The sequence below is a fragment of the Prionailurus bengalensis genome, chromosome C2 (assembly GCF_016509475.1).
Source record: "Prionailurus bengalensis isolate Pbe53 chromosome C2, Fcat_Pben_1.1_paternal_pri, whole genome shotgun sequence".
Lineage (NCBI taxonomy): Eukaryota > Metazoa > Chordata > Mammalia > Carnivora > Felidae > Prionailurus > Prionailurus bengalensis.
This window is the reverse complement of record NC_057350.1, coordinates 9061422-9183317: the sequence shown is the minus strand read 5'-3', so window position 1 is coordinate 9183317 and position 121896 is coordinate 9061422. Positions and strand designations below refer to the sequence as shown.

The 121896-nt window shown below is 43.0% G+C and overlaps 2 protein-coding genes across 3 annotated transcripts; both read left to right on the top strand.

The window, feature by feature from the left end:
- The first annotated feature begins 10745 nt into the window (after window positions 1-10745).
- On the top strand, window positions 10746-52628 carry MORC3 (MORC family CW-type zinc finger 3). Its single transcript, XM_043593633.1, has 17 exons — window positions 10746-10869; window positions 20895-20967; window positions 22374-22506; window positions 23645-23859; window positions 24438-24585; window positions 26102-26249; window positions 28329-28457; window positions 28661-28780; window positions 31395-31492; window positions 35906-36010; window positions 38253-38375; window positions 38482-38556; window positions 39572-39617; window positions 40582-40748; window positions 43748-44636; window positions 45850-46007; window positions 49365-52628. The coding sequence occupies exons 1-17, from the start codon at window positions 10831-10833 to the stop codon at window positions 49516-49518; spliced, it is 2820 nt and encodes a 939-aa protein (XP_043449568.1). The 5' UTR covers window positions 10746-10830; the 3' UTR covers window positions 49519-52628.
- Window positions 52629-62866: 10238 nt separating this feature from the next.
- On the top strand, window positions 62867-83387 carry CHAF1B (chromatin assembly factor 1 subunit B). 2 transcript variants are annotated; one of them, XM_043593631.1, is made up of 14 exons: window positions 62867-62986; window positions 63731-63924; window positions 64376-64508; window positions 66633-66750; window positions 67460-67563; window positions 70021-70117; window positions 71961-72045; window positions 73217-73310; window positions 76774-76843; window positions 76942-77033; window positions 78822-78984; window positions 80151-80513; window positions 81950-82044; window positions 82601-83387. In XM_043593631.1, exons 2-14 carry the CDS (start codon window positions 63799-63801, stop codon window positions 82690-82692), a joined length of 1632 nt encoding a protein of 543 aa, XP_043449566.1. In that variant the 5' UTR covers window positions 62867-62986; window positions 63731-63798; the 3' UTR covers window positions 82693-83387. The 2 variants fall into 2 exon arrangements, with proteins under 2 accessions (XP_043449566.1, XP_043449567.1); XM_043593632.1 differs by lacking the exon at window positions 80151-80513.
- The last annotated feature ends 38509 nt before the right edge of the window (window positions 83388-121896 follow it).

Here is a 121896-nt window from a genome sequence, read left to right as displayed (position 1 = left end):
ATTCAAGCTCACCACCAGAAATAGGGGTATTCATACAAATATGTGTTAAGAATTACATGAAAATGATGGGTTTGTGCGTGTAAGGGGTATCTCTAAGAACATTTGCAAGCTTGGTGACTAAAGCTTTAAATACCGAAGCGTAGAGCTATAATTTCTATGTAAGTTCTGTGAGTTTGCTGTAATTCAGACTGTGAGGCGATAACCGTATGCCGATCAATAGTTAACCTCAAGGGCATGCATATGTTCATACCTCAGAATTTACAAAACTAGTAACTTACATCATCGGGAGCTATTATGCCATCTGTGCTTAGATTTACAAATTTTGTTGATGGTTTTTCTCTCTAGTATCTAAAACAGCTTAATGGTCTCTGAACGTGTGTGTGTAAGTGAATCCTTATTTATTAAATGGAAATCTTAAAAGGAATTCCATAGTACATCATGGAACACTAAGGAAGTCTTATCAATGTGATGCACGTTTAAATCTTTAGTTCGTGAATACCGTAGTAGTTGGGGTTATAAGCTGTGAGGTCGGCTTGCCTGGGTGTGGTGTTCAGCTTCCCCACATACTAGCGTGAGCAAAACTTGTGCCTCGGTTTTCTCATCTATAAAATGGGACTATCGAATGCAACTGCATCTTAGGGTTCTAGCAACTAACCATTTCTGTGATCTGTGAACAGTTTTGCACCCCTCAGTGAAAAAGAAGCCTGTGCCCACCCCAATATCGGTAAGATGAGCAGAAGCAAGGTTAGCGGTTCCGTATTTTCTTCTTACTTTGGAACCGAGGCCCTTCACCACACTGTGGAGCCAACTGCTCTGCCTCCATTCCTCCCGGTGGAAATGCTCCGCGTCCAGCCCTCAGCCACTGCACTGAGGACAGGGAGTGTGCTGGGAGAGGTGGGACTTGCCAGGAGTGGCCGTAGCCAAGGAGAACAGGCTGGTGCTCTAACAGAGCGGGTTGGAACACACACAGCTGCGGGCAGTGTCGGTGGGAGGGTGGCCCATGCGTGCGGATGAAACGATCCCTGTAACTAGAGTGCTTTCCAGGGGCCGGGCACGGTGCCAGGCGTCTCCCGGGCATCACATTCTCTCTTCCCACCCCCTTGGGAAGTAGAGGCTTACCCCATTCTACAAGGCCAGCAGAGCTAGGAAACGGAACCTAGATCTGTCTCCCTCTTAGAGCCCTTTTCTCCACCCCAGTGCTGAGAAAATTAGACAGGAAATCCCCATGGTGGCTACTGCTGTTCCGTAATGTGTGGAAGACAAGTTTCTGAAACTACCCCGCCCATGTATGACTTCCTGCAAAACCAGCTCGTGCTAGGGCCACAGCACAGAGAAAGTAGCGCCTAGCTTTGAAAGTGTGGCGAGATCTGTTTTTAGAGGAGAACACGCCTTGTTTTCCAGTATTTGTACATTATGCGCGGTTAAATTAGGAGAAATGGCTAGGTTTGCCAAAGTAGTTAAGGAAGGTTGAACTTAAAAGTTTTGAACTACCCAGACAGGTTCTGTGTCATTGGAATAAAATGCTTTGGTGTTAAGACAATGCCTGCTAGCGGGTATCACTTGCAGTTCAGTGAGACACATAAACCAATGAACGTGCAAAGTCAACACCTTCAAAGAGAATGCGATTAGGAGCAGAATGCGGATGAGCCAAGGGGTCTGAGGAGTCTCCACCTTCTACCTGAAGGAGCAACTGGGCTCGTGAGGGTCAAGTTAGTACCCTGTGTGTGTGATCATGTGTATGTGTTTTGTTACGTCGTGCAGTAATCATTCCACACCATTGCATCCTCTCCGACCGGACTTGGTGCTGTCTCTGAAGTTCGGAGTGAAGAGGACCCCTGCAAGCATTTTTCAGGCTGGATAGGGGTATCCTGAGGTTAGAAATCTGTCAGTTACGGTTAGAATCCAGCAGAGGAACTATGCTTAGCAAGGGTCCTCCCACCTGCATGTGCACGAGGACCACCTGGAGAGCTTGCAAACTTGCAGGATGCCTAGCCTCCTCCCCAGAGAGTCTGAGTCAGTAGAAAGGGTGACATTCAGGAATCTGCATGTGTAACAAGTTATTTTTGTCACCGGTGCTTCCTGGATCATTCTTGGAGACACCCTAGTTTTCAGAGCAATTTATTCATAAGTATGACGTGGAAACCAGGAGGAAGCCAGCAAGGCTGAACTTATTTGGTTACTTCTCATCCTATATAGGTAGCTCCTTCCAAGCAGTTCTCCATCGAAATCAAGTAAGTCCACCTTTAAACCAATGGGAAAGGAAATACATTTTAAAATACTATGGGTCTAGGGGCGCCTGGGTGGCTCAGTCCGTTAAGCATCCGACTTCGGCTCAGGTCATGATCTCACGGTCTGTGAGTCCCAGCCCCACGTCGGGCTCTGTCCTGACAGCTCAGAGCCTGCTTCAGATTCTGTGTCTCCCTCTCCCTCTGCCCCTCCCCTGCTCATGCTCTGGTTCTCTCACTCTCAAAAATGAATAAATATTTAAAAAAATTTTTTAAAAAGAACTGAAAACAGGGTCTCAGATATTTCTTTTATTTATTTATTTTACTGTTTATTTTTGACAGAGAGAGCAAGCAAGCACGAGTGGTTCGTGTGTGAACCCATAAACCGTGAGTCATGACCCGAGCTGAAGTTGGACGCTCATCCGACTGAGCCGCCCAGGTGCCCCTTGGGTCTCGGATATTTGTACACCTACGTTTATGGCAGCATTATCCACAATAGCCAACAGGTGGAAATGACCCAGATGTCCATTGACAGATGAATGGCTAAACGAAATGTGGTCTATCCACACAACAGAATATTATTCAGTCTTAAAAAGGAAGGGAATTCTCACACATGCTACAGCATGGATGAACCTTGAGGACATTAGGGTACGTAAACCAGTCGCAGAAGGACAAATGGATAACTCCACTTGCATGAGGGACCTGAAGTAGCCAAATTCATAGACACAAAGTAGAAGGGTGGATACCGGGGGGCTGGGAGAGGGGGATGGGGAGTTCGTGTCTAATGGGTACAGTGTTTCAGTTTGGAAAGATGAGAAAGTTCTGGAGATGTGTGATGGTGATGGTGACACCACAATGTGTGCGTAATTAAGGTCACTGTATTGTACACTGAAAAAGGGTGAAAATGGCAAATTTCATGTTCTGTGTATGTTACCCCAATAAAAATTCTAACACAAAACCAAAATTACTGTGAGTTTAAAAGGAGGGCACGGAAGAGGGTCTAAGCCAGGGTTCCCCTTATGCGATGAACAGTGTCTGTCTCATCCTGGGTTTCCCCCACAAAGTCAACCAGAAGCAGAGGGGAGGTGGGAATTTAATCCTTGGGACCTGGAGGCCTCTCGTCTGTCTCTTCTGTCTCCCCTAACCACTCAGCATTTTAATCTCTTGCATATCTTTTCTATGTTGTTCCAGCTGCGTGATACTCTTTTCCTTCACCTGACACGTCCCACTCAAATTGTTTATGGAACAAACATATGGGAGCCAGTCTTTGAGATCCGAATTCCTCAGTCTTGCTTCTTTCTGCAGCTCCTCAGACACAGTGAGGCACTTTGTCACAGGACAGCCCTATTAGAGCACCTACTAATGTCATAGCCCATCGCTGGCTGCGAGGCAGGCGCCCTTTTGTGGAAGAGAGACCTTTTGTGGAAGAGACCCTGTATCTTCATCAGTTCCTTCGGGGTCTGGCATATGTAGGCTGTCCACAGTAACTAAATGAAGAACATAAAGGTTGATGTTTCTGATAAAGGTGGTGCTGGAGGAGGAAGAAAGAGTAGGAAACCCCAGTTTGAATAAAGTAATTTGTAGGACTAGACAGCGGGGGGCTCAGGGAACAGTGGGTTTTGGGCCCCAAACTTAGACCCTCTCTAGTAACCACTCCCCGGAGGCTCCTGCTGTCTCACTGAGCACCCAGTGTTGGCGCACGAGGGCACTCTTCTTGGCTTGCTGTCCCCACTCTTCCCTGCTGGTCCTTGAACTACCTGATTGCACAGTCAGCCCAACCCACCTGAAAAACATATGAAGACTGCCTTTTCTATCCTCCACGAGCGTGTCCTCAATTCTCATTGGACCCTTTGACAACAAAACACTGCTGTACTGTGTGGGGGGTGAACACTTGGCCCTGAGCACCACCGTGCTGGTTGGAGAGCTCTTTGTGTTATAGTAAAGCTACTATCTTAACTCATAAGCACTTGATTGTATATTCTTCCAGGTTTCCCTTGCAACTGTTTTCCGTTTGTTTCTGAATCTAAGCCAGGTTAAGCATCTAATTGTTAAGGAATCTAAATTTCTTCAGGAAACAGACGAGTTGTCTAATATGATTGAGAGAGGTGGAGCTTGTGGTTAATCAAAGAGCATGATTGGCCTAAAGGCAATCAGACTCAATAAAAAGTTAATACATATACATCAAGGGACGCCTTGCTAGCTCGATCAGTAGAGCATGTGACACTTGATCTTGGGGTTGTAGGTTCGAGCCCCACTTTGGGGGTAGGAATTACTTAATACAATCGTTAGGGGCACCTGGGTGGCTCGGTCAGTTAAGCGTCCAAGTCTTGGTTTCAACCGGGGCATGATCTCACAGTTTGTGAGTTCCAGCCCCACATTGGGCTCTGTGCTGATAGCACGAAGTTTGCTTGGGATTCTGTCTCTCCCTCTCTCTCTCCCTCCCCCACTCATGCTCATTCTCTTGCGCTTGCTGTTTCTCAAAATACATAAATAAACTTTAAAAAATGAAAATAAAATCTTTATACACACATATGCATATATATACATCAATACAGTTTTTTTGACATCAACGTCTCTAAATGGCTAGTTATGAGACAGATGAAATCCCACTTACAATAACAACAACAATAAAATATCCAGGAAAAAAAAAAAGCTTCATAAGAACTCCTTGAAGAAAATATTTCTGAAGGAGTAAAGGACACTTGGAGTGAAAGGAAAGGCTCACTAGGTCTTAAAGAGGAAGATTCAACATCATCAAGTTGTAAATTCTAAATTAATCTATGAATTTAAGGCAATCCCCCAGAAACAACACTTGGTTTTTGTTTTGTTTTGTTTTAACAAGATAAACTCATCCTAAATTTTATTTGGAAAAATAGGCAAAAGTAGCCAGAAATTTTCTGAAAACAAGGAGTAAAGAAGAGAACTACGCTGAGTAGGTCTTGAAACATATTTTAAAGCTAAAATAATTGGTACCAGTGCAGGAATGGACAGCAGATCAACAGAATAAAATAGAAAGTCCATCAATGGACACAAATGCATAGAAAAATGTCGTATTCGAACCAATAGGGGGAAAGACAGGTGGCTTATTTGATAAATGGTATTGGGATAGCTGGGTAGCCAACAGAAAAAAATAAGAAATTGGATTTATACCTCCCATCTTTCACCAAAATAAATTCCAAAGAGATCAAAGATTGAAACCATGAAGAAACCATAAAAATACTAGAAGAAATCAAGAGAAGGCATTTATATAAGCCAATAATGATCTTTTTTAGATGAATATAAATCCCAGAAGCCATAAGAGAAAGTTCAATAATTTTGGCTATATGAATTTTCTTTTAAAAATTCTGCATAACAAAAATCATAAGCAAAGTAAAAGACAAATGGCAAACTGAGAAACATATTTGAAAAGACTCCTTTTACAAAGGGCTAATTTTTCCAATACTCAAAGAACGCCTATTGAAAGATAAAGTATAGAAAGATGGGCAAAAGAAATGAATGGGGGGTTCTACACACACGAAAAAACAACCGGCTTTAACACATGTCAAATGATGGCCAAACTTACAATATAAGGAAAAACTTAAAATTGCTCTGAAATATTATTCACTGACCGTTTCAGCAGATATTAGTATTAGGGGAAAACAGGATCTCTCCTACAAATAAGGAATATAAATTAGCACAAGCTCTTTGGAGGAAATTTGTCAATTTCTATCAAAACTATGATTGGGTGTATCTTTTGACCCAACAATCCTACTTTTGGGAATTTTTCTGATATACATGTATAACTTACATAAAAATTATTCACCGTAGTCTTATTGATAATAACAAAACTTTGGAGACAACCTTTGCCCACCAGCACAAGGAAGGATTGGCTACAGAAATTACAATACATCAATAAAATGGAATGTTATTGAGGAATCCAGCTGGCTCAGTCAGTAGAACATGTAACTCTTGATCTTAGGGTCATGAGTTCGATCCCCATGTGGGGCATAGAGATTACTTAAAAAAAAAATGTTAGGAAGTTGCAAAATAACATGAGGAAGTTCTTTAGGCTGTTTTGGAAGGATCTACAAAATATACTGTTCAGTGTAAAAGTCAAGGTGCATACCTGTATAGGTTTGTGAAAGCAACCAGATTTCACATTGTATTTATTAAATCAGGGAGAGAATTTATTTGACAAATATTCTAACTCCTGTATGGACTCCTGTATGGACATTTCTCTTTCCTTGACCTAGTCCATTTTCCTTTGACTTAGTCCTACAAAAATACTGTAGGCTGGGTGGCTTAAACAACAAACATTCATTTCTCATGGTTCTGGAGGCTAAGAGTTCAAGGTCAAGGTACCTTCTTGGTTGTTCCTACCTTGTCTTCACATTGCACAAGAGTTGAGGGAGCTCTGGCGGGTCTATTTTATTATAAGGGCACTAATATTCATGAGGGCTCCACCTTTGTGACATAATCACCTCTCAAAGGCTCCACCAGGGGCCCCTGGGTGGCTCAGTCGGTTAAGCGGCGGACTTCGGCTCAGGTGACGATCTCACACTCCGTGAGTTCGAGCCCCGCGTCGGGCTCTGTGCTGACCGCTGAGAGCCTGGAGCCTGTTTCAGATTCTGTGTCTCCCTCTCTCTCTGACCCTCCCCCGTTCATGCTCTGTCTCTCTCTGTCTCAAAAATAAATAAACGTTAAAAAAAAAATTAAAAAAAAAAAAAGCCTCCACCAAATACATTCATTGAGGGTTCGGATTTCAATGTATGAATTTGGAGGGGAGACATTCAGTCTACAGCGCTCCCCAAATAAGATAGTTTTCTATCATTAAAAAAATCACATCAAACTCAGCTTTTTTTTTTTTAAATAAAGGTTTCCATGAAAGCTTGGGTTTGATACAAGTACCAGAGGGGTGTGGTGGGGCATTTATTTCCCTGTAAAATCCCCTTTTATACCAATGTAGTGTAAGTTCAGCCTGTACGTGTTTGTCTCACATTTTTTTCGATATGAGTAAGCCTTGAGGATATAGAATTCCACAGTGTGCTCAATTATGTTAAAAAAAAAAGGGGGTGGGGGGGACAAGAATCTGTATATATAGGTAAGTACTTGCTTGCACATGAATATATTGTCTACGCTTGTAGTTGTCCTAACAAATTACCACAAATTTAGTGGCTTAAAATTACAGAAATTTCTTCTCTTCCAGTTCTGAAGGCCAGATGTCTGAAATAAGTTTCACTGAGCTGAAACCAAGCTGTCTTCAGGGCTTCATTCCCTCCGCAAACTCTGGGGGCTCTAGAATGGAGTGGCCTCGCCTTTTCCAGCTTCTAGAGCTCATTCCTGGCATTCTTTGGCTCAAGACCCCTTCTTTTCAAAATCAGCAGTATAGCATCTTCAAGTGTCTCTCTGCTGCAGAGGCCAAATAACCTTCTGCGATCCCATCTCCCTCTGTCCCTGTCTTATATAACTTTTTCTTTTAAGTTTATTTATTTATTTTGAGAGAGAGAGAGAGAGTACGAGAGAGGTAGGAGCAGAGAGAGGGAAAGACCAGAATCTCAAGCAGGCTCCATCCTGCCAGCAGAGAGCCCGATGCAGGGCTCAAACTCAGGAATCCTGTGAGATCATGACCTGAGCTGAAGTCAAAAGTCTGACGCTTAACTGAGCCACCCAGGTTGCCCCTGTGTCTGTCTTACAAAGACCCTTGGGATTATATCTAGGGCCCAACCACATAATCCAGGCTAATCTCATCTCAAAATGTGCTGAACAGCATATGATCAATAAGGGAAGTTGGAATAATAATAATAGTAATAAGTGAAGAAGTTGTCAGCCCTAGACTGACACAGCACTATACTAGTAAATTAAAACTCTGTTCGGATTCCCACAAAACGATAGTTGAGACTCATCAAATTGATTTCACAAGTCACAAATGGGCCACGATTTATTTAACCAACACAGTCTTGAGCTCGTAAGTTCAAGAGAGGAAACCTTAGCTATTTTGTTCACCACGGCATCCTTAGAGCCCTGACATTGACAGATATGAAGAAGGCTCTCAATAAAGAGTTGATAAAAAAAAGCCTGTTACATAACAATCTTAAAGCTGGAGGGAACCGAGAAATTATCCAGTGCAGGGCATTACAAAGGGTAGTAACTAGCACCCTGATTTAGGCGATTCACATTATGTCATTTGCCCAATGAGTGAGTGGCAAGGGTGACAACAGAAGTTTTTTTTTTTTTAACATTTCCTCGTACATTCAGATCTTCCTCTACTTACGAAGGAGCTACCTCTCAATAAACCCATTGTAAGTTGAAAATATAGTAGGGTGGGGGCGCCTGGGTGGCTCAGTCGGTTAAGTGTCCGACTCTAGATTTCAGCGCAGGTTGTGATCTCGAGGTCATGAGATTGAGATGCTCACTGAGCCTGGAGCCTGCTTGGGGTTCTCTCCCTCCCTCTCTCTCTCTGCCCCTCCCCTGCTCGCACTCTCTCTCAAAATAAATAAACGTTAAAAAAAAAATCGTAGGTTGAAAATGCGTTTAATAAACCTAAACATATCGAACATCAGAGCTTAGCGTAGCTTCACCTTAAATGTGTTCAGAACACTTACGCTAGCCCACAGTTGGACAAAATCATCTAATACAGAGCCTATTTTATAAGGAAGTGTTGGATATCTCTTTGTTTAAATACTGTACTGAAAGTGAAAACCAGCCTGGTCCTATGGGTTGCAATTGTTGTTAAGTGTGTGGGTTGTTTATTCTGATAGCATGGCTGATTGGGAACTACAGCTTGCTGCTACCCAGCATCATGAGGGAAGGTCAAACCGGATATCGCTAGCTCGGTGTTGACCTTAAAAATAAAATAAAAACTGCCAGTTGTTTTACTGGCAAAATTGGGCTTATTTAAGAATAAAAGAGAACTGCAGTTGGGGACCAACAAGTTGCGGCAAAGCCATAGGTGATTCCAGAGAAGAAAGGAGAGGTACCCTTTCTGGAGGAGAAAATGGGTAGATTGGGAAGGCTGTTATAAACTAAAAAGTCCACTGGAGTAAATTGGGAATTCAAAGTATAGCGTCTTGGCTGAGCTGTTTCGGGGGTGTAGGAGATAAGGCAAGGCTTTATTCTTTTCCCCACTCTCCCCCCATCCCCCATAGTAAAGTAGTACCAAGCAGCAAGGTCAAGTCCGCGTAGTGTCAAGACAGTCTCTTCCTGTTGGGTCTGCACTTGACAAGGAGTGGTAGGTAGGGCGGGAGAGCGCCCTCTGTCAAACCCCCTACTCCACTTTACCCAGGTTTCTGGTTATTAATTGTCACATCAGCAAACGAGCAAAATTCGAAATTCCGAGTACAGTTTCTACTGAATGCGTATCATTTCCGCACCACGGTAAAGTCGTCAAATCCTAAGTAGAACTGGGGTCAGTGGGGGTGGGGGTGGGGTTACCATCTGTATTGGAATATTTAGTCTATAGTAAGCCTGGACTAATGTATACCAAATTGTTTATACGTTCTGGTGAAGAGATTGGGAGTAAATTTTGTGTCATATCTCCGTATGATTTGCATTTTTACAAAGGAAATGTATTACAGTTTAGAAACGCAATAGGTGGGAAGCGGGTGGGAGAAATGGGATAACTTTTTGTTTTTAGTTGAAAAAAAAAATTAGGGGCGCCTGGGTGGCTCAGTCGGTTGAGCATCAGACTTTGGCTGAGGTCAGGATCTCACAGCTTGTGAGCTTTGCCATCAGGCTCTGCGCTGACGGCTTGGAGCCTGGAGCCTGCTTCGTATTCTGTGTCTCCCTCTCTGTCCCTCCCCACTCAACGCTCTGTCTCTCCCTCAAATAAACATTAAACAATTTTTTTGAAAAAAATTTGAAAAAATTAAGCGAAACAAAAACAAGTGTTGGAGACCTGACAGGTGCTTAAACTTACCCCAAATCAGCATAAAGACATAAAAGGAAAAACAAAAAGCAAAAAACCTAAATGGATATTAAAAACAAAACAAACAAAACCGTTTCCATCCTCTCTTTACCTGCAATATGTAACAAACAACCCTATACTTCTTCATTTCTCTATCTTCCTCACTCAGCCCGGTGCCCGGCTCCAAGCCGACACCGAATAAATGTGCATGCGAGAAAGGACTCTTTTCATAAGGATGAAGGATGATAATTTCCAGGACAACTCCAGCATGCACAAAATCTACATTTCGTTAACAAGGTTTCAAATCACACGGACACAGGTGGGCATGGGATGGCTTTTTTGGCGCAATTCACTTCCAGCCAGGTCAGGCGCCTGGAGCGCACTTCTCCGGGCCCCGGCACACGTCGCTATAGGCTTCGAATTCCAGACCCTCAAGTCTCCAGGTCCGGTTAAGGCAGCGACCCGGTCGCGCCCGCCCGTCTCACGCATGCGCCCTACCCCTGCAGGGCCGGGCGCTGCGAGCCCAGTTCTTGGTTTAAACCAGCCTCAATTTACCTTCCTCACAGCTCTCCGTACCACAGCGCCCGAGGCGGAAGTGGGTGGGCGGGGCGGCCGAGCGCCCCGCCCCGGAAGTGGGTGGGCCCAGCAGGCCGTGCAGTCTTCCCGGCTGCCTCCCAGTCGGGTTGCGGCCGAGGCCGGTCCTGGCTTTGTAGCTCGCTCAAGATGGCGGCGCAGCCACCCAGCGGGATCCGCCTCAGCGCGGTGAGCAGCCGCGAGGGGTGGAGCGGGCCGTGTCCCAGGAGGGCGGGCAGGCGGGCAAGCGAGGGGGGGCAGGCAGTGGGCGGTGGCGACTTGTCGGCGCGGCGGTTGGGGCCGCGGCGGGGCCGGGGGAGGGGGCGGCCATCTCGCTCCCGTCGGCGGAGCCGCTCGGCGGCGGGCAGGGTCGGGCGGCGCGGGCCGGGCTGCGTTCCGTTTCCTCCGCGATAGGTTTCTGTTTTGCCTTCGCGGCTTCGGGGCGGGCCGGGGCCGCGGCCCCTCCTCCCGGCTCCCTCCTGGCTGCCTCGCAGCTGTCGTCCGAGGGCGAGGCCTCGGTGGTCGGGTCGCCCGCTCCTCGGACAGCGGGGCCCCTGACCCTTCCTGGCCTGCGGACCCGCGGGGCGCCCCGGAGCGGGGCGGGGGGAGCGGCAGCGGCAGATCGCGGCCCGAAATGCCAGGCGGCCTTGACCTCTAGGCAGTGGGATGGGGTGAAGCGAGCCGGAACGAGTCTTCTGATTCGTTCACATTCCTGCTTCTTCCCTCCAGTTAAGCCCTCGGGCCCAAATCCCCAGGTCACTGGGCTCTCCCGTTTCCTGTAGCCTCTCGGTCGTGTCTGTTTCGGGGCGTTCTTGGAAATCCTCCAGTATTTCTCGTATCTAGTAGTCCTAAGTCGTAGGGAGCGGTCGCACACTAGAATTAACATTTCACCTCCTAAAATGTGGGCGTGGCTTCTCTGCCTGATGATCCTTAAAAAGTTGGTGTTGATATGCGAAAGTGTACCTCCTCTTTTGAGGTTGGTGACTCTTGCCAGAGAATGTCTTAGTCTCGTTAAATTGAACAATCGGGTGGTAATACCATTGCTTTAAAAATGGTGCATTGCCCTGTGACTTTTTTAGATTTATCCAGATTCTTACCCACACCTGGTATTGTTGGACTTTAACAATTTTTCCTGTGTGACGAGTGTGAAATGTACGTGGGTTTACTTTACATTTCCTTGACTGTGAAGTTAAAAGTTATTAACATTTGACTCCTTAAAAAAAAAAAAAACCTATTTGTAGGACGCCTGTGGGGCTCAGTTGGTTAAGTGTCTGACTTCAGCTCAGGTCGATCTCCCGGTTTGTGAGTTACAGCCCCGCCTTGGGCTCTATGCTGACAGCTCAGAGCCTGGAGCCTGCTTCGGATTCTGGTCTCTCTCCGTCCCCCGCACTCAAGCGCGCTGGGGTGTCTCTCTCTCTCTCTCTCTCTCACTCAAAAATGAAGGAAACATTACAAAAAATAACCTATTCGTATCCTTTGTCCATTTTTCTGTTCTCTTTTAGAGAAATTTTTATTGATCTATAAGCATTCTTTACCCATACTGAATAAAGGTCCTTTGGTTACATAACTGGCTTATTGAATGAGTTAGTATTTAGTAGTTTGAATATGGAGAAAACTTTATTCTTCTTACGTCTGGCTTTAAATATTACTTGCTAATGGTTCTTTTCCATGCCCGAGTGGATCTGGGCAGATATAATAACACACTCCAATTAGCCTCAGGTATTGTAAAGTGTGACCTCATCTAATTTAAAATCTCTTATTCAGTTTAATGCCTGGCCCTTCCCCTTCCCAGATTGGGCCACATTCTGGACCAGAGTCGTGTAGAGGGGAAAGGGAGTGAACTGGTTGGGTCCTGTTTCTACACTTGGATTCTCTTTTCCTTCCCTGGCCCCTGCAATGTCTCAGGCTCTTCAAGATTGAGGTGATAAAGGGAGCAAAGACAAAGGTCAAAACAGGGTTAAGAGACCGGTAATGTTGTTAGTTGGCTGTCTGGGTGAAACAGCTGTCCCTGTGCTAAATCTTTCTTTTGTGGGTAATATGGGCTGTTTGGAACCCCCATTGACAGAAGTCCCCCATCTGCAGCTTCTGGACCGTATCTCCACCCATCTTCTTGCTTTAGGACAGGAATTGGCAAACTACAGCTCATGGGCCAAATCCAGCCTGCCACCTGTTTTTGTGTGACCCACAAGCTAAGAATGAACCTTAAACAGTTGGAAAAAAATCAAAGAATATTTTGTGACATAGAAAAATTATGTGACATAGACATTTCAGTTTCCATAAAGTTTCATTGGAATATAGTCCTGCTCATTGTTTGCATATAGCTCTCAAATGTTTTCATTAGGGGAGTCTCGGAATTAATGAGTTTATGCATTTGTCAAAATCGTAGAACCTAAGGCACAGAGGTGAACCATAATTATGCAATTTTTTAAAAAAAAATTTTTGGAGGGTGAGAGATCTTAGAATGGACTGCAGAGTGACAAAAACACTTAAATTGTTGCTTTTTGCTTCCATATTTCTAAGTAAAAATGCTGGTACCATTTTGTTATTTTCCAGTAGTCTGCTATGGAGTTAACTGACATGTGCACACTCTTCACCTCCTCCCATCCTTCCAATGCACGTATCTCTCTTTTTTGTTGAATTACTGTCTGATTTATCACTCTTACCACAATTCACAAGTGAGCCAAACAGAACTATGATTGCATTTCCTTTGCTGTACAGCTTTTTGTTTTTCTGAAGTTAATAATTGTATTTTGTTTGCTTAGATTTGGTCTGTACTGATCACTCTTTCATCCAAACTTTCACAGACCTAGAAAATCTTTTCCAGATGTATTCAAGCACACCCAATATTTTGTCAGTTTTGTTGGCTCACTTGTGTTTTGGGGACTTCCCTTTATCATTTTTCTGGAAATTTCCTTCCCCTTTTTGTTGGGTCCCCATTCCACATATTCCTCTTTCAGGGTTTACTCCCTTGGCAGGGACAACAGGTCAGTGACTGAGAGCATGGGCCCTGGAGCCCACTTGCCTGGGTTCAAATCCTGACACCTGGATGTGTAACCTTGGCAAGTTACTTGCTCTCTACGCCTGAGTTTCCAGTCTGAAGGATGGGCATAATTTATCCACTTCAAAGGGTGGTTTTAAACAGTAAAGGAGTAAATACATATAAAAGGCCTGTGCATATAGTAAGCACTCCGTAAATACTTGCTATTTTTGTTCCTGGTAGTGGCGGAGCCCATCCATCCTTCCAAAAACAGGTATACCTTCTTGAAAGCAGAGAACACGAGAAGAAATTTTATGTCATTTCTTGGAAATACATTGCTTTCTCTTTACATATCATTTAGCTGGGTTTGTAATTCTAAGTTACAAATGATTCTCTTAGAATTTTAAAGGCATGCTTTATTGTGATAGAGTTCTGTGCATTGTATTGAGCACTCAGGCTAGAAACTCAAGTCCTTCATAATCAGGAAAGTGTTCTCATTTATTTGACAAATTTCATCCCTCTGGTTTTCTGTTCTCTGTTGTCTCTTGTTTTCCTTCTCACTGTTTTTTCTTTCTTTTCTGTGAGATTTTCTCCATTTGTTCTTTTACCTTTCTCTTACCATGTGTTTAATTATTATAAACACTATCTTACTCTCTGAATGTCTTTTTAAAGTCTCCCTGGACAAAGTATTTGCTGTTGCTGGGCATATTGATCATAGTATTTTTGTGAAGTTTTTGTTTTGTTTTGCTCACTGCGTTGCCGCTACTTTGTTCCTTTTTCTGCGTGTTTTTGATTTCTAATTTTACACATTCTCAAATGTCCGGAGGTGGTTAACCTGCTTACATTTCCAAGTGAGACACTAAAAGCTGACTGGAAGATGTTCGTACATGAGTAGAGCCCCTTTGGTGGGCTTCAGTGTTGGGTGATCAGGCAGGAAGGAATCGGTTATATTTTGTTGGGGGCACCCTATGTCAGTATTTGTAAGACCGTAGAGAGTGGAAGTGTTAGAAAGTACGTTTGTTAAAAATAACTTAAACATTTGTGATGAGCACTAGGCGTTCTATGGAAGTGTTGAATCAACTATGTTGCGCATCTGAAACTTATATTAACGCTGTACGTTAACTGGAATTTAAATAAAAACTTAACAAAATATAAAATAAACATTATTAAAAGTTTTTAAAAAGTGGGAACAACAAAAATAAGATGCTATCCAGAAGGGCTTGGCACAACTTGTGAAAGAACCAAATGGAGCTTTTAGACATTATTCTGTTTTCTAGAGAGGAATTTTGCATCTAGTCTCTTGCCATGGCATATATAATTGTGGTTGGTAGCACATCTGAAAGCTCAGCTAGGGAAAGGAGGCGTGTCACATTGTTCAGTGTGCTGACTTGGTATTTATCTCTTTGTTTATTATTGTGGCAAAATACACTTCACATAAAATTTGCCATCCTAATCATTTTTAAGTGTACAAGTTAGTAGTGTTACATATATTCACATGGTGGGGCACCTGGGTGGCTCAGTCGGTTCAGCGTCCGACTTCGGCTCAGATCATGATCTCAGGGCTCGTCAGTTCCAGCCCCGCATCGGGCTTTCTGCTGTCAGAGCAGAGCCCGCTTTGGATCCTCAGTCTCCCTTTCTCTCTGCCCCTCCCCACCACATGCATGTGCAGGTGCGTATGCGCTCGCTCGCGCTCTCTCTCTCTCTCTCTGTCTCTCAAAAATAAACATTTAAAAAAAAATCTTCAGATACATTCACTTTGTTGTACAGTCTCCAGAACTCTTTTTATCTTGCAAAACTTAAACTCTGTACCCATTAAAAAATAATTCTCCATTTCCCTTCCCATAGCCCCTAGCAACCACCATTCTACTATCTGTGAATTTGACTCCTGTAGGTATCTCATATAAGTATAGTCATGAATTATTTGCCTTTTTGTGACTGGTTTATTTCACTTAGCATAATGTCCTCAAGGTGGTTAGCTGTAGCATGTGTCAAGGTATCTTTTTGAGGCTGAAAAATATTCCCTTGTATGAATATATCACATTTTGTTTATCCATTCGTTGATGGATATTTATGTTGCTTCCACCTTTTGGCTGTTGTGAATAATGCTGCTATAAACACGGGTGTACAAATAATCTCTTCAAGATCCTGCTTTCATTTATTTTCAGTATATACCCAGCGGTGGAATTGCTGGATCATGACAATTCTATGTTTACTTTTATAATACCATCCTGGGGCACCTGGGTGGCTCAGTCAGTTGAGTGTCCAACTTCGGCTCAGGTCATGATCTCACAGTGCATGAGGTCGAGCCCCATGCACAACTTATAAAAGAACCAAATGGAGCTTTTAGAAATTATTCTATTTTCTAGAGAGGAATTTTGCATCTAGTGCATCTGTGCTGACCGCTCAGAGCCTGGAGCTTGCTTCGCATTCTCTCTCTGTCTCCCTCTCTCTCTGTCCTTTCCCTGCTCATGCTCTGTCTGTCTCTCTCTCTCTCTCTCTCTCTCTCTCTCTGTCTCTCTGTCTCTCTCAAAAATAAACAAACATTAAAAAAATTTTTTTATAATACCGTCCTAATGAGTGTGAGGTGGTATCTCATGGTGCTTTTGATTTGTATTTCCCTAATGATTAGTGATGTTGAGCATCTTTTCTTGTATTTAGTGGCCATTTGTGTACCATCCATGGAGAAATATCCAGGTCCTTTGTCAACTATTTAGGATTTTAGTCCTTTTGGTGTTGATTTGTGTAGGAGTTCTTTATGTGTTCTGGATGTTAACCTTGTACCACATACTTGCAGATTTTTTCCCATTCCATAGATTTTTCATTTTGTTGGTTGTATCCTTTAATGTGCAGAAGTTTTAAATTCTGATACAGCACAATTGATTTTTTTGTTTCCTGTGCTTTTGGTGTCCTGTCCAAGATCCAAATCCAGTGTCCTGAAACTCTTCCCCTGTGCTTTCTTCTAAGAATTTTATAGTTTTAACTCTTTATGTTAGATCTTTGATCCATTTTAATCCCCCCCCCCCCCATGATGTGAGGTAACGTGCAACTTGATTCTTTTGTGTGTAGATACCTAGCTTTCCCAGCACTGTTTATTGAAAAGACTGTCCCTTCCCCATTGAGTGGTCTTTACACGCTTGTGGAAGACCATTTGGCCATATATGTGAGGGGTTTTTTTCTGGGCTGTCTGCTGACTTCCCTTTAACCCACCTATGTTCGTTGTCTCTGAGCTGCCATCATCACTTGCTCCAGAAAACAGACTGCCCGCTTTCTGCTGGGTTGCTTAGAGTAGTTGCAGGATGAAAGAAGGAATGGGGGTGGGGAGTGGGGGGAGTCTTTACTGTTTCTTATTCTCCATCTCTTTCTTTTTCTTCTATGTTTGTTTATTTTGAGAGAGAGAGAGAGAGGCCGTGCACAAGCGGGGAGGGGGGGGGGGCAGAGAGAGAGAATCCCAAGCAGGCTCCGCACTGTCAGCGCAGAGCCAGCCCACAATTGGGCTCCAACCCACGAACCGTGAGATCATGACTTGAGCCAAAGTCAGACGGTTAACTGACTGAGCCACCCAGGCGCCCCAAACCTGTCTTGTTTTCATACAGCCTCTGGTACCTTTGACTTCAGAGCCACAAAAGTCTAATTCCTGAGGCTTTCTGGAGTTCTGCCAAGGTTCCTTCCTGGTCTGCTTCTTGTTTTGTTTCCCCTCTCCTATAGGTTTCAGACTTCGCTCTTTACAGGCTATTAAATCAGTTGTCATTATCCAAACCACGGACTATTCTATGTACTATTATCCATCATTTCTCTGATTGTTTTTGTTCTTCTGGGTTTATTCCCTTTTTTCCTCCCTTCATTACAGAGCAATTTCAGTTGGGAGCCTAAGTGAACACTCTATGTGTTCAGGCTTCCAAAAAGTTTTATATATTTAACTGATTTTTTAAATTTGTGACTATTTGTTGATGCTAATTTTTTTTAACGTTTATTTATTTTTGAGAGAGAGAGAGAGAGACAGAGTGCGAGTGGGGGGAGGGCAGAGAGACAGGGACAGGGAGACAGAATCCGAAGCAGGCTCTAGGCTCCCAGCTGTCAGCACAGAGCCCGACGAGGGGCTTGAACTCCCAAAACGCGAGATTATGACTTGTGCCAAAGACTGACACTTAAGGACTGAGCCACCCAGGTGCCCTGATTCTAAAAGTTATATTGATTCTTTAAAAAATCTGTGTGGTCTTCAGAGCATCTTGGTTTTTTGTGCGTGTTTCCTACTGTTTGGGGGTGGGGGTGATGTCTAGTACTAGCATATCTTGCCTGCTAACATTTTCTCCTGGTGGATTGTTCCCTTAAATGTTATTTTAGATTGTGTACTCAAAATATTCCCCTAAATAATGACGTAGGGAATCGTGTGCTGTCAGATTGAGGCTGTGTCTCCATAGTGGTTCTGCAGGTTATATAAATTGAAACACTTAACCCAAGCGAAGGCATGCCTCTTTTTACAGAACTTCGTGTTACACTTTTTTTTAAAGCATCCAGATCCAAACAGACAAGCTTCCCATTAAGCAGATTCCCACCCCTCCTCTGCTAATGGAGGGGAAGAGGAGTGGGGAGAGGGGCATTTACTTCCAAATCTATCTCTGAATCACAATTAAAACCAAAACCTTTGTATTCCAGTCACTCATTGCATCCTCATTATCAAATCTTATTTTTAATTCCTTCCTTACTTGAGGCCATTAAGGATTTTCCTCATTTTTATTTTTATATGAGCTCAGTTGTGTCGTTAAGGAACACTTAACTTTTTTTTAAAGAACTCACACAGTGCTTACTATGTTTCTGTTGGTCTCCTGAGCGTTTTACAAATATTAAGTTACTTAATATTCTTAACAGCCTGGTAAGCTGATATGATTGTCATCCTCATTATTATAGATGACAGAACTTGAGGCACAGAGGTTAAGCTTCTTGCCCAAGATCGCACGCCTAGTTAAGCATACTCTGTTCTACGTGTCAGCGCGCGTGTGCGTGTGTGCGTGTGCGTGTGCGTGTGCGTGTGTGTGTGTGTGTGTGCGTGCGTCTATCTATTACTGCTTTGGCTGCCCCAGGGTGTTTTTCCCCCCCTCCTAGCTAATGACATGTTCTCAACATAGAGTTGAGAATTAAGAATAGGTGAGGGGCGCCTGGCTGGCTCAGTTGGTTACGCATCTGACTCTTCATTTCGGCTCAGGTCACCGTCTCATAGTTTGAGCTTCGCGTTGGGCTGTGTGCTGACAGTGCAGAGCCTGCTTGGAATTCTCTCTCTCCCTATCTCTCCTTCCCTTCCCCCACCTGCATATTTGCTGTCTCTCTCCCTCTCTCTCAAAATAAATAAACATTAAAAAATTTTTTTAAAGAATAGCTGAAAATAATTGCTTATGTTTAGAGATCCAGAAAGCCACTGTTTGCTATTCATTATTTCTTACTGATGCCGCCTTTGCTTTGCTCTCCTGGGATTCTTGCTCAAGAACGATGTGTGCTGTGTCAGTTTGGAACTGATGTGTAGGCTGAAGACATTACATGAAAATTGACATTACCACTATCACATTCTGTTCATACATCTAAAATTCAAAATGTACCATTTCTAACTCCAGACTTCACGTCTAACAGAATGTATAAAATAGAGCAAAGATAAATGCTCTAAGGGATTTTGGTGGTTAATTAATCCTCTCCTTTGGTAGTGGTTTCACACTCCAAAGCCCTGCCCCTTTATAAAATTAGAACAGGTGAGGACTGTACCATTCTTCTGTAACTGGTAGCCTGGTAATTGCTCAGGGGGAGGGGCTGGGATGTGAAGAGCCTCCTGATGGCTGGTCCTGGCACGGTCCTCAGGTAGATTAATTTGAGAAAAGGTCTCTTGTGCAGGGTGAAGATCTGGAAATTGATTTTTATTAAAAACTCGTTGTAATGTATGCTGTAGAAAGTCTGAGTTACTTGCATTCCACATTACATGAATGTGTGCCCTGCTCCCGTCTGAAGACTGCTCTTCTACAGAATTTCATTTCTCACATGTGTACTTCAGGCTGATGGTGAATGAATGCTTGGGGATTGTTTAAAGTCTAGTGCAGATAGAGGAAAAGTCGACCTCTTTCTGACACCTTGTGGCAGCAGCTGAACACTGCAGACACAGCTGGTTTGATGTATAATCTCATCCCATTTCCAGAGCTCTTCATCTTAAATAAAGTGTCCACTCTCTTTTTTTCCTTTAAATGTGAGCTGATCTGTTTAAAAGGAACATAAAATACCCATTGCGTGGAAATTCTCTGCATATTGAAATTTTCCAGCCTCGGCCTTTCAAAGCCGCTTGTACATTTTTATACATTTGATATCTGTATTTCTAAGGAATTTTGGAGAATCCTCTGTAGCATGAGGTTGATTGGTGTAGTCTTCTATACTGTATTACTGTGAATAAAATCAGACCTAAAATCCTTGGAAATCAGTAACGTTTGTTTCACTTGAACTTCTTTTGACATTCTGTAAAAATGGTTGATAAATGTATATTACTCCACTCCTGCAGTTTTAACTGTAATGAACTTGGAGTAAATAATAAGGTATCAAATACTGATTTTCCAAAAGACCACTAGAAAAGCCTGTTGATTAATATGTGAAGTTTATTTTAAAACATTTTTTTATTACATTTATTTATTTTTGAGAGACAGAGTGAGACAGAGCACAAGTGAGGTAGGGGCAGAGAGAGAAGGAAACACAGAATCCAAAGCAGGCTCCAGGCTCTGAGCAAGCGTTCAGCACAGAGCTGGACGCAGGGCTCGAACCCACGAACCGTGGGATCATGCCCTGAGCCGAAGTCAGACACTTAACCGACTGAGCCACCCAGGTGCCCCTGTGAAGTTAAGTTTATTAAGCCTAACGCACTCAGGAGAAAACACCCCATTGGCAAGATCTTAGTTGTGTTTTCACAGTAATTTTGAGGTAAGTCTTGTAAGGGGGGTAACTTTCTGATTGGGCAGTTTATGATATAGCTTTGGAATGGTGGACCCGAGGAGGCAAGAGTTTTGAGGCGAGTCTTGATGAGTGAACTATTTAGTAGTTTCACACAGCCTTCCAAGAATCTTATTTCTCGGTTACATCTTCCACGTATATCCTGAAGCAAGCAGCTATAAGTTTTACTTGGTCCTAGAATTGTTTAATACAGGGACAGAAAATGTATTGGTTTCTGTCTCAAAAGTAAGACTTGAATTAATTTACATGAATCATTGGTTTGTTTCAGCTTTGCCCGAAGTTTTTACATACAAATTCTACTAGTCACACTTGGCCATTCAGTGCAGTTGCTGAATTAATAGGTATGTAAAATTGACATTTCATGTATAATCTGTTGCTTGTAAGTGAAGTTTTAAAAAAACTTTTCATTGCAAAATAATATGCAAATGTGCTGTTTAATAAAACAGATGGATCTTGAATGATGACCATTGGTAAAGGTTATCTAGTATAACAGCTATTCAGATCAATGTCAAATTAATTGTTCCTCAACTTTCCCTGTATTAGTATTAAAATATTTTGCCAAATTCATAAAACATGTTGAAAGTAGTATAATTATGATTATAAAAGAAATTGATCTATTGCAAAAATGGGAATTGTGGTTTTTAATCGTTGGAAATATGTGTAACAATGGATTTTTCTGATGTTAGCAAGTAGGGGGATTAATGTTACGTTTGATTTGTGATCATAAGTTATTGTTTCCTCCAATAGAATGATTGGGTATAGAATTGTATTTTAATAGTGTTTTAATGAGCAGGAGAAAAGAGGCACGACTGGGATCACATTTGCATGATGGGTCATGATTTTTTCCTCTGGAAGATTCATGCAGGAGAGTGTTTTTCCTGAAGTGGCTGATTAAAAAGATTATTTTATTTTAATTGTAGGCTCCCTTATGGAAGGATAGTTTGAGAACCATTATTTTTGTTTAGTCCTAAAGATTTCAAAATATACCTCAGAAAGTAATTTTAGTCAGGGATATTCCGGTGGAACTCAGTTTGAAAGCTGATGTTATTACTGCTTCTGTTGACATTTTTTTCACCTTTCTTTCTTCTTTCTTCTTTCTTTCTTTCTTTCTTTCTTTCTTTCTTTCTTTCTTTCTTTCTTTCATGTTCCTTCCTCCTTCCCTATTCTGAGACAAACAAGAGTGTTTGCTAAACAAGAGTGTTAAGTGAGGATCTGTACAGAGATCATAGAAATATAAAAGCCACCAGAAACTTTGGTTAGATTGAGAGGGCCACAATTTGAACAACGGTGTAGAAGGTAAACCTTCATCTATGTGTCCAGTGTAGCAGAAAACATCACTGCTTTCTAATTTATTCAGTAACTCGTGGCATTCCCTCCGCCTCAACGTGTAGTGCTACTCAGCTCTCAGTTTCTCACTCGATAGCCGGGCTGGTTCTTCGGACAGAAGAAGACCTCCCTGTCTCGATCATCGATTTGGCGCGGTGATTCTTCTCGTTTGTACTTTTTCAGTACAGTCCTCTGTGTAACAAATGGAGGGCTTTGGAGAGAGTTAACTCTGTATTGATCGGTGAATGAATCACGTACAGCAAAGGTACGGTTTAGGGTTGTGTTTTCAAGTCTTAGGAGTTCCCTAAGCATTGTGGTTTTTAAAAATTTTGAAAAATAGATTGCCTGTTAAAGGCTTTTACTGAACTGATTGTTCTTTCAAAATGCAAAGTTAGAGTTTCTCAAAACTTTTGTTTCTCAGACAATGCTTACGATCCCGATGTGAACGCTAAACAGATATGGATTGACAAAACGGTGATAAATGACCATATATGCTTGACATTCACTGATAATGGGAATGGTATGACTTCAGATAAATTACACAAAATGCTAAGGTATGTCAGAGTGTCACATTTCTTGAAAACCTTGCTTTTACCCAGGGGTTTCTGGTGTCATACTTAATCGCCTGTAGTTTTTGTTTTTTAAATTTTAAAAAAAAAAAATTTTTTTTTTCAACGTTTATTTATTTTTGGGACAGAGAGAGACAGAGCATGAATGGGGGAGGGGCAGAGAGAGAGGGAGACACAGAATCGGAAACAGGCTCCAGGCTCCGAGCCATCAGCCCAGAGCCCGACGCAGGGCTCGAACTCACGGACCGTGAGATCGTGACCTGGCTGAAGTCGGAGGCTTAACCGACTGTGCCACCCAGGCACCCCAGTTTTTGTTTTTTAAACACATGTGGTACCCACAGTGCCCTGTGTGCTCTCAAGTCTTCCCATCATCTTCTGCTGATTATTAGACAAGCCCTACCATCCTCCCCCTCCCCCACCACGTCTGACTTACCTAAAATTCCACCATTCCTTTAGAGTGGTAACACTGATGGCAGTTATTTACAGTCTAGCGTTAATTAGTTTTAGCCAGTATTGCCAGTAAAATGCCACTTTTGGTGGGGAGTAATTTTAAAGGGATTCAGAGTGTAAGGAAGCAAGATAAAATAGTCACAAAGCCTTGGGCTCTAGGGTCGTAGAATAGGATGTCAGTATGCAGCCATATGTGCCTGAAAGGGAAACTGAGGTACGTAGTCCAGGTATACAGAGTAGAGAAATGTGGCAGCCAAGCCCTTTCCGCTGTCTCTCAAATACATGTTGCGTTGCCAGAAACTCCACTTGGCGCCGTTAGTAATCTTACCGCAGTGGGCTTGCTCAGATTCAGAAAATCATTCACATTTAGACATATCTAAAATACCGTGGGGTGAAATCTCAAGGGTCCCAGGAGCCCACCTGAGAACTCAGCCGTTGGGGCAGGGTGTGCCAGGCAAGGAGCTCCTCCTGGCTCAGCATGTGTCACCCTTATGCCCTGCAGCGTGGGTTTAGTTTTCTTCTTTTCAAAGATGGGGAAACACCTCAAAATGCAACTAGAAAGGCTGAGTCTAACATTTACACCCAGGTTTTTTACTTGATGTTACAGGTTTTGAATTAAGAAAATGAAGATTATATGTACTTATTTTAAAAATCCTTTTTGTTTTCTTTTTAGCTTTGGCTTCAGTGACAAAGTCACCATGAATGGTCACGTCCCAGTTGGCTTGTATGGGAATGGCTTCAAGTCAGGTTCTATGCGTTTGGGTAAAGATGCAATTGTATTTACCAAAAACGGAGAAAGCATGAGTGTGGGCTTCTTGTCTCAGACCTACTTGGAAGTCATAAAAGCAGAACATGTTGTTGTCCCAATTGTGGCATTCAACAAACACCATATCCTTTTGATTTTGAAATAGAAACTGTGGAGAAACTCTGAAGAAATATTGTGAACCATTCCCTCCGTTTGCCCTCCTCTCAATTCTCATTTTTCAATCACAGTGTGCATTGTAGCTCTTGTTCCAGTCCATTGCCTCTTAACATCTGAGGCAGCCCTTTGTCCCTTTCTCTCTTCCGTTGGAATTGTGCCTTAGAAACCCCTAACGCAAAGTGGCTGTGTTCTGCGTGCAGCTTCCTGTAGCTCTCCTCTGTATTTCAGTTGTATCATGTCTAAGAAGATGTGTGGTCTGCCTTGGAATTTCCCCTAATGACCGTGAGAAGCAAGATATCTTTAGGAAAATGTCCTCTGTGTCTTTATAAAACACATTCATATATTAGGAACTATGAAATTAGGAATCATAATAAACTTGCTTCTACTTCATCTTTCTTGGTGTTCATCTGAAATCAAACTGTAGTTTCAAAACTTAGATATTAATTTAGGAAATAGTTTTTTGTTGTTGTTACCGAAATTTGAGTTCGCATACTTCAATTGTGAAAAATATGTTGTTGTTCTAAGTCTTTAACTTAGGATATACGACAGATGATAAATTTAGCAGAATCCAAAGCAAGCCTTGCAGCAATTCTGGAACATTCTCTGTTTTCTACGGAACAGAAATTACTGGCAGAACTTGATGCTATTATGGGTAAGAAGGGGACAAGGATCATCATTTGGAACCTTAGAAGGTAAATATCGACCTGAACCAGTGATTACGTGTGTGGGAGGTGAACTGTTTGTGCAAAAATAGTTGTGTTCTATTGATCTGTGGTCGTACAGAATAGAAATACTTGGGAAGGTACTCATTTTTTGGCATAGGTCATGATTTGTCTTTTCCATGGGTGTTTTATTGAGGCCACTTTGGCTTCAACTCGAGGTAATTTCATATTATTAAAACTAAATTTCCTAGCCCTGCATATTCAGTATCCAGAGAGGCCAATTCTCACTTTCTGTTATTCTGTCCCTCTTCTCAAAAAGAAACAAACAAAAGAAATGGGAAGATAATATCTCACCTGACGAGCCCCGACCTACGTTAAGTTAGGTAGAGAAGTCTTTGTCCGTGACTTAAAGCTAAGCATGACTTAACATCTGGTGACAAAAGTAACGTGGATGAGGCCTCTGGATTGTTAAGGTTTTGTATCCTTGTGAGGATAAAATCATTTGCAAATAAGATTTTTTTAAAACTTTGGATGAATGTGTTAATGTTGATACCCAGACACATAGAATGATATGAATAAAGCACAAATTGAGTGGTAAGCCTAAAATACTTTCACTTTAAATCTTTTCTGATCTCCCGTATTCCCCTTTTTCTTGCTTTTTCTTTCATGCCCCTCCCATCCTCACTCCCCTCTTTTTTTTTTACACTTTTTATTTTGAGATACTTGTACATTCCTGTGCATAAATAATGGACCTCGTGTACCCTTCATCCAGTTTCCCCCAGTGGCAGCATCTTGCAAAACTGTAGTGCAGTAGTGTTGATGATGACATTGGTAGAGTCAAGATACGGGACATTTTCATCACCACAGTGATCTCTCATGTTGGCCTTTTCTATCCACACCCACTCCCTCCTTCATCCCTGACAACCTCTAACACGTCTTCCATTTCTGTAACTTTGTCATTTTGAGAATGTCATATGAATAGAATCCTACAGTGTGAAACCTTTTGGGATTGGCTTTTTTCACTCATCATATTTCTCTGGAGATGCATCTGGGTTCTTGTGTGTGTCAGTAATTTGCTCCCTTTTCCTTGCTGAGTAGTGTTGTACTGTATGCGTGGGGCACTGTGTTTAACCATTCACTAGTTAGAGCACATCTGGATTTTTACCATTTTGGGTTATTACAAATACAGCTGTAAACATTTATGCACAGGTTTTCATGGAATGTAATCTTCCTTTTTCCAAGGTAAATGCTCAGGAGTGTAATTGCTGGCTCATATGGTAGTTGCCTGTTTAGTTTTTTAAGAAACTGCCAGAATGTTTTTGGAGTGGCTCTACCATTTGACATTCCCACCAGCAGTGTGAGGGTGAATACAGTTTTTCTGCCTCTTTCTAGATTCCTGTTCTTTCATTTTTCCCTTGCTTTTGTCTCCCCCCCCCCCCCCAACCAGGACATCTACCGTGGGTAGGTGTTTTGTTTTGTTAGCAGTGTATTTGCTTATCTTGCCGTGAAAGTAAAATTTACCTCCTTCAAAAAATTGTTTTTATAGCTACAAAAGCGCAACAGAGTTTGATTTTGATAAGGATAAATATGACATCAGAATTCCTGAAGATTTGGATGAGACAACAGGGAAGAAGGGGTACAAGAAACAAGAAAGGATGGACCAAATTGCCCCTGAGAGTGACTATTCCCTGAGGGTATGTATTCAACTCTTTCTGGATGTGGGAAAATCAGCAAATGATGGAAATTACATTTTCTGCTTATGTTATAAATGCTGTCAGTGAAAGTATCTCAGAACCAATTTATTTAACTTTTCATGAGCGCATTGGTGGTTGTATTTGGCTCAGAAAATGGTTTTTTAATTGCAAAGTCATCAGGTCTAATAGCACTTGTAGTTCTTTCACTGTGTGGTTACATTATTTGAATTAGGAATCCTAGAATCAGTATGTCCTATGATAGCCATAGTGATAGATTCAATCAAAAATACCAATTGTTTTTTAATATATATATATATATATATATATAATACATATATATATAATGTATCCTGTATTTATAGACTACAGATCCTATGTATTAATACAGTTTTGTGATAAATACCTTTGACATTAGACCTAGAAATGAATATGTTTTTAAGATTGAAGAAATAATCAAATAACAGTAGGATATAAAAAGAATTTTTTTTTTTTATTCACTGTGATAAGACATATAATACTGACTTTTCCCTTTACCTTTTGTGCTGAGATTATTCCATAACCCCAAGCTGAGGATACATTTGACATTTACAGGTTTACCATGTAACTTTTGGAGATCTTAACAGTTACAATGAAAGATATTTAAGTATTCCTTGATATACCCCAAAACATTATTGAAGTATGAAAATCTTGCTCACTTATGAAACAGGTCCAGAGGCAGTCAGAGTAGATGGTGTGGCTCAGGTCATGATCTCAAGGTCATGGGATCTAAGCCCTGTGTTGGCACAGAGCCTGCTTGGGATTCTCTTTCTTCCTCTCCCTCTCCCTTTCCTTCTCCCTCTCCCTTTCTTTCCTCTCCCACTTGCGAGTTCTCTCTCTCTTAAAAAAAAAAAAAGAATTGAAAATGGGTGCCTGGCTGGTTCAGTTGGAAGAGCATGCAACTCTTGATCTCAAGGGTCGTGAGTTCAAGCCCCACATTGGGTATAGAGATTAAATAGACAAACTAACTTAAAAAAAAAAATTGAAAACACATTTAGATTCCTGCTGATTGTTACAACTCAATTTTGAAAAAAATTGAAAAAAACTAAGCTTATTTACTCAGCATAAGTGTTGGTATATTATTTATGATATTTTCCTTTTGAAGTATATAATAGACCCTTTTGTCTGTATTAGATTTTTTGTCATTTTTGCCTAAATAAAATTTATTGCTACTTTTAAAATATAATAGCAATCAGGGCACCTGGGTGTCTCAGTTGGTTGAGTGTCCGACTTCCACTCAGGTCATGATCTCACACTTCGTGGGTTTGAGCCCTGTGTCGGGCTCTGTGCTGACACCTCAGAGCCTGGAGCCTGCTTAGGGTTCTGTGTCTCCCTTTCTCTGCCTCTCTCTTGCTTGTGCACTCACTCGCTCTCTGTCTCTCTCTCAAAAATAAATAAACATTAAGAAAGAAAATTTAAAAAATAGTAAATAAAATATAATAGCAATAGGGGTGCCTTGGTAGCTCAGTCAGTTAAGCAACTGACTTTGGCTCAGGTCATGGTCTCACGGTTGGTGGGTTTGAGTCCCATGTCGGGCTCGGTGCTGACAGCTCAGCCTACTTTGGATTCTGTGTCTCCCTTTCTCTGCCCCGTGCTTGTTCGCTTTCTTTCTTTCTCAAAAATAAACATTAACAAAAATTAAAATGTATAGCAATATATATATTTGACAGAAGAGTCAGAAAATATAGTCCCTTTTTTTGTACATTTGTGCATTAAAAAAAAAATTAAAATGAGATCATACCACATGCGCCGTTTTGTAACTTTTTGAAAAGTTTATTTGCAATTTAATATGGCATTTGTATAGGTCAGTAGATTGTTTTCTGCAAACCATTTCTCTGGCTTTAGTGTATTGAGTTTCATTTTTAAAGAAGAGCAATCAAATGTTAACCAATAACAGTTTTATAGTCTGTATTGTTGAAGAGTTCATGGGTCCTTTATCAAAGCAAGGTCATAGTTTTCTTCCTAAATACATATATCAGTAAAGTTGAACACATTTGTGGGTAATTATTTGGAAAAGACAGATATTATTGTGTGTCTTTTCAGGCTTACTGCAGTATATTGTATCTAAAGCCAAGAATGCAGATAATATTACGTGGACAGAAGGTGAAGACACAGCTGGTTTCAAAGAGTCTTGCCTACATTGAACGTGATGTTTATCGACCCAAGTTTTTAGTATCCTTTATCTTCCTTTTTATGACGCCATATAAAGACACATTAATAAAGTGTATTCCTCTTCCCCCTTTCTCCTTTTATTCTGGTATGGAGTCCTCTCCAACTTTGCCCTTTTTTATGCACTTTGGGATTCATTAAAAAATGACTTAGGATGATTTGAAGGAAGTGAGGTGGCATGTTCAGAATTTTCCTTAACATTTAAGACTAAAACAGTGAGAATTACATTTGGATTCAACTGCAGAAATAAAGACCATTATGGGATAATGATGTATCACAGAAATAGACTCATCAAAGCTTATGAAAAAGTTGGATGTCAGTTAAGGGTAAGCTGTAGATCTGAAAATATCTTTTATAAAGTTAAAATACCATGTTACTGGGTCAAATGTGAAATAACATGCTTTGTGTAATAACTTTTAAGTGTCAATGTGTTTAATGATGTTGGTATGGCACTTGAACTTAAAATACTTTTGTATTTCCCATTTGGTCCAAATAATCTTACGAGGGGGACAGAATATTTTATCTCTGTTTTACAGTTGAGGAAATTGGGGCCAATAAGTTAGGTAACTTGCCCAGACCTAAAATGAGTATGGATCTTAGGCCCGGATGCAGATCTTTTGACTGCCTCTGGATATGGATCCGTGATTATTTCTGGGATGAAATTGGTTTTATTTAGTCCTGACTCAATAGCCAGAAAAACAGGATCATATAGGTGAGTACTTCTCTGGAGTTAATTCCTAAATATATTAGGCCTTCCTCCTAAACCACTTCCGTTGTTGTAGAATTCAATTTAGGTTGATGAACATTACCCACACTATGCTTGTTTGTTCATCCTTAAACATGTTTTCACAGAAAGGTTTTTTGGGGGTGTATGTGTTAAGAATTGAGTGATAAGTTCTGAAAATCAAGTTTGTTAAAGGTTTTATGTCTAGGCATATTTTGTTTTCCAGTTCTATGGTTTTCATTTTCTGTTCATCTTATTTCATTCTAAATTCTTTGTAGAATGATGTGAGCTCTACACAGTATAATAGTGTGGGTTTATCTTCAGTATTATGTAGTAAGGGTTGTAACTGTGTTACATGTTTTACATCGACACAAGTCCCGAATATAGCATTTTTGCAAAAGTAAATAAACTTTGTTGGGCTCTTCTTGGTAACCGCTAATTTCATCAAAAAATAAATGTAGAGGGGCACCTGGGAGGCTCAGTCAGTTAAGCATCCAACTCTTGGTTTTGGTTCAGGTCATGATCTCATGGTTCATGGGATTGAGCCCCTTGTTGGGCTCTGTGTTGGAGCCTGCTTGGAATTCTCTCTCTCTCTCTCTCTCTCTCTCTCTCTCTCTCCCCCCCCCCCGCCCCTCCCGCAGCTCATGCTGTCTCATTCTCAAAGAAATAAAACATTTAAAAATAAATAAATACAGAAATATGGGAACCATGATATGCAGTATCAATCACATTTAAAAAACTAATTTTCATTTATAATCCAACTAGTAATTTTCAACAGAAGTATTCTATAATTAAAGTCACTAAATTTCACTGGTAATTGGAAATTCATTTTTGGTAATAAGCCTTATTTCTCAGGTGCTTTGGTTTTCAAAAGAAACCGTGTATCTGTGACAGAATGTTAATTATTTTTTTCTTTTATCATTGATGAAATGACCAAAGTAAGGTACACAGCCCATTTTTCCAACCCAATTATGTTTGCATTGTGTATGATTTCTGGTTAAGCTTGACCTGGTAAAAAATAGGCTTTTACAGCCAACTTTTATTTTTCTCTACCAGGTGATGGATTTGCCTTATAGTATTTGCATTCTTTGAACTCAATAAACAGTTTTTAAATAGATGTCAGATATTTGGTAGGATTTGCCATGCTAGATGATCAGAATAAAAAGATGATAAGGTACAGAGCATGCTCTCAGAGCTCTTTCTGGTGAGGGGACTGTAGTACAAGTCGGAAGCATCAGAAGAAGCTTTTTGGAGAGCATGGTGATGGAGTCTTAGTTGATGTTATTGTGTTGAAAGTCTGGCAAGGGTTTCCCAGGCAGAGAAAAATATCTGCCCAGGAAGGGAAAGAGGCTTCTGAGAACGTGACCTCATTAAGGGAGTAGTTTGCTCTGCCTGGGGGCAGATGTTAAGTCGGAGAGTAATGGGAGAGAGGCAAGAAGATGAGGCTCGAAAGGAGGCAAACAGGACCCACACATTGAAGGCTATTGTGGTTTACTGATCGAATGAGACAAACCACTAATGGTTTTGGTAGAGTGGGATTATGGTTAGTTTTGCATGGTTTCTTCTATAGTTGCTCTGTTTATGAACATTTTCGCTACGTAAGTTATATATTCTTCCACTTTTTCCTTTTGTAGACTCTGCTACAATTGTGAGTAAAATACACTTGCTGATCACACATAGGTAATCAGAATATGTGACTCATATACTTTGAGTTCAATATTTTAGCTAGTAGCATTTTTAAAATAACCTGACTCCAACTGACCTAGGTTTTTATTCCATCACCATTAACAACTAGATGTGTAACTTTGGATAAATGATTTTAATTTTTATCTCGTAAACTTTTGGCATATTATTGCTAGAGTCTTTGCTAGTCTTTGTGGATATAGAAAGGAGTTAGTTGTGGTTTCTGCTATGTAAGAAATACATCCCAGTAGAGGTGGTCTGTTTCTCTTGGATAAAATTGGGGGTAATACTTGTCTAAATGGATATTTGACAACAGTGAAAGTGTTTTGGAGGAAGGCTCTAATATATTTGGGAATTAACTTCTAGAAAAGTAAAATTATCTAGGAGACACTACTTTTCAATTGAAATTTTCCAAGAATCATGACATAAAATGTAGAAAAATGTTTCGTACAAATTGTAAATCCTTGTGGAAGGGTAATCATGTTGAGTATCATGTCTTAAGCTTAAAACACTGATTTTATTTTCTTTTTCAGGCAAACAACATGGGTGTTGGAGTGGTGGGAATTATAGAGTGTAATTTCCTAAAGCCAACTCATAATAAACAAGATTTTGACTATACTAATGAGTACAGGTATGTTACCTATTTAAGTTACTGTTTTTTTACAGTTTTAGAAATACTGTCATAACTTTTCCTTAGCTGAAAATTTTTTTTTCTGTCTTGTGGATGTTTTTATAGCATAGAACTTTAAGGAAATTGGTAGGTGAGAGGCATGGATAGAACACACATTTAACCATCTTCTCCCATCCTAGGAATTGTATTGTACTCCATCACAAGTAGGAATACATTCTCTCCTATCTTTATTGATGAAGTATTTCTGAGCTTTGTGGAAAATATAGAGGGTGTGCTTGCTTTCTTGGTGTCAGCATTTATTATGTAATGTCCTGACACTTTGTGCTTATTAGTTGGGAACTGTAAGGTAATTTTGTCCTATGAGCCTTAGACAGAAATACTCTTATCTTTTAAGAGTGGTTAGAAGCCATAGGATGAATATGACCATCAATGTGACTTATAACTTTAGGAAGCACAGTTTTCCTATTGAGCATATATAACGAAATAGAATGTAAACATAGGAACATTTGTGATAAAGATAATGCAACAGGCCCTTTATTCAAATAAATACAACAGAAATAAAACAAAACAAAGTGGAAGGAAGAAAATAATAAAGGTGAGAGCAAAATCAGTGAATTAGGAAACACACATATAGAAAATCAATACACATTCAGAATTCACTCCTGAGGCAGATCCTACTCCTGTTTTTTTAATGAGGATAATTTAATCTAAGGATTATTAACTAAGATAGTAGAGGGTGATTACCAGAAGGGGTAAAAGAGGACAACAGGTATCCAGAACTAGCAGATATGAAAGACGATTACCTCGTGGTTAGAAAAGAATAGACACGGGGCGCCTGGGTGGCTCAGTTGGTTAAGCGTCCGACTTCAGCTCAGGTCACGATCTTACAGTCTGTGAGTTCGAGCCCTGCATCGGGCTCTGTGCTGACAGCTCAGAGCCTGGAGCCTGCTTCAGATTCTGTGTCTCCCTTTCTCTCTGCCCCTTCCCCACTCATGCTCTGTCTCTCTGTCTCAAAAATAAATAAAAACATTAAAAAAAATTTTTTTTAAAAAGAAAAGAATAGACAATAAAGGAACTAGGACGGGACCCCCCCCCCCCCCAGCAGAGATTCAGACAAACACAGGAACAAGCTACCTGCCATGGTAAGAAACTTGATAGAAGGCCTGGCCAGCGCTGGTCTGTAGATGTGGTCCACTGTTGCCAGAGGGTGTGGGTGTGCTGGAGCTGTTCTGTAGAGGAGACCTGTCTTTGCCCAAGGATGTGGGCACACTGGAACTGGTCTTTGTTGCTGGAGGTCGTGGGCTGCTGGGGGCAGAGCATAGCTAGAGAACACAGCTTAGAGCCCCTCTGGGGGGCCACTGGACTCTAGTCAAACAATAACACCGCATACCAGAACATGAAGGACATGTGTCCTGCTATCATCATCTAGCAAGTTCATTGCCCTGTTAATCCAGTTTAACATTTTTCAGGCTGCCGAAGGATAAATATTTACACCATCAAGTTTTAGAATCAGAAATCTGAGCAAAGAAGACTGGATCTGAAGCTGAGAGACAAGTTCATAACAGAAAAAATAAAAAAGCTCAAAGTTTGTTCGTTGATAAGAGTAGTAAAATCTATAAGCATCTGGCAATAAAAGGGAAAAAAAGAGAAAATAGCAATCATCACTATCAGAAATGAAAAGGAGGACATGACTACAGATCTATGGACACAAAAACATCAGAAGAATAATATGAACAATTACTCGCCATCTTAGATGAATCGGGTACATTCCTTTGAAATTGAGTCGATTTTTAGAAAACTTACAACATACTATGAGGGCACATAACTTTGTTAGTCAACTCATGAATATATTACAAGAAGGGAAATTTATGTTGATTCCTCTCATTATCAAGATATAAAAATCTTAATTAAAATAATAGCAAATACCATCCAGTGATATATATAAAAAGAAAAATTAATACATTAAAACCAGTTGGAGTATATTCCAAGATGACATGGGTAGTTTTAATATTCCAAAATCAATGCAGTTCACATTGATGTGAGAAAAGAAAACTCTCAGAGGTTATTTTCATAGCTAAGAAAAAGTACTTGATAAATCACAACACAAATTTGTAATTTATAAAAAAAAAGGGACACTTACAAAACGATTAATGGAAGGGCATAGTAGCAATTAGGAGCATGTACACAGAACACCAAGCATCATTCCTACTGGTGAATTATTGATAGCTTTACCCTTAAGGGTGAAGATGAGACAAGGATATCTGCTATCCACCATTCTTGAATAATAAGGGAAGAAAAAGAAGTGAAAGTTACAAGGGTTGGAAAGGAAGAAATAAAACTTTCCTGTACAAGACAGTATTAAGTATATAGAAAGTCCAAAATAATCCACAAATTTAGAATTAATAAAGTAACAAGTTAAGTACTATGTAGTCTAGGGTTGCTGGATAAGAAGTATTCAGAAATGAGGGTATTTGTTTACCAATGACTAAAAACCAGAACATGAAATTTTTAAGAAGTCCTACTAAGTATCAAAAAAATCAAGTACTTGATTTTGGGATAAATAAAATATGCAATATACACATTGAAAACTATGAAATATTGTGGAGTAAAATTAAAGCCCTCAATGAGTAGATATACCAAGTTTAAGAGTTGGAAGGCTGAATATTATAAAATGTCAGTTTTTCTCCAAAATAATTAAATATAATTCCAGTTTTTAAAAAAAATCCCTGCCAGTATGTGTTGCTGTTGATATTAATAGGCTTATTCTAAACTTTATGCGGAAAGTCAGAAGAGTCAAGATACTTAAAGACAATCATTAAAGAATGACAAAGCAAGAAAACTTAATACTATTAAATACCAACACTTACAAAGCTGCCATTCACCAAGTGTGGTATTAATGAAAGGATGAACAGTCTAGTGAAATGGAGAAGCCCAAAATAACCCCCCACTTTTTATACATTCGATGACCTGATTTATGACAAAGATTACATCATAGTGTAGTGGGAAAATGATCATCTTTCCAAAAATGCTGGGTCAGTTGGCAGTTTCTATGGATAATATAGCTCCTGCCTCAGATGTAGCAATAAATTGATACCAGATGGACTTTAGACCTAAATGAGAAAGACAAAAACAGAAAATGGAAACAAGAAAATTTTCAGAACCAGTAGTAAGCGGGTTTTTAAAATAAGATGCAAAAAGTATTGATCATAATGGGCAGAAATGGAAAAGTTATTTAAAATGAGTAAGAGCATGTAGGGCAGTTGGCACTCTCATCATTGCTAGTGGGTATGAGAATTGATCAGTTTTGAAAACTGTTAGATTATCAAGTAGAGCCAAACATCAATGCACACCCCTGTGACCCCGCAGCTCCACTCCTCGGTGTATTCTCAGCAGAAATGGGTGCAGTCTTCTGGACTAAGGAATAGAGGTGATGAGAAAAAGGGACGAAGAGGGATTGAGAACATGAGATGTAGGGAGGGGATATATCTGGGAGAGAAGATTCATTTTCATTTGAATGCTTATGTGTTATGTGATCATGGAGGAAAATTTAGTGAGAGATAATGGTTGGGTATAGAAATATCTGATTCAGCCTGCCAGTGTAGAATATGAAATTTCAAATATCAAGTTTGAAAGCTTTATTTTAAATTTAGAATGTTACACTGACTGTACCTTGTGAGTGAGTAGGTGCTGAACTCAGGTGATTGCTTAAGGATGGCCTTAGCGTTCTTTATCTCAGTAGATCCCATTGATTTGCTTTTTATTAACATCTTACTGGGGAAGAACGGACAGTCTTAATTGTGGGACAGAAGCTATTTTGAAGTATACTTGCTGGTAACGATTGCCTACAGTTATTCTGACTTGAAGCTTGTATTGGTTGGGGTTGGAATTCAGAGGCTGTGATTCTCCCACTAAGTGGTCTGCAGCAGATTTTCCCAACAGAGGACACAAATGTTACTATTTGTGTCTTCAAAGATGGCTCTGTCTCTGCTCTAGGAACTTTTTTTTTTTTTTTTAATGTTTGTTTATTTTTGAGAGGGAGAGAGTGTGAGCGGGAGAGGGGCCGAGAGAGGGAGACACAGAATTTAAAGCAGGCTCCGGGCTCTGAGCTGTCCGCACAGAGCCGGATGTGGGGCTCAAAATCACGAACCGCGGGATCATGACCTGAGCCGAAGTCGGACGCTTAACCGACTGAGCCACCCAGGCGCCCCTCTAGGAACTTCTTAATGTCCTTAAAGAAAATTGCCACAAGAGCCTTCTTTATTCACTGTACCTTTGGGAGTCATCATCCCTTCTCCCCCATAATGTCCACACAATCATTACTAGGTTGTTTGTGCTTTCTCTGTATTTGACATAAATGTAATCTTTATCTTTTTTTTGTTTTCTTAATTTGATTTTATGATTTTCTTTCTTAAGGCTGACAATAGCAGCACTAGGAGAAAAGCTGAATGATTACTGGAATGAAATGAAAGTCAAGAAAAATTCAGAATATCCTCTAAATTTGCCAGTTGAAGATATTCAGTACGTACATGAAAAAATGTCAACCATTCTAAAATTTTTTTTTTTTTTCAACGTTTATTTATTTTTGGGACAGAGAGAGACAGAGCATGAACGGGGGAGGGGCAGAGAGAGAGGGAGACTCAGAATCGGAAACAGGCTCCAGGCTCTGAGCCATCAGCCCAGAGCCTGACGCGGGGCTTGAACTCACAGACCGTGAGATCGTGACCTGGCTGAAGTCGGACGCTTAACCGACTGTGCCACCCAGGCGCCCCGAAAAAATGTCAACCATTCTAATATCAAGATGTGATATGGGGAGGGTATAGTGATTGTACAGTGTTCACAAACTTTTGACTAACCCATAGTCAGATGTAAGTTCTACAGCTCCAGTCAGCACACCATGAAATGAACCAATGAATATATACATTTATACATCATGCACGCAAAAGATGCATGAAATAGTGTTTACCCAAATGTTACATGCTGATACTTATTTTTAAAATGCAAGTCTTGCCCCATTATATTGATTTCATGATCCACTAATGGGTTGTACTCATTGTTTGAAAAACCTTCATCTTGTGTAATAGGATCATGAGTCTAAAGCAGACCTGAATTTCGATTGTAATTCTGCTTAAATAATGATGCAACATTGAACATATTACTTGGCCTCTTACAAGTTTACTTTTTCACTTGTAAAATGGGAACATTTTAGTAACACTCACCTCCTAGAGTTATAAGACTTAAAAATAGGCCAGACAAGCTGGTAGCACACAGTACCAGCTTTATTTATGACTAATAGCTGTGTACTGACGGGAAGATGACCAAGATGTGTAATGAAGAACAAAAAGATGCAATTCAGTGTATTAATTTCCCGTTTTATTTTTTTTAGTTTTTTAAGCGTAGAAAATTCTGCCAGGGTTTAAAAAAACGAACAATGGTAGGTTCCTAAATTAAGAGACTTGTATTTACTTTATAAACTTCTAGATTATTTGAAGTTTATCTAACTATAAATGCATTTTTAAAAAACTAGATTTAAAAAGTGTTGGTAGAGGGGTACCTGGCTGACTCAGTCAGAAGGGTATGCAACTCTTGGTCTCGGGGTTGTGAGTTCAAGCCCCACGTGGGGTATAGAGATTACTTAAGTAAAGAATACTTAAAATAAAAATAAAAAGTTATTGGCATTAAGGTGAAGTCTTCATTTTTTTTTTTTATTTAAAAAATACTATTTTTTAGATGTTTATTTATTTGAGAGAGAGTACAAGTAGGAGAGGAGCAGAGGAGACAGAGGATCCCAAGCAGGCTCCCTGCTGATAGCACAGAGTCTGAGTTGGGGCTTGAACCCATAAATCATGAGATCACGACCCGAGCCAAAATCAAGAGTCAGATGTTTAACCAGACTGAGCCACCCAGGTGCCCCAGTCTTCATAGATTAAATGAATTGTTAATAAATAATTGTTAAATGTTAAATGAATACCTACATTATTCATAGGATCATTGTAATTTTCAAATGATGAAACTATGAAGCACTTTATAAAGTAAAAGAATATGCACGTAGATATTCAGAGATATGCTATAGTAGAGGCTAAAAATGTAATACAGTTATTAAAAATTGCTTAAGTTACAGTAATAGCTTGTCTGTTTTCTGTACTTGAGTGTTTTGTTGTGCTAATTAATATACTAGATTGGACATTGCAATTGCTAACTTAATATAAATTTCAAAACAAGGTGTTTGCAATATTTTGAGTTATTATCAGAGAACAAATTGAATAGTATGCTCTTAAGTAGGACAGTTAAGTCTCTCTTTTTTTTTAATGTTCGTTTATTTTTAAGAGAGAGAGAGAGCATATATGTATGTGTGTGCGTGTGCACCTTGTGTGCTGGCTAGCGGAGGAGGGGCAAAGAGAGAGGGGGAGACAAAGGATCCAAAGCGATCCAAATCAGGCTGTATGCTGACAGCAGAGACCCTGGTGCAGGGCTCAAACTCACGAGCCATGAAGTCATGACCTGCGCCAAAGTTGAGCGCTCAACTGACTGAGCCATGCAGGTGCCCCAGTCTGTTGAAATTGACCTGTTAGCTTTAATCTTTTGAAGGTAACAAAAATTGTTGGCTTAAAAATTTTAATTTGCTGTATGACAATAATTATGTCATGGACATTTCAGGGACAAATTAAATAATCAAGGCATTTTGCTGTGGAAATGATGAAGAAGACCTAATGAAGTATACTTAGCATCCATATTTTCATGCTAATATTATGTTTTGTTACAGGAAACGTCCTGATCAGACATGGGTTCAATGTGATTCCTGTCTAAAGTGGCGAAAATTACCAGATGGAATAGATCAACTTCCAGAAAAATGGTATTGCTCCAATAACCCTGACCCACAGTTCAGGTACCATATAGTTGGTAGTACCCTTTTTGGAAAGGCAGAAAGTACTGTTCAAGATGTATGAATAGGCGCTGGTGACGTGTTATTCCCATGTGATTTTTCTGACTAGAAATTGTGATGTTCCAGAAGAACCCGAAGATGAAGATGTGGTGCATCCTACTTATGAAAAAACCTACAAAAAGAAGTGAGTGTTGAGCTAACGTACGGTAGGGAAATAATGCGCAGGTTAGCACCAGCGATGGGTCTGCAGCATTAGTTGATGTTTCTCCAAGATCATGCTCGTACAACCCGAAGAAGACTATGACCCCCAAAAAGACTTTGTTGTGGATGCATGATATCAGGTGCTTTTTTGGTTTGTTTTTTTAACAGTATAGTGTGGATATCCACTTTTTTACCTGCTGTTTATTGCTGTCCTGTCTACAAGATAGTTTGCATACAGAATAGTTTGTCTTTTGGGGGCCACACACAGATGAATCATAGAGTACTGCCCATGAGTTTAAGCCTTAATAGGGAAGGTGAGGCATGTACGTATTACTGACGAGAAGTTGACAAGTATCATAAAAGGCATGATCCAGTCCTGTTGGGAAGCCCATAAGGAGAGACGACCTCGCTGGGGATGGGAAGGGAAACCCAGATGAGGAAAATTCAAGGAGGACATCTGTATAATATGCCTTGAAGGACGGGTAGGATGAGAATGTATAGGAAACAGTGATTCGTTTGGCTTTAACTAGAGTAAATAGGTGAATGGACACGATGGAAAATAGAGGTGGGAGGGAGAAGCTGGGTAATGTACGATAGCCCTGGTGAACTTCCGGCTAGTGTACCACATGCAGGGGCTGAGTTCATGCAGAACTTCCAGGTTTTGATATAGAGTGCACTGTTTTTGAGGGTAAATCCAGCAGCAGAATTGGGAGTAAAGAAACCAGTTAGAAGCCAGTTGTGGTGGTCCCACTCAGAGGTCAGAATAATGCTGGTCAGGATGGAGAACTTGAGGCAGACATCAGGGCCTTACTGAGATAAGAGGTGGAAAGTATTTCCTGCCTAAGGCTTACCACTGATGATAATGAAATTGAAGCAAAGTTCAGTGTACCTATTTGAGTGACTCAGTGAAATGGCAAGTATGTCAATGAGAAGCAATTGAAAAATAATAAATAAATTTACGTACATTTTCATCTTTTTTTTTTTTTTCCTTTTTTAAGAGACAAGGACAAATTCCGGATCCGACAACCAGAAATGATCCCTCGGGTAATGAATTAAGCCTTCCATTTTATAGCTGTGTCTTATGTTGGGTAGTGGTTAGTTTAGCAAACATTGAGTTTGAAAGCTTGCTATTAAAGCTGTTACACAACAAATTGAAGTGGTTGTGTTCATTCATTCATTTCACATAACTCCTTTTATTACACCCCTCCTTCCTAACCCAACAACTTGATTCAAACTGTTCAGTTTTGTTATTTCGTGGGGCATCTTCTGAGGAAAGGCAAATGGTTAAGAATCTTACTGTTCCATAGGCAGTCAGGGAAACTTCCCAGGAAGCCCTGGGGAGCCATGTTCTAATACCAACCTGGAGCGCTACAGTGTTTCTTTCTCTTTGTTCACCACTCTTCCTGGCCCTTCCATCTCTTTCTCCGTGCTTGATGGTGGTTAAGGAGCGTTTTCTGAGTGTGTGGGTAGGGCGCTGTGCTTCTTGTGTAAGAGGCTTTGGTCTGCTGCAGAATTGTATGTTTGCTTTTGATTGCATTGAAATATTTTCTTAAGGAAAGGATGAGGGTTTGGAGGTGACAACAGAACTGGGTGAAAAGAATAGTGGGCTTACTTATTCTAAAGGCAGTATCTTTGACTTTATCTTCAGTTTATTTCTCTTAGAAAACTTAATTTCTACTTGTGTCTTGACAAGTCCTATATTCGTACAAGGTCAGCAAATCTTGCTGTAAAAGACCAGATAGTAAGTATTTTAGGCTTTGTAGGCCACATACAGTCTCTGTTACGTATTCTTCGTTTTGTTCACACCTTTAAAAATGCAAAACCATTCTTTGGCTGGATTTGGCTTATTGGCCTGTTTGTTGTTCCCTGGTGTGGCATAAAGAATTTACATGGTTAGGATGGTTCTTAGTGTTTCCTGGGTAAGGGGAGAAGGGAAAATAATATCTCATGTTTTGGGCTTGGCATGTTAAAAAAGCCCTTTTAAGATCACATTTTTTCCTTCCAACAGATTAATGCTGAACTCTTGTTTCGGACACCCACCGTGTCAAGTCAGAGCTTTTCTCCCGTGAAGGAAAGTGTTCCAAGAGGACATCTTTCAGAAGTGGCAAATACATATACAACAAGACTTCTAAACAACCATCGAGGTTCCCCCCAGTCGGAACCCGAGAGCAACAAGTCAGTGGCTAAAATGCGCTTTTCCATTTGGGGAATGAATACTAAACAGAGCCTCCACTTGACGTTGTGTGGCAATAATGCCCTTCTGAGAAGCTGTAGTTCCGTGCATGTAAGAAGTCTTAGGGATAAGTTAATTTGCTTTTTTGTCTAAACAAAACCCCCACCCCACTTAGGCCACCTATTTAAAATAATTTTTAAAATATCAGTTGTATTCGTTGTGGATTTGATTGAATTTTCACCTCTTTCAAATTCTATATAGTATGAAAGTTCCTGCTTTTAGAATTACCAGTATTTAAGAAAAACATGAAGTAGTTAATAGTATATGACACTATAATGTCAGGTGTGACCTGTAAGTTCTTAGCTCGTGGCAAGCTGTGTATGTTGGATGAGTGGATGGAGAGGGAGGGAGAAAGAAATGTATGAGTGATATGTAAATTGAACAGTTAGGTCTCTTGACTGGTCAGGAAAGGCTTTGTAATGAGATACAGTACTTGGTTCCTGAAATTCTAAAAGCAGTTCTCTGTGCAGGTGGCCCATTCAGAGGGAATAGAATGAACACAGGTGAAGAAGAAAACAGGATACCAACAAACTAGGGCATCAGACTGACTGTATTATACTTGGTCTTTTGTTGGAAAACCAACATTGAAAGGAGGTTCTCTGAGATAGCGGGATGGGATTTTCTGAGAGGTTTTATTGCCTTCATTAAATCCTCAGGGATTTTTGACCTCCAAAAAGATTAGAAAGTATTGCTTTTATGCGTATATACATCAGGAGGGCATGTTCTAAAATAGTTTGCTGTTTGTAGCCTACATTTTAGAGGCGTATTTGGGGGCTGGGTTGCTACTTAACTAAGAACTTGTGTGAATTTTTTTTGTAACTAGTCTCCTTAATATTTTTGGCTTTCTTCTTAAAGATGGTTCCAAACAAAGTAAGAAAAAACAAAATCCGTAAAGCTTACAGACAAAAGATAATGGAAGTTATTCTTTAAAGTGATTTATTCCATCCAAGTAGAAGAAGAGAATAGAAATTTTTCATTAATTTTTAAAGCCTGAAGAATTTGCAATTTGAGTTTGAGAAAAACAGAAGCTTTAAGAATAAAGCCAAAGACTGTGGAAAGGTGGTACCGAAACTGAATCTTAAGAAAGATAAATAGCAATTAGCCTGGTAAGAAAAATAGGGCAGCTCCCAGTTAAATGATTAACTCCATGGAAGCCCAGGCATGCTCTAAACTCGGAAGCATCGAGTACTTGTTAGGTAGAAAATGGGTGAGTACAGGAGGCTTATTTGAGAGTTTAAGGAAGAGTCGTTCTCTAGACCTCTTCACAACCTGCCGAGTCTGTTGACGTGACTTCTCTGTCAGAAGGCAAGACATTTCCTTTTTGGGCCAGTTTCACTGCTGACAGTGTGGGGGAACCACTCTTCTGAAACAGGAGGGGTAAGGGAACATTTGAATACTAAATGGTAAGAAATCCCCCTTCCTTCTTCCCCTCTTCAGGCTCCCAAGAGAAAAGCCCCAGACGGTGCTGAGAGTTGGAGCATGCTTGGAATCACAGGGCCAGCCCTCACTGCTTCCATTCAGCCTCACTCTGAAACATAGAGATAGGCAGGGATCACCACATGTACCAACTGAAACAAAGGGAGTAGCAGAAACCTTTGGAATTTACTGGGAGGTGGGTAGGTGTTGAACAGACACATACTTAGAAAAGATAAGCAGGTAGAGGGTAGAAAAAGGAAAAGACAAGATACAGGAGGGCCAATGTCTCAATAAAGGAATTTCAGATTGGGAAATCAGAGAAAACAAAGGGGAGGAAGTAGCATGAGACTTAACTTCCACCAAATACTCAGCAAAAATGTCTGGGGAAAGATCCATCCTGGGGCATCTGAGTGGTTCTGTCGGTTAAGCGTCCGACTTTGGCTCAGGTCATGATCTCACAATTGGTGAGTTCGAGCCCCACGTTGGGCTCTGTCCTGACAGTGTGGCGCCTAGAGCTTGCTTCGAGTTGTGTCTCCCTCTCTCTCTACCTCTCTCCTGCTCATACTGTCTCTCTCTCTCTCTTTCAAAAATGAATAAACGTAAAAGAAAAAAAAAAAGAAAAAGATCTATTCTAAGAAACATCATGAAATTTTAGAACACAAGGGAAAATAATTTTTTTCGGGAGGGGAAAACACACAAGTTACCTGCTAAAAGATCAGGAATTAGAATGGCAGGAACACTGAATGGTACATGATCCTGGAATGATGCTTTATAAAAACCAAGCAGGCCATAAAATTGAGAAGTGAATAAAGATACTTTTCAGGATATAAAGTTTTATATTTTTTATGTCCTGTGTACCCTGTCTCAAGATTTTATTGGAGATTGTGCCCCCTTGCCATGAGAGAGTAAAGCCAAGCAGAAGAAGAACCTTTCTTGAGATGGAGAAATATGAGGGCTGACACATAAGACCCAAACAGCAAACCAGGACAGATATCACTCTAAGGGGGGAAAAAGACAATCAGTTGGAGGTAAATTCAAAGAAAGCCAAGCTGATGAGCAAAATGAGGTGATTTTTACTGCAGGGGAAGTGGAAGGATAGGGTATGCTGGTTTAGTTGGTGTGGCTCCCCTCTGATCACTGAACACTGGTAAAAGTTACAGTGAGCGAACGGGAATGGTGCAGAGCCGAGAGCTCGCTCGGATACAAAGAATAGACCTGGCTGGGTTGCGGAGCTCCGTTTTGGGCTGGATACGTTGAAATGCCCAGAGACATCAAATGAAGGGATGTTTGGCAGTATGTAGAGCTGGTACTTGAAAGCAGCCTCAGTAGTCTTAATTGTTTCCTCCACTGTGTAAGGAGAAAATCCTCTTTACTTCATCAAATCATCGAGGAGTACTGTGTCATTTTTTTAAACGAGCACGGACATTTCTTAGAATTTTAAGATCGTTAGATTGCTTCAAGGTCATCTGTTTTGTTCATTTCTATATTGTATAGTCTTATATTTTCTATATAAAATGTTTTCCAGCCTGAAACGGAGACTTTCTACTCGTTCGTCAATTCTGAACTCCAAGACTCGGAGATTGAGTAATCAAGCATTTGAAAATTCAGCTTATAAAGATGATGACGATGAAGATGTCATCATCTTGGAAGAAAACAGTACTCCCAAACCTGCAGTAGATCATGATATTGAAGTGAAATCAGAACAGAGTCACATGGAGCACAGTGGCCTGCAGGTGGAGCCTGTGGCCGAGAAGGAGCCTTGTGGCCAGACTAGCTCATCGGGCGCCTCGTCATCCCGGTGTGATCAGGGAACTACTGCGGCCACCCAGACTGAAGTCCCGGGTGTAGTTGTTAAAAAGGAGGAAACCCTTGAAGATGACATAGATGCCAGAAATGACACGGCTGCGCTGCCCTCCTGTGTGGAAGCTGAAGGCAAAACGCAGGACACCCAGGAAGCCTTTGATAAATCTGCCGCTGATGCTGGTTGCCAGTTAAATGAACTGAGAAATGAGCTGCTTCTAGTGACCCAAGAAAAAGAAAATTATAAGAGACAGTGTAATGCGTTCACTGACCAAATCAAAGGGTTACAACAGAGGATACTGGAACTGAACGACAAATACGTGAAGAAGGAGACGTGCCATCAGTCTACCGAAACTGATGCTGTGTTTTTACTTGAAAGTATTAATGGCAAATCTGAAAGTCCGGACCACGTGGTGTCTCAGTATCGGCAAGCTTTGGAAGAAATAGAAAGGCTGAAGAAACAGTGTAGTGCTCTGCAACACGTAAAGGCCGAGTGCAGTCAGTGTTCCAACAGTGAGAGCAAAAGCGAAGTGGACGAAATGGTTGTGCAGCTGGATGACGTGTTTAGACAGCTGGACAAGTGCACTGCGGAGAGGGACCAGTATAAAAGTGAGGTGAGTGTGTCAGCCAGCGTGGTAAGAGTCATGGGAGTCCCCGGGCATCTAAAGCATAAAGAGCTGCCAGTGGCTAGATTAGAAGAGGTTACGTAACAACCTGTTTATTGACTCTGCTACCCCACTGCTTCTCAGCTGGGGAGGCGGTCCTGGAGGGCATATGGACACGTGTGTTGAGGAGATGGGCATTACGGGAATTTTAACGTAGTGACAGTATGGTAAATTTACTATAGGGTACTGGAAATTTCTAGATAATGAAGGATTGTCCTGCTCAGAATACCGTTCTCCTTCCCATTGAGGCACTCAGTTACTAAATATAGGGAACTTCACATCCATTATTAACAGGCCTTGCAAAAACCACACAAGGTGGATGATGTCCTCATTTTATAGAGACAGCCTGTATTAGTTACGATCGGGTCTGCCGGCAGGAGACGGAGACGAACATCCAGCTGGCGGTTCCGCAGGCCTCAGAGACAGCAGGCTCCTACGTTGTTGCTTCGCTTCTCCGCATGCAGTTATGGTCGGAGGTGGCCCTCCGGGTCCAGTCCTCGTATATCTACATTCCCAGCAGCAGGACAGAGGAGGGGTGTGGTCCCTGAAAGTCGCTTACGTGCCACCTGTCAGAACTTAGCCACCTGGCTAATGGGCGCCTTGGAACTGTAGTCTTTATTCAGGGGTTCCTTTACTGAAGGAGAAGGAGAAAAATGGTAGGTGTCAGGCGTCAAGTAGTAGCCTCTGTGTGTACTCTCCATTCAAATTTGGATCGCTTCTTCCAAAAACAAGTATTTTACGTATCCTGTTAATGTGGCGTTTGAAAGAAGGGTTTTTCTGCGAAGATTTCGGAAACAGCAGTGTGCTGCTCTCCTGCCCCCTCTTCCTGGAAATAATGCGGACGTAACAGCTCATCTGAACATTCATCTTGATGTATTGGCTTGGAGCCAGATGACAAAATATATAAAAATCAATATAAGCTTTCTGTTGTAGCTTCCAGCTGGTGAGTGTGTGCGAGAAATGAGAGCCACTTTGGTATTGTTTCCAGTGTGACGAAATGTCGAGGTGACACCAAACAGAGGAAGCTTTTTTTTTTCCTGTGGGGTTTTTGCCCTTTTTTGATGGTAATGTTCATCACTCAGGTTTTCTACATGTCTTAGCTTAAATTTGCACTTTGGCATTAGTTCTAAATTTTACACTCAATAAATTTTTTTTTTGTCAGGTTGAATTATTGGAAATGGAAAAATCACAAATGCGTTCACAATGTGAAGAACTGAAAACTGAAATTGAACAATTAAAATCCACAAATCACCAGTTAGGAGCAGATGTTTCAACTTCAAGTAACATTGAGGAGTCTGTAAATTATACTGACGGGGAAAGGTAATAGTACACCAGGCATTCCTCTGGGGCGGCCGGCGTGGTTAGCGTGATATTTATTTGCAAGCACACATCAGACAAATACTGTTCAATCAAAAGAAGTACACATCCTCATCCTTCCCTTCTAGGAAAGAACAGTGGAAGTTCAGCTTAAGAGACACAGGAATTTGGGAGGAATAAATAAAGCGCGGGTGGTTGGTTAGAGTGGTTTGGAATGCTGTTTGGGGAAAAGTGGAAATTGAGTTAGCTATCACGGAAGAGGGTGGATTTGGCCGTGACTAAAAGACAAGGGACTATTTCGTGAAACTTACTTTTTCACCTGGATTTCTTTTACTTTTGTTCTTGGCCCCATTTCTTTATGGTTTGCTGTCCTCATTTTTACTCTGTGACCTCCCAATCTTAACTTTTAGGTAATCACAAAGTTACTAAAAATTGCCATAGTTCAGGTGGTTAGTAGGAAGAAGTCTTCTGTGGAAATAAGAAAATAGTAAATGAACGGTTACCCTATGGGCTTGGGGTTTTGTTTCAGTGTTGAGAGTAGGGGAGGCAGACGTTCAGGTGGGCGAGGGTGATGGTGCTGCTGTTGTGTTGCTGTCTTACCATCTGAAAGTAGCCGTTAAGGGCCCAAACTGGGCAACTCTTCCTGCTAATACAGGATGACTGCAGACTGAAAAGGCACTGTTGAGAAATGATCTCCCGCCATCGTCTCTTGACATCAGTTATATTATTACCTTGTTTTTTAACTTAAGTTTTTGAAGGATTTCAGTAAACCTGTTCATACACATGGAGCAGAGCAGTACAGAAAAGCCTGGAGGGCTAAGGCTCAGAAGCGATGTTTCTGGGAACCCCAGGCATCTGTGGTGCTTGTAGAAATGCAGATCCTTGGACTGCAGTGTACTTTATTTAATTGGAAACTTTTTTTCTTAATGTTTATTTATTTTCCAGAGAGAGAGAGAGAGAGAGAATCCCAATTAGGCTTCGTGCTGTTAGCACAGAGCCTGATGCGGGACTTGAACTCATGAACCATACGATCATGACCTGAACCGAAATCAAAGAGTCGGACGCTTACTGAGCCATCCAGGCGCCCCTAAACTTTTGGAAACTTTTTTAGAAATTTGTAAGCAATCTCTAAGATGGTTCTCTTGCACACTGATCTTTGAGTAACTGATCATCTTTGATCTTTTATTTTGTATTTACTTTTTTTTTTAACTGATCTTTTAAACCTGTGCTTTCCAAAATAGTATAGGTATATACTACTTGAAATTTAGCTAGTCTGAATTGAGATGTGCTTTAAGTATAGAATAAAAAAATTTTGGGGTGCCTGGGTGGCTCAGTCGGTTGAGCGACCGACTTCGGCTCGGGTCATGATCTCACGGTTTGTGAGTTCGAGCTCCGTGTCGGACTCTGTGCTGACAGCTCAGAGTCTGGAGCCTGCTTCTGATTCTGTGTCTCCCTCTCTCTCTGCCCCTCCCCTACTCATGCTCTGTCTCTCTCTGTCTCAGAAATAAATAAACATAAATAAATAAAATTTTGAAGCTTTAGTATGAAAAAGGAAAAGGATGTAAAATACCTCATTAATAACATATTTTGAGGGGTGCCTGGGCGGCTCAGTTGGTTGTGTGTCCAACTTCAGCTCAGGGTGTGATCTCACAGTTCATGAGTTCGAGCCCCATGTTGGGCTTGCTGCTGTCATTGTGGAGCCTGCTTCAGATCTTCTGTCCCTCCTCTCTATCTGCCCCACTCCCCCACCCCCTGCTCACGCTCACTGTCCCCAAAATAAAATAAACATAAAAAAAAATGATGTACTTTGATTATGTGATGAAATAATATTTTAGTTACATTGGGTTACATGTATAACTACAGTTAAGTTTACAGTCGCATTTTACTTTTTACTTTGGCTATTTGAACATTTTAAATTGCGTATGGAGTTCAGAATCTTTCTCTTGGACAGTGCTGTTCTGTACACTAAAAATAAGAATCTGTGGCATGTCCGGTGGACAGGAGGAATCAGCCAGGGACGATCAAAAGACTTAAAGAAAAGGACATGTAAGAGGTCACTGGGTCCTACTAGTCTTTTGCCAACTTTTCATGTAGATAAAAAGTTGTGGTTATGATAAAGAGGATATTCTTGGTAAGGATATAGAATGGTTAATAACTTCTGAAAAGCAAAGCAGAAACGCGTTTGAACCATGGGCCTCCGATCGAAGATGAGTGGGGAAGCTTGGACAAAAAATGGCTGGCGTGGGAATGATGTAAAATTTTGTCTAAGGACCAACAGAACCTTACCCTGTAAGCTCACAAAACATGCTTAAAATCACATTTCTGTGCATTGTCAACCCAAGGATGAGTATCTTGACTCTTCAGAGATTTCCACCTTAGGTCAGTATCTTAAGTAAATGTGGGCTGCCTTCATTTGGGAGGGGGAGGGGGACAGAATAAGAGCAACTGTAACATTCAGGCCCTTGGTTTCACTCAGTCTTTTGAAGCAAAGGCTGCTGAATAATTGTAGGTATTTAAAGTCTAGGATGTTGATATTCAGATATGTGTATTTCATTTGGAAGGAATGATAATGATCATCTAATCCAGAGATTCCCAGTATTTTTAGCAAAACACCATTCCCTATAAATGCATAGTAAAATGGGCAGCCTGTGAACTTTAGCGTATGAAAGGTCCGGGGAGGTCCTGCATCTAAAAAAACTTGTTTAACATTATTTAGCCCAAAGTTTTGTGAGCTTATGACCCCTTGAACCATTTCCTTTTCCTCTTACACAAGGAAGGTATCTCATAGAAATGTTTTAGAGAACAAATCCGTTTTTATTTTCCTCACAAGCTGAAATTCAGAGATGCATTCTTTTTTTTTTAAGTTTATTTATTTATTTTTGAGAGCGAGAGAGAGAGGGCACGAGCTGGGGAAGGGCAGGGAGAATCCCAAGCAGAGAGACCCTTGACGAGGGGCTGGATCTCACCAGCCCTGAGATCATGACCTGAACTGAAATCAAGAGTCAGTTGCTTAACTGACTGAGCCACCCAGGTGCTCCCAAAGAGATGCATTCTTATTCTTAGACCAGCGTTCTCACTAGTATACCCCTACTGTTTTCCAGGTGATAATATTTTATAAGTAACATCTTGCAATTAAATGTATTTCACCAGTCCATGTTTTCTTCAGTTGCAAATTAAAATCGTATTAGTTGGAACCAGAGCCACTAGTTTTATGAAACACTCTACTTACCAAGAGATGAGTACTTACGTATTAAATTATTAAGTTAAGCGACTTCATGTATCACTTAAATTTTAGGCTCTATGTGAATATTAAACTGTGGTAGGACGTTCATCTAATAGATGTAATATTTCTATTTGCAGCCTCAAACTTCGATCTCTTCGAGTTAACGTAGGACAGCTGTTGGCCATGATTGTACCTGATCTCGATCTTCAGCAAGTGAATTATGATGTTGATGTGGTTGATGAAATTTTAGGGCAAGTTGTCGAACAAATGAGTGAAATCAGTAGTACTTAAGGTATATTTTATGTGAGATAATAAAAATATTTGCTTAATCTTTTTGGTTGTACAGCTTCCAAAATGTAAACAATTTTGTTTTATAGATATGATAGGCAACAGACTGAAGAACCATAATCTTTACTGTATTCTATGCATTCAAGTGTGGTCACAAATACTGTGGACACATTATCACACCTTTTGAAATGCCTGTGAATCATTGGTACTGAGCAGCTGAATAGCTAACTCAAGATTCGGTTTTGAAATGTAAATATTTGTAATTAAGTCTGCACATATTTTTTTATTCCCCTAGAGGACTTCAGTGTTTTTCGCCAAGAGCTCTTCAGGTTGCCCCTAGCCTTTGTGCAATCTTTTCTGGTTCCCAAAGTATTTTTCTCTGAAGCGAGGGCTGTGCCATACTACAGATGGAAATGTTACCTTTGGTTTTCTTACAGAGAAGTTTAAACAGGATTTTTTAAAAATGGAATTATACTCCTGATAAGAGAAGTTGTAAGTGAATTGACCTGTAATGTTTCTTTTCTATAAATTCTTATCTCCTGAAATATTTTATTCATGGAAATAAGGTAAGCAGAAACTCTCCATCCATTTTGCCAGGATTTTCCTTGTGTCAGGACTGCCAATCATGGTTAAATGCAGTGTTTTTATAGAACAAAGAAATGATCTTTAGTATAAAAAAGTATCAAAAATATTAAATGTCCCACCACATTTACTTTGAAGCCCATTTTTGGCTGCCTAGTCAGCATGGAGTGGGCACAATAATTGTTGAATATTTCTTTTTGTGAAATTTCCTGTACAGCCTTATGTAGGATTACTACAGGTTAATGAGAGTTGAGGAAGACAATCTTTCTCAAACAGAACAGCATACCTTTCATTATATTACAGACCTAGGTGTTTTGTATGTCTTGGAGGTAAGCAGAAAACTGCCCTAGGATTATAGTATTACATGCCATAAAAATTAATGCTTTATTGGTCCCATGTTTGTGCAATTTTAAAGAGATGGCTTTCTATTAAGTATAACTATGTATATATTAATTAAGAATCGTATTTTCCACAACGGAAATGTGCATTATTTTTTTTCAAAGTTTTATCATTGCTATTTATTTTTACTTTTGTTTCTGAACATTCAATACATGTTTCTTTTGTATGTATGCTTAATTACATGTCTTTCATATACAATATTAAATTTTTACTGTACATTAACTTCTAAAAAAAAGCAAATAAATGAAAGTTGTTTTTATTTGCTTGATAAAGTAACTGAAAGTGTATTTTTGGTATGAAGCTGGTTTTCTGTCCTAATTGTATCTGCCCAAATTTTAAAATATCTTGTAATAAAGTAAATATATATATATATATATATATATATATATATATATATATGATAGCTAACTCTTCAGATACTACTTTCAAAGAATTCTATATTCAAATTATATTTTGGAAACTAAAACTCATTGAAGACCCTCAAGTTGAGCTCATTTTACTATATTAATTACAAGTTCTGTTTAGGAGACTAAGACTGTTTCCATTAAGACTCTAAAGACTGAGCTCATCTTGAGAGAATGCGTGAGTGCGTGCGTGTGTATGTGTATTTTACACTCGAGAAGAGACTTTTTCCTCTGTAAATCATTTAGGCTAAAGAAATCTTGCTTAAGTGATAGCAATGTAGAGCATGTCTAAGTTTGTGAATATTTATGTAGCAATTCTTTCTGGAATTTGCTATTTTCCCCTTCTTTGGGTCAGCTATATTCTTGCAAAAATACATATTTTATATGGCTGTTATCTTGCTTAATGGGAAAGTTAGGCATAGGATTAGTAAATTTGCTTGCTAAATTGGTTCTTTGGAAGTACTTACATATATTTCACCTTTTAAGCAAATATTGCCAGGATGCAATTCTTTGAAAATGTAGCTAACAAAATTTAACAAAACAACCACATGGGTTTTCATGTATATATCATATTTAGGTAGAGGTATCTGTCTTCTGTTGTTAAGTTAAATTTGTAAAAGGCTAATGTGGGAGGACGGTGGTGTTTAAACTAGTTACTACTGTAAAACAAAAACAGTATGAGGAAGTAAACCAGCACAGTCCACAATCCCTATAAACAGGACCCGCTTTAATTAGCTAAGTGTTCACACAGCAGGACTGGTGTGTGGCATATCAATGTGTTTTTATTTGGGCCTCAAATTCCTAATGTGGGCCGTACTGCTGGTGACTCTGCCCATGGTCTCAAGACACTTAATTCTTGTAATCAGCAGCTTGTTAGGTCATTATTTGTCATTGAAGAATAATTAAATACATCTGGTGGTTCTCACCCCTTCCCCCCCCCCCCCCCCCCCCCCCCGTGCATATTAGAATCACCTGGGGAGTTTTTAGAAATCCCAATGCAAGGATGCACCCCATACTAATTCAGAGTCTGGGTTTGGGCCCAGATATCAGGTTTGTTTTTTGTGTTTTTTGTTTTTTTAAGGCCTCTCTGTGTGCCGTCAGAACTGAGAACCATTGATCTATACCTTCCTGTAGTGAGTGTTTACAGGTGTTGAACTCAGTTCGTTCCTGAAACAAACTCAGGATTGGCAGGGCTACCTTCTCACTGGGGCGAGCCAGGAGGGAGAAAAAGAAGCAGAGATGGCGCCCAAGCTAGAAATGTAAATGGAACAGAATGGGATCAAGCGGAAAGGCTTTTACCCACTGCTTCCCCAAAGTCAACCACGGTTGCTTCTTGTAGGTCCTTCCAGAAAATATTAGCTGCATACATATACACATCATATATATGCATTCAGTTTATATTAAATTTTTATATCTTTATATTTGATTATATATTTGTATCTCAAGTTTACACAAAGATGGGACACCAGATAATTGGTATCTTAACATTTCCATGTTACTTTTTTGAACAGGTTTGGTAACATTCTGTGATCTGCATATGCTCCTAATGCTCACTTATTTCTCATGTTTTGACATGACAGAATATACTGTGGAAGTTAATACACACCACACACACTTTTAGAAATATACCCAGAGTGTAAATTCTTCGCAGTGAATATTGGTAGGTCAAAGAGTGTATGCTATGTAACTTTTAATAAATGTTACCATCCAAAAAGGAATTTAAACTCCTATGAAAAATAAATGTATAAGTGTGTTTTTTTCCCCCTCTTTCCTCATCAAACTTAAATCTGGTCTGTGAAAAAATGACAGCTTGCATTGTCTCAGGTTGAACATGCTCTCGTATGTTTTATTGACCATTGTAATTTCTTTTCCTGTGTACTACGGCATATTGTTTGACCATTCTTTTCTGTTGGGCTCTTTGTTTTACTGCTTTTAAAACTTTTTTTTTTCAGTGTGTGTTTATTTTTGAGAGAGAGACCGCACACATGCATGGAGGTGGGGGGCAGAGAGAGAGGGTTAAAGAAGTGGTTTTTACAAAAGCTAAAAGCCTGGTTAATGTGGCCACAGACACCACCCAGACAGCTAGCTTTTGGAAAATCCACAGTAGGCTAAATCTTATTTTGTACAGGGTCTCCTAAACCCTCACTGGGGGGAGTGACAGACACACTGGATGGCCACAGCTCAAAAAAGAGTGCCATTAATACCCACTTGGTGTAAAGAAAGACATCTATATGTATGATGTTTAGAATTAAATTTCGTGATCACCAAGTTAATTTCCATATTCTGGCCTGTAGGGAGAAAGTCAAGACCAAAGGAGACAGAGTATCGGTAAATCAAGCCATTCAGTTAAGGTGAAGATATTAAATGAGCCCAGTCACAGAGGATGAATGAGCGGTTCTGAAACTGGAATGTGGATCAAAAATACTAACTCGTTAAGGTTTTTTTGTTTTTTTGGTTTTTTTCTGCAGAAAAATACACATAAAATTTGTCATTTAACGATTTGTTAAATGTATGAGTTGCATTAAGTACATTCACTGTACTCCCACCCCCGGTAACACCTATTTTCTACCTCTGAATTTGCTTATTCTAGGTATCTCATATCAGTGGAATCAAAAATTTGTCTTTTTGTGTCTGGCTTATTTCACTTTGCATAACCTTTTAAAGGTTCGTCCTTGTTGTTGCATATATCAATTTCATTCCTATTTATGGCTGAATAGTCCATTGTATGTGCATACCACATTTTGATACCCATTTATCTGTCTATGGACACTTGTGGAGGTTTCTTTCACCTTTTTACTATGAAGAATAATGCTGCTCTGGACATTGTTTCCTAAGTATCTACTTGAGTCCTTGCTTTCAGTTCTTTGGGATAACATACCTAAGAGTGGAATTGACGAATTATGTGGTAATTATGCAGGTGTTTGAGGAATTGCCAAACTATTTTCACAAAGACACACCGTTTCACATAATAGCCAGCAGTGCAGAAGTGTTCCAATTTTTTCACATCCTCTACAACACTGTAGTTTTCTGAGTTTTTTGTTTTTTTAATTAGCCATCTAATGAGGGTGAGGGGTTATTGTGGTTTTGATTTGCATTTCTCTAATGGCTAGTGATATTAAGCTTCTTTTCGTGTGTTTACTGGCCAATTTGTATATTTTTGGAGAAATACCTGTTCACGTCTTTTGCCCATTTTTACTTTGGGTTGTTTATATTTTGATATTGATTTGCAGGATATGATTTTTTAAAAAATTCTGGATATTACTCCTTATCAGATATATGATTTGCCAGTATTTTCTCCCATTCTATGTGTTGTCTTTCCACTCTTGAGTTTTTAATTTTGGTGAAGTTGAATTTATTTTCTTGCCTGTGCTTTTGGCATCATACCCAAGAAACCCTTGACTAATCCAATGTCATGAAGATTTTCTTCTGAGAGTTTTATAGTTTTAGTTCTTACATTGACGTCTCTAATCCATTTTGAATTAGTTTTTGCATATGGTGTAAGATTCCAACTTCATTCTTGTGCATGTGGGCATCCAGTTTTTCCAGTAACATTTTTTGAAGAAGACTATCTTTTCCCCATTGAATAGTCTTCTCATCTTTGTCAAAAATCGATTGACCACATAAGTGAGGGTTTATTTCTGGGCTCTGTATTCCATTGGTTTGTATGTCCTTATGCCAGAACCACAGTATTTTAATTACTGTAACTTTCCAGTAAGGTCTGAAGTCAGGAGGTGTGAGTTCTCCAACTTTGTCCTTACTCAAGTTTGTTTTAGCAATTCAGGGTCTCTTGAGATACCACATGAATTTTAGGACAGAGTTTTCTATTTCTGCAAAAAATGCCATTGGAATTCTGATAGGAATTGCATTAAATCTGTGGGTTATTTGGGGTGGCATTGACATCTTAACAATATCAAATCTTCCAATCCATGAACATGGGATGTCTTGCCATTTATTTGTCTTCTTTAATTTCAGCAGTATATTTTTTTTGTACAAGTCTTTCATTTCCTTAAGTTTATTGCTAAGCATTTTTTTTCTTTCTGACGCTATTATAAATGGAATTGTTTTCTCAGTTTCCTCTCCAAAAGTTCATTGTTAGCGTTTAGAAATGCAACTGATTTTTATGTGTTTTTTTTGTAACCTGCAACTTTGCTGAATTCATTTGTTAGCCTGAACAGGTTTGGGGGACAGGGGAACTCTTTAGGATATTCTACATATAAAATCATGTCATCTGCACAAAGATAACTTGATTTCTTTCTAATTTAGATGTCTTTTATTTCTTCTTCTTGCTCAATTGATCTGGCTGGAACTGCCAATACTGTGTTGAACAGAAGTGGTAAAATTAGACATCCTTGTCTTATTCCTGACCTTTGGGGGAAAGCTTTCACCACTAAGAATGGCATTCTTTAGCTATGGCTTTTCATATATTATGGCTATCATTGAGAAAGTTTTCTTCTATTCCTAGCTTATTGTTGTTTTTTATTTTTAATCATGAAAGTGTGTTGAGTTTTGTCAAATGCTTTTTCTGCAGCAACCGAGATGATCGTGTGATTTTGTCCCCTTTCATCCTATTAATGTGGATTAAGTTGATTTTTGCACGTTGACCCATTCTAGCATTCCAGGAATACCGTTTGTTCATGGTGTATAATCCTTTCAGTATGTTGCTGAATTAGTTGTTGGTAGTATTTTGTTGAGGTGTTCTTGTTTTTGCATCAAAATTCATCTTGGCCTGTATTTTTCTTGTACGGTTTGTCTGGCTTTGGTATCAGGGTAATGAATGAGTTAGGAAGTGTTTCCTCCTCTTTACTTTTTTGGAAGAGTTTGAGAAGGATTGGTGTTAATTTTTCAGTAAATCTTCGGTAGAATTCATTAGTGAATCTATCTATCCAGGGCTTTTCTTTGTTGGGAGGTTTTTGATTATTGAGTCAATTTTCTTAGTAGTTTTAAGTATTCATGTTTTCTATTTCTTCATGATTAAATTTTAATACGTTGTATGTTTCTAGGAATTTGACCATTAATACAGGTTATCTATCCAGTTTGCTGGCATGCAGTTGTCCATCGTATTCTCTTTTTATTCCATAAAATAATCCTTTTTATTTTCAGTAGTAATGCCCCTTTCTTTTCTGAGTTTAGTAATTTCAGTATTCTTTATTTTCTTGGTCAGTCTAGCTAAAAGTTTGTCAGTTTTGTTGATCTTTTTAAAGGACCAACTTTTGGTTTTTACTTTCTCTTTATTGTTTTCCTGTTTTTTTATTGTCCTTCCCAAAGTTTTTTTTTTTTTTTTAATGTTGATTTATTTTTGAGAGAAAGAGCGCGAGTTGGGGAGGAGCGGAGAGAGAGGGAGACACAGAAACCGAAGCAGGCTCTAGGCTCTGGGCTGTCAGCACAGAGCCTGACGCAGGGCTCAAACTCACGAACTGTGAGATCATGACCTGTGCCGAAGTCAGACACTTAACCCACTGAGCTACCTAAGTGCCCCACCCCTCCCAAATTTAAAGCAAATTCTAAACATATAATATCATCTGTAAATAATTTAGTATTATCTCTAATTTTATCTCTATCTCTAATTTTATCTCTAATCATCTCTAAAATTATCTCATTTTAATGAAAATGTTTCATTTAGATCTTATTATTTTTGTAAAGAATATTCTAATTTCTTTAATGTTTACTTTTGAGAGAGAAAGACAGTGTGAGCAGGGGAGGAGCAGAGAGAGAGGGAGGCACAGAATCTGAAGCAGGCTCCAGGCTCTGAGCTGTCAGCACAGAGCCAGCTGTATGCAAGGCTTGAACCCATTAACGGTGAGATCATGACCTGAGCCGAAGTTGGATGCTTAACCGACAGAGTCACCCCGGCACCCCTCATTTTAGATTAAAAATTTTTTTTTTATTTTTTAAAATATTTATTTAAAAATAATTTTTTTTTTAGAAGTTTTTTGAGAGGCGAGCAGGAGAAGGGCAGAGAGAGAGGGAGTCACAGAATCCCAAGCAGGCCCCAGGCTCTGAGCTGTCAGCACAGATCCCAACCTGGGGCTCGAACTTAGGAACTGCAAGATCATGACCTGAGCTTAAGTCGGACACTTAACCAACTGAACCCAGGTGCCCCTCATTTTAGATTTTAAATATGAGGATTTTAAACCACAAAGTATTGTTACACCTTAAAATTTAAAAATTCTTTAATATCAAATCTAGTCCAGTGTTCAAATGTCTTTAATCGTTTTCTAATTACTTTTCCAGGTGGTTGTTCAAATTGGAATCTGAACAAAATCTACAAGTTGCATTTGGTTCAAATGTCTCTGAGGTTTCTTTAAATCCGCAGGTTCTTCCTCTGTTTTCTTACTTTTTAGTTGTTGAAAAAAAACAGAACAGTTTTCTTTGAGAATTTCCCTCATTTTTGGTATCATTTAATTCTTAGAAAAATCTTTCTCTTGTATTCCTATAAGCTGGTAGTTAGATCTGTAAAGTTAATTAGATTCAAGTTCTTTGGTTTTGTTTCGCTTTGTTTGGAAGAATCCTTAGGTGGTACTACTTTCTTTGTGCTGCATCACATCAGGAGGTACATTCTTCTGTCCGTCCCTTTTTAATATATTAAGGTTAATTAGTTGAGTTTAGGTGTTGTCCTCTTAAACCATCCTTTATAAAGTTTCCTATCAATCTTCACCTAATAATTTTACCATTCTGTAATAATCACACCTAGATCCATTATTTTATTAGGAGTTGTGAAAAGGTGATACTCAGAATTTATCATTACTTCTGAATTGTGGGACATCTAAAAAGAAACCCACTTAGTTCATCCTGAGGCATATAGCTCATATAGAACAGGCAGGATAGATGTTTGGCTTATGCCTTGTTTCCCAAAGGTAACCAATGAGGCTTTTTGTTGTTGTTGATATTATAAGCTTGTAAACTTTAGCGTTCAATGTGTTTCTATCCACTGTGACAGTTTTCCAATGTTAAATTGTCTGACTTCGGCTAGAGGTCTTCATATTGGCCCCCGTATCCTTATTACACAATCCTAGGTGTGTTTGATGATTTTCTTGTTTTCTGGTATAATAAAGTATTTCAGGCTCATCCAATACATTTTCTGTTCTAGACCTGGAAACAGCCATTCCTTCAGGGAACTGTGGTTCTTTTCATAGGGAATGCTATTTAGAGACCATAATCGAGGCACAGACCTACTCATTGCTTCTTGTTTGGATATTTCTTCTAGGTCTTTTTAGTGGACTGAGCTAGGAAATCCTTTCTCTTTCTTTCTTCTTTTTTTTTAAAGACAAAATATATATTGAATATATACCAATACTGCCAATTTAAAGAATCTGTCTTCTTAGATTTTATATATCTAGATTTCTAGTCTTTTCTCTCTTGCTGGAAATCTCAGTTCCTAACCACATAACATAATTAAGTTTAGGCTTTCTTTGGGATAGTATCACATTTCTGTGTTTGCCAATCAGTTGAAGTAATTCCTTCTTGTGCTTATCATAATGCTTCTTCATCCATGATGCTGCAGTATTTCCTTTTGGTCTCTGAATAGAATTCTATTGTGTGAATATCACACACTTTGTTTACCTTTTTTTTCAATGGATGGATATTTGGTATCTTTCCAGTTTGGGCCATTATGAACAAAGCTGCTATAAACATTCTCCTGCAAGTCTGCTTTCATTTTTTCTTACATATACACCAAGAGTGGAATTGCTGGGCCACAGGGTAGACCTGTCTTTGACTTTTTTTTTAATTAATTACTTTTTTAAAATATTTATTTTTGAGAGACAGAGCGCTAGTAGGAGAGAGAGAGAGAGAGAGAGAGAGAGAGAGAGAGAATGAGAATCTGAAGCAGGCTCCAGGCTGAGCTGTCAACACAGAGCCCGACACAGGGCACAAATCCATGAACTGTGAGATCACGACCTGAGCCAAAGTTGGCCGCTTAACTAACTGAGTCCCCCAGTCACCCCTTTATTTTTTTTAACATTTATTCATTTTTGAGAGACAGAGCATGAGTGGGGGAAGGGCAGAGAGAGAGAGAGAGGGCAGAGAGAATCTGAAGCAGGCTCCAGGCTCTGAGCTGTCAGCACAGAGCCGGACGTGGGGCTCTAACCCACTAGTGGTGAGATCATGACCTGAGCCAAAGTTGGACACTTAACCAGCTGAGCCACCCAGGCACCCAAGACATATCTTTGAGTTAAATTACTGCACAGTGTCCTAAAGTATTTGTATCTTGGTTCAGGCTAATATAACAAAGATACCATGGACTGGGTGGCTTAAATAACAGACATTTATTTCTCACAGTTCTGGAGGTGAGGAATTCTAAAATCAAGGCACCAGCAGATCTGGTGTATTGTGAGGGCACTCTTCCCAGTCTGCAGATGGCTGTGTCCTCTGTGATGGAGACCTGGGATAGGGTGGGGGTGGGGAGGGGAGAGAGTAGGAGTGGGCATGCCTGAGCTCTCACCAATCCCATGATGGGGGCTCCACCCCCATGACCTCATCTAAACCTTCTTACCTCCTTAAACCCCCAAATGTAGACACCACATTGGGGATTAAGGCTGCAACATACGAATTTTGGCAGGGGGTGGGGGTACACATTCATTCTACAGCCCTTTGTATCATTTTACACTTCCACTAGCAGTGTGCTAGAGGTTCTGTGCATTCAATTTCTCTCCCCTTTTCTAGTTTTCCTCTTTTTATTCTGATAAAATATACTTAATATCTTTTCCTAACCCTGCATTGAACTTCCAATTTCTGATGTTACATTTTAGTGCACTTCTATTTCTTTTTTTTTTTTTTTCAACGTTTATTTATTTTTGGGACAGAGAGAGACAGAGCATGAACGGGGGAGGGGCAGAGAGAGAGGGAGACACAGAATCAGAAACAGGCTCCAGGCTCTGAGCCATCAGCCCAGAGCCTGACGCGGGGCTCGAACTCCCGGACCGCGAGATCGTGACCCGGCTGAAGTCGGACGCTTAACCGACTGCGCCACCCAGGCGCCCCATAGTGCACTTCTATTTCCTATCATTTAATAATGTTTTATTAGAACATCCTCTGACTTTAGATTTTTATTCCAGAGTATTCGTATTTAGAAAAGGGAATGATAGTAAAGTACATTCAGAGAAGTCTTTGTTTGTTTTTGTTTTTTAATTTTTTTTTTTTAACGTTTATTTATTTTTGGGACAGAGAGAGACAGAGCATGAACGGGGGAGGGGCAGAGAGAGAGGGAGACACAGAATCGGAAACAGGCTCCAGGCTCTGAGCCATCAGCCCAGAGCCCGACGCGGGGCTCGAACTCACGGACCGCAAGATCGTGACCTGGCTGAAGTCGGACGCTTAACTGACTGTGCCACCCAGGCGCCCCGAGAAGTCTTTGTTTTTGAGGGCAGATTAAGATTTACTCCCTTTAGGGTTGCCTGGGTGGCTCCGTCAGTTAGGCGTTTGACTCTTGATTTTGGCTCAGAGCATGATCTAACAGTTTTTGGGATCGAGCCCTGAGTCTGGCTGTGCACCGACAGTGTGGAGCCTGCTTGGGATTCTCTCTCCGCCCCCTTCCTCCCCCTCCTGCTCTTGCAAAATAAATAAGCAAACTTAAAAAAAAAAAGATTTACTCCCTTTATATAAATTTTCGCTATATAAAGTTCTTGGGAGACCAAATAACTGTGGTCCCCTTCCTTTAAGAGTGATGCAGTGTGCTAAAATCAACGCTTAGGGCCCAAAGTGAAGTTCAGTAGTTGTTGAAGCATCTAGTTGGAATCACCTGCAGTCCAACTTGGTACAAAACACTGAGGCCTCCATCAAACACTTTCCTTGCTTCCTCCCTCCCTCCCTCTCTCCTTTCTCCCCTCCTTCTTTCCTTTCTTTTTTGAAAACATTTGACACATCTCAGATCCCCACTCTGGCAGGCAACAATGTCAAGCCCCAAAAATTTCCACCAAGAAAACCAACTCTTTGATGTATATTTAGTACCTAAACCTCTGTGTGTGTGTGTGTGTGTGTGTGTGTGTACACACTCTGTAGTCTAGAAGCCTGGCATGTTAGGAGATAATCGGGATTCCTTTGTGAATCAAAAACATTTGTCAGAAATGTGAAGAAACCTGATGGTTATGAGAGACACTGAACCACTGATGTCCAAACCAGACTGATTACCAGACTCACCTGGGATCTTGAGAAAATGCAGCACCCCCAACTCCCCAGGGTGCCCCTCTGCTGGATACTCTGAATCAGTGGGCTTAGGTAGGGCCAGGAATCTGTACTTTTAAAACAGCCAGAAAAGCTAAAGTACATATTAGCCATTCCCAGTCCAAGTTCTCTGAATCCCAGCAATGATTTAGGAGATAGGATCTAAAACTACATATCTGGGTTACATTATCCTAGCTTCTCGTAGAAGTCAGGCTTAAGGAGCCTCCAGTCATTCCTGTCAACATGAGACATCGTGACAATTTCTATACCTTTCATAAAATTGGCTAAAAGCATCAACCAGCATTTATATAAGAATCCACATTATTCTTTTTCCTGAAAACAGAAGAGTTGGCTCCTCAGATGAACCTGTGTGTTCCTTTTATCAAGTAAGAGCTATGCATCCCAAGGTATTTGTTTCCTGGCCTTCTCAGAAACTCACAGATAAATTGTCCCATTTGGAAAATCATCCCATTTCAAAAGGCCTGCTGCATCTATTTCTGCCTTCTGATTTACAACCTTATTTGAAAATGTTAAATTATGTTTTTAACAAGTGTTTATAACCACATCTGCTTATTGCAGTGTAATGTAAGCAATCCAGGCAGGCATGGGACGATCCGATAGCTTTGAATTCTCCAAAACGTTCTAAAAGCCAACATATATGAAAAACAAAATTCTCAATTTTTGTTTGCTAAAGGAATTAGAAACCTGTTTAAGTTTAGTGCACTGATATCCAGGGAGGGGGTGAAGGGAGAGGGAGAGATGAAGATGGGAAGGGTGGGGAATGGGAGAGTCACCTGGGGGAGGCTGGCAGCCTTGTCTTCTGCAAGGTTGCACAGGGCAGCACTCGTTTTGGAAAGTCCTTTGGTCTTGAAGACTCAGAAACCTGCTGTTAGCATGAGAGTGTCCATCTGTCATCTCGTCCCAACCAAGCTCCCAGACAAATATACACAGAATTCCAGTTAATTTGTAATGAGAAAATTGCCTTTGAGACACATGAGCCCACATGACCTGCTCATTCATGTCTAAATGCTTCCGGGTCTTTGCTCCATCCATGCTTTCCCATCGCGGATCCCACTGCTCCCCCTTTATGCCTCTGTTGTCAACTGTGAGTTTCTTTAACTTGAATTCCCATTTCCCAGAGCTGCTCATCCAAAACTATTACCTGAAGCCCATTTAAAATGCCCTCTTCAAATTTCCTTTGAGCCCTTAAATCCGAAATAACCGCGTCCTGAGAACTGTAAGAGCACATTGTTCCTTATACACCACTTTTCACTTTATCTTTTTAAAATAATTATTTGTGTACAGGAGACCAGAAGACCGTCAGCTTGAAACTCCAGAGATGGAGACAGGGCCTGATGCAGGTTACAGCTCTCAAATATTCGCTGTGAAAGAATACCAGTGACAGACGGGGTTGGTCTTGGGCGGGTCTCAGAGTTGTAGCCCGCCCACCAGTCGTACAGGGCCGTTCTTTTCCTTTAACCCGACTGTAAACTCCCTGAGAGTAAGTCTGAGTCAGTTTCGCTCTCCACTGCTTATTCAGCTCCGGCACAGGGTGCAGAGTCTAGCAGATGCTCAGTAAATGTTAAAAGAGTTAATCAAAAAGGGAAGAAATGATTGAATGAATGAGTCGATAACTCACCTATTCTTCCACCGATGCGTCGGTCGGACAGGTAATTAACTGAATTAGCAGCGGCCCAACGGGACTCCGAGGACTCCGCAGCTCTGGACCACCCTCTGCAGCCCGAGCAAGGGCGGGGCGCCACGTAATCCCGCCCATGCGAAGGCGGGGCTCCCCGAGAATCCCGCCTACAAAGAGGCGGGTCGTACCTGGAATCCCGCCCCCCCTGAGGCGGGGCCTGTGGCGCGCGGGAAGAAGCGTAAGCGGCGGCGGGAGCTGGCTGTGCAGCCGACTGACCGCGTCCCTGCAGGTATTGCTTCCCTGGCGCCGGCTCCGGCGTCCCCACGGTCTCCCCGCGGGGCCGAGCGAGAGCGAGAGGGTCTCGCTGAGGGCGGGCCGCGGGGTCCCGGCACAGCTCCGGACGGCGTGCGTTTGCGCGCTCTGCGGCTCCCCGCCCCGGCTCCGTGCGGCCTCCTCCCCAACAGGCCCGCTTTCGGCTTTCCGGCCGAGCGCTTGGTCCCGTGCGGCCTGGGAACGGGGCGGGGGGTGGGGGGATGTCCCCTCTGGTTCCCTCGCCTCGGTTTTCTACCCTGGGCGACCCTCTCCTCCTGGCGGCCCCAGCCGCCTGGGAAGTGGGTGTCTCTCGAAGCCCCCTGACCCCCCAAGCTGTCCACTTGCCCTGGCAGCTTCTCCCGGGAGGCCGCTAGCCCTGGGCAGCCCCTTCCGCCGCGCGACCCGGCCCCTGACTCTCCCCGAACGCCCTCCAACCCCCACTAAGCGGGGGCGGTCGCGCCGTAGGGTCGGCCCCTCGATTTCCTCTGCCTGGGTGTTCCATTTTGCTCTTTCCGGACCTAGCAGTAGAATAAACTTCCAACAGCCGCGGCTCAGCGAAGCATTTTAGGTGAACCTGCAAGGTGTTACATTAGAGGTCAACACTAACATCCTTTCCCACTACAGCGTGCAGTTTTAATGGTTAGCAGGGCTCCTGGCTCATAGTAAGTGTTCAGTACACCTTTCCTGCTGTAATATTCAGTTCATTATCGACGATTTTCAGCTTTCCTCTGTCTTTGGGTAAAGAACGGTGCCCGACGGATTTGTGTTGCTCCATCAAGACTCGGGAGGATGAAAGTCATTACCTGCGAAATAGCCTGGCACAACAAGGAGCCGGTGTACAGCCTGGACTTCCAGCATGGCACCGCCGGGAGGATCCACAGACTGGCGTCGGCCGGTGTAGACACGGCGGTTAGGGTAAGTGGGGCGGAGAGAGAAAGGCCCTGAGAAGCACTACTGAGGGTGCATGTGCATTCTCCATTCTTTTCTTTGAAACAAAAGTCTACAAACTCAAACCAATCCGTCATCTGGCCCAGAGGGATGAATTCTCCGGGCCTTGAGTGAACCATGAAAGCAAAAGAAAGCTTTGTTCCTTGAGTAATGTTTCCCAGATTGGTAAACGGGAGGCTCATTATTTTTAAGAATCCTGAGCCAGTTCCTGTTGGGGAACGGTTTGCAGGAGAAAGAGGAAGGAGGGAGGGCAGCAAGCCATGGGGTTGCTGGTTTATGTTTCAGAGCAAAGTTCCACTTTACGTTTCAAAAGAAAAACTATTTTCTTACTGAAACTAAGCACAGTGTTGTTTTAGTAAGCACAGATTGGCAAGTGCTCACTGTATGTTTCCCTGAATGAATGTTTTGGTATCAACAGATCTGGAAGGTGGAAAAAGGACCCGATGGAAAGGCCATTGTTGAATTTTTGTCCAATCTTGCCCGCCATACCAAAGCTGTCAATGTCGTGCGTTTTTCTCCGAATGGGGAAATTTTAGCATCAGGAGGAGATGGTGAGTACTAGTATTATCCTTCAAAATTCCTTAGAAACCAGATACCTGTGTGTCTCACGTTAAATAGCGAGATTTGAGCTAGGTGTGATTAAAGAAAAATTTTTCTTTTAATGTTGATTTATTTTTGAAAGAGAGTGCGAGCGGAGGAGGGCCAGAGAGAGAGGGAGACACAGGATCTGAAGTGGGCTCCAGGCTCTGAGCTGTCAGCATAGAGCCCGACCCGACGCATGGCTCAAACTCACAAACGGTGAGGTCATGACCTGAGCCAAAGTTGGACGCTTAACCTCCTGAGCCACACAGGTGCTCCTGTACCACTTTTTCATTTTAGGGGTCATTTGACCTCAGTGTGTCATTTAGATAGCTCAGTAAAATAGCGTTCTGGGGAAGCACGAGGGGATGGAAGACAGTAAGTTTAACCGGAAAAGACCTGTTTGACAATGGCCCCTCCCCAACTTTCGCCAGGATCCGCTGCCCGGTGGAGACGAGTAGGAAGGTGCCCACCATTTTGTCAGAGTCCCAACACACCTGTCCTGGCTTTGATTGCTAGTTTAGTATCTAAGTGATCACAGCCTTTCCCACATCTCTTTGTAATTAATTGATTCGCTGGGGGAGTATTGTCTGAATGATCCTCTAAATCATGTTTGTTTCCTGGGAATATATTGACTCCTATTTTCTGCTTGTGTTTACGTGGCATAAAGATTGCCTTGAATTTGTAGATTTATTTGGGATACGTTGCCATCTTCACAATATTAAATGTTAAACCCATAAAACTGGGACTTTTTCCTAAGCAGTTTACTAACTCGTTCTTCCTTTTTCCTTATGGTTTTACTAAAAAGTAAATCGTTTTCCCACGCTTTGACACCAGAACAGTCTACAGGTTAGTACAAAATAAAACAGAAATCACAGACTTTGCAGGAGGAGGAAAGACACCTGGTTAAGTTCAGTGCCACGGTGTCCAGGGTGTTTGTGCACAGAGGGAAAGGCGGGAAGTGGGGACTGTCCCTGGGGGAGGCTGACAGGCTGTCTTCTGAGAGGGTGTACAGGGCAGCACTTGTCGGGCAAAGCCCTTTGGCTTTGGGGGCCCAGAAACCTGTTAACGGTGGAGAGTGTCCACTTGTCAGTGTCAAGGCTGATCTCCTTTCCACCAAGCTCCTGGGATTCCGGTGCACTTGGAGTGAGAACACGTGTGCCCACACAGCTGGTGTGCTCATTGTCCTACTGGCATTCAGAGGGAGGCCAAGAGGTGCTCAGGCTTAGGTGGTGAGTTTGGGGTCAGAGCACAAGGGCTAATAGCACTCAGACAATTGATGACGTCAGGCCAAGATACCTGCTGCATCCGTGTGTGTAGCTAATGTGTCCGTGGCTTACTTTGTGCAAGGCATTGTGTTATAAGTGCTTTATGCATATTCACTCATTTAATCCTTGAGACAGCCCTATGAGATAGGTATGCGGTTACCCCCATTTTACAGGTCAAGTGACTGAGGAGTCGAGATGCTAAGTCCTGCTGAAGGTTACACAGGAACCATTTGCCAGGCCTTGCGGGTGGCTCTTTGTGGCTCTTTGTTTTTTCCTATTCAGCCATTCATAGGTTATGCCTTAGGATTTGTGAAGGTAGTCAGCCACTTTGCAGTGGTGTTTTGCTGGCCTGGGGACCCTTCTGTTTAATTTGACCTTGTATAACACTTAATCTGGTGTGAGTTTGATTTTAGAGGTTGGTTGTTTTTTTTTGTTGTTGTTTTTTTTTTAGGTTTATCTTATTTGAGAGAGAGGGACAGTGTGCACGAGCAGGGAAGGGGCAGAGAGTAAGGGAGAGAGAGAATCCCAAGCTGGCTGTGCACTGTCAGTGCAGAGCCTGATGAGGGGCTCCAACTCATGAACCGTGAGATCACGACCTGAGCTGAAACCAAGAATCGGACACTTAACCCACTGAGCCACCCAGGCGCCCCAGATTCTGGAGTTTTAGATCAGAAGGCAAACCTGTTTTTCCTGTCGAAATTCTTAGAAGTCCGTCATTGTGACCATACTGTCTGTTGAACAACATAAATAGGACTTCAAGCCCTAAAAGCCCAGAAATGAAGGAGCATGCAAAAAGCGTGGCTTATCTTTCACTGAATCACTCCACAGATGCCGTCATCCTGTTGTGGAAGGTGAATGATAATAAGGAGCCAGAACAGATTGCTTTTCAGGATGATGATGAGGCCCAGCTGAACAAGGAGAATTGGACTGTCGTAAAAACCCTGAGGTAACTTGGACAGGGACCATGGGAGTGCCTTATCTAACTGCTCTGAGAGCATTAAACTCACGTGCATTTTTTTATTAAAAAAAAAAAAAATGTTCTTTTGAGTAAGCTCTATGCCCAACATGGGGCTTGAACTCACAGCCCTGAGATCAGGAGTCCTATGCTTTACTGACTGAGCCAATCCAGGCGCCCTGCATTTTGACTTATATCGTACTTAAACCTTTTACTTACACAAGGCAGAGATAAGAGAATCATTTTAAAAGCTAGAAACATGATTAAAATGGATTTTATTTCTGCTGTAAAATTTTCTTTAGTCAGATTGAATCAATTACAAAGATACAAGTACCTCTGAAGGTGGTAGATTATAGCTGCAGCTAATAGAGTTCCAGTGGAAGTTTCTAAAATCCTATTTTTAAAAATTTTTTTTTTAAACTTTGAGAGACAGAGTACGAGCAGGGGAGGGGCAGAGAGAGAGAGAGAGAGAGAGAGAGAGAGAGAGAGAGAGAGAGAATCCCAAGGAGGCTCCACGCTGCCAGCGCAGAGCCCAACATGGGGCTCAAACCCACGAAACCATGAGACCATGACCTGAGCTGAAACCAAGAGTCAGTTGAGCCACCCAGGAGCCCCCCTCTAAAATCCTATTCTCGTGTATGGTCTCTGAGTTTGCTTACAAGTTTCTGATGTTTTTTTCTTTTTCTTCTTTGGATTGTAGAGGCCACTTGGAAGATGTGTACGATATTTGCTGGGCAACTGACGGGAATCTAATGGCTTCTGCCTCTGTGGATAACACGGCCATCATATGGGATGTCAGTAAAGGTAGCCAATACGTTTCTGTTCTTGTCAGGGGGAAGGACTTTCTAAGGGTCTAAAAAGCTAACCTACTTGACCTTTCATGGCATAAGAGTTTCTTTAGTGAACTAAAATAGCTATTTGGCTCAGTAGGGTAGGGATTAGCCTCCTGTATCATGGATCCAACTCAGAGTGGTCACGTGTATGAGGGTTTCTGAGTTACTGGTGCCAAAGCAAGGTGCATCCCACATGCTTGGGGGGTGTAGACATGTTGGGGGCAGGGCTAATGCCTGCCTTTGCAGAACTTAGGATCTCAGGAAGGTTAGCACGTCGTCATGATGGGGCATTGAATGGTCAGTGTTGGGAGAGGTAGGAGCTGGCATCCGTTTGAGGAGACAGAGGACAGCCGAGGACACCTCACTGCTTTTACAGGACCTGTTTTCTGTTTGGGGAGACAGGAGACACGAGACACATGAGAAGTTATAAAAATTGCCGTGAAATGCTTTGCCTGCCCTTTTTGCAGGCTGTGGATTCTCCCCCGGCCCGAGGGCCCTGGCGGGGGGAGTCAGGGCAGAGCGGGCATCCCACCACGCTGCCTGCACATCCGGTTTATCCACTCAGTGACAGTCTCTGTCCGCCTTAGGTCCCTGCCACCTGCCATCCAATCAGACTCCCTCTGTCTCACCTCACCTCTGTCATGTTCTACCCAGTCCCTGACTTGGGCAGAATGGAGGGCCGGTGTCCCTGTCTTCTCTTCCCCACATCTGGCCATTGCCCTGGATAATTTCACCGTGTGTGTGGACAGTCCACCCAGCAGCCCCCTGAAGCCAGTTGTAATGACCTTGAACGTTGCCAGGTCTTGATATCCTACATGATCGTGGCTGCCATCTAACGGGGTGTTAGTAGTGATGGCGCTGGGAAGGGGCCGCAGAGTGAAAGGCTGATCGGAGAAGGTTGCTCCAAGACTTGAATGCGGGAGGGAAGAGGCTCCAGCCTGTGGAAGCAGCCAGTGCAGAGGCCCTGCGGGGAGCTGCTTGTGAGGCAGGACAGGTCCCGCAGAAAGTCCCTCTTCAGAAAACCCTACTCACACACTGACCTAATGATAGCAGTTGTGGGTTAAAAAGCCTCTTGTGGGGCACTTGGGTGGCTCAGTCGGTTAAGTGTCCCCAACTCTTGATCAGCTCAGGTCATGATCTCATGGTTCATGAGATCGAGTCCCGTGTCGGGCTCTGCATTCACAGGGCAGAGCCTGCTTGGGACTTTCTCCCTCTCTCGCTGCTCCTCCCCTGCTCATGCTCTCTCTCCCTCAAAATAAATAAACTTTAAAAAGAGGGGCCCCTGGGTGGCTCAGTCAGTTGGGCCTCTGACTTCGGCTCGGGTCATGATCTTGCACTCTGTGAGTTTGAGCCCCACTTCGGGCTCTGTGCTGACAGCTCAGAGCTTGGAGCCTGCTTCGGATTCTGTGTCTCTTTCTCTCTCTGCCTCTCTGCCTCTCATGCTCTCTGTCGCTCACTCTCTCAAAAATAAACATTAAAAAAATTAAAAAAAAAAAAAGCCTCTGTTGTAAAACTCAGGGTCATTTGAGAAGATGCTGTCACCCGGCTGCAGGCCACCTTACTCTCACAGACCCCCAAAAACACTGGCAAGAAGGCGAGGGGGAAGGAAAGTTAGCCTGAAGCACCCTCGCTGCATTTCACATGGAGGGCGGGTCCCAGGGTCACAGGAGTGTAGACCCCTCTGCAGAGAAGAGCCATTTGAGTTGTTTTTGTTTGTCTGTTTTTTAAGAATGGCCAGGGTTCCATAACTGTCTCTGCTTTTTATCTGGGTAATCTTTGTGTGCTGCTGGTTTTCTCTCTTTCCACAGAGTCCCTTTTCCATCACTATTGGCTTTGCCCGGCCCTTGCCTCCCGCCTGGCCTGATGTCCCCTCCTAACTAGTGGTACTTCCTGTGTCCTCTGTGACCCTCCGTCTTGTCTTCACGATGCAGGTCACTTCCCAGCCGAGTGTTCCTCTCGGCCACACCTCGAATTCCCAGAACCTTTTCCTGATACACGAGGGTCGCTGTCACATACCTCCTGTCCTCATCTTGCCGTTTTGGCATTGGACCTCACCCTGTAGACTTCTCAGTGACCCATTGTTCCGTGTGCTGAGGATCGGCTTACAAAACCTCCTTCATAGCCCCCCTCACCCTGCCCTGTAGGGAGAGCTGACCTCAGCTCGTGCCTTGCCGACCCTCACCGTGGCCTCTTAGCTCCCCCGTCTATACCATGCTCAGCTGGCTTGCCTTTTGATGGTGTGTCCCTCCCCCAAAGCAGCAGGCTCCTGGGGAGTGCGGGCCGTGTAAAGTCCCCTTTGTCCCCCAGGAGCCTGACACGGCGCCTGCTAAATGACAGGAGGGTATGAAGGGCGCAGTACTTAAACTGTACTTTTTTCTGCTTGTGCTCGAGTAGGCTTTAGTAAAGCTGTCATGTGCTTTATTCGCAGGACAGAAGATCTCTATCTTTAATGAACATAAAAGTTACGTCCAAGGAGTAACCTGGGACCCCTTGGGTCAGTATGTTGCCACCCTGAGCTGTGACAGGTACGTCAGGATTTGGCAAGTTGTCTTCTCTGCTGGCTTGAGATTTCCTGCAGAGGGATTTTCATCACCATTTACCAATCTGAAGCCCGGTCTAGCTTTGCTTCTTGTTCTTGGTTTCATGTCAAGCATTTGGTTTTACTGTTACTCTCCCACCGTAACGTGAAAGTGGAAACTAATTAGGGCAAGTGCCTTATATGTAGTACTTAGCAAATCTTTATTGAATGGGTGAATGAATGTAGAGGGAGTTTTGAATTGCATTTGAATTTCACGGACAGCATTTGTTTATTGTTTTTCTTTTTTTTTTTTTTTTTTTTTTTTGAGACAGAGGGCATAAGTGAGCAAGAGGCAAGGAAAGAGGGAGAGAGAGAATCTTGTGAGGGGCAGAGAGAGAGAGAATCTTGTGAGAGGCAGAGAAGAGAGAGAAGCGGGGCTCGTTCATAGGCAACGTTTAAAAAAAGTCTTTTATAAATACGACTTCTGTAAGAAGGGGTTGCTAGTGGTTGGGTTGGAATTTTCCCTTCCCCTTCCCTTCCCTTCCCTCCTCCTTTCTTTAAAAAAGAAAAAAATTTAACATTTATTTTTGAGAGGCAGAGCATGAGCCGGAGAGGGTCAGAGAGCGAGAGAAACACAGAATCTGAAACAGGCTTCAGGCTCTGAGCTGTCAGCACAGAGCCTGACACGGGGCTGAAACCCATGAACTGCGACATTGTGACCTGAGCCAAAGTTGGACGCGTAACCGACTGAGCCACCCAGGCGCCCCTGTTTATTTATTTTTTTAAGTTTGTTTATTTTGAGAGAGAAAGAGAGGGGGAATCTCAAGCAGGTTCTGTGCTAATGTGAGGCTCAAACTCACAACCATGAGATCATGACCTGAGCCGAAATCGAGAGTGGGACGCTTAACTGACTGAGCCATCCAGGTGTCCCTGGGTGTTTCGTGTTTTTTTGTTTTTTTTTTTTTAAGATTTTATTTATAAGTAATCTCTACACCCACCGCAGGGCTTGAACTCACAACCCTGAGATCAAGAGTCTCCTGCCCCACCAACTGAGCCAGCCAGGCATCTTTCTTTCATTTTTTGATTATAGTTTACTACTGCAGTCATTTCAATGACTCCATTTAAGTTAATGTAAACATAGAATATTTCGTCTTTCCCGAAAGAAGGTTTGTTGTGGTGTTTACTGGCATCATTCATTTAATCGTATTCTTGGAACAAAGAACTAAGAATCAGAGGTGGTGGGTGTACTACTCATCAGTCAAGGTCATCCTTTTGAGTATTTTTCCAACTTCTTTTAATCATAACATGTTTGATTTCAGACGGCCCAGCAGTGTGGATGAGTTAGTGTTTTTGAATCGAAGCATCTCCTGTTACGTTCCACGTACATTTATTTTCTGATCTGTATGTTTTATTCGGGCAGTTGGGAGTGAAATGACCTGATTAGCTAGTGGGAATAATACGAATTAGCAAGAAGCAAATTTATCTGTTGGTGTTTTCCTGACTTGCAAATCCCTGAGGGTGAGACCGTTCGATACAAGAGAAATGTCACTGCAGTCCTACAAACTGCCCCTGGGCCAAGTGTCAAGGCCTGAAAAGGCGAGGCCTGACGAGCATCTTACTTGACAAGTTGAAACACTCGATAAAAAGTGAAGTTCTGGCCCGTTTCCTCACTTCATTAGTGACCTCCTTTGGGTGGTTTGCTTCTGTCATAATGAGTTAAGTGGGACAGTCATAAATGGTTTTGGAGGCTGACCTGGTCTAATCGGCCTGCAGTTTTGATGCTAGATTATTTCTGTGTGGAACACTTCGTTCACTAGAAGAGATCAGTCAGAATGTTTTTCTTTCTTTAGGATCCTCAGGGTGTACAGCACCCAGAAGAAACGTGTGGCTTTTAATGTCTCAAAGATGCTGTCTGGAATAGGGGCCGAAGGAGAGGTATGAAGTGTTGACTTTCTGTGTTAGCAGTGCTTCAGGAAGTCACCAGCTCCTCCGTGTCCTACAGCTAAGTCCCTGGTCTCAGGCACCTGACACTTGAACTACTGTGCGCTTCCTCAGGTCCAGCCAAGGCTCAGTTAGTGTGTTGGGCTGGTCTGCATGGAAATGGGGACATCCGGGGGCCAGGGGAGAGCTGCCGATGGTGGGTAGAGGTGTCCAACCCCAGCTCACTGTGGAGTCGCCTGGAAGCATTAAGAGACATGTGTGCCTGCCCCCCACCCCCCAGGCGTGTGTGATTCGCTTGACTTGAGGTAGGCAGGGCCTCTGGGATTCTGAGGTGTAGGGAGAGTCGCGAGCGTCTGACCGAGGGGGACCCGGCCCTATGCCGCAGGAAGGTGGCAGCGGGCAGTAGGCCGTCTTGGCAGGTTTAGAGCGAATGCTGCCTGCAGGACCGTGGGGACCCAGCCAGCGGTCCTAGAGGAATCAAGACCGTGGAGGCAGGCACTTAGACAAAAGGGAGCAGGTTGGTCACTGGAACCAAAAAGGGATGTGGTGCAAACCTGGGCCTCAAGCAGCTGGCGGGGCCAAGCGGGCCACGAGCTGACAAAATGGGGAGCTCATGTACAGTAAGGAGGGTAATGCCGGGTCTTTGGGTCCTTGAGACTTAAATGCTTCATGTTTATCCAGTGGCAGTGAGTGGGAGCAAAAACCGTTCCACGCAGGTGTTCAAGAAAGGTTTGAAAAGATGGGATTACCAGTTTAAGAGCGGACTAGTTTATAAGAGGTTCGTTAAGTTGGAAATTCTAAGTGGACGCACACATCATCCTGCTTTTCTCCCCGGTCTCATTGTCCAGACACACCGCTCTTGACAGTGCATGGTGTTCTCACGGAGGCTTTTTAAAAAGATAACTGTAGAACCACAAACACGCACGTAGACCTGTATGCACATACGACTTTCTGTAACGCAGGTGGGCAGTTAATCTTTGTGAGCAATCACTCTTGCGGTCTGGAGTGATTTGATTTGTAATATATTTCCCCTGTTACGTGAGTGTAATAAATGACACTATATAAAGACAGAAAAAAAAAGTGGTAAACCGTTATTGTGAATGTAAAGATTTGGATTAAAAAAAAAAAAAAGATTTGGATTAATGTTTAAACTTGTGTGCCACAGGTCCGAAGTTACCGGATGTTTCACGACGACAGCATGAAGTCATTCTTCCGTAGACTCAGTTTTACCCCTGATGGATCTTTGCTCCTCACACCAGGTGGGTTTGACAAGCTTCCGATTTGAGGCGTGATGGCAGCAGTGGGTGATTCCAGTTGCCGCTTGTCAGCTCAGTGAATCCTGATTAAAATAGCGACCCCCCAGCTTGTTCAGACATTGAAACCTCCAGGGGAGCTTCAGGAAGCACTGGTCCCCGGGTTCCACCCCCAGAGACGGTCTGATCGGTCCAGGGTGTGTGTGTTCTAGATTTTGGAATTTAAAAAATTTCCAAGTAGTTCTGATGTGCAGAGAAGTTGGGGAGCCGCTAGGCTAGTGTGACAGACATTTTTCTCTTAGATTTAACTTAAAATGTTAATGTCTTTTCACTAGGCATGTATGTAGAGGTCATAGTGCTAAAGCTAAAAGAGGTTTATTGTTTCTGTTCTCAATGAAGCAGTCTATTGTGGCAGGGACAAGTTTGGTTGGAATAACTTGAGTATGACGAAACCGCAGAATCAGCAAGGACAAGACAGGTTCATTGTCTACAGGAAGGCATGATGTTAAGCCCAGCAGCGTCAGCCGGGGCACTGATTGCCAGGGTGTTCTTAGAAGAATGTCTCCTCTCCGTGGCTTGGGTCCCATCTTTTTTATGAAGGCGATCACCTAACCCAGGGCTGGGCCAAACAGGAGGGCACAGGTCAGGTTGGCCACTAAGTATTCCAGCCCAGTTGGGCAGAGGAGGCCTGAGAGGGTGTGAATTGTACATGCGTACTTGTGATGCCTTAGGACATCGGGGATCATGTGGGAGTGACATTGGCCTGGGGAGGGGGTGTCTCAGGATCAGCAACAGGGGGTTGCTAAGTATATTAAAAGTTGCTTACTAAACTCAGTGAAAAATCTTTACTAAATGACCACTCTAAAAATATTGTTAGAATCAGGTATCAGATGGATGTCTGCTTTTGCCATTATTATTCTTTGTGGTGTTAATACATGCAGGAAGAGGAGAGAATGAAATTACAAAGATTGGAAAGAAGAAACCTTGGTGGTAGGATTATGTTTCTAGAAGATCCAAGAGATTTAAAAATATCGAATAAAAAAATCTGATAAGGTGGCTGGATACTATCTATGAAATACTTAAAAATCTTCTATACTTCTATGTACTTAGAAATATAAAAAGGAAAATTATTCCATTCATAATGCAAACCCCACAAAACATGGGGAAAAAATTTAATAAAGGCACAAAGCCTTTATCAAGACTAGAAGATCTTATTGAAGATTGTAAAACAAATTCTGAACGAAGAGATCTCAAGTTCTAAAAATTAACATACGCATTGATTTCCAATTAGGATCCTATTAGAGGCTTTTGGTTTACTTTTAGTTGGACAGCCTGCCAGCTCTGTTAGGAGAATAAATGCTGAAGAATAGATTTAATTTTTTTTAAGTTTATTATTTTTGAGAGAGAGAGAGAGCATGAGCAGGGGAGGCGCAGAGAGAGAGGGAGAGAGAGAGTCCCCAGGTGACGCCACACAGTCAGCATGGAGCCTGATGAGGGGCTTGAACTTAGAAACTGAGAGATTGTGAACTGAGCCAAAACTGAGAGACGCTTAATCAACTGAACCGCCCAGGCGCCCCAAGAATAGATTTAAAAGTATGAAAAATAGGAATAATACTTGAGCAGGCACTTTCCTAAATGTCAGCAGATACTATGGTGCCACTGTTATCAAATCAATATGGTTATTGGTAAAGGAATAAACAGATTAGTGAACCAGAGCAGAAAATCCAGAAATAGATCCCGAGATAAGGAAATCTGATATAGTGGGAAGAATGAATTATTGAGTGAATGGTGCTAGAGTGTCCAGCTGTCTGGAAGAAAATTCTATTGGACTCTTAACTTACATATGAAAATAAATTCCGGGTGAAGTCAATACTTAAATCTAAAAGGTGAAAACGTAGGACATCCTAGGGCCAGGGAAGACAGACGGAGACAGGAATCCTGGAAGCTCTGGAACTATGGGCCTGTTTGCGTTTGACGGTGAACTTTTGTACGGTGGAGGCCCAGCAAGCGAAATCAGTCGACAAGTGATGGAACTGGAAAACACCGTTTACGAGACAGGAAAGAGAGAGCTTACGTGTGTCACGTTCAGTGGCTCTTCCAAATCGATGAGAGAAAAAAAAAAACCAGAAGAAAAAGATGAGTGAAAGAAACAAGAAGGCAGTTTGTAGAGGAGCAAATTCACGTGTTCAGCACCCACAGGGAAAGGTTTGGACCCTCAGTGATAGAGAAATACAAAATAAAGTGACCTACGATTAGGGATTTCTTTATTCTCTTCAGACTAGACAAAAGTGCAAATCTCCCTGGCTGATGGGCATGCAGAATGTGGGTATTGCTGCAGGAACGTGAATTGTTACAGCCAGTTTAGAAAACAGTCTGGAAACCGTTAAATGCATGTACCTTTCAGCCCATCTGTCCCCACCCCCCACTGTCTTCAACTCTGTCTTTAAGAAATGAAAACCTAGTACATAAAGGTATATCTTCCATGATATTTATTGCAAGTATGGCTTCTAGTCGTGAAGAATAATACCGATGAACAAGACGGGTGGATGAATTACGGCATTTTCATACCAGTGAACATGGGGCAGCTAGTGAAGATACATCATCCAAGTTAGCTTTCGCGGGTGGTTGACCGAACAGAGCAACAGAAGCGAAGGTATAAAGGAGATCCTGTTTTTGTGAACTAGGCTAAAAGCCCCACCCTCTGAATATATACGCGATGGAGTTGTAACTGGGTGTTGGTTGTGCGAGCAAAGAGGAAAGAGGACACAGTGGTTTGTTCGGATGGTGGCTGTGGGGCTGGAAGGGTGGGCTGAGTCGAAGAGACTACTTGACGGAGTCTCTGTCCACCCTTCCCCACCCCCCAGCGGAGACGAAACGGTCACATGTGAAATGACGTGTGTGTGTGTGTATCAGGAAAGATACTGCTGTCTGGTGGACAGTCATTCTGTGGCCGGGTCTGGCCTGGTTGTAAGGTCATCCCAGGGTGAGTGTGTGGAAGAGCTCAAACATGGGCTCCCCCCAGAGCAAGGTCAGCTGCTTCATGGGTTGGGGGTGCAGTGGAGGCCTGGGTCTCCTGGCCGCACCAGGAAGGTGGGAAAGGCTAGTGGCAGGCTCTGGCTGGCAGCCAAGCTCAAATCCAGCGGACACAGTGGGGTGATACAGTGAGAGCGCTTCTCCAGCAGGAAGTGACTGGCCTCCCAGACGGAGGCCTGCCCGGTTCCTCCTGCCCAGGCCTGAAGCCCCCCCCGAGCAGGTGGGCCGCTCAGGGGGAGGTGACAGGTCAGTAGAGCTGGAGTAAGAGCTGAGCCCAGCCTGGGACCGTGTGTATTTGTTCTCAGTCACAAAAACACTGTCCAGGGCACATGGCTATGGGGAGAAATGTTTTACAGGCCGGGGTTGGATGCTCTTGAGTGTGTCTTCTTTCATCTAATAAAACCTCACCTCTCTCTCTCTCTTCCTGCTTCCCCAGCTGGATGTGTGGAGTCTGGAGAAAATGTAACAAATACCACCTATGTTTTCTCCAGGAAGAATCTTAAAAGGTATGCGGTGGAAGAAATCGTTGAAATGTTTACCCTTTCTTTTTGGTTTTGGTGAGTAATGGTGCCCTTTTCTAAGAAGGTCATGACCGATCTTTTAGGCCCATCGCTCACCTTCCCTGTCCTGGCAAAGCGACGCTCGCAGTTCGCTGCTGTCCCGTCTACTTTGAGTTGAGGCCGGTGGTGGAAACAGGTACGTTAGAGCCACCGTGGTTGTATTGGGTCTTGGCCGAGGCAGGTCACCAGGCTGCGGGGGTTGTGATGTGGGCTTTCTCCCGTGGGGGGCACCGCTCTGTGGGTTTGGTGCGGTTGAGTTACCGTGAAGAGCAGGAGCAAAGCCCGAGGTTATCAAAATTGTCCAGTGTTCATCTTGTCTAGAAGATGCTGACTTCGCTTCACTTTTAAAGGAATGAAAGTAATTTTTTTTAATCCAGAGCAGATTGAATGTCGTTCAGTATTCGTTTCCTGTGCAGTAAAATGATGGTTTTTTTAGTTTTTTTTTCCCCTCAAGGTTTTTCTCATTATCAGGGGCTTTAGTCGGATTCCGAGGGGCCTTGGTGTAATTTTCTCAGGTTTCTTGTGCTTGGGGTTCATTGAGCTCTTAGATCTATGGGTTTATAGTTTTCATCACCTTTGGGGAATTTCAGCCGTTACAGTGTCAAATGTCTTTTCTGTCATCCCCCTTCCTGCCCACAAGGGGCTCCGCTTACATGTGCATTAGGCCATTTGAGGTTGGTCCCGAGTTCACTGACGATCTGCTTGCTTTTTTCCTTCTCAGTACTTCCGTTTTCTGTACTCTGTGTCCCATGTCTCTACTTAACACACTCCATCCTTCCTCCTCTTGAACATGTAGGATAGTTTTTGTAATAACTTTTAATGACTTTGTGTACAAAGGATTCGTTTTGATTTTTTTTTTTTTCCTTCATTGTGGGTCATATTTTCTTTGCGTGTCTAGTAATTTTTCATTAGATGCCGGACATTGTGAATTTTACCTCCGTGGATGCTGGGTATATTTTCATAAATATTCTTGAGCTTTGTTCTGGGAGGCAGTGAAGTTACTCGGAGACACCGTGCCGCTTATCCTCGTTCGGTGGGACCACGGCAGCATGTGGTCCAGAGCTAATTTCCCCACTGCAGAAGCAGAGCCGCCTGAGTAATCGGTGCCCCGTGAAATAGGTTTCCCACTCTGGGTGGAGGAACACACTCTGTCCGGCCTTGCGTGAGCTTCGGGAATGACTCTCTCTTTCCAGTAGTTCTTGCTCTGGCCTCGGGTGGTTTCCTCACTTGCAAGTGCTGATCAGGGCTCAGCTGGAGACCTGAGAGGGCCTGTAGGTCTGTGCCTGTGAACTCCGGCTGCCCGGGCCTCCCTGCTTCATCCTCTACCTCTCCCTCTCCCGGGCCTGGCAGCTCCAGGCAGCAAGCTGGATGTAGGATTTCCTCCTTGACTTCCCGTCCCCCAGAGATCACTGTCCTCAGTGCCTGATGGTCAGAAGTCTTGGAAAACATTATTTTGTAGATTTTGCCTGGTATTTCAGTTGCTTCAGGTGGGAGGGTAAGTCAGGTCCCTCTTCCTCCAACGCTGGAAGCAGCTGTTTTAAGCTTTTTAATCCTTTCATGTGAATGAATGTAATTACCTGGAAGCTTGAAATCACCTTAATAAAATGTTTCTAGGTTACCCTTATTTTTCGTATCAGAAAGGACTTGTTCTATTCACGGGTTTTTTTGTTTTGTACCCCCACCTTTTTGGACCTTGGGTGCCCCTGAGTCTTGGATCAGGACACGGTGTCCTCATCAGGTCACGTGTGGTTGTCCTTTATTCCCATATAAATTAAAGGACTGATTTTTTTTTTTTTTGTAAAGCACATAGCAAACTAGCCTTCAGTAAAATGATGTCATTTCCGTCTCCTGAGAGAGGGCTTTTGGGAATTTGTTTCCTCTGGCTTCTGTTTTCTGCCCTTTGTCCCTGTTTTCACCCGAGCAGACGGAGCGTCACAGGAGCCGGGCACGGAGCTGGTGCACCTGCCCTACCGCCTGGTGTTTGCTGTGGCTTCTGAAGACTCTGTGCTCTTGTATGACACCCAGCAACCGTTCCCTTTTGGCTACGTGTCTAACATACATTACCACACCCTGAGTGATGTCTCCTGGTGAGTGGCCGGTGGTGAGGGAGGGTGGGCCTGGAGTAGAGCCTTGGGGCAGGGAGCATTCCAGGCTACAGGTGGCTTTTTTGGCCGGTGTTTACCAATTCTTTTTCTTTTTTTTTAATTATTTTTTTAACTTTTTTTTTTAAGTTTATTTAAAACTATTTTTTTTCTGGGGTGCCTGGGTGGCTCAGTTAGTTAAGAATCTGACTTTGGCTCAGGTCATGATCTTGTGGTCCATGAGTTCGAGCCCCACATCGGGCTCTGTGCTGACGGCTCAGAGCCTGGAGCCTGCTTCAGATTCTGTGTCTCCCTCTCTCTGCACGCTCCCCTGCTGGCTCTCAGTCTTTCTCAAAAATAAACACTAAAAAAAGTGGTTTTTTTTAACTTTTTTTCTAAGTTTATTTGAGAGAGGGAGAGCAAGCACGCATGCATGCCCATGCAAATGGGGGCGGGAGACAGAGAATCCCAAGCAGGCTGCAGCGGAGCCCTGATGTGAGCGGGGCTCAAACTCATGAACCTCAAGATCGTGACCTGGGCTGAAGTCAGATGCTTGACAGACTGAGCCACCCCGGCACCTCTTACCAATTCTTTTTAAAGGAAAGCAATAATACCGCTTCCTATTGTAACAGAAACATCTGAATGATGCCATTCAGTTGCTCCAGGGGTTCCTCTGATTCTCAGACTGAGGGAGGGGGTACCCTTTGGGCTCCCTGCTTGTTGGGGGCTTGCCAGGCCCTCTGGGCTTGCAGGAAGCCCGCACCCATGAGCTCCTGGCACCCAGAGCTGCACCCAGGGAGTCACCTTGCGCTCCGCCTCCTGCCAGTGGGGTCCTCCAAGCCCCTGGGTTCCTGATTTGTGCCCAGCTCTGCCTGGGCCTGCTCCCCCACCATCTCTTCCTTGCTCTTTACAGCCTTTTTTCTCCTTTTCGTTTTATCTTGGGGGGAGAAAAACCAAAAAAAGGAAAGGTTCTCACACTTTCATCCAGGTGAATTCGATGACAGTCCTGAGATACTGCGGTGCCCGAGAAACGCAATGGGGTTGGGAAACCAACCACCCAAAGCCTATGATTTTGCTCGAACTCCCATGGTGTCACTAGTCATGAGAGCCTGACGAGGGGCCCATAGACTTGGGTTCGGTTTCTAACCTTTTGTCCTGTTTGGGGAACAAAGGTCCAGCGATGGGGCCTTCCTGGCCATTTCTTCCACGGATGGCTACTGTTCGTTTGTGACATTCGAGAAGGATGAACTTGGAACACCTTTGAAAGAGAAGCCGGTCTTAAGCGTGGGAACTCCCGATACAGCAAAGAAAACGAAGAGTCAGCCACACCAGGGGTCTTCGCCAGGCCCCAGGCTAGTAGAGGGGACCCCCAGCAGCCCCTGCACACCCCCGCCTCAGGCAAGACCATCTCCAGCCCCAGCAGCGCCTTCCGAGGAGAAGAAGGCCCTGCAGCCCAGCACGCAGAATCCCAAAGCACCCCCATCCCGGAGGGTCACTCTGAACACGCTGCAGGCCTGGAGCAAGACAACACCCCGGTAAGAACCTCTGATGGAAGAAGAAATCGTCCCTGCGGCTTGCCAACAGGAAGCCACCAACCTTTCATGGGGGAAATGCCATAAGTACTTCACACTGCTGCCGGAGACCTCGCTAACCGTGACCTCCGCTGCGTCCCCACTTCTGCCTCTCAGGCCGGCTCCAGACCCCTGTGCACGGCCTATAGACAGTTGGCCACAGCCTGCCCTCTGGGGCCGTTCCCACTGGCCCTGCCTCACCCTTTGTCCCGTAATCTCTAGTTTGCCCCTGGAGGCCAGGGCCCTGAGCACACTCTGCCCTAGGGGCCTCTCTGCCCTTACCTTCCTCTGGGAGCCCCAGCCATCTGCGTCCCTGGTGACACTGGAGTCTCCCTGGATGTCCCTGCAGCCCTTCCTCTGTCATAACATATCACATTCAGTAGCAGGAGTTTGGTTAGGCTTCTGTTTTCCCTGTTAGGTTATCAGCCCCTTAAGGCAGGAAGCGGTTCCCCAGTCATCACCTGTTTTCTCCTGCCCAGAACAGTCATGGGCACTGAGCAGCAGGCGGGAAAATGAAAGGAACATCTTTAGGCAGTTTTTACTGCATCTGTGGACTGGCTCATGGTAAGCAGTGTCTGGTCTGATCGTGTCCCCGGGTGATGCTGCAGGTGTCTCTGTCCTTCTTCACATCACTCTGACTCCTGAGCCCGCCCGAGTTCCCCGCCCGTGCTGCAGACAGAGCCCTTCTGTTGTGCACGGCAGCTGGGGTCCAGGGGTCTTCCTAGGACTGGAAGTCCCCCGTCTGATCCTGTGGGAGTCCTGGGGAGGGAGCAGATGACGAGCACCACGTGTCTCGCTTCCTCTGCCCTGCCCGGGACTTCACTCGCCAGTCTGTAATCTGGATTACATGTAGCGTTCGGCTCTTCTCAGGTGTCTGAGTTCTGCAGACTAGCAACGTTTTTTTGTTTTTCTGTGTTTTTTGGTGGAGGAAGGGAGTGGGAAGGTGTTCTTTCAAATACTCTTATGAAACCTTTCCCCTCTTAATTTCTTGGAGTCGTCTTCTGTTGTAACTTAAAAAAAAATAGTTGTTGAAAAATAAGATTGGATTTTAAACAAGAACTGTGTTTCAGAGCTTTCCGTAGTAGAAACCATTGTCGGCTAGCCTTATATATGCGGTGTCCAGTGATGTGTTCAGCATACCACTGCAGATCAACAAAACACGGGTTTTGAAACTTTTAGGTGACTAGCGATTGACTATCATAAGCCTAATGATTGAACTTAGTACATGAACATAGTCCTTAGTTTCTAAGTGGGCACATCGACATTTAATGTCTACATGGTATGATTAGCTGAAAATTTTTAATGTTTCTTTTGGGTAGTTTTGAAATTTGGCATCATCATAAATGATTCTTAGGATACTAATGAACCATGTACCTCTTTCCTACTTTTTTTTAATTAAGGAGGATAAATTTACTACCCTTAAAGACAGAGACTCCACCAAATTCTGTACCAATTAGTATAATCTCCACCCCTTCCACAGAAGAAACTGAACCAGGTAAGTGATACTGTTATTTTAATAGAATTCAAGATATTCTTTCTCTTTTGTTCTTTTGGAAATTAACCACCTAATTTTAAGTCAGTTCTGAGAAAGCAGGGATGTATCTTATAAGACCGTCATTCAGATTCACTGGCTGCCTGTTTATTCTCGGCAGGGAGAGTACCTTTCCACGCAGGCATTCAGGGAGCTGAGTAGGTGGCAGGTTCCGGAGGGACCCCGGAGGGTCAGGGTTCTCCACCTGGGCACTTTTGACAATCTGGGTCAGATAATTCTGTGTGTGGGGGCTGTCCTGCAAGTGTGGGGTGCTTAGCACCTCTGAATGCCGATACCCATTTCTCCCCCCACCCCCGCCCCAACTTGTGACATTCTCCAGTGTCCCCACACATTGCCCAGGTGAGATCGCCCCCAGTTGAAAACCACCGGATCCTTTCCCTTATGTTCAGATAGGACCCTTGGTATCTTGTCTGGGCGCAACATTTATTTTGTGAATATCAGCTCTTAATTTTAAGCAAATGTTCACTTACTTGCCAACCTGCGCTTGTTAATGTTCTAGGGACGCCCGGGGACCCTCAGGACAGTCCTCCGGAGCCCAAGCGGCCTCGGCTTGGTGAACACAAAGGAAGTTCCCAAGGTCTGGAGCCTTGAGGAGATCTGTCTGCTGCTCGAAGGCTGCCAGGTCTGGGGACCCCCGTGCACAGAGAGGGGGGGCTAGGCCGGGGACACCGGAGACCAGTGGCAATAGGCGGAGCCTGATGGATACTCATGAATTGTTTACTGTAACAGAAGATACACATGGACCAGTTTTTCTCCAGAACTATGTTTGCACTTGTATTCAAGACACATGCTTACCTCGGAGCAGTGAACGTTTTCATAGACCGGATCTTCTTTTGAGTTTCTGAAACTGGAGCGGTTCAGCCTTGTCTAGTGTGTAACAGGGAGCCCGTCCTTGAAACACTTACAGGGAAAGTGCAGACGCTTTGCGAGCAGACCCTTCCCAAAGCTGGCATGAGAGAGGAGAAAGCTATTTGAGAAGGTTTATTCTGCTGATGTTCCCTTCTGAATAGTTGGTTTTTAGGAGTTAGTTTCCTTTCTGACTGTAAAGGTAATAAAAATGCTCGTGCTGGAAAGCTAGCGAGAATAAAGTAGGAAAAACGGGTCCGAGATGGGACTCTGCCACCCTCTTCCTGCTGGAAGGAACCATGTTGCTATGTTGGCATATTTATTTCCTTTTTTTTTTTTTTTCCCCAGGGAGAGAGTGGAGATTTCCCTTTAGAGTTTGGTATCCAAATAGGTTAACTTTTCAGATTGATTTTTCAGAATAAAAGAACTTTTCCTGAGCAGTTTTTGCCTCTGCCTTTGCTTTCCCCATCTCCGGGTTGAGGGTGTGTTCTCTCCTGCGGGGAGGGAACCAGAGCTGGGGGCTGGGCGCGCACAAGGTGCTGCCCACAGGAGGCAGTCCCTGGGAAACGTGCTCGCGGTGGCTGCTGGTCCTGCGGCAACGGGGTGGAACCCCCGTCTGGAAGCGCCCGCTGCTGCTTCTCACCCAGAGGAGGTGCTACCGTTGAATTTCAGGATGTGTGACACCTGCCACTTTGGCATAGCGGACACCATGAGTCGTGCAAGCGAGGCCTTCCCCCCACCACCCCTGGCGTTCTTCCCAGTCTGGAAGAGACGGAACCCCAGTCAAGTCTGACGGGAAGTGGCCAAGGAGTGGAGGAGTGTGCCCTTTTGAACTCAGGTCAGCAGCAACAAAGGAAAGAATTGGAAAGAGGATCAATTTGTTGCTTAATCCATAACCTAGTTACCCAGAAGAAGAGTCTGCTTCCCGTCTAGATGGGAAAGTGGCACCCGAGGGATGATTCACAGTGGACTGAACGGGGTGGGGCGGGGGGCGGTGAATGTGTGCACAGCTATGACGCCACAGGTGTGGGTTACACTCAGTATGAAGATACTTTAAGATGTCAAATGGTATCTGTTTTGACCACTGATTCTCAACCTTCACTGCACACTGAAATCACCCAAACAGGTGACAAGGATACCGTCACCTGGGTGCCTGCTCCAGAGTGTGTGGCCTGATGGGGCTGGGGGCATGGTCAGGGTTCTTGAAAAGCTGAGTAATTTTGTTTTTAATGTTTATTTTTGAGACTACGTGAGCAAGGGAGAGGCAGAGAGAGGAGACACAGAATCCGAAGCAGGCTCCAGGTTCTGAGCCGTCAGCGCAGAGCCCGATGCAGGGCTCGAACTCATGAGCCATGAGATCATGACCCGAGCCAAAGTTGGACACTTAACCCACTGAGCCACCCAGGCACCCAGAGCTCCAAGTAATTCTGACGGCCAGCCATGACTAGGTAATCCTAAGAGGAAAGCTTTCCCCGCGTATGATCTCTTCTGGTTATTTAAATACATTTCCACGGAAAGCTTTTTCTTGCTTACTCTCTGTCCTCACTGGCAGCCGTAATCCGGTAGCTCTGCTGTGTGTTTGAAAAGATAACGTGTGAGATGCCATCGGCTCCTCAGAGACAAAAGATCATTTTAAATTTCCTGAGGCTGGGGGCGCCTGGGGCAGGTGGGGGAGCTGGCGGCTCAGGCGGTTAGGGGTCAGGCTCTGCGCGGACAGTGTGGAGCCTGCTTGGGATTCTCTCTCCCTGTCTGCCGCTCGCTCTCAAAATAAACTTGAAGTTTTTTTTCCCCTGAGGCTAGAGTGAGGGATATTTCGTGGTCATCCATTCCTGTGCAAGGAGGTGCGATGATGGGTCCTGTGTTCTCGGTGAGGGAGCCCGCTTTCCTGGCCTGACTCCGTATTTGTCAACACATCTGTCTCGTGCAACAAGGTGGTGGGGGGCAGACCAGGAGCACCTTTAGCCTGAGATAGTGTTTCGAGGTACGACTCAGTTGTCAGCCGCCACTGGATGTAAGTTACAGACTCAGCCGTCAAAGCCCAAGCCGCGTAACCCTGCGTCCTGATCTAAAACCGCTTCCATCCGGCTAGTTCCCCGGGGGAAGCCTGCTGCAAAAGGAGCCCGGCCTGAAGGGCGGGTGGTAAGAACCGACTCACCACCCGGGATCTGCCGTCGTGCGGGGTGTTTGCTCCTCAGTGTTGCCGGCCATTCCTGGTGCCTCCTCACACCACAGTGGGTGACCGGGCCCGAGCCACTGTGCCAGCGGCCTCCAGGCGGGGTGCCCACCAGGGCAAGGGCGCTCGGGCAGAGAGCGAGCGTGTGCCGCCGGGGGCAGGCACGTCCGTCACGGCCGGTCCTCTTATTTCTGCCCCTGCGGCCACTCGCTGTCCTTGGGGGAGCGCTCACATCTCGTCAATGGTACTGTCGACCCTTCTTAGCAAAACAGTTGTCAGCGTCCGTTTCAACAAGTAGGTTCCAAGTCCTGGGCTCTGCAAACTTCAAGTAGGGAGGCATGGACGGTGGCGGACGGAGGGTAGAGGACGGGTGGCCCAGCCCTTCCCACCCGCACGTTCCCTTTGTTGCTCTGCTGTAGTCCAGTCGGCTCCCTCACACCTGTTGTGTGCATGTCTCTAAGGGAGGCACAGACCTCGGACAGGTTACTTCGCCAAAAGTTTCTTTACAGCTCGACTAACTGTGCCCACCTTGGCAGGGCAGAGGGTGAAGAGGAAAGGTGGGACAGAGGTGAGAAAAACTGAGGGGCTGGAGGTAAACCAGGTCGACCTTCCCCCGTCGAAGTAACAGGTACCTGTATTCTCAGGTGAGCTCTCATGGCCACTGGAGGTCGCTGTCCCCCCTGGATCCGTCCAGAGGTAGGGCTCCTGGCGACACAGCCCCGCCCCCTTCCATGTAGGCCACGGCCCTGCCAGGCTGGGAATCAAGTTGGCCACAGTGGCCCCGGACGCTGGCTTCAGTCCCTGGTGGCTGGTCCTAGAGGAGCAGGGCTTAAATTGGGGTGGGAGGGGGGTTAAGAAAGTAACATGTGAGTATCCATCTCCATTCATTCACTCATTCACTCATTCATTCAAGAAATGTATATGGGGGCATCTGGGTGGCTGGTTGGTCGGTCAAGCATCCGACTCTGGATTTCGGCTCAGGTCACGATCTCACAGTTTGTGAGTTTGAGACCCGCTTCGGGCTCTGCACAGGCTGTCCAGAGTCTGCTTGTGATTCGGCTTCCCTCTCCCTCTCTCTCTGCCCCTCCACTGCTCTCTAATAAACTTAAAAAAAGCTTATCGGGGCGCCTGGGTGGCGCAGTCGGTTAAGCGTCCGACTTCAGCCAGGTCACGATCTTGCGGTCCGTGAGTTCGAGTCCCGCGTCAGGCTCTGGGCTGATGGCTCAGAGCCTGGAGCCTGTTTCCGATTCTGTGTCTCCCTCTCTCTCTGCCCCTCCCCCGTTCATGCTCTGTCTCTCTCTGTCCCAAAAATAAATAAACGTTGAAAAAAAAAATTTTTTTTAAAAAAAAAAAAGCTTATCAAACACCCAGGTACCAGAGGATACATCAGGGAACAAGAGACAACTCCCAGAGCTTACATCCTGGTTGGGGGAGACGAGCAATAAACAAGTAAATCTACGCTGGAAGAGGACCATGGGAAAAGGGAAAGATGGGCGTCAGGGGCGGGTGGAGAGGGTTACGGCTCCAAGAGGAATGGCTCCCCTGAGAGGGTGGCGACAGCTGAGGGGGCGGAGAAACAAGCAGAGCAGGGGCCCCAGCTCTTCCAGGAACGAGGTCACAGCTCAGGGACTGATGGGCTCAGTGTCCAGGCTGGGTGTTTGAGGGTCCCCTGCACCCAGGCTTCTCCTGAGCGATGGGGGTGCTCGCACTCTGGAGACCGGGCCCGGGCCTAGGGTGACCACTGCACCGTTGTCATCGGGACAGGGAAGGCGGCTGCCACACTCTGCTGGCAGTGGAAGCTTCCTGAATCGTACATCCGGTCCAGCTCTCGCTCCAGATCAGAGAGCCACGTGTCGCACGCCGTTGTCGTGTGCTTCCTGCTTTTAAGCAAATTCTGCAGCGGTTTTAACAGCTAAGTTGTCAGAAGTGGTGGCTGTGGAAGGCGCGTCCTTCATTGTGGCCTCTGCACCTGAAGTTCTTCCTTCCTCAGCACAGACAAGGGCAAATGGGGAGCAACACACTCTCACTCGGATCCCCTACAGAAGCCCTAGGTTTCCTTAAATTTGAGCTTAGAGATGCTGTGAAGAAGTGTTGCTCCTTTTAAAAGGGTGGTAACTGGGGCGCCCGGGTGGCTCAGTCGGTTAAGCGTCCGACTTCAGCTCAGGTCATGATCTCACGGCTTGTGAGTTCGAGCCCCATGTCAGGCTCTGTGCTGACAGCTTGGAGCCTGGATCCTGCTTGGGATTCTGTGTCTCCCTCTCTCTCTGCCCATCCCCCGCTAACGCTCTGTCTCTGTCGCTCTCAAAAATAAACAAACATTAGAAAAACAATAAAGAGGGGCGCCTGGGTGGCGCAGTCGGTTAAGCGTCCGACTTCAGCCAGGTCACGATCTCGCGGTCCGGGAGTTCGAGTCCCGCGTCAGGCTCTGGGCTGATGGCTCAGAGCCTGGAGCCTGTTTCCGATTCTGAGTCTCCCTCTCTCTCTGCCCCTCCCCCGTTCATGCTCTGTCTCTCTCTGTCCCAAAAATAAAATAAACGTTGAAAAAAAAATTTTAAAGAAAAACAATAAAGAGGTAGTAACAGATGCTGGTATTGATCCTGTGGGGTCAGGACATCAGCCTTTTTTTTTTTTTAAAGTTTATTTATTTTGAGTGAGAGAGAGAGCGCGTGCAAGCAGGAGAGGGGCAAAGAGAAGGAGAGCGAGAATCCCGAGCAGGCCCCACTCTGTCAGCAGAGTCGGATATGGGGCTTGATCCCACGAACAGTGAGATCATGACCTGAGCCGAAATCACGTCAGGCGCTCAACCGACTGAGCCACCCAGGTGTCCCTGGCCTCATTTCTTAATACCCCAGATGACTGATGCCTCCTGTCATAGCATGTTACCTGGGAAAGGTGTCTCAAGTGTAATAACAGGACTTCGAAAACAACTCCGCATCCCTGCCCTCAGTGAGCGCCCCTGGCGGCTCTCAGGAAAAATGTGTGCCCGGGAGGAAGTCAGTGCTGTCCCCGGCCCCTCCAGACCTCCTTTCCCCAGAGGTCCCTCTTCTGTCCCCATGGCCACCTACCTGCCAAGTACAAGGAGCTGGCAGCACGAGGCTTTCCGGCCATTGCACATGTCATCCGTGGGGCTTTACAAACAAAAGAAAACCAACTCAAGTCTAGGCTTTGTCTAGACCCTGGAATCAGCTTCTATCGGTGGGAAGCCAGGCACATGCATTTCAAAAACGCTCGGAGAGATTCCACGGGCAGTCGGCATGAGAACCACCAGGTGGAGGTGCGTGAACTCTGAAAGATAACAGTGAAGGACAAAGTTCTTTGAACTCACTGATTTTATAAAGAAATACATATCCAACTACTCAAGAGGAGGCTGGATCTTGAAGACTTTGCCACCCGGCTCTAGTGTCACTCTGCTTCTACTTAAAAAAGTCATAGGAACGAGGAGACACTATGTTAGGGTAGCCACCTCCAAGCTAGCCACCCACAGGGGTCACCCCCCGCCCCCTCGTTTGGAACAGGGATTCCACGAATTTGGGTTCCTAACGAATGAGTACTCCAAGAAACCACTGGGGGGCGATATTGCCAGTCCGTGACTCCACTGTCCAATTTATGAACTAATGTATTTTTAATGAGAGGATTTTTAATCCCATTGTTATGGAAGTGGCATATTATCTATTGCAATACATTTTCATGTTTATTACTTTCTATATAATTGCATGCTATTTTGTCGTTCCAAAGACTTCTACAAATCCACGGCACATACTGAATCAGAGCCCTCCGCAAGAACCGCACATACGAATATCTAGATTTCAAAGGTGTTTTATGTTAAATGTAGCCAACGGGAGGAGTTTGAAGAAGCTAACCTTAAAAATGTTTCTTTCTAAACTTTTTAAGCCAGAAATACACACACACACACACACACACACGGGGGGGGGGGTCTTGGTGACTTTTTTTACATTAGCAACAAATGTAATATCCACTGTGCCTTATAACCATACAAAGATATATGTACAGAGTTGTTGCAGTATTTTGAAACGAAAAACAAGATTGGAAATCATCGAAGTGTCTACCGACGGGACAGCCATTAAATTGCAACGCAGCCATAGGGTAGAAGGTTTCGCACTCCTAGCTGGAGTTGCATGTATTGCTGTGGAAAAGGTTCAAGCGCAAAACCAAGGGGAAGAACAGCAGGGGGAGCCTGGCGTGCGCATCCTCTTCCTCCCGGGAGCTGACGGAACTGGAATGTGCGCCGCAGGCGTGCGCAGGCGCGGTGCCGCGATTGGAGGGCGGTCTGGCTCCCGGACCTTAGCCTCAGGAGCCGAGTGGGGTTGGGGCGGTGCCTGTGGTTAGGGCAGTCGAGGCCCTTCCGGTTTTAGAGCTCAGATCAGCATATATTAACGTTTGCCACCTGCTGGTGCGCGGAAAACCAGGAAAGACGTTTGTCCCTGACGGTGGCAGGGGAAGAACTTAGGTCATCGGGAGGCGGGAAGGGCACGGACTTTGGAACCAGAAAGAGATTTTAATTCTGCCGCTACTGCTACACCGCTGTGTGACGTTGCACATTTTGCATCCCCTCCCTAGGCCTCAGGCTCCCCGTCTGTAAAATAAGGGGCCAGCACTTGCCTTATTTGGTGGTTGAAAGGACGGAGTGAGATACAGACCTTCTTCTTCAGCTGAGGACTCCACTTATTCACGGGAGAAATTTAGTGATTCCTCGGGAGGCGTTTAATCAGGGTTCAGGGTTCTCCAGCGACACAGAACCAAGAGTATATATTATATATACATATACACGCATACACACACATATATGCATACATATATATACACACACACATTTTATATATATATATATATATATACACACATATATATACATACACACACACGTTTTATTATAAAGCAATTGGCTCACGCAATTATGGAGGCTGGGAAGTCCGAAATCCACAGCCTGGAGAGCCGGCAAAGCTGACGGCTACAGTTCCATTCCCAAGGCCCTCGGGTGGAGACCCAGGAGAGCTGACAGTGCAGATGAGGTCTGAAGGCGGGTTGCTGCAGAACTGCTTTGTGCTCGGGGAGACTGTTCTTTTTGTTCTAACCGGGCCTTCAACTGATTGGGCGAGGCCCACCCACATTACGGGGGCAGTCTGTTCACTGAAAGTTCAGAGTTAGGTGTTACTCTCGTCGAAAACCACACTACAGATTGACACGTAAAATTAACCATCACAACCACCACCTCAGGCCAACCCTGGGGACTGAGAACGCATGTGGCCTGGCAAACTGACCATCTCCGGTGCGGAGTCTGCATTCCCGCTCCGTGGCGAATTGGACCTCCTGGCCATTTAGTAGGATGACCCCCCTCCATCTGAACGTCCTAATCTACAAAATGAGGACACACGATGATCTGAGGACTCTAACAGAGCAATTCAGGAATTACTGAAGCAGCATTGAAGGGCTGTTCCTTGGAGCAGGGATAACCAGTCGCCTGTGAGTTAACTTGCCGCTGAACCCAGCAGAACACGGGTTCTCAGCGAGCATAGGGTTTGAAGGTCGCAGGTTCTGGGGCCGGCCAGCCTGCTCGAATCCTGGCTCTTCCACTCACTGTGTGGCCAAGGGTTGATCGCTTCACCTCTCTGAGCCTTGTCCTTCTCACCTGTCAAAGGAGATGCCTGATGGACTTGAGTGTGGATTAACTGGGAAGCCATGGGTGGCAGGTACGATGTCCCCATAGTGAGCCTCAAAAACCTATCAGCCGTTATTATTCCTTTCTAGACCTCCATCCCCCTCGCCTCTGAACAAGACCGTTTCTCTGTGGGTGAATGTGCCACAGCAGTGTGGGTCTGAAACCAAAGCTTTAGGACCCCAACTCACATTGCGCATCCTCGTTCACCTTCGAGATGGCAGAAGCTATAAAATTAACATCTCAAACGTCTCTCTTGCCAATGGGGTGCTTTGCCATGGGAAGCAGGTGTCAAAAGAACTCACACTACACTGGGGAAGGGTTCCTCTTTCTGGGATGAAGAGATTTGAACTGATCACCGAGAAAGGAGCACCTGCCGTGAAGGACAGGCTAGGCCCTGGGGCGCTGTAGGGAAGGGCTCTGGGACTTGGGGCACTAGAGGGAAGGGGTCTGGGACTTGGGGTGCCGTGGGGCTGGGGGCTGGGTCCTGGGGTGCTGTGGGGGTGGGGCTGGGCCCTGGGGTGTTGTAAGGGAGGGGTCTGGGACTCGGGGTGCTTTTGGGGGGGAGGGGCTTGGGTCTTGACAGACACCCATGTGGCTGGAGCTTTGTGGACCAATGGGTAGATAGTATGTGATGAGGACCATGGAAAGGAGTCTGGATGCATTCATAGTGCAATGGGGTGCTTTACAGTGACCTGATTCCCCTGCGTTCTAGAAAGTCCTCTGCACACCGCGTAGAGAATGGATTGTGGCGGGAACTGCGGTCAGGAGGCTACTGCAATAGTCCAGGCAGGGGTGGTGGGCCTGGACCAGAACGCTGACACAGGGGGAGCCGAGGGGCAGGCCCACTTGAGCATTCTGGAGATAAAGCAAGGCGGTCAAAAGGAAAATACTTCTAGTTGTTAGATTAAGTCCCGGGGATGTAATGTGCAGCGTGGTGACTACAGTTCACAACACTGGGTTGTCTACTTCAAAGTGGCTAAGAGAGCGGATCTTAGAAATTCTCATCCCAAGAAAGCAATATCTGCAACTCTGTGTGATGATGCGTGTTAGCAGAATCCACTGTGGAAACCCTTCCATGATATACACATATATCAGATCCTTATGTTGTGCACATGGAAGTAATCCAAAGCTAGAGGTCAGTTCTAGCTCAACAAAACAGAAGGGAAACTGCATTGACTCGTCTCTGGTTACTATAGCTATTGATGGTAGAAATTCTAGAACTCCATTGTTGGGAAGAGCCTCAGGGCTTTGGATTTCAGAGCTAGAAGCAGCCAGTCTGGTAGGATTGCTCCTATCTGCCTGATTTCCCATTACCTTTCTTACAGAGGGAGGGCCTGAGGCCTGGGGAGGGTGGGTGCCCATGCTGGGCTGTACGACTTATAGATGCCAAAGTTGCTTCCGGGAAAACGAAGCACCAGATCCAGGCTCTTTCCCCCCCGCCGCCCCAACCCCCCTCCCAGTTCTGCTTATATAATCCACCCTCTTCCTAAAGCAGGGATATCCCAGATCGCTGCTTTGTCTCAGCCTCCCCTGGAACCCTTCCAGTGATGGAGAGCTCACCCCTTTGTGAGGAACCTGCTCCATTTCCACTCAGCCAAGGTAGATCATTCTCCCATCTACGGCCTCGAACCCAGCTCGGGTTCCGTTCTGTGAGCCACAGAGCAGCCCGTTCCCTCTTTCCAGAATTTCAGGTGATTTCAAAATGTCCACCTCCCCCTTTGGGGCCTTCTTTTCCAGACTACACACACTTCGTGAACAGCGGGACCTCCTAACCTGTAAGTTGCCACCCCCTCCCCCGACTGCCCCTGTCGGGAGGGAGAAGCCGCTTCGCTTTGGCAGCAGAGGTGAAGACGGCTTCGTAGAGCAGCCTGGCCCGCGTGACAAAGCCGAGTCTGTCTGGTATCGGCTCCAGTTGTGAGTCACTGGCTATCCTTATTTCAAGGGCAGCACTGCGCCTTGAGAGCTCCTGTTCCCTGGCCGATGAAGCAGCTGGAAGAAACATGATCTAGGCATCCAGAGGCCCGTGCAAAATGCAAGACCGAGCTGAGCGTCCTAGGGGAAGCTGAGCGAGGGCTTGGCGGGGTGGGTGCTCTCGCGTGTCCTCGTCACCACGTGGCATTCACCTTTGTCTTCTGGTTGGTTTCTCGTGTTTCTCTTCTCAGCAGGGTGGGGAATTGTGCAACCGGTTTTATTTTCTGATGCAATGTGGGGTTGTCCTGTCTTACTTAACTAAATGAGCTCACCGAAAACAGAGCCTTGGTTGAGTCGTTCCCAAACACCGTTGGTTTCCCTGGACATTCCCTTTTGGTCTGTCTTCAGGGCTCAGCTCTGTGATGCTGGAGGAGTTAGGATTGGCCCTTTTTCACAGGTCTCCATCGGAACTTACAACTTGTGCAGTGTCCCAGTGGAGGACCTGGGGTGAGCCCTGTGGAGCCCAGAATGTTCCGGGGAAGGCACTGAATGCAATGGATGTCAAGGGGAAGACTGAGCTCGCCACTCTCCTGCCTGGTTTGGCCAAAGACCCCACTCTCAGCTGCTGTGATGGACCTTCTGGGCTTCCATTGTCAGAAAGGGGCAGCCCTGGGCCCAGAGAGCTGGACTGGAGTCATGGCCCCACCACTGAACAGCTGTGGCCTTGGAAATATTACGTGGCCTCCCTGTGCCTTAGACTTCTCTTGGGAAAGGTAAGAGCATGGGTAGCTCCTATCTCCTCAGGTCTGTGAGGGTGGAATGAGACACTGAAGAGCTTTCTGTATAGTAGGCACTCTACAGAAGTACAGCGAGTGTCAGTGTTTTGCTTTTAAATTTGGAACCACTGAGAGAAAGTCTAAGACTTAGGGAGTATCCAAGATGGCGACACAGGAAGACCCTGAACTCACCTCCTCCCATAGACACACTGAATCCACGCCTACCTATAGGGCAATTCCTCCTGAAGAAAAACTGAGGGCTGACTGAGCAGCTTCTGCACAACGGAGGACAGAGGGACCACACAGAACGGCAGGAGAGACGGAGAACGGGAACAATGGGAAGCCCAGCCTCTACTCTGAAAGCCACAGTGGGGAGGGACCCCTAAAGGACCTGCCTGCAGATTCGCCCGCCCTGAGACACAGCCAAAAATAGTGGCAGCTTAAGGGGCAATGAGACTAGAAGGGAAGGAAACCCATTCACTAACTCTAGGGTGTCCACCAAGTGGGGGACTGCTGGAACTCCGAGTCAGAGGGGCTTATAAATGCCACTGCTTACATTCCCCCTCCACCTCCATAGCACAGACAGCAGCAGGGTCTGGGCGCCTTAGTCAGCCTGTTGCTTCAGTGAGACCCAGGCCCCCGGTCCACACCAGCTCCAGCTAATCCCCTAGCCGCCCCTCCCCCCCCCCCCCCCCCCCCCACCGACCTGTACCTGCCTGAGCTCTAGCCATCCCACCAGTGCAGCCCCAGCATGGAACACTCTGGAACACCACCCCCCAGTGCCTACTTCAGCTCCAGCCATCTCGCCAGGGTGCCCCCTGTACAGAGCACCTGGGGACACTCTGGTCCACACCTGCTTCAGTTTCAGCCATGTCACCACAGTGGCCCCAGCGTGGAGTGCCCCAGGACTCCCGGCTCATGTAGACAGCCAGGCAAAGCCAGCGGGCACATGCAGTCTACACAGGGACTATTTCTATACAAGGCCGCTCCTTCAAGACTGGAAGGGGTAGTTATTTTGCCCGATTCATGGAAACAAACACAGAAAGTCAAACAAAATGAGGAGACAGAGGAAAATGCCCCAAAGGAAATAAGACAAAACTCCAGAAGATGAACCCAATGAAATAGAGATAAGCAATGTACTTGATAAAGAGTTCAAAGTAACGGTCGTAAAGATGCTCACTGGACTCGAGAGAGGAGGGGAAGAACCCAGTGAGAACTTCAAAAAATAGATGGAAAATATGAAAAAGAAGCATCAGGGTTTAAGAATATAATAACTGAAATGAAAGAATACACTACAAGAAATCAGTAGTAGATTAGAGAATGCAGAAGAATGGGTCAGTGATCTGGAACACAGAGTAATAGAAAACACCCAAGCTGAACAGCAAAAAAGAAAAAGAATTTTAAATTTAAAAACTGAGCATAGGTGGGGGCACTGGGTGGCTCAGTTGGTTAAGAGTCTGACTTTGGCTCAGGTCATGATCTCGTGGGTTGTGGGTTCAAGCCCCACCTCGGGCTCTGTGCTGACAGCTCAGAGCCTGGAGCCTTCTTCGGATTCTATGTCTCCCTCTCTCTGCCCCTCTACTGCTTGTGCTCTGTCTCTCTCTCAAAAATAAACAAACATTAAAAAAAAAAAAAGACTGAGCATAGTTTAAAGGGACCTCTAGTACATCAAGCACACTAACATTCACACTATAGGGATCCAGGATTGGGTGGTGGGGCGGGGGAGGTAGGGAGCAGAAAACTTATTTGAAGAATTAATAGCTGAAAATTTCCCTAATTTGGGGAAGAAAACAGACATCCAGATCCAGGAAGTACAGATAGCCTCAGACAAGAACCTAAGGAGGTCAATATCAAGATACATAATAATTAAAATGTCAAAGATTAGGGGCACCTGGGTGGCTCAGTCCATTGAGCATCCAACTTTAGCTTAGGTCATGATCTCATGGTTTGTGGGTTCAAGCCCCATTTCAGGCTCTGTGCTGACAGCTCAGAGCCTGGAGCCTGCTTCAGATCCTCTGTCTCCCTCTCTCTCTGCTTCTCCCCCACTCAAGCTCTTTCAAAAAATGAAACATTAAAAAAAATAAAATGTCAAAGGTTCAAGATAAGGAGAGAATCTTAAAAGCAGCAAGAAAAAAGCAGCCGGTTGCAAATAGGGAAGCCCCCATAAGGCTATAAGTTCAGTTTTCAGCAAAAACTTTGAATATATTATCCTGCTCCCTCTGGCCTATAAAGTTTTTGCGGAAAGGAAAAAATCAATAACCAAGAATACTCTGCCTGGCAAGATTATCATTCAGAATTGAAGGAGAGATAAAAAGTTTCCCAAACAAAAATTTAAAGGAGTTCATCACCACTAAACTGACCATACATGAAATGTTAAAGGGACTTCTTTAAATGGAAAAGAAAAGGCCACAGCTAGAAGAAAATTATAAAAGGAAGAAATTTCACACATAAAAAGCAAACATGTAGTGGGGCACCTGGGTGGCTCAGTCGGTCAAGCGTCCGACTTTGGCCCAGGTCATGATCTCGTGGTTTGTGGGTTCGAGCCCCGTGTCGGGCTCTGTGCTGACAGCTCAGAGCCTGGAGCCTGCTTTGGATTCTGTGTCTCGCTCTCTCTCTCTGCCCCTCCCCTGGTCACGCTCTGTCTCTCTCTGTCTCAAAAATAAATCAAACATTAAAAAAAATTTTTTTAAAGAAAGCAAACATAATAAAGTTAGTAGGTCAATCACTTATAAAGCTAGTATGATGGTTAAAAGCAAAGTAGTAAAGCCAATTATGTGTTAGGGGATCCACAAAATAACAAGATGTAAAATACGACATCATACACATAAAACATGTAGAGGGGGAAGAAAATGTGGTGCTTTTAAAATGTGTTGGAGGGGCGCCTGGGTGGCGCAGTCGGTTAAGCGTCCGACTTCAGCCAGGTCACGATCTCGCGGTCCGGGAGTTCGAGCCCCGTGTCGGGCTCTGGGCTGATGGCTCGGAGCCTGGAGCCTGTTTCCGATTCTGTGTCTCCCTCTCTCTCTACCCCTCCCCCGTTCATGCTCTGTCTCTCTCTGTCCCAAAAATAAATAAAAACGTTGAAAAAAAATTTTTTTAAAAATAATAAAATGTGTTGGAACTTAAGGACCACCGACTTACTACAGACTGCCACTTGGGATGTTACATACGAACTTCACGGTAACCACAAATCAAAACCTATAAAAGGTACACTAAAGAAAGAAAAGAATCTGAGCATAATGCTAACGTCATTAATCACAAAGAAAGAGAGCAAGAGAGGGGCGCCTGGGTGGCGCAGTCGGTTAAGCGTCCGACTTCAGCCAGGTCACGATCTCGCGGTCTGGGAGTTTGAGCCCCGCGTCAGGCTCTGGGCTGATGGCTCGGAGCCTGGAGCCTGTTTCCAATTCTGTGTCTCCCTCTCTCTCTGCCCCTCCCCCGTTCATGCTCTGTCTCTCTCTGTCCCAAAAATAAATAAACGTTGAAAAAAAAAATTTTTTTTAAGAAAGAGAGCAAGAGAAGAGAAACAGAGCCAAAATACAAAGACAACCAGAAAACAATTAGCAAAATAATAATAAGGACATGCTTCTCAATAATTAAGTGTAAATGGTCTAAATGCTCCAGTTAAAAGACACAGTGTGACAAGACCCATCTGGGGAATTCTGGGCCCAGACGGTGATGCAGGAAAACCATGAACTCACCTCCTCTGTGGACACACCGAGTCTATACCTATAGATACAGCAATTCCCCTGAAGAAGAACTGGGACTGATTGAACAGTTTCTGCACAAGAGACAGAGAGACCACATGGAGAACTGCAAGAGACATAGAGACACAGTAATGCAGGGAACCCCCCACCCCCACCCCAGCCCCATCTGTGAACTGCAGTGGGGGAGGCATAGTACAGAGACATCCTGAGCAGATTCGTCTGCCCTCGTGCACAGAAAAAATACACTGCAGTTAAAAGGGGCAACTAGAATACAGAGGAACCAGCCCTAGAACCCTGCCAAATGGCAAGGGAGCTGCTGGAACTCTCTTTGGGTCAGAGGGGCTGGTGAGCACCATGGTTTAGGTTCCCTCTCCAACTTAATAGCATGGATGGGAGTCCTAGCCAGCCTACCACCTCTGTAAACCTTGGGCCCCCAGCACATCGGTCTTAGCCATCCCACCAAGGTGGTCCCCATGTGTCACAACCTGGGACACCCCAGATCATTCACTACAGTTCTGGCCACTATGCCAAAGTGACATAGGCAAAGTACCCTGGAACACTCTAGAGCCACACTGCTTTGGCTCCAGATGGCTTGCTAGGGCACCCCTGGCACAGAGCACCCAGTGCCTCCTAGCTCATGCCTACTTTGGCTGCAGCCACCACACCAGAATCCCCGCACTGAGTACCCTTGGACCCCACCCTGGTCTGCGCCCCACATAGCTTCAGCCACCCCACCAGGGTGCCTTCTATGCAGAGAGCCCTGTGACCCCTTGGGTTGCACTTCAGCTGCCCTACCAGGGTGCCTTCTGTGCAGAGCCATCGGGCCACCCTGGCTCAAGAGCATTTCAGCTGGGCCACCCCACCAGGGCAGCCCCAGCAAGGGGTGCCCCAACCCCAGCCCATGCAAGCCACAGCTCTAGCCAACTGGCCAAAGTCACCAGGCACAAGCGCTCTACACAGGGAATAACCACACACAAGACCATCCCTTAAGGTTAAGAAAAGTAGCAGTCCCACCCAATTCACAGAAACAAACACAGAAAGCCAAACAAAATGAGGAGACAGAGGAATATGCTAAAAACGAAAGAACAAGAGGTGCCTGGCTGGCTCAGGCAACAGAGCACGCGACTCTTGATTCCAGGGTTGTGAGTTCAAGCCCCACACTGGGTGTAGAGATTACTTAAAAATAAAATTGATAAAAAATAAAATAAATAAATAATAAAGTATATAATAACAAACAATAAATAACAAAGGACCAAAATAAACAAAATCACTAATGAAGGAGGAAAAAGAACCACCAACACCACAGAAATACAAACTGTGAAAGAATATTATGAAAACCTATATGCCAACAAATTCGACAACTTAGAAGAAATGGATATGTTCCTAGAACTATATCATCTTCCAAAACTAAAGCAGGAGGAAATAGAAAATTTGAACAGACCAATTACCAGCAATAAGATTGAATCAGTTGTCAAAAAACTACCAACAGAGGGCACCAGACTGGCTCAGTTGGTAGAGCATGTGTCTCTTACTCTCAGAAGTTCAAGCCCCACACTGGGCACAGAGATTACTTAAAACAAAACAAAACAAAACAAAACAAAAACCCCCAAAATTCCCAACAAAAGTCCAGGACCAGATTGCTTCACAAATTCTATTAAGTATTTAAAGAAGAGTTAATATACATTCTTCTTAAACTATTCCAAAAATATAAGAAAACTTCCAAATTCATTCTGTGAGGCCAGTATCACCCTGATACCAAAACCAGATCAAGATACCACACACACACACACACACACACACACACACACACAAAGGAGAACTACAGGCCAATATCTCTCATGAATATAGATGCAAAAAAATCCTCAATAAAATATTAGCAACTGAAACCAACAATACATTAAAAAATTATATACCATGATCAAGTGGGATTTATTCCCAGGATGCAAGGGTGGTTCAATATTAACAAAACAATCACTGTGATATGCCACACCAATAAAAGAAAGGATAAAAATCATATGATTATTTCAATAGATACAGAAAAAGCATTTGACAAAGTATAAACATCCATTCATGATAAAACCCTCTACAAAGTAGATCTAGAGGGAATATACCTCAACATAATAAAAGCCTTCTATGAAAAACCCATAGTCAACATCATACTCAGTGAAAAATTGAGAGCTTTTCCCCAAGATCTGGAACAAGATAAGGATGTCTGCTTTCATCACATAAAAAAAATTTTTTTTAAATGTTTATTTGTGTGTGTGTGCGTGTATGTGTGTGTGTGTGAGAGGGGGGGGGAAGGGGGAGAGGGGGAGAGGGGGAGAGGGAGAGAGGGAGAGAGGGAGAGAGGGAGAGAGGGAGAGAGGGAGAGAGGGAGACAGAGGATCCAAAGCAGGCTCCGTGCTGTGAGTGCAGAGCCTGATGCAGGGCTTGAATTCACAAACCGTGAGATCATAACCTGAGCCGAAATAAAGAGTTGGTCACCTAACTGACTAAGCCACCCAGGTACCCCCACTTTCACCACTTTTATTCAACATAGTACTAGATGCTCTAGCCACAGCAGTTAAACAACAAAAAGAAAGAAGAGGCACCCAAATTGGAAAGGAAGAAGTAAAACTCTATTTGGGATGGCATACTATATACAGAAAACCCTAAGACTCCACCAAAAAAACTACTTGAACTGATCAATGTAAAGTCACAGGATACAAAAATCAATGTATGGAAACCTGTTGCATTCCTATACACCAATAATGAAGCAACAGAAAGTGAAATTAAGAAAAAAAATCCCATTTACAATTACACCAAAAACAATAAGATATCTAGGAATGAAATTAACCAAAGAAGTGAAAAACCTATACTTTGAACACTATAAAACCCTGAGGAAAGAAATTCAAGACTATACAAAGAAATGGGAAGACATTCTATGCTCGTGGGTTGGAAGAACAAATACTGTTAAAATGTCCATTCTACCATAAGCAATCTACAAATTCCTTGCAATCCCTATCAAAATACTAACAGCATTTTTCTCAAAACTAGAACAAATAGTACTAAATATGTATGGAACCACAGAAGGCCCCAAATAGACAATCCACAGAAAGAAGAATAAACCTGGAGGTATCATAATTTCAGATTTCAAGATATATTACAAAGCTGTACTAATCAAAGCAGTATGGTACTGGTACAAAAACAGACACATAGATCAATAGAACAGAGCCCAGAAATAAACCTATTCTTATGTGGTCAATTAACCTATGACAAAGGAGACATGAATATACAATGGGGAAAAGACAGTCTCTTCAATAAATGGTCCTGGGAAAACTGGAGAGCTACAAGAAAAGAATGAAATCGGACCACTTTCTAACACTCTATAAAAAAATAAACTCAGAATGGATTAAAGACCTAAATGTGAGGCCAGAGACCATAGAACTCCTAGAAGAGAGCACAGGTAGTAGTTTCTCTGACATCAGTTATAGCAACATTTTCTAGATAGGTCTCCTGAGGCAAGGGAAATAAAAACTATTGGGATTACATCAAAATAAAAAGTTTCTGCACGGCAAAGGACACAGTCAACAAAACTAAAAGGCAACCTACTGAATGGGAGAAGATATTTGCAAATTACATATTCAATAAAGAGTTAGTACCCAAAATATATAAAAAACGTATACAACTCAACACCAGAAAGCAAATAATCCAATTAAAAATGACAGAAGACCTAAACAGACATTTCTTCAAAGAAGACATACAGATGGCCAAAAGACACATGAAGAGATGCTCAACATCAGTCATTATCAAGGAAATACAAATCAAAACCACAGTGAGATATCACCTCGCACCTGTGAGAATGGTTAGAATAAACCAAGAAGCAACGAGTGTTGGCAAGGATATAGAGAAAAAGAAACCCTCATGCGTTGTTTCTTGGTGGGAACACAAACTGGTCCAACTACCATGAAAAAGAGTAGGGAGCTTCCTCAAAGAATTAAAAAAAGAACTACTGTATGATTCAATATACTACTGCATATTTATCCAAAAATTACAAAAACACTAATTTGAAGGGATACATGCACCCCTATGTTTATTGCAGCATTATTTATAATAGTCAAACTATGGAAGCAGCCCAAGTGTCCATCAACAGATAAATGGATAAAGAAATAGTGGTGTATGTATGTATATATATGTATACATACACAGAATATTATTCAGACAATCTTGCCATTTGCAACATGGATGGAGCTAAAAAGTATTATGCTAAGTGAAATAAGTCAGAGAAAGACAAATACAATATGATTTCACTCTCATGTGGAATTTAAGAAACAAAACAAGTGAACAAAGGAAAAGGAGAGAGAGAGGCCAAGAAACAAACAATTATACAGAACAAATTGATGGTTACCAGAGGGGAGGTGGGTGCAGCAATGGGTGAAATAGGTGAAAAAAATATGCTAATTCAATGACTCTTACAGCTATTGTATCTTTGGAGCTTAATAAAAACAAACAAAACAAAAATAAAACAAAAAGCCTTGCATTTGGGGTTTGGTAACCTTAAGGAACCTTAAAGAACTACCCAAGAGAATCACCTAAAAAAACCCAACAACAGCCACAACAACCACAACAACAAAAACTTCCCAAACAAAAATTAAGAGAGTTCATCACCACTCCACTGACATTACAAGAAATGTTAAATGGACTTCTTTAAGTGAGAAAAAAAAGCCATAATTAGAAGAAAATTATGAATAAAAAATATGTAAAATATGACAACATGTATATAAAATGTGGAAGCGGGAGTAAAAAAAAAATTTTTTTTAGAATGTGTTTAAACTTAAGTGACCACCAACTTAATATAGACTGCTACATATTTAGGATATTACATATACACCTCATGGTAACTAGAAATCAAAAACCTATAACAAATACACAAAAAATAAAGAGAAAAAAAGCCAAGCATAACCTTATAGGAAGTCTTCAATCATAAGAAAAGAGAACAAGAGAAGAAAGGAATAAGAAGAACTACAAGAAAAAACAGAAAACAAAGAACAAAGTGTCAATAAGTACATACATATCAATAATTACTTTATATATAATTGTTTAAATGCTCCAAAAAAAGATAGCAGAATTGATTAAAAAAAAAAAAAGACCATGCAGCAGCCTGCAAGGGACTCAACTTAAGGTTTACTGATACATACAGTGGAGGGAAAGTGGAGGAAAAGTAGAGGGAAAGTGGAGGGAAAGTGGAGGGAAAGTGGAGGGATAGAAAAAAATTCTGCCTTCAAATGGAAGTGAAAAAAAGAAGCTGGGGTAGCAATACCTATAGTAGACTAATTAGACTTTAAAACAAAGACTGTAACAAGAGGCAAAAAAGGGCATTATGTAATGATAAAGGAATTAATCCATCAAGAGGATATACCAACTGTAAATATCTATGCACCCAACATAGGAGCACCTGAATACATAAAGCAGATATTAACAGACCTAAAGGGAGAAAGCGATAGTAATACATCAATAATAGGGGACTTTAACATCCCACTTACATCAGTGGGTAGATCATTCAGACAGAAAATCAATAAGGAAGTAGTGTTCTTGAATGACACATCAGACCAGGTGGACTTAACAGAACATTCCATCCCAAACCAACAGAATACACATTCTTTTCAATTGGTTGTGGAACATTTTCCAGGATAGATCACATATGGCCACAAAACAAATCTCAATAAATTGAATAAGACTAAAATCATATCATTCATTTTTCCAACCACAGCCATATGTAACTAGAAATAAATTACAAGAAAAAACTGAAAAACACAAATGTGTGAAGGCCAATAACAAATGGCTAAATAACCAATGGGTCAACAAAGACATCAAAGAGGAGATGAAAATGAAGACAAACGGTCCAAAATCTTTGAGATGCAACAAAAGTAATTTGAAGAGGAAATTTATGGTGGTATAGGTCTACCTCAAGAAATAAGAAGAAGCTCAAATAATCTAGTCTTACACCTCAAGGAACTAGACAAAGAAGAACAAACAAAGCTCAGGGTTGTAGAAAGAAGGAAATAATAAATATCAGAACAGACATAAATGAAACAGAGACTAAAAAACCAATAGATTAATAACACCAAAAGCTGGTTCATTCACAAGATAAAATTGATAAACCTTTAGACAGACTCACCAAGAAAAAGAGGACCCAAATAAATGAGAAATGAAAGAGGAAAAGTAACAATCAACACAACAGAAATACAAAGGATTATAACAGACAGGTATGCAAATTTTTTGCCAACAAATTGGACATTCTAGAAGAAATGAATAAATTATTAGACATGTACGATCTTCCAAGACTGAATCAGAAAGAAAGAGCAAATCCAAACAGACAAATTACTAGTAAAAAAATTGAATAATTAATTTAAAAACTCAACAAACAAAAGTCTAGGATCAGATGGATTCACATTGGTGAATTCTACTAAATATTCAAAGAAGAGTTAATACTTATTCTTCTCAAACTATTCCACAATATAGAAGAGGAAGGAAGCTTCCAAATGTATTCTACAAGGACAGTATTACCTGGAAACCAAAACCAGACAAAGACACTACCAACAAAACAAAACAATGCCCCCTCCCCTAGCCCTGCAAAACTAGTCAATATCCCTCATGAATACAGATGCAAAAATCCTCAAGGAAATATCAAACTATATTCAACCACACATTAAAAGGATCATTCACCACAATCAAGTGGGATTTATTCCTGGCATACAAGGATGGTTTAATATTTGCCAAATCTATGTCATACACCACACTAACAAAACAAAGGATAAAATCATATGATCATCTGAATAGATGCAGAAAAAGCATTTGATAAGATTCAACATCTGTTCATAATAAAAACTTTCAATAAAATAAGGTTAGAGGGAACATACCTCAACAAAATAAAGGCTATAAATGACAAACCTACAGGTAACATCACTCAATGGTGGAAAACTGAGAGCTTTTTCTCTAAGATCAGGAACGTGCCAAGAATATTGACTGCCACCACATTTATTCAATACAGTACTGGAAGTCCTAGCCACAGCAATCAGACAAGAAAAAGAAATAAAAGCCAACCAAATTGGTAAGAAAAAGTTAGACTGTCACTTTTTTACAGATGACATAATATATATAAAAAACCCTAACAACTCCATCAAAAAATTATTAGAAGAATTCAGTAAAGATGTATTATACAAAATTAATCAGTAGCAGAAATCAGTAGCATTTCTATACATTAATAACAAAATAGCAGAAAGAGGAATTAAGAAAGCAATTCATTTATAATTGTATCAAAAAGAATAAAATACTTAGGAATAAACTTAGCCAAAGAGGTGAAAGACTTGTGTTTTGAAGGCCATAAAATTGTTGAAAGAAACTGAAGGTGACATAAACAAATTGAAAGATATACCATACTCATGGAGTGGAAGAATTCATATTGTTAAAATATCCATATTACCCAAAGCAATCTAGACACACTGCAATTTTTATCTAAATACCAATAGCATTTTTCACAGAACTAGGACAAATAATTGTATGGGATCACAAAAGACCCGAAGTAGTCAACACAATCTTGAGAAAAAAGGTGGAGATAACACAATCTCAGATTTCAAGATACACTACAAAACTAGTAATCAAAGTAGTATGGTAGTGGCACAAAAATAGACACATAGATTAACGGAGCAGAATAGAAAACCCAGAAATAAACCCATGCTTACATGGTCAATAAATCTATGACAAAGGAGGGAAGAAACCTGAGTGTCCATCAATAGATGAATGGACAAGATGTGGTATACATATACAATAGAATATTACACAGCCATAAAAGGATGACAGTGTGCTATTTTAGACAACTTGGGTGGACTTAGAGACTATTATACTAAGTGAAATAAGTCAGACTGAGAATGACAAATATCATATGATTTCACTCATGTACGGAATCAACAAAAAACCCCACAAATGAATAAATAAACAGAAAGCAGAATCAGATCTATAAATCTGAACAATGAACAAACTGATGGATGCTAGAGGAAAGGGGTTGGGCAAAATGGGTGAACAGGAGTGGGAGATATGGGCTTCTAGTTATGGAATGAGTAAGTTACAGCGATAAAAGTCACAGCATGAGGGATATAGTCAAAAATACTATATGGAGATTGATGGTAGCTACACGTCTGGTGAATGTAGCAAACTGTATAAACTTGTGGAATCACTATGCTGTATACCTGAAACTAATGCAACAATGTGTGTTAGCCATATTAATAAGATCTATGACAATTGAGGCAAAAATATACAATGGGGGAGAGTCTCTTCAATAAATGGTGTTGGATACCAACAAATTGGACACACTAAAATAAATGGGTAAATTACTAGAAACATATAACCTACAAAAACTGAAACAGGAAGAAAAAGAAAATTCGAATAGACTAAATTACCAGCAATGAAGTTAAATCAGTCATCAAAAAACTCCCAACAAACAAAGTCCAGGACCAGACATCTTCACAGACAAATTCCATCAACCATTTACAGAAAAGTTAACTATTCCAAAAAAAAAAGAAGAAGAAAAATTTCCAAATTCATTCTGTGAGGCCAGTATCACCCTGATACCAAAATCAGATAAAGACACCACACACACACACACACACACACACACACACACACAACACACACACACACACACACACACACACACACGGGAACTATAGGCCAATATCTCTTATGAACATAGATGCAAAAATCAACAAAATATTAGCAAACTGAATCCCACAATACATTGAAAAAAATCATGCATCACAATAAAGTGGAATTTATTCCCAGGATGCAAGGGTGGTTCAGTATTCATAATCAATCACCATGATACCTCACATCAATAAGAGAAAGGATAAAAACCATGATTATTTCAATAGATGCAGAAAAAGCATTTGACAAAGTACAACATCCATTCATGATAAAAATCATCTACAAAGTAGGTTTAGAGGGAACATACTTCAATGTAATAAAAGCCTTATATCAAAAATCCAGAGGCCAAAATCTGTAAAGAACTTATCAAACTCAACACCCAAAAAACAATCCAGTGAAGAAATGGGCAGAAGACATGAACCGACACTTTTACAAAGAAGACATCCAGATGGCTAACAGACACATGAAAACATGCTCAACATCACTCATCATCAGGGAAATACAAACCAAAACCACAGTGAGATACCACCTCAGACCTGTCAGAATGGATAAAATCACCAATTCTGGAAACAACAGATGTTGGTGAGGATGCAAAGAAAGGGGAACCCTTTTGCACTGCCTGTGGGAATGCACACTGGTGCAGCCACTCTGGAAAGCAGTATGGAGGTTCCTCAAAAAATTAAAAATAGTAATTGCACTACTAGGTATTTATCCAAACGATACCAAAATGTTGATTTGAAAGGCATGTGCACCCCAATGTTTATAGCAGTACTATCAGCAACAGCCAAATTATGGAAAGATCCCAAATGTCCACTGACTGATGAATGGATAAAGAAGATGTGGGGTGTGTGTGTGTGTGTGTGTGTGTGTAATGGAATATTACTCAGTGATCAAAAAGAATGAAATCTTGCCATTTGCAACAACATGGATGGAACCAGAGTGTATTATGCTAAACGAAATAAGTTAGTCAGAGAAAGACGTATATCATATGATTTCACTCATATGTGGAATTTGGAAAACATGACAAATGAATATAGGGGAAGGGAAGGAAAAATAAGATAAAAACAGAGAGGGAGGCAAACCATAAGAGACTCTTAAATACAGAGAACAAACTGAGGGTTGCTGGCAGGGAGGTGGGCAGGGGAATGGGCTAACTGGGTGATGGACATTAGAGAGGGCACTTATTGGGATGACCACTGGGTGTTGTATGTAAGTGATGGATCACTGAATTCTACTCCTGAAATCATGATTACACTATATGTTAACTAACTTGGATTAAATAAAATTTTTTAAAAAAGAAAAAAAAATCCATAGCCAACAGCATTCTCAATGGTCAAAAAAGAAGAGCTTTCCCCCTAAGGTCAGGCACAAGAGAAGGATGTCCACCCTCACCACTTTTATTCAACATAAGTACTGGATGCTCTAGCCACAGCGATTAGACAGGAAGAAATAAAAGGCATCCAGGTTGGCAAGGAATAAGTAAAATGTTCACTATTTGCAGATGACCTGATACTATATATAGAAAACCCTCAAGATTCCATGAAAAAGACTACTAGAACCGACTAATGAATTCAGTAAGGTCACAGGATGCAAAATCAATATACAGAGATCTGGTGCATTTTCTACAGTAATAATGAAACAGCAGAAAGAGAAATTAAGAAAACAAACTCATTTACAATTGCACCAAAAATAATAAAATACTTAGGAATAAACCCAACCAAGGAGGTGAAAGACCTGTATTCTGAGAACTATAAAACACTGAAGACAGACATGGAAGGTGACACAAATAAAAAGACACCCCATGCTCATGGACTGGAAGAGCAAATATTGTTAAAATGTCCATACTATCCGAAGCAATCTGCAGATTAAAACGCAATCACTATCAAAATGCCAATAGCATTTTTCACAGAACTAGAACAAACAGTCCTAAAATATGTATGGAACCACAAAAGAACCCAAATAGCCAAAGCAATCCTGAAAAAGCTAAGCAAAGATGTAGGCATCGTGATTCTGGACTTCAAGCTATGTTACAAAGCTGTAGTCATCAAGACAGTATGGCACTGGTACAAAAACAGACACTCCGATCAATGGAACAGAGAGCCCAGAAATAAACCTACAATCATACGGTCAGTTGTTATTTGACAAAGGAGTCAAGAATATGCAATGGGAAAAAGACCATCTCTTCAACAAATGGCGGTGGGAAAACTGGGCAGCAACACGCAAAAGAATGAAAATGGACCACTTTTTTACACCATACACGAAAATAAACTCAAAGTGTATTTAGGACCTAAATGTGAGACCTGATGCCATAAAAATCCTACAAGGAAGCACAGGCAGTAATTTGACATTTGCCTTAACAACATTCTTCTAGGTATGTCTCCTGAGGCAAGGGAAACAAAGACAAAAACAAACTGTGGGACTTCATCAAAATAAAAAGCATTTGTGCAGTGAAGGAAACCATTAACGAAATGAAAAAGCAACCTCCTGAATGGGAGAAGATATGTGCAAATGATAGATCTGGTAAGAGGTTAGCATTCAAAATGTATAATTTATACGACTCAACACCAAAGATATTAATAATCCAACTTTAAAAATGGGCAGAGAACCTGAATAGACATTTAAAAAAATTTTTAGTGTTTATTTTTGAGAGACAGAAAGACAGAGTGTTAGTGGGGGAGGGGCAGAGAGAGAGGGAGATACAGAATCTGAAGAGGGCTCCAGGCTCTGAGTTGTCAACACGGAGCCCGGCGCGGGGCTTGAACTCACGAACTGTGAGATCACGACCTGAGCGGAAGTCGGAAACTTAACAGACTGAGCCACCCAGGCGCCTCTGAATAGACGTGTTTCTAAAGAAGACACACAGATGCCAACGGACACACGGAAAGATGTGCAACATCACTCATCATCAGTTTAATGACAACTGTAGGGTGACAGATGGTAGCTTCGCTTACTGTGATGGGCGCTGTGTAATGTACAGACTTGTTGAATCACTATACTGTACCAGTTTCAGGTGTATGTGTCAACTCTACTTCAATTAAAGGGGAAAAAAGAATCATCTCAGTTTCTCCTCGAGCTGACCCTTGCCCCTGACCCAGGACTCCCACCATCACACCGGCATGGTCTCCAGCGTCAGCTGGGAGCCCGCCTCTTCTATCCCTCTTCTGGGGTGGATGTTGCCACCAAGCTCACCACCGAGGAGCATTTCCACCAAGCTTCCCCTCCCCCTGCCCCATCTGTCCAGCACCCCCACCACGACCACCAGTCTGTGAGATCATGGAAAGTAGGGACTGGATTTTCCTTTTTTTTTTTTAAATTGAGGTAACACACATAGAACATAAAGTTTACCACTGGAATCATCTTTAATTGTACAATTCAGTGGCATTAATTACATTCATGACACTGTGCACGCGTTGCCACCATCCGTCTCTAGATTGGTATCGCCCCAAACAGAAACGCAGTACCCATTAAGCATTAACTTCCAATCGCCCCTCCCTCTGCTCCTGGTAGCTTCTAACCCAGGCACCATGCCATCAATATTTTTTAATAATAATAAAAAAAGGACACAAAATCAATGTACAGAAATCAGTTTCATTCTTATACACTAGTAATGAAGCAACAGAAAGACAAATAAAGAAACTGATCCCATTCACAATTGCACCAAGAAGCATAAAATACCTAGGAATAAACCTAACCAAAGATGTAAAAGATCTGTATGCTGAAAACTATAGAAAGCTTGTAAAGGAAATTGAAGAAGATACAAAGAAATGGAAAAACATTCCATGCTCATGGATTGGAAGAATAAATATTGTTAAAATGTTAATACTACCCAAAGCTATCTACACATTCAATGCAATCCCAATCAAAATTGCACCAGCATTCTTCTTGAAGCTAAAACAAGCAATCCTAAAATTTGTATGGGACCACAAAAGACCCCAAATAGCCAAAGTCAAGTTGAAGAAGAAAACCAAAGCGGGAGGCATCACACTCCCAGACTTTAGCCTCGACTACAAAGCTGTAATCATCAAGACAGCATGGTATTGGCACAAAAACAGACACACAGACCAATGGAATAGAATAGAAACCCCAGAACTAGACCCACAAACGTATGGCCAACTCATCTTTGACAAAGCAGGAAAGAACATCCAATGGAAAAAAGACAGCCTCTTTAACAAATGGTGCTGGGAGAACTGGACAGCAACATGCAGAAGGTTGAAACTAGACCACTTTCTCACACCATTCACAAAAATAAACTCAAAATGGATAAAGGACCTGAATGTGAGACAGGAAACCATCAAAACCCTAGAGGAGAAAGCAGGAAAAAACCTCTCTGACCTCAGCCGCAGCAATTTCTTACTTGATATATCCCCAAAGGCAAGGGAATTAAAAGCAAAAATGAACTATTGGGACCTCGTGAAGATAAAAAGCTTCTGCACTGCCAAGGAAACAATCAACAAAACTAAAAGGCAACTGACGGAATGGGAAAAGTTATTTGCAAATGACATATCAGACAAAGGGCTAGTATCCAAAATCTATAAAGAGCTCACCAAACTCCACACCCGAAAAACAAATAAGCCAGTGAAGAAATGGGCAGAAAACATGAATAGACACTTCTCTAAAGAAGACATCCAGATGGCCAACAGGCACATGAAAAGATGCTCAATGTCGCTCCTCATCAGGGAAATACAAATCAAAACCACACTCAGATATCACCTCACACCAGTCAGAGTGGCTAAAATGAACAAATCAGGAGACTATAGATGCTGGCGAGGATGTGGAGAAACGAGAACCCTCTTGCACTGTTGGTGGGAATGCAAACTGGCGCAGCCTCTCAGGAAAACAGTGTGGAGGTTCCTCAAAAAATTAACAATAGACCTACCCTATGACCCAGCAATAGCACTGCTAGGAATGTACCCAAGGGATACAGGAGTGCTGATGCATAGGGCACTTGTACCCCAATGTTGATAGCAGCACTTTCAACAATAGCCAAATTATGGAAAGAGCCTAAATGTCCATCAACTGATGAATGGATAAAGAAATTGTGGTTTATATACACAATGGAATACTACGTGGCAATGAGAAAGAATGAAATACGGCCTTTTGTAGCAACGTGGATGGAACTGGAGAGTGTTATGCTAAGTGAAATAAGTCATACAGAGAAAGACAGATACCATATGTTTTCACTCTTATGTGGATCCTGAGAAACTTACCAGAAGACCATGGGGGAGGGGAAGGGAAAAAAAGTTAGAGAGGGAGGGAGCCAAACCATAAGAGACTCTTAAAAACTGCCAACAAACAGGGTTGATGGTGGGTGATGGGTATTGAGGAGGGCACCTGTTGGGATGAGCACTGGGTGTTGTATGGAAATCAATTTGACAATAAATTTCATATTAAGAAATAATAATAAAAAAAGCTAGATACTAAACACATAGCTGTTGAATGAATGAATTACCCATTAAGGGAAGACAGGCACTGTTGTGTGACTATACAAATGGCAGCCGGGAAGGGGTAAATCTTGGCTGAAGATCCACATTCTGTGAAGAGTGAGCTTCACAAGCTGGAAAACATCAAACCCACAAGGAACGCTTGCCTTTCACACTGCTCACAAGCCAGAGAGTTTGTTGAAATCGTTGGAAACATTGGTCGTTTCTCTCTAAAAGTAATTGTGAAAATGGCTTCTTTGATGGTAGCCTCTCACTCATCCACTCACCCCTTCACCTCCCACCCCCGTCCACCAACCCAGCATCCCAACCAACATCCACCCATCTGGCATCATCTACCTACGCTATAGCCACCGTCCCCCCACCTCTTCATCTACCTCACACCTTCCACTCCCCCATCACTTACTGCCGACCTACCTGAGCACCCTTCACCCACCCGTGCACCCCTCCATCCCACTTATGAGCCCATCTCTGGTGCTTGGGCACAGCCTCGTGGCCCATAGTGGCTCCCATTATTGGGAGCCCATCCTAGGGTGCAGCCCAGACAGGGAGGTTTCTGAGGCTTCCTTCCAGACCTCACTGATTTGGGGATGCAGGAAGGGCCAGGCCCAGCCATAGGTTTGGTTTATTTCAAAGATCAGCCTGTGGATCTGTCTGGACAGCCATGATTCTGTGCTTGAAAACTTTTCACCCACGGAGAGAGATGCAGGGTGTCTTAAAGGGCCCTGGAGCTGCTTCCCATTTTGCCTCTTTTCTCCATGCCCCCCAGGGATGGAATGTTGAGAGCTGGCTGGGACTTAAGTGTTGCTCTAGGAGCCTTATTTACAGAGGAGGAAACTGAGGCCCTAGCATCTCAATGTTCATCTGAGCCAGGGGCTACTGTTCCCAAGCGTCCAGCCTGAGACTCAGCACCCTGCCAGGTGACGAGACAGGACTCTGCTGCCCGTGGGCCTTCCCCTTCCCTTCCACCTCACGCAGGGGGAGGGTCCCGTGCACACACGCCCTGTGGTTGGGAGCAATCAGTTCTTGTCTCTGTGTCTTAAACACAGGGATGGCAACATCTGTTGAACAAGTCACATTGATGTCATGTGCGCTTTTCAGTTGCACTGGCTTCGGGTACCCCCGGACAGCCCCCTTGTAGAAGTGGCCACATCAAATGGAAGCCAAAACACTGGTTCAGGAGAGAGAGATTTCCAAGAATTAGCCAGGTGGCGTAAGGACCTGACAGGTCCCAGTAAGAGAGAGTGAAACATAGCCATGGGCTCTCCCCACTCGCAGCTCTCAGCGTATCACTAACACCTTCTAGGCTGTCCTTTCGAGACTGTGTCTGCATCAAAGCATCCTGCAGAATGTTATTCCTCTTGCCAGACAAACTTGAGCTGTTTCCCAAACTCGAAATCACACCTCGGAAGAGATTGCTTTGTCAATTCCCTGGCAAGTACATTTCCCGCTCTGCCACCAACAGATCCCCCATATCCTGCTATGGATTTGGCCTTCCTCAGACTCATTTGGTCCTTTTGGAAAAAAACGTACCTTGGAGATAAAAAGCAGGGAAAAGAGAGGAAATAACAGTGGAAATGCAAAAAACCAAAAGGCGGTGACCAGAATGTTAAAAGTCAATAAAATGCCGTTTGAAAGGTTCTTTTTTATACTCTGTTGTAACAAGTCCAAGGGATTAACGGAGACCCCTGCCTCCCTCCGGCAGTGCTAATGTTCCGTGGAGAGAGTGTTTTTACAAGTGGGCTCCATTTGCAATGACATTCTGAAACTTGAAACACTGCAGCTGATTTCACCGGTCGCCTGGACGTACGTATTTATGAGCCTCAGAACCTGCTTTCTGCAGCATACGTCCATCTTTGGCTCCCATTTTCCAGCCAGGGGATCAGAGGTGGGGTCAACTGTTGGACGGTGGGGATAGCTCTTAGAGCGATGAATTTTCTTTTTCCTTTTTAACAATCACTCTGCAGCAGACTAGCATTCAGGAAGATTAAGGAGCAGGAGAGGGTCCCACGGTTTGCAGAGCTTTGGGGACATCTTTACAGATGTCTTTACAGCAAATTTTCCAATGTAGGAAGAGCCAGAAGCCACACCTGGAATGCAGTAATATGAGGACAGCTAATATTGTTCTTCTGGACAAATGATAACTGATCAAGTAAATTTCAAAGTGTGGGTTTAACGGGAGCCTGGGTGGCTCAGTCGGTTAAGTGTCCAACTCTTGATTTCAGTTCAGGTCATGATCTCACAGATCGTGATATCGAGCCTCATGTCGGGCTTTGAGCTGATAGCGTGGAGCCTGCTTGGGATATTCTCTCTCTCTCTTTCTCTCTCTCTCTGCCCCTCCCCAGCTCATGCTCTCTCTAAATAAATAAACATTTAAAAAACCTCAAAATGTGGATTTAAAAAAGACACCTCATTGTATATATCAAAGTGAATAGCAGATAGCTGGAAGGTTTTATTTTACTTTTTAAATATTTATATTTTACGCGGGGGAGAGTGCAAGCAGGGGAGGGGCAGAGAGAGGGGGACAGAGGATCTGAAGCAGGCTCTGCTCTGACAGGCTGACAACAGTGAGTCCGAAGTGGGGCCTGAACTCACCAACCACAAGATCATGATCTGAGCCAAAGTTGGACACTCAACTGACTGAGCCACCAGGTGCCGGGACAGTTGGAAGATTTAAACATTAGAATCAGCTACTTTATGTATGCTGCCTCATGGTGACAAGGTGATGGAAAATCCGTCTTGAACTGGTTTATGTGACAGGGGAATATATTGGTTCAAGTAACTGAAAAAGACAAGGGGGTGCTAACAGTCACCAAGATCCATCCATCCATCCTTCCTTCCTTCCTCTCTTCCTCCCTTCCATCACTGGACTTTGTTCTCAGTCTGGCCAGTGACATCAGGTCCATGAAGCCCATCCTGCTCCTCTCTGGCTGCAGTATAAGCCCCGTTGCCTCTCGTGGGCATTGATTGGGTCATGTGCCTATCCCTGGGCAGGCACGAGTCCAAGTAGGCATGGACTCAACTTCAGCCAAAGGGCTTGGCTGAGGTGGGGGACCTGGTTGCGTAAAGGTAGAGTGGGCAGTGTCACCAGAAGAGGAGGATAAAGGTGAGTGGATTCTGGGTGGCAAGAACAAGAGGTGTCTCCTATATGTTAAGATACCTTCAGGGATCCCGCCAGGTGGCTCATGGGCAGAGCGTCTGACTTCAGCTCGCCGCGGGATCTCACAGTTTGTGAGCTCGAGCCCCACATTGGGCTCACTTCAGTCAGAGCAGAGCCCACTTTGGATGCTCCGTCTCCCTCTCTCTCTCTGCCCCTCCCCTGCTCATGCTCTCTTTCTCAAAAATAAACATTTCGAAGTTAAAAAACAAAGAAGGTAGCTTTAATGCCTTGTATGCCACGTGCCCCCTTGTTTCTCTTCAGAAATGCCATGGTTATTCTCGTGTGTTAATTCTTACAGGCAAGTTTCAAAATAAGTCTTTTCAGATTCTAAGGAAAAGAAAGCTTGTATCAGATTGAATTAAATTTACAGATGATCTCAGGAAAAAGGACATCCTTACCATATGGAGTCATCCTACCCCAAAACAGGAGGTAATTCTCTAGTCACTCAAATTTTCATTAATTTTTCTCAGGAGAGTTAAAAAAAACTTCTCTCTGAGTCTTATATATTTCTTAAGTTTATTCCTTGAGGTCTTTGTTTTGTTTTTTAATTAACAGTCTTTATTTTCCTCCCAGCAATTTTAGGTTAGCAGAAGAATTGTGACGGAAGTACAGAGTTCTGGTATACCCACTCACTCTCTCCCCTCTGCCTAGATTCCCCCATTATTGACATCTCGCATTTGGGAGGTGCATTTGGTACACCTGATGAACAATATTGATACATTGTTCTTAACTAAGGTCTACAGATTACATTAGGGTTCACTGTGTATGGTATGTTCTATGGGTTGGCCAATGTATATTGCCAGTTAACAGGATGCCCGGGTGGCTCAGTCAGTTAAGTGTCTGACTTTGACTAAGGTCATGATCTTGCGGTTCGTGAGTTCGAGCCCTGTGTCGGCTACTATGCTGACAGCCAGAGCCTGGAGCCTGCTTTGGATTCTGGGTCTCCCTCTCTTTCCGCCCCTCCCCTGCTCACACTCTGTCTCTCAAAAATAAATAAAAACATTAAAAATTAAAAAAAAATAATGCCATGTAACCACCACTATAGTACCCTATAGAGAAGTTTCACTGCCCTAAAAGACCCCTTAGCTCCATCAATTTATCTCTCCTTCCCTCCCCACCAGCCCCTGGTAACCACTAATGGTTTTCCTGTTTCTATCTATGGTTTTACCTTTTCTAGAATGCCATATACTTGGAATCACACAGCTTCTTCTGGCTTCTTTGGCTTAGCAATAGGCATTTGTGATTTCTCTATGCCCTTCTGTGGCTTAAGAGCTCATTACTTTTTATCACTGAATAAAGCCCATATGCATGTGAGCAGTTTATTTATCTGTTCTTTGGGATTTTTAAATGCATTTTTACGATGGTTTATAAGTGAAAATTTTCAGTAATGACTTCTAAGTTGCCTTGCCAGCTATGCACACTGTCTGTTAGCATCAAAGTTGTTTCTAGAGCTTTGTGGTGATGGGGCTGGGACTCTGGAAACTTTCTGGATACATTTATAGAATATGATGGCCATTGTAGTGATAATTAACTGTTTATTACATTACATAAATATGTTTTCTTTTTAGTAGGTAGAATAAGTTCTCGTCCCTCAGCAACGTAAAGATTTTTTTTTAAGATTTTTCTTTTTAAAGTATTGTCTGCACTCAATGTGGGGCTTGAACTCACAACCCTGAGATCAAGAGCTGCATCCTTCTCCCACTGATCTAGCCCCACCTTAGCAACTTAGATGGTTGTAATACAATACTGTTGTCTATACTGACTGTACTGTGCATTGTATCTCTAGGGCTTATCTACTACTTATAACTTCGTACCTTTAAACAACATCTGTCTGTCCCTCCCTATCCCCAGCCCCCATAACCGCCATTTTATATGTTTAATTAAAAAAAATTCCACATGTAAGTGATATCACACAGGACTTCTCGGTCTCTGACTTAGCTCACTTAGCATGATGTGTTCAAGGTCCATCCATGTTGTTACAAATGGTAGGATGCCCTCCTTTCTCATGGCTGAATAATAGTCACACACACACACACACACACACACACACACACACACACCCCACATTTTTAAAATCCATTCATTCATTGAGAAACACTTAGGTTGTTTCCATATCTTGGCTATTGTAAACAATGCTGCAGTGAACATGTTGGTATGTGGGTCTTGGAATTAGTGTTTTCATTTTCTTTGAATACCCAGAAGTAGAATTTCTGGGTCATATGATAGTTCGAGTTTTAATTTTCTGAGGAATTTCTATACTGTTTTCCACAGTGTTTGCACCAATTTACATTTCTACTACTAGAGCACAACTGTTCTATTTTCTTCACATCCTTACCTGCATTTATTTCTTGTCTTTTTGATGATGGTCTCATCAGTAGGCGGGCGGTTATATCTTATTGTGGTTTTGATTTTCATTTCCTTGGTTAATGATGCAGAACCTCTTTTCATGTACCTGTTGACCATTTGGTGCCTTTTTTTTTTTGAAAAAAAATGTCTATTTAGTTCTTTTGTCCACTTTTAAAGTGAATTGTTTGTTTTGTTATTGAGTTGTAGGAGTTCTTTATAGGTTTTGGATATCAATCCCTTACCTAATACATGGTTTGCGAAAAGCCTCCCATTCTGTAGGTTGGTTGCCTTCTCATTTTGTTGTTTCTTTTGCTGTGCAGAAGTTTTTAAGTTTGATGTATCCCATTTATTGATTTTTGCTTTTGTTTAGGCGTAATGCCAGGTCCAAAAAATCATTGCCAAGACCAACGTCAAGGAACTTCTTCCCTTCACTTTCTTTTAGGAGTTTCATAGTATCAGGTCCTATTTTTAAGTCTTTGATCCATTTCAGATTGTTTGTGGGCAGTACAAGATATGGGTTCAGTTTTATTGCTTTGCACATGTTCATGCAGTTTTCCCAACACCATTTGTTGCAGAGAATATCCTCTCCCCACTGGGTGCTCTTGACTCCCTTGTCAGATATTGATTAATGGAGTAAGCAGGGTTTAATGAGCTCTTTGTGTTCTGTTCTATTGGTCTATGTGTCTGTTTTTTTGTGTGCCAGTACCACACTATTTTCTTTGCTATAGCTTTGTAGTATAGTTCGTAATCAGGAAGTGTGAAACCTCTAGCTTTGTTCTTTTTCCTGGGGATGATTTTGGCTATGTGGGGTCTTTTATGGTTCCGTGCAAATTTTAGGATTGTTTTTTTATTTGTGAAGATTCCCATTGGTATTTTGAAGGGGATTGTGTTGAATCTATAGAGGGCTTTGGGTAGTATGGACAGTTTAACAATATTAATTCTTCTGACCCATGATCACAAGAGGTCTTTCCACGTGTTTGTGTCTATTTCTTTTGGCAAAGTCTTGTAGTTTTCTTTGTGTAGATCTTTCACTTCCTCGGTTAAATTTATTCGTGAGTGTTTTGTCTTCAACATTATTGTGATTTAGATAGTTTTCTTGTTCAGACTATTCACCCTTGGTGTGTAGAAATGCAACTGATTTCTGTATGTTGATTTTGTATCCTACAACTTTACTGAAATCATTGATTGTTTCCAACAACTTTTTGCTTGAGTCTTTGAGATTTTCTATATACAGAATCACAGCATCTGCAAATATAGTGAGTTTTACTTCTTCCTTTTTGATTCGCATGCCTTTTTTTTCTTTGCCTTGCCAAATCGTTGTAGCTAGGACTTCTAGTGCTATATTGATTAGCATTGGTGAGAAACCAATAGTGAGCAAAGAGACTGAATCAGTAATCAAAACCCTCCCAACACAGAAAATCCCAGGACTAGATGATCTAACTGGTGAATTCTACCAAACATTCAAAAGAGAGTTAATGCAAATCTTTCTCAAACTCTTCCAAAAAATTAAGGAAGAAATACTTCCAAATTCATTCTACAAGGCCAACATTATCAAAGCCAGATAAGGACACTACAAGAAAACCCTAGACCAATATTCCTGACAAATATAGGTATAAAAGTGCTCAATAAAATATTAACAAACTGAATGCAAGAACACATAAAAAGGATTATACACCATCGACCCAGTAGGATTCTTCTCTAGGCCATAAGGAGAGTTCAACAGATGCAAACCAGTAAATACATCACATTAATAAAATGCAAGATAAAAATCCCACAGTCGTCTGAATGGATGCAGAAAAAGCATTTGATAAAATACAACATCTTTTCATTATGAAAGCCCTGAGCAGATCGGCTATAGCAGGAGCGTAACTTAATAAAGGCCACATATGACAAACTCACACTAACATACTCAATGGATAGAAATGGAAAGCTTTTCCTCAAGATCAGAAGTAAGACAAGGATGTTCACTCTGACATTTCTTCTTTAAATGCTGACTGTGTGTTAGTTTCTGCCAGCAGCGGCACGGAGGGAGACTGAGGCTGGAGGAGGGCAGACTTCCGCCTTCCCTGGCTTGCTTTCCTGGGGGCATTGCCTTGCAGGACCCTCACCCTTCCAGAGTGGTTGGTGCTGGGCTGCACCTCCCAAAACAGCCCCCTCGGGCTCCTCGGAAATGCTAGAGGACCGACTCCCACCCCAGACGTCTGCGCCCCAGCTCTGCAGACCTGTCCTCTGAGCTTTCAGACTCACAGGGGACAGTGGCCTCCTGCAACTACTTTCTCCGTGTTAACCCAGTGTCCCTGTATTGATTTCCTGTGGCTGCCGCAACAAATCATCATACACATAATGGCTTAAAAACAACAGAGATGCTATCTTACAGTTCTGGAGGTCAGAAGTCCAATGCCGGTCTCCCTGGGCTAAATTCAAGGTGTTGGTAGACTGAGTTCCTTCTGGCGGCTCTGGGGGAGAATCCATTTCCTTGCCTTTTCCAAGGCCGCCTGCGTTCCTCAGCTCATGGCCCCTCGTTGCTCTGCAAAGCCAGCAGTAATGCCGAGCCAAGACCTTTTCTCACGGGGCTCTCTCCACTTCTCCCTTCTGCCTCCTCCTCCGCTTTATAAAGACGCTTGTGATTATACTGGGCCCACCTGCGTACTCCAGGATCCTCTCCCCATCTGAAAGTAGCTGATGAACCGCCCTAAATCCACCTGTTCCCTTAGCGTTCCTTCCCCCTCGCCAGGAAACCGGATGTGTGCACGGGTTCTGGGTATTAGGAGGTAGACATTGTGGGGACTTTCCTTTTCCTGCCATAGTCCCCTTTACACTTTTCTTGTTGCCCAATGCCCGTCTAGCCAATTCCTTATATTAACTACTGTCCTATAACTAGTACATCCTACCTGATCTTAATATCTTAATACTTCACGGTTATCGCTTGTTACAGGAAAGCTTTTCATTTACCTTCCTATCCATCTACCTATCGTCTATCGCCGTCTACCTACCTAGCTATCTATTATCTATCTATTCTTTAACCAGCCATCTTTGTTTTTTAACAGAAGTGTGGTTGACACGCAATGTTACATTGATTTCACTTGCGCGCCACGGCGATTCAACATCTCCAGACATTATGCTGTGCTCACCCCAAGTGTGGCTACCATCTGTCCCCACACAACACTATTCCAATGCCAGTGATTCTTCCCTGTGCTCTGTCTTTTGTCCCCGTGACGAATTCATTCCATAACTGGAAGACCGTACCTGCTGCTGCCCTTCCCCCATTTTGCCCATCCCCCCTCCACCCCTGGCTTCTGGCAACCATCAGCTTGTTCTCTGTATTTGTGGGTCTGTTTCTGCTCTTTTTGTTTTTTTAACCAGCCATCTTACTGAACTAGACCCCTCAGACATTCGACCGTAAAACTGGATATAAACATAACTTTCCATTTATTTCTTATGGGTTATTTTGTTCAAAAACGTTCAATAACAGGGGGGGGGGGTGCTCTTTATACCTAAAATGTGCATATCTGCTCACACACGTACAGAAAATAAATTCTCACTTTAAAGGAATAGTAACCCGGGGCGCCTGGGTGGCTCAGTCGGTTAAGCGTCCGACTTCAGCCAGGTCACGATCTCGTGGTCCGTGAGTTCAAGCCCCGCGTCGGGCTCTGGGCTGATGGCTCAGAGCCTGGAGCCTGTTTCCGATTCTGTGTCTCCCTCTCTCTCTGCCCCTCCCCCGTTCATGCTCTGTCTCTCTCTGTCTCAAAAATAAATAAACGTTAAAAAAAATTAAAAAAAAAATAAAGGAATAGTAACCTAATCCTATTTTACCCAAGTATTTTTCAGATTTTTAAAACATTTTTTTTAACCTTAAATTTATTGGCTTTTGAATATTTGATACATTCCTATTGTTCACAATTCAAAGGTACAAAAGGCTATATAGCAAGAAGTTATAATAAATCATCTTCCCACCCTTGTCTCCTTCCACAGAGGCAGCTAAAGTTATCCGTTTCTTGTGTGTCTTTGCAGAGATATTTCATGCAAATATAAACTTAAGGAAATTTTTTCTGACTCTGTTTTTCTCTGCTTCCAAAAAGAAAAGGCCATGACAGCTTATCAAACGTTAAGGGGTCTTTTTGTGATGTTCATTTTGTTTGTTTTTCTTCTTCGACCTACTGAGACCTCTGAGATTTATCTATCTATTTATCTATTTATTTAGAGAGTGCACGCGTGGCGTGGGGAGGGGTAGAGGCAGAGAGAGAGAGACCCTCCAGCAGGGTCCACGCTCAGCACAGAGCCTGATGCGGGACTTGATCCCGCCAATGGTAAGATCATGACCTGAGCTGAGATCAAGAGACAGTTGCTTAAGTGACTGAGCCACCCAGGCGCCCGGAGACCTCTGACATCTGTTTTGAATGAACTTATGTTATTCATGGTGTATGTTTATCTTGATGTGATCTATTTGCCAGTATTTTATCACGCATTTATATCAGTATTTTTAACTGAGATGCTGAGATTGGTCTGTTGTTTGGTGTGTGTAGGATATTTTTAACTGGCTTTGTTAGCGGTGTTTGTATGAGTCGGGGTCCAGCCAGCCAGAAGTCACACTAGGTGCGTTGGAGAGATTTTAGTGTAGGTCACTGCTTGGTTTCCACTGGCCCCGCTGAAGAGGTGCAGTGAGGCTACCACAGGGTATGTGGGGAGAACCCAGACGTCAGAACCAGCTGCTGCTGGAATCTGAACGGCAAAGGGGTCCCAGTCCTGGTATCCACCCGGCCACAGAAGGGTAGTGTAGACCAGAGACTGTAGGTAAATAGTGAGCACGTGAAAGAATCAGGAGGCTTGCCTTCTTTCTCCATGACCTGGACTAGCTTAAATAGTCTTGAAAGCATGTGTTCTTTCAAAGTTTGAAAAAATTGCCATCAACCATCTGAGCATGAGCCCTTTGTGGGGGAATAGCTCATGGACAGCTTTTTTTTTTTTTTTTTTACAATTTTTACCCAAATTGTTGAGTTAGCCTTTCCATCTTTCCTCAGTCCAGTTTTATTGAGATATACTTCCCCAGAATACCATTAACTGGCATAGAGTTGGCTAAAATATTGTTTT

Coding starts and splice junctions, on each gene's coding strand:
- MORC3 (XM_043593633.1), top strand. CDS start 10,831: ATGGCGGCGCAGCCACCCAGCGGGATCCGCCTCAGCGCG. Junction 22,507..23,644: donor AAATTACACAAAATGCTAAG/GTATGTCAGAGT, acceptor TTTTCTTTTTAG/CTTTGGCTTCAGTGACAAAG. Junction 26,250..28,328: donor AGAGTGACTATTCCCTGAGG/GTATGTATTCAA, acceptor GTGTCTTTTCAG/GCTTACTGCAGTATATTGTA.
- CHAF1B (XM_043593631.1), top strand. CDS start 63,799: ATGAAAGTCATTACCTGCGAAATAGCCTGGCACAACAAGGAGCCGGTG. Junction 63,925..64,375: donor GTGTAGACACGGCGGTTAGG/GTAAGTGGGGCG, acceptor TGGTATCAACAG/ATCTGGAAGGTGGAAAAAGG. Junction 73,311..76,773: donor ATCTTTGCTCCTCACACCAG/GTGGGTTTGACA, acceptor CTGCTTCCCCAG/CTGGATGTGTGGAGTCTGGA.